The sequence below is a fragment of the Xenopus tropicalis genome, chromosome 2 (genome assembly GCF_000004195.4).
Source record: "Xenopus tropicalis strain Nigerian chromosome 2, UCB_Xtro_10.0, whole genome shotgun sequence".
Classification (NCBI taxonomy): Eukaryota; Metazoa; Chordata; class Amphibia; order Anura; family Pipidae; genus Xenopus; species Xenopus tropicalis.
Genome location: NC_030678.2, coordinates 165,241,597 through 165,384,120, shown reverse-complemented (window position 1 = coordinate 165,384,120; position 142,524 = coordinate 165,241,597). Strand labels below are relative to the sequence as shown.

The window sequence follows — 142,524 nt, the reverse complement described above, 5'->3', positions numbered from 1 at the left end:
CTTCCAGGTCTTTTGATGGGGTGCAGGCACTTGCCTTCTGAGCTAGCACTCTACTGATTTTTTTCCAGTTCCAACATTTAGAGAGATGGTAAGCTCATTTGCTGTGAGCTCCCAACCTCAGCCTGATCGCTTTATTTGTTTGGTGGGGAAGTATATAAAGCAGATTATTATTACCCAATATTGCATGTATCAATATCCAACCTATGGCATTTAATCTCCTGGGCTACAACACAGCTATAACCAAAGTATCTCAGGATCTGCACTGGGACCTGTAGTTCATCCTCAGCCCCTAGAACTGTTTTGTCCTGCTTTGTTTATGATCAGGGTTGGATTGTGTTGGCGGGACCCCGGCCCAGACCCGATCCCCACCTGCCACTCCCCTGCTGCCGTCACTCCCCCGCTGCCCTCCCTCCATCAATTATGACGGAGTATAAGGTACAGCTGGGAGGAGGCTGGTGGTTAGTGAGCAGGAGAGGGAATGAGCAGGCAGTTGGGGGACCCTGGTGTAGTAGACCCAGTGGGCCTTGCACGACCCAGTCCAACCCTGTTTATAGTAGTTTCTATTAATCAATTATAGTTGCTAACCTTAGACCCCAGTGCTTAAAAATACAACAACCCAGGGTACTATTTTTATGAGTACTGAGCTGCCATCTTGTTTCCTGTCCCTGGCATCCTTTCTGCTGCCCTGGGCCAATGCGTTTTTCAGCAAAGAGAAGCACCAGCATGGGGAGTACAAATCGGCACCCTCCTGTAATTGTCCTTCTTTGTCCTTTTATTGCCTATCTGCCATAGGTTGTAAAATACACCTTGCTGACTGCCACATACCTGACACTGGGTTCTATGTTTCCTATACCAGTTGTTTGGCAACATATAGCATGGCATGGTAAGGGGCTTAGCAGGGAAAGGGTTAGAAGGCCCCATAAAGTGAATGGTTAGGGTTGCCACCCAGCCAGTATTTGACTGGCCAAGCCAGCAAATTGCCAGCTAGGGCTGGTGCTAGTATTACAAATTTACAGACAATATACTGTATATAAAGGCCAGCCTCTGCACTGTCCATTAACCCTGCCCACCACCCATTCCCCTGCATAGCCCGCCCATTTACACGCCCCCAAGTGGCGTTACTGCCTGCCCTCAAATTTTGCTGAAATTGTTTTCAAATACAACCAAAACTTCTGAAAAGCCAAGTTTTCACTGGCAGGATGGGCATTCACAGAGGTCATTTATAGTGATGAGCAAATTTTTTTGCCAGGCATAGATTTGCAGCGAAACTCCGCATTTCGCCATTGGCAAATTGTTTTACGATACTTCAGAGAAAATTCGCTGCTGAAAAATTTGCTGTGCCTCAAAAAAAGTCGCAGTCGCGTAAAAATAGTCAAGGTCACCTCACAAAGGGCGCAGTCACGTCAAAAAAAGGGAGTGGAAGCGTCAAAAGGGGCGCGGGCGACAAAAACATTGCGCGACAAACACGTTTTGTGGATTTTTCGCTGTTTGGCAAATTTTTCTGTGGAAAAGGTGTGAACAACACAGGGGATTACATGTTTAAACAATACAGAGGGATTACAGCCTGAATCTGAGGTGAGAACCATGCAGGGGGGGGGGGCAGTTAATCTCAGTACTGATACCATTTAAAGCTTACACAAAGGTAAACCATCAAAGCAGCCAGACAGGTGGGGGGCCACACAGAGGGCCGCCAGTTGGACAGCACTGATCTGAATGATGCCCAAGTTAGGGAGCAGCAGAGGACATCGGCCCTGTCCTTACCACCTGCCCTTACTAGGGTCTGCACCCCCTGACACTGCCCTCTGCACCATGCATGACTTTGTATGAATTTGTTGCCATACTCCATATATGAGCTCTGTGTATGCACAGGAAAATAGAAAATACCCCCCATTAGGCTAATGGCACACCAGGCTGTTTTTACACAGGCAGAGAAGAGCACTAACAGCCTGTGTACAGGTGGAGACAAAGCCCGGCGTGCCATTGGCCAGCAGTCTTACTAAACTTAAATTACATTCATTAATTGAATATTAAATAAACAAACAATATTAAGCCTTTCATGTATAATATAGTTAAGGGGAAGTTGTGCTCAACACTAGGGGGCAGATTTATTAAAACACGAGTTCCAAATGGGAAAAATTCGGATTGGATACGATAAGATAAGATCGCAAATATCACGAAAATGCTTACAAAAAAATCGTATTAGTCCCAATAATATCGTATTGGCGATCCAAACGTCACAAAATTTTCGTACCATACGATTGTAAACAGCGGGAAAACCTTTCCGATTTTTTCGCGGAAGCGTACAAAAAAGTTGCACAAGCGTATGAAAAAGTTGTGCGTGCGTCGAAAAAAATGGCGAAAGTTTGTGTCTTAATAAATCTGCCCCTAAATGTTAAACCATTAGGCCGGGGTCTTCATTGTTTATTTGTAAGAGTTTTTGAAATATTTGCTTTGAAATGGGGGTCACTGACCCCAGCAGCCAAAAACCTATTGCTCTGTGAGGCTACAACAACATATATATACATTGATAATGGGTGAATACTGAGGGGCCCTTGTTTCTGTCTCATGTATGATATAAACCTACAGGGAATATAAAACTAAAAATAACATTTAATATAAATAACATTTTCCAGTATACATTCTTTAAATCTTTTCATTGATATTAAAATGATATTAAATAGTATTTCCCTCGACAGCAGCATCTGTCCGTCCCTCATTATTCACCACTATTGCTGTGTAGGGATGAGGCCCCTCAGCATGTTCTTTACACCCGAGCCGCTAGAACTCCCAGCATAGAAACCATCAGGCTGATTGCAAGCCATCTCCATCTGCCCAGGCTAAAGACATAACTACCCAAACAAATAGGTTTTTGATGCTAATAATTATATAATGAAGGCCGGAAGATTTTTATCCAAAACATCTATGGATTCAGAAAATTCCCAATGCAAAATGTTTTAAACAGAGAAAAATGAACAAACATGAATGTAATGGAGCAGGTTGGGCGCCTGCGGGTTACCCCCAAGGAAAGCAGGGACCCTGTAGGTTGCGGGTAGGGGTTCCAGATGTGAGTCTGAGGGTTGTGGGGCAGGTTGTGGATCTTATCTGTATTTTTTATTTAATATTATATTACCTTTATTATATATAGTTTACTTTAAACATTTTTTCTACCCCACCCACTTCTGATGTCACTTCCAGTTTGCAGCAACAGCACTTCCGGTTTAATGGGGGTCAGCAGACCATGGAACAGATTGTGGATAAGGCAGTTGCAGGTTGGGTAGTGGGTTCAAGCAGGTAGAAATATGGTAAAATTGGTTCCACGCAGGACTCTAACCTAAACTGAAGGTACCTAGCCAATAATAGCCACATTAAAAGCCCAGCATACCTCCAAACATTCCATTTGGCTATTTTAGGGGTTAGACCACCCCCCCTCCCCCCCCATTTGCACAGTCTCACCCATTGAGACTGATGGTTTCCTCTGCATTAGAACGTCAAAAAAAATTCTCATTGTATTTACAGTATGTGCGGTACAAATAAGCATCAGTAATAATTACGTCAGGTTAGCTTGCAAGCGGTTCATTAACAGCAATCTAATTAGCAATGAGCTTACTCTCTGCTACCCACCCATTGGCATTCACTCCTAGATAATTCTACAGGGAAATGCTTCCGTAAGAAAGACTTACAAAAATACACAAAGGCATGTCTACACACAGACACACATAGGCTCATACACAGACACACATAGGCTCATACACAGACACACATAGGCACATACACAGACACACAAAGGCTCATACACAGACACCCATAGGCACATACACAGACACACATAGGCACATACACAGACACACATAGGCACATACACAGACACACATAGGCTCATACACAGACACACATAGGCTCATACACAGATACACATAGGCTCATACACAGACACACATAGGCTCATACACAGACACACATAGGCTCATACACAGACACACATAGGCTCATACACAGACACACATAGGCACATACACAGACACACATAGGCTCATACACAGACACACACAGACACACATAGGCACATACACAGACACACATAGGCTCATACACAGACACACAAAGGCTCATACACAGACACACATAGGCTCATACACAGACACACATAGGCTCATACACAGACACACATAGGCACATACACAGACACACATAGGCTCATACACAGACACACATAGGCACATACACAGACACACATAGGCACAGACCTCAGTTGCAATAAGATGTATCTGCTGTGTGTCCAGCCAATCAGTAAGCTAGTGACATATACAGTGTGCATATACAGTTCTTCTTTGACCCCATCTAATACTCTTTACATATGGACACAGTTCCAACAGCCGTATAGGTGCTAGTGCATTCTGGGTACAATAAACAATGATTGGACTCTTATCCCTGCTCTGTTTTTGGGCATCACTGTATGCAAGTTTGGCTACAGATAGATCCAGCTGGAATGTTGTATATTCACATGACTCTGACCTTGGCTGAATTCTTGCCTTCCAAATCATGGCTCCTGGCCCTGCCAATCCCGTATTCCCTGACCGTTGCCTCTTCCAGCCTTAATAGTGATGTCTTCTCCGACCTTTGGAAAATAACGTTTAAACTGACTCTGTATCTTATTTGTATCTTATCTTATTTTTCCCACCAAATGTTTAGAGAAAACAAGCTGAATGCATGAATTATATATCATATAGATTTGTATCTTACCTATTCTTGTAGATCTCTTGCATCTTTTTGTTGTAAACATTCTAAAGCTCTCATTAACAACTGGGATTATTATGTACTATTCCTATTAGGGAAGCACCGAATCCACTATTTTTGGATTTGGCCAAACCCTGAATCCTTCGTAAAGGGTTCGGCCAAATACGGAATCCTAATTTACATATGTAAAGTAGGATACATAAGGGTTAATGAGCGCTGAGCTTCAGGGTGTATGTGACAAAAAGTCACGTGATTTTAAGAATTCGGATTTGGTTCAGTCAGGAGTGCGAATTTGCCCGAATCCTGCTGAAAAAGGCAAAATCTTGGCCAAATCCCAGACCAAATCCTGGATTCAGTGCATCCCTAATTCCTATACTAGTGATTATTCTTGCTTTATTTAATGCTTTTATTGGATACAAGTTGGTTTAGATGTGAATATTCTAACTGACAGTTTGGTCCAGCCTTTTGAGCATTTGAATGCAAATAAAAAACATGGCGACTTCATCTAAAATTGCACTTTGCTCACTGCAATTGAGCTCAAAAATGAGCCTTTAAACCTGGGTACAAGGGAGAGAAAATGCAGCTAAGAAGAATCAGCATTTAATGTTTGACAACTGCCATGTAAAGATTGTTCCTTATTACAAACTATTATGGCAGTTAGCAAATACCCAGCTTGTTTACATTAGGTCATATTATCCTAAACCCAATCGTTATACAGGTAACAGAACCCTTATACATGGCTTACTGATTACCCAAGGTGTTACTGTAGGTGGATATTGTGAGTCTAGTATTCCCTTTATATTCCCAGCAGATAGTTTTTATATCTGTGTCCTTGGGAATGAAAAAGGATGTCATGTTCTATTGATTATATGTCACTATTTATGCCTGGAATGGCCAATCGGTGCAGCTCAGATACAGCCCCGGGCCATGGGATGGACACGATTTATTCCACCTTCAGCTTTGGTGTTGGTCCCCTATATGCGCTGATGGAGGCAAATTCAGTAGGAACGTCTGGATTAGTGCACAGTAAAATGCAACTGTACAACTTTTTGTTGACATACGCAACTTTTTTGACATGACGTGACTTTTTTGACGCCACCAAGACTTATTTGACGTGACTGCAACTTTCTGCGCAACTAATTTGACGCGACCGTGACTTGATTTTATACAATGATGACTTTTTTGCGGCAACTTTTTTTTTATGCAGCCACGACTTTTCCTCAATTTTTGTCACGGTGGATTTTTGCTGCAGTTTTGCAAAAAAATCTGCCAGTGGCAAAATGCAGAATATTGCAGCAAATCCATGCCTGGTGGAAAAAAATTGCTCATCACTAATATCCTGCTTTCTGCATTGAATTATTATCTTTATTATTTACATTTATTTATAAAGCGCCAACATTTTTCGCAGCGCTGTACAATAAGTGGGTTTCATACATTGGACATACAGAGTAACATATAAAGCAATCAATAACCGATACAGGAGGGGAAGGGAGCCCTGCCCAAAAGAGCTTACACTCTACAAGGAATTACTGCATTTCATACATTGGGCATACAGAGTAACATATAAAGCAATCAATAACCGATACAGGAGGGGAAGGGAGCCCTGCCCAAAAGAGCTTACACTCTACAAGGAATTACTGCATTTCATACATTGGGCATACAGAGTAACATATAAAGCAATCAGTAACCGATACAGGAGGGGAAGAGAGCCCTGCCCAAAAGAGCTTACACTCTACAGGGAATTACTGCATTTCATACATTGGGCATACAGAGTAACATATAAAGCAATCAGTAACCGATACAGGAGGGGAAGGGAGCCCTGCCCAAAAGAGCTTACACTCTACAAGGAATTACTGCATTTCATACATTGGGCATACAGAGTAACATATAAAGCAACCAGTAACCGATACAGGAGGGGAAGGGAGCCCTGCCCAAAAGAGCTTACACTCTACAAGGAATTACTGCATTTCATACATTGGACATACAGAGTAACATATAAAGCAACCAGTAACCGATACAGGAGGGGAAGGGAGCCCTGCCCAAAAGAGCTTACACTCTACAAGGAATTACTGCATTTCATACATTGGACATACAGAGTAACATATAAAGCAACCAGTAACCGATACAGGAGGGGAAGGGAGCCCTGCCCAAAAGAGCTTACACTCTACAAGGAATTACTGCATTTCATACATTGGACATACAGAGTAACATATAAAGCAATCAGTAACCGATACAGGAGGGGAAGGGACCCTGCCCAAAAGAGCTTACACTCTACAAGGAATTACTGCATTTCATACATTGGACATACAGAGTAACATATAAAGCAATCAGTAACCGATACAGGAGGGGAAGGGAGCCCTGCCCAAAAGAGCTTACACTCTACAAGGAATTACTGCATTTCATACATTGGGCATACAGAGTAACATATAAAGCAATCAGTAACCGATACAGGAGGGGAAGGGAGCCCTGCCCAAAAGAGCTTACACTCTACAAGGAATTACTGCATTTCATACATTGGACATACAGAGTAACATATAAAGCAATCAGTAACCGATACAGGAGGGGAAGGGAGCCCTGCCCAAAAGAGCTTACACTCTACAAGGAATTACTGCATTTCATACATTGGGCATACAGAGTAACATATAAAGCAATCAGTAACCGATACAGGAGGTGAAGAGAACCCTGCCCAAAAGAGCTTACAATCTACAAAAAGAGCTTACCCCAGCAACAATCAGTTGGGACCTTTTCATGGTCCCGTTTGTCATTTAAACCACTACCTAGTTACTATGGTAAGTGGGATCCTAGCAACCAGATAACAGTTTAAATGTGGCAGGAACAAAAGTTAAATAATTCAGAGACCATGAAGAATTATTAGCAAGGTCCAATTGCACATTGTCTTAATTACATTTGAAGGTGAAATTCACATTTAAATGTATTACGTAAAATATATATATTTTTTTCAATTTGATAAAATATATACAACCTGGATTATTTATTAGTATCTCTTTGCAAAGCCTTGGTCTTTGTGCATGTGTAGCACCGCCAGCCAATAACCTGGGACTTCACAGAAAAGACCTCAGTGTATATAGTTAGGGGCACATTTACTTATCCATGAATTCGAATCCCTAACGGCAAAAATTCGGATTGGAAACGAAAATTTCGGAACTTTTTCGTCGCCGTCGCAACTTTTTCGTATTTTCCACGACTTTTCAGCGCAAATTTTTCGGATTGAACGGTCGTAAACGCCGGGAAAACCTTTCTGACTTCAGTGCATGTCTGATCCTTCAGTGCATGTCTGCACGGGCTCGATCAGCGCACTTGCGCACGAAAGAACGCTCGTTGCACAACGAACGTTCTTTTGTTCAATCCGAAAATTTCGGTAAGCTGACGAAAAGTCGGGGAAAATACGAAAAAGTCATGACAGTGACAAAAAAGTTGCAAAAATACCGATCATTACGAAACGGACGCATTCGGAGCGTTCGTGGATTAGTAAATGTGCCCCTTAGACTATAATTAGTTTGTCATCTAATTGTTGGCCTGTAGGGGGCAAATCCCATTTAGAAGCCTATAAAAGGGAACAGAGTGCATCAAGCACTTCCTTTTTGGCCTAATAGCATAAGACAGACATAACTGAGACAGACCAGATGGGAAGCGAGAATAACCCCTAGGCAACTTTGAATAACCCCTAGGCTACTGTGAATAACCCCTAGGCTACTGTGAATAACCCCTAGGCAACTGTGAATAACCCCTAGGCTACTGTGAATAACCCCTAGGCAACTGTGAATAACCCCTAGGCTACTGTGAATAACCCCTAGGCTACTGTGAATAACCCCTAGGCTACTGTGAATAACCCCTAGGCTACTGTGAATAACCCCTAGGCAACTGTGAATAACCCCTAGGCTACTGTGAATAACCCCTAGGCAACTGTGAATAACCCCTAGGCTACTGTGAATAACCCCTAGGCAACTGTGAATAACCCCTAGGCTACTGTGAATAACCCCTAGGCAACTGTGAATAACCCCTAGGCTACTGTGAATAACCCCTAGGCTACTGTGAATAACCCCTAGGCAACTGTGAATAACTCCTAGGCAACTGTGAATAACCCCTAGGCTACTGTGAATAACCCCTAGGCAACTGTGAATAACCCCTAGGCAACTTTGAATAACCCCTAGGCAACTGTGAATAACCCCTAGGCTACTGTGAATAACCCCTAGGCAACTGTGAATAACCCCTAGGCAACTGTGAATAACCCCTAGGCAACTGTGAATAACCCCTAGGCAACTGTGAATAACCCCTAGGCTACTGTGAATAACCCCTAGGCAACTGTGAATAACCCCTAGGCTACTGTGAATAACCCCTAGGCTACTGTGAATAACCCCTAGGCTACTGTGAATAACCCCTAGGCAACTGTGAATAACCCATAGGTAACTGTGAATAACCCCTAGGCTACTGTGAATAACCCCTAGGCAACTGTGAATAACCCCTAGGCTACTGTGAATAACCCCTAGGCTACTGTGAATAACCCCTAGGCTACTGTGCGCCAATTAGGGAATTGGAGAATTCTGGTGTAGGTTAGAGGAGAACCTATGGGAGCTGTAGTGAGACAGCTTGTGTGAAGCTTTGGCAGTGTAAAATAGACAGGGATCCTGGAGGTTTCGGTCATACCTACTTCCCATGGCAAAGGCCCACATGATTCTCATGATTGGAACAATAGGCAAAACATACAGTTGGCACAAAACCTATTCATTGCACTCATTTTGAACAAGGGGTATACTGCACCTTTAACTACACATAGGGGCACATTTACTAATCCACGAACGGATCGAAAGTGTCCGAATGCGTTTTTTTTCGTAATGATCGGTATTTTGCGATTTTTTTTGTCGCCGTCGCGCCTTTTTCGTAAATTGTCGCGACTTTTTCGTAGCCGTTACGACTTGCGCGAATTGTTGCAACTTTTTCGTAGCCGTCGTGAAAAAATTGGAAAGGTTTGCCCGCCGTTTACTAGCGATCAATACAAAAAAGTCACGACAATTCGCGCAAGTCGTAACGGCTACGAAAAAGTCGCGACAATTCGCGCAAGTCGTAACGGCTACGAAAAAGTCGCGACGGCGACGAAAAAAATCGCAAAAATGCTACTAAGTCGCAAAATGTTCGTTTCCAATACGATTTATTCCCATTCGAGATTTGGATTCGTGGATTAGTAAATCAGCCCCATAATGTAGTAATTCTCCAGCTTGTGTAGAATTTCTGGCGCCTTCCATTCATTTTACCCACATATTTCTGCCGAGTTATCCCAGGAGCAAAGCACTCATCCCTGTTTCATGGATAATAGAGATTTACATCAATTCCAAATGCAGGCGACATTATCAGGAAAGTATGTTCTTACCATGATTGCATCAAAGAGGCTGAAATTGATATTGGATTTAAAGGCAAAGGGCACAGGTCATGTCAGGGGCAGACAAGAATAGAATTCTATTTGTACTTGGGAAAGTAGCGGAAGGGGGGCCATGCTTGTGAGCATATTCTACTGTACAGCGCTGTGTACATAGGTAGCGCTTTATAAATATATACATACATACATACATACATATGGGCTAATGAGTTGAGCTGCAAGTGTAGGAGGGAGGGCTGACATCACTATAACACCCATTATTATTATTATTATTTGTAAGGCTGGTCATGCAGCAAACAATGACAAAAAATGGAGTGAAAATATATAACACAATTTTTGGCAGATACATTGAATTAATGAAACACATCTATAATAGAATAATATATAATAGCTTCCAGTATATAGTGGTACCTGTGGATGAGCTGTGTAAGAAATCATTATAAATGAGAAAGATGCAACAGTCTCTATTATAATAAACCTATGGCGAGACTTTTATAACAAAATCTATAGTTTGAGAAGCCGATACAGGTATGGGACCTGCTATCCACAATGCTCAGGGTATAGGGTGTTCCTGTAATTTGGATCTTCATACCTTCAAGGGGAACTAAAGCCTAACTAAAGAAGTAGGGCAGAAATGTTGTACATTATGTTTTGGGCTTCTGTACCGGCCCAAGCCCACCACAGCCCTTTAGCAGGGAAGATCTGTGCCCCCAAAGGTGCCCCAGTAGCTTATTGTATTTGCCATCTCTGAAACCAGTGCAATTGCCATCAGAACTAATAATCAGCCCTGTAGCAAAAGCTTATAAAACAGGGAAACCTCATTTTTGCTTGATAATTTTGTTTCTCAACAGCCACTCAGAGCTCACTGAGCATGTGCAGTGTCACTGACACTCCTAACAACTTTAAAGACCTGGATCATTATTACTATAGAGATGCTGAATCTTTAGGCTAGTGCAATAAGTTAAAATATAGCATTTCTAAACATATTGATTTTTGGAGTTTAGTTCTCATTTAAGCCTACTAAAAAGCATTTCAACATTAAATCAACCCAACAGGATCATTTTGCCAACAATAAGGATTAATTATATCTGGGATCAAGTACAAGACTTTTGCTTTTATTAGTGTAATTAAATAGGCTTATCAAGGTGACTGGCTGCTATGGGTTTCCACATGGTTCAAAAGGCAATTATAGCACAGTTGATAAATATATACACACATTCCAATCCCCACAAAAATCTGTTTAATGTTTAATTTAAAAAATAGTAAATCTGCATAATTTCTAGCCTCCATAATATCACTGCTCACGTAGGCTCGTTAGGTCCATTTATAATATGCACAACTAATTTCCATGTTTTTTAGCCACCCACCATGCAGATTGTTTCCTCTGAATTCCAGTGCACTAACTGCTGCCCGCTAAGTGCCACGTGCTTTTCATTATATGAGCGATCCGGTAAATTTCATGCAATGATTTCTAGCTCAGTGGTACACATGGTGCCAGGATCAGCACTGGGTGCCAGTACGTTGGGTGTGTCAATGCAGGGTGCAAGGGGCGCTACAGCAGTTATTAAGGGCAGGGATCCCTGGTACTTTTGTAAGAAATCATTCATCTTGGATGCCCTTATTTGTGATATATATATATGTTTCTATATACACATTTGTGTGTTATACACTGAGTATGGGGGGAGCTCTACTGATTACTATAAACCAGTTATTCAAGTTACACCAGAAGCCAAATCTCCATATCAAAGGGTTTTTCTGTGGATGGTGGGTAGGGATGTAGCGAACATCGCCAAAAATGTTCGCGAACCCGTTCGCGGACTTTCGCCAAAACTCGCGAATATTCACGAACTTTGCGAACCCTATAGACTTCAATGGGAAGGCGAACTTTAAAACCTAGAAAAGCCATTTCTGGCCAGAAAACTGATTTTAAAGTTGTTTAAAGGGTGCCACGACCTGGGCAGTGCCATGCAGGAGGGGGATCAAGGGCAAAAATTTCTCTGAAAAATACTTTGTAAAAAAAACGCAAAAAAATAACGCAAAAAAAAAAACCGCAAGCTATTTCGTATGTATACGCAAAGGCGAAAAACCGAAGCGAAAAAACGCGGCGGAAAAAACGCAGCGCAAAAAACCGAGGCGAAAAAACGCGGCGCAAAAAAAAACGCGGCAAACCCAAAATGGCGAACATCGCCAAAAGTTCGCGAATTTGCGGACTTGCGAACACCCGATGTTCGCGCGATTTAGTTCGCCGGCGAACAGTTCGCTACATCTCTAATGGTGGGACAGTACGTCTGCGAGAAGCCATAAAACTCAACAGTTACTGAACAATGGGCAAGGTGTGGTTTTTATCAACCCCATCTGATCAGTTGGTATGTGGGGGCAGTGGCTGAAAGGTGTATAAATGTGGGCTGGACAGTGGTCAAGGGAGCAACCTGGAGGGGGAACCTGGGTGGAAACTGGGAGGAGGAACCTGGGGAGAACTGCATCAGAAGTGACCGGGCAGGATGTGAGACCAGAGAGGAGGCCATGGCTAGAGAAAAGGAACCAGACCACAATGTCCTTTGTTTTTTGGTAGCTATGATGATGTAGACTTCGTTTATTAATTTGTAACTGTAAATAATGTAAATATATTGTTTTGTTAACTAATCTTTTCATTGTAACCATCCATTGATTTGCTACTCAATATATTCATTTTAATATACACTTATTGGTGTGGGTTATTTGTCTGCTTCTCAAAAGAACCGGAACCCTAGTAAGAGGGGTGATTAATATTATTATTAATATTATATTTAGTCAAAAATCTTACACTTTGCACTTACTTGTGTGTAACTGTTACATTACCAGTAGGTGCAAGTTACAAGGAGCGTGCATAGAAGCAAGTAATGAATAATGAGCCCTTTATTTTCCCTTTTGAGTTCACTTGGGCGCAGATCATGTAATAGAAGCCGTCCCTAGGCCTCCGGTAATGGCTTAGTGACTGAGGAGTTGTGTGTGGAACAGTGCAAACCTGTCAGCGATCAGAAAGCAGAGAAGCATTGGAATGTTTACTGTTCCCACAGTCTGTCAATTGGAAAATAATGCAAAATTCAGTATATTAAACAGTATTTCCCTCTTTTTAACTAAGTTTATTCATTGCACTTGTATTTTCAGCATTTAAACAAGAGGTGTTTCTCATTTATATTCAGGCAAAGTCTGCTCCATACTGCACATATTTTATTCATTTTTATCCGTTTCTTATTCTTCTCTATATAAAAGTTTTATGCCATCCGTTCCCTATAAGAAGGATGGTAGAGCCCAGGTTATTACTATTCCTGCTATCAAAACTGCCTAACTAATAAAATGCCTACCTGGCACCATTTGTTCTGGGCAATAAGAATTGTTCCGGAGCAAGCAGTGATGGGCTACCAGCCTTCAGGAGAGTCCCGGCTAGAGATGACAAACTACAGGCTCAGTTACTTTAAGTGAGAGAAAGAATATGAAGCCTGAGAGTTAAACACCCTGTAATTCTATTTCATGATGACCCCAAATACTGCCAAAAGTGCTTTCTGGTTTTCTACTTGTAGATCAACACTCCAGAGTCTCATGAGACGAAATAATAAGGTCCCAAAACGGGGCAAAAACCAAAGGCAAGCACAGCAGTTCCTACCCAAATAGAATAAGAAGAATCATTGGTGTCCAAACAGTTATTTCAAGTCCTATATAAAGTCATAATGCAAGCTTTGGAGGGCAAGAAAGGATAAACACAATTTTACAAATGACAGAAATAAACAGTACTAGAACAGCCCCTCTAAATGTATATCTGTAATGCGTTACCAATATGGAGGGCAAAAAATGGAATCAATTAAATATTTTTTAGCCAAGTGCCAGGCTGCTGTCCCCCAGTCACTAGTATATACTGGAGGAAGCACCAGTCCCATGGTCTTCTACTCCCTGGGGGAAACAGTTTTGCACTGTTAGTTATGACTCCTGATTAGATACCAGTGAATGAACTTTTTTTGAGTTAGAGCAGAAGTGAGCAAGCGGGATGAAGGGTAGAAGCTTCAAAGTATTGGGAACCTCATCTGAGCTACAAGCTATTCATTTCTTGGTAGCTTAATGCCCAGAATGACTTAATGCCCTATATATTGATAATGGGTGAGAGCAGAGGGGCTCTTGTTTCTGTCTATATGTATTTTGTGGTCACAACCTCATTGCACCCCCACCTAATGGTTTCAATTTCGTGGCTGAGCACAACTTTTCTCCACAACTTTTTGGAGCAGTGGAAAGCTCCATATTGTAGCTCCCACCCTTCCCAGCTACAGTCAGGTGATGTCAATGGGTCAATAAAATGGCAAGCCTTTGGGGGTTTTAACCTTGAAAGCAAGTAAGATGCAGGTAAAACTCAGTCCTTTTGTTAAACGTATAATAAAGTAGTAGAATTCTCAATGAATCAGCAAGTGTAGGACAGGCCAGACCGGGGGTGAGTGAGTGTAGGGCTGGCCAGACCGGGGGTGACTGTGACAGAGTTGGCCAGCTTGAGATATATTGCAATATGTTCTGTAAATTGTTCTGATTGACCCAGGCGCCACACACTATCCCTCTATAGGCCACCTTGCTTTAGATTAGTCTGATGATCAATACAGAAACCCATTGCTATGTGTGGAATTAGATTAACAATATCATGTTGTTCCCTAGTGCAGTAACCATTCATCTCGGAGGGTCTGAAGAAGCTGCCGACAGCCGTTCTTTCCCTGAGTCAGAAATAAGCACATTTGATTTGCACTGATTTGTGAGAAATCAGACACTTATAAGGAAAGACAAGAGCGGTCTCTGGATGGCTAGGCATACCCAGTAATACAGATACTGTTGGGTGATCCAGTCCCAGCAAATGGGACACAAATGGTACTGCTGAATGCATTATGACGTAGAGGAGAAATCGTATATATGCTAATCAGTATCCCCCCGCGGCTGCTTCTGTTGTTTAACAGATCCGGAAACACTGATATGAAACGAGAGGAACAGTAATGAGATATCATTTATTTATAGGCTCTCATTTATTCACTGTAGAAACAGAAAAGGCAGTTAGGTTTAAGAAGAATGATAAGTGGTCCATTTGCAGATCCTTGGGTTGTCTACTTTGCCTTGTTCTGGGAGATGCATCTGGCCAAGTATGGTGCCCAGCTCTTACTGTAAAGAACTAAAGGCTGCCATTGTCTATAAATGCAGTCTTTATTGCTATCCTATCTTCTGGCATCATCATTGTGGTTCTTTTAGGTTTAACACTAATCTGACTACTTGCAAGTGGTTCCTGCACAGGTGGATGACCCAGAGCTGGTGAGCTGCCCAAGAGTACCCATGAGTTTTTGGTGGTGGCCAAAAGAGGATGGTGGAAACCAAAAGGAACAATATATTAGGAGAAGGAGGAAGAACATTATAAGAGGATAAAGGGAGTATAGAGCTGTCTACTTAAAGAAACCTACCTGCAAGTGGTTCCTGCACATGTGGATGACCCAGAGCTGGTAAACTGTCCAAGAGTGCTCAGCCTCAGAAGCTTTGGTGGTGGCCAAAAGAGGATGGTGGAAACCAAAAAGCACAATAAATTAGGGAAAGGAGGAAGAACATTATAAGAGGATAAAGGGAGTATAGATCTGTCTACTTGAAGAAACCTACCTGCAAGTGGTTCCTGCACATGTGGATGACCCAGAGCTGGTAAACTGTCCAAGAGTGCTCAGCCTCAGAAGCTTTGGTGGTGGCCAAAAGAGGATGGTGGAAACCAAAAAGAACAATACATTAGGGAAAGGAGGGAGAACATTATAAGAGGATAAATGGGGTATATATCTGTCTACTTGAAGAAACCTACCTGCAAGTGGTTCCTGCACATGTGGATGGCCCAGAGCTGGTAAACTGTCCGAGAGAGCTCAGCCTCAGAAGCTTTGGTGGTAGCCAAAAGAGGATGGTGGAAACCAAAAAGAACAATAAATTAGAGAAAGGTGGAAGAATATTATAAAAAGATATAGGGGGTATAAATCAAGGCATGGAAAAAGAGAGGTCACATGTAAAGATACCAATAGGGATCTACACATTTGTGATGGAGGCTATTTCACATTGAAGTACCACCTCACAGTCCCCTAAAGGGTAAAGCCGCACTAAGAGAAAAGCAATGGCTACTAAACCTGATATAGCTGCTGTGTGACATTAGCTTGAAATGGAAACAAACATGAAAATCCAATAAGCTTGTTGACTGCTCCAAATGCCATCTTGGAACCATTAAGACATTTTCTTCCTATTTGAGGCTAATCGAAGAGACTTCTGATGGGGTTTTTCATTATCCTTATCCTTTTAGTCCAACAAACATGGCAGGAACACTAGATTAGATCAATATGATTTCACATGCAGGTGATGAACTGTGGGTCGACGTTATACTTGCCCAAAGGATGTATCTTTACTAGTACAGATCCGCTGAACGTAAGAACGGATACAGCAGCTCCATACTATGATATTAAACCTGTGTGTGCGGCTTTATATGCCCTTTTATTTATAAACGCAGCAATGCAAAGATGAACTGCTCACAGCCCTATGTTTAAAGATAAAAGCCAGTAGAGTACATTTTGTCTCCTTTTTCCGAAACCACAATTAGGCAGAGATTTTCGGCATCTTTATTCCGCAGGAAAAGCAAATCTGAAATCCACTTTGGAATGTGACAGCCCGCGCCTGGCCGTGTCTGTTAGCGGGGAGCCCGGAGTGATGGGCGTTACACAGGAGAACCTGCTATTACTCCTTCAAAGGGAAACTTTTCTAAAGTGCAGTAGCAGCGAGTGAATAGACAAGAACCGCTCTTACAGCTTCAGCCTTAAATATATTTGAATTCAACTTATGAAAGGAAAAAGTCAGTCAAAAATAATGTCACTACATTACAATAAAAGGCTTTTGTTTCCTGGCACAGCTCTAGATCCCAGCATTATAAAGCCCCACACGAACATTGACCCACAGGGGGTCATTTTTCAACATTAATTTTTTTTTTTGCAATTCAGGATTATTTGTGCTAATACCTATACATTTTAATTATGATTTTCAGGAAAAAAATGATTTTTCAATATATATTAAGTGAAAAAAATGGAAAAAAAACCTCAATGTAAAACGTGAAAGCCTTTGAGGTCCTGTAGAACTCAGTGGGAGCTGTTCTATGCACAATTTCAACTACAGGAAGTGGACCTGTTATCCGGAATGCTCGGGACCTGGGGTTTTCCAGATAATGGGGTTTTCTGTAGTTTGGATCCCCATACCTTAAAGGAGAAGGAAAGGCTAATAAAGAGTTAATCTCAAGCTGCAGGCATACCTTCAGTTCTTAAGTCTCCCCATTTTTCTCCCGTTCAGATGATCAGAAGCCTCATAGGAAAAAAAAAACCGCTGAGCTGGGTAAAGAAAGTTCCCATAATGCCTCGCTCCTGCACCAAGACCCCTGTACATGCTCAGTTTGAAAGACTATGGGGAGAATTCACAAAAGTGCTGATATTGAGACAAAATAAAGTGGAGATAGATTTGTCGGATTTTCCACCTAATTAAAAAACCTCTATCTCCACTTTCGTGAATTTGTCTTTTAAACAGACAGTTTTCAGATTTTGTCATTTTCCCGACATTTTTTTTTATGAATTTGCCTTTAGCTGTTAGTAAATCTGTCGGTGCCACCAAACCCAGTCCCACAGCGACAGGAGCCTCGGGGGAAGGATTTTACCAGCAGGATTTTGCATTTCATACTGTATGCCATTTGTCATTTCACTTTGGGGCATTTCCTGAGGGGTAATTTTGTTTGCCCAGGGAAACTATACATCATTTTTTTCAGGACAATCTGGGCTTTATAATGTTTTCTATTTCTGTTTAATTCCACTTCTGTAACAAGATTTAAGGATCTAAATCCTTTCTTCTCTAGCCCCTACTCATTACTGGGCAGCAGCAATCCGGCCCCCACACCAACATGCCTGGTGAATAGAGGTCCAACAGGACTAGGGCCCACTGGGGTTTTTATGCAGTGCCCTGTTGGGTCAGTCCAACCCTGTACCCCAATATCCCAGTTTGGGTGCCAGTGTGTAGGTGCTGCTTGCTGATCACCAAGATGGCTGCTGGGAACAGGTGGGCCAATGCTATCAAGCAGCTCTGTAGTTCTGGACATGCTATGGGGGCACAGATAAGTTGGGGCAAATGTCAGTGAAGTGATTAAAGAGGGGGCACTGCTGCTAAAACTAAACATTTGCCTGGGAGGCTTTACTTTTCCTTTTAATAAAAATGTTTACAATATATTCACACAAAATGTTATTATTGCCTCATTCATTAAGCTAAAAAATCATGCATATGTGAGGTAAAAACTTTTATATATAAGATATCAATTACACTTTTTTTAATCAGTGTTTTACTTGTTTATAAAATGTTAATGAGGCTTTTTGCACCTATTGTTCTAGGGTGAGACAGAAACTTGCCCCCTTACAATAGGCTGCTAATCCCCATTAATATGTTAACGATCCTCCAATGGGGCCCCTACCTTAGGTGTGAAGTGGAGACTGGGTGAAAACAAACAGAAGAGCTTAGAATTGATCTAACAGAATTATACTGATCTTTACTCCATTTTGAAAATGTCGGGAAAAAATGTCGTTAAAACGTCGTATAAATGTTGTTTAAACGACAAATTCACAAAAGTGTCTGTAAACTGTCTTTCTTTCACCAAAAATGGAAAAGTGGCGGTTGAGTCAGAATTTAGGTGGATTTCTGTTTGTGAATCTGGAGAAAGTGTTTTCCACCAATTTTTCCACCACTTTTACTCCAAAAAAGGGCTACCTCCACTTTTGTGAATTCCCTCCTATGGGAGCCAATCAGCTTCCTGCTGATTGGCTCAGATCCACATTCCTAAGGGGGGGGGGGTGAGTTCTTAGCATTCTTGAGGGAGGGGGAGCAGGAGAGAGGAGAGAAATGCGTGTCTCTGGTGCAGGAAAACAAAGAGACAACAAATCCTGATAAAGCTTACTTCGATTTTACCTTTCCTTCTCCTTTAAATCTACTAAATAATTCATTAAAACATTAAATAAACCTAATTGGACAGTTTTCTGTATATTTATTCATATATTCTTTTATTCTATTTAAGAGGGGGCACTGGGTGTTGAGAAAATCCAAGGAGCATCCTCAAAGCCCACGACCCATCTACAGAAGTTCTGAAGGAAACAGTTGCCTTGATACCTTGAAGAATGCAAGGAAATATAATAGTTATAGTTACAGATCTTTATAGCAAGATTCCTATGAGATTGCCATTTGCACATAGATAGGATATTTCCCTTTACCTTGACGGTGGCAGATTCCTGAAACATCACACAGATGGCCTTCTCTTCAGTACTTTATCTACAAGGATTACTTTATGGTATCTGAGCAGATATATATACGACGGGCAGATATTTTCCATAGATTCTATATAGGAAGCCAGCCTGTCACTCATTCTTTCCAATAAAAAGGTGAATCATGACATTTTGCGCAGACTTTCAGTAGGAGATCTTATTTTTAGTACGCCAGGTTTTCATTTCCATATAAAATTTGATTTTCATCTTAGGAAATTGAGAAAAAATCTTATTAGAAAGATGAAATGAAAGATAAATTTAGCAGGAACAGCTGTAGGGAGATGTAAGGAATAAAGGGAATAGTAACACAATCAGGCGCACACTGAGGGGCCCATTTATCATGTTGTGTATAAAAATGGCGACAAAATGCACCAGTTTTTGTTGGGTTCAGTTTGAGATGGTTCATCCAGCTGGCGATTGCTAGGAGGCAGTTAGAGATCTGGTTCCGATGTTAATGAAGGGGTCAGTAAGTATATTTGGCCATGCTTAACAAGCCGTGTAATGGTTTCAGGGATGGCGTTCCTCTGTGTAAAATTCCGCTGTAAATGGAAGTAGCTCTTACTATGGAAAATACTCCTGATGGCCTTTATCCCTTCAGTGTGATCTGATCAATCGTTCCTCAGCCCGCCCACCTCAACGTAGTCATATTGGGGAAAGATCTGCTCGTTTAGTCACCTCACCAAATGAGTGGGAGCTCACGTGTATGGCCAGCTTTAGAGTGATAGGGGGTATGCATCATTTATCTGGAATGCTTAGGACCTGGGGGTTTTCCAGAATTTGGATCACCATGCCATAAATACAGTACAGGTATGGGATCCATTATTCCAAAACCTGTTGTCCAGAAAGCTCCAAATTACAGGAAGGCCATCTCCCATAGACTCCAACAAATTCTAATGTTTAAAAATCTTTTCCTTTTTCTCTGTAATAATAAAACAGCACCCTGTATTTGATCCCAAATAAGATATAATTACCCCTTATTGGGGGCAGAACAGTCCTATTGGGTTTATTTAATGGTTAAATGATTCCATTTTCTCTGTAATAATAAAACAGTACCTGTACTTGATCACAACTAAGATATAATTACCCCTTATTGGGGGCAGAACAGCCCTATTGGGTTTATTTAATGGTTAAATGATTCCCTTTTCTCTGTAATAATAAAACAGTACCTGTACTTGATCCCAACTAAGATATAATTACCCCTTATTGGGGGCAGAACAGCCCTATTGGGTTTATTTAATGGTTAAATGATTCCCTTTTCTCTGTAATAATAAAACAGTACCTGTACTTGATCCCACCTGAGCAACTCAGTGGCAAAATCTTACTGGGTTTACTTCATGTTTCAGTGATTTATTGCAGACTTAAGCTACAGAGATCCAAATTACAGAAGCATCTCTTACCCGGAAAACCCCTGGTTCCAAGCATTCTGGATAACAGATCCTATACCTGTTCTTTAAAGTAATTAAATAAGAAAACACAATAGGATTGCTTTGATGTGGATTTATGCTATCTGAGGAAAATCAAGTACAAAGTATTGTTTATTACCAGAGAGAAAAAGGAATTAAGAAATAAGAATTATTTGCTTAAAAAGCAAGGGAAATGGTATTTCTATATTCCTTAGCTGCCTGAGTATTGGATTAGATCCCATACCTGTGATTATTACCTTAATGTAACCACGAATTATAATCTATGCAGCGATGAAGAATAACTCTTCCAAAAGGACATGTCTAATTGCTCAGCTCGTCTGTACAGAAAACAATTTCCTAATAATCTCTCTACACTCCATGCCGGCAGTTTGCCTGTCGGGGGGGGCTTCTCTCACACCGTAGGCGCAGACCTGTGCTGTTCCAGTCACCCCGCTGTCTTCTGAGAAATAGAAAGGGAAGATTTCAGGTTTAACAGAAGAAAATGGGTCTGTCTTTGCGAGAATGCATGTGGGAATATTCTGCGACACAGCAGGCAAATCTGTACAGAATGTGTGAGAAATTACATGAAAATAAAATGATGGCTTAGATAGAACCACTGGGAAATTATTGTCTGTATTCATATAGAATGGAATCAGAATATATAAAAAAAATGCCCCATATAGATTAGTAGGGAAAACAAAGAGCTGCAATAACGTGACTATATATACGGCAGCCCTGAAGGGAAGCAGGAAAATGTCTGATTCCAACAGACTGGGAGGCCCATTCAGCAACATCCTGGTTTTAGTGGTTTTAGAGGTTTTTAAGACCACAGAAAAACTAATTTTCACTAAATCCAGTAATTTATTAAAACAATATAAAAAGCATGAACAAAAAACCCGAAAAAAGATTGCAAATAATCACAGGAAAACCTAAAAATCCTCGTTTTCATAAGAATATTCTCATACAAGCAAAAAAAAATGAAATAAATATTGTTACTAGCAGGGCCGGATTTCCCAATTGGCCGCCCCCGGTTGCACGCCCCCCCCCACCAGTGCGCATGCGTGCAGAGGGAGGCGGGGTTTTGCGTGCTCATGCGCGAACAGCAGGTGAGGGGTGCGCGCATGCGCTGTAGGCCAAATCATGCATACGGAGCAGTGGGGAGAAGTCCCCACTGCTCCGTATGGGGACAAAACTTTTAAAATTTTGGTGCGGCGGGGTGGCATGCCGCCCCAAGGTTTCTGCCGCCCTAGGCCCGGGCCTTTGTGGCCTCTCCACAAATCCGGGCCTGGTTACTAGTGATGGGCAAACTAATTTGCCAGGCATGGATTTATGGTGAATGCTGGTGCTTTGGCATTGGTGGAAAAAATTTGCCGTGCAACAAAGTTTTTATGATGTGCAACATTTTGTCGTTTTCCAGATTTCTTTTCCCATTTCGCCAATTTTTCGCTGAAGCAAAACGGGACTGATTTTCTCATCACTAATTGTTACAATTTGCCCAGGGCAGCTCCTATTATGTCTACATTACGTCTCAAACAGCTTTAAGATGGTAACGTTTTGTATAAGGATTTTTCATGGTTAAGAGTAAAAAAAAATAAAAAAATAATGTTTTCAAATAATTAGTTAATACACGATTTTTTGCAATAAAAAGTACAATTTGGGAAAACAAAAACAATTCAAACATTAACAAATCTGGCCCTTAGTATTATATAATATAGCAAGTGTCTATATGGAATCAAGGCAGAGGGGCTGCTCTTGCTATAATGCTATTAATCTCAATTAAGAAGACTGTAGTTTCAGAACAGCAATTAGACAAGCCATAACGATACAGAATACGAGTACGAGGCAGGCAACTTTACTATAACATTTACTGCTGTTACTTATTAATACAAACATCCCATCGATGAAAAAACGGCATCGGTTAAAGAAGGAAAGTTTTAAACCTGCCCGATTGATTTTCTGACCGACGTCGGATGAGAGATCACTAGATGTACGATCGTTCCGTACGCGGCAACGTTGCAATAATTTGTCAGTTTTATTGGATCGCACTGAAATTGGTTGTTAAATAAAGAAAAATCGTTACTGTATTGGCAGCTTTAAAGGAGAAGGAAATAAGTAAGCTTTATCAGAAAGGTGTAATGTAAATACAGCCATAAGCACTCACAGAAACGCTGCACTGAGTCCTCTGTCAAAAGATTTATTGTGTCTGTTTTCCTGTCCCAGAGACACGCAGCTCTCTGTTCTCCCTGCTCCCCCCCCCCCTTAGGAATGTGGATCTGAGCCAATCAGCAGGAAGCTGACTCATAGTCTAACTAACTGAGCATGTACACCGGTCTTGCTTTTGGTGCAGGAGTGAGGCATTATGGGAACTTTCTTTACACAGCTCAGTGTTTTTTCTTCCTGTTTGGCTTCTGATCATCTGAACAGGAGAAATATGGGGAGACTCAAATGCACTATTGAGAGAACTGAAGGTATGCCTGCAGCTTGAGATTAACTCTTTATGAGCCTTTATTAGCTCTTGATATTTCTTACCTTAATAACATTAGCATCAAGCATCATTTTTAATGGCCAGATGGCCTTCGGACTGCCTGCCCTGACCTCTGGCCCATTTACTGGCCTCTGTCTGCATTTATTCATTTCTACCCTTCAGCTTTTCAGCAGACAGCACATTATTGATGGGTGGGCTGGGCCGATACTCTCGGGTTTTCCCGTGGGTTGGGCAGGCTCGGGCCAACCTTGGCACAACATTTATGGGTCCTGGGCAGGTTTGGGTTGAGCTCTTCCGCCTGCTCTCCCCACCCGCATCTTACACTAACGGCTTCTTGCTCTCTGATTTATACGCATACGCTTGCCCCGCCCCTTCTGTGACATCACTGATGTTTGGCACAGGTCTATAAATAGAGGGGGCTAGCCAGGTTGGGTAGGGTTCGGGCGGGTTAGGGTTGGGTGCAGGTGGAGTTTCAGTAATCCCGCACATCACTACAGCATATGGTTCTATTTAGCGCCCAGTATATTGGCTTCAGCCCATACCTACACATCCTTTATTTAATAGCATATGCCACAGTATCTTGCAGCTGTTCTTTATTTATAAGTCTTTGCATTTTGTTTTTAAAATCGACATTTAGGTTTGAAATTTAAAGCCTTATCCGGTTGCTAGGTTTCCATGTTCCAACCGCTATAAGCAGGCAGGGGTGTGAAAGACTAAAAGCTGAATAGAAGAGCCAGTATAGAAATGTTAGAACCTATTATTAACACTCTGCTCAAAGTATTAATGTGCTCTCCAGCTGCCAGCAGTCCCTGACCCTGAGGGCCACACAGTATTCCGAGAAAAGTGAAGTTAAAAGACAAATAGTTCAAAACCACACAGAATAAAAAAAAAAGAAAACCAACTACAAACTGCTTCGGATTTAGTCTGCCTACAAAATATAGTGAACTGGCCCTTTAAGTGACGCAAGGTGCAGCAAGTTATGAACTACTGATTGTGGGTACGATTGTGCAGAAATTCTAGGGCAGAATAATGCATTGTGGGTTAAAGAAGCGTTGATTTATAAAATGTATTAAATTATTCATCTGCATTAAAACTTACCTTAAGGTGATGTTGATGGTTTTTAATTTAATGCTGCTTTTGTGATTGTTACTTAAAATTCCTAAACCCAACTGTTACTTCTTAACCTGTCTCTTAAGACCCCCAATGGGCTACTGCAGCACAAATACAGCAGCCCCCCCCCCAGAGGAGAACTGGATGGCAAAATTATGAGGCTCATGTAAAGACAACATTGATTATGAAAGTTGTAAAAAGAAAAAAAAAATAGTTTCAATTCTAGCATCAGAGATAGGATCCATTATCCGGAAGCATAAAGCTCTGAATTATGGGAAGTCAATCTCCCATAGACGTAATATTAATCAGATAATTCACATTTTTAAAAAATCATTTGTTTTTTCTCTGTAATAATAAAACCGTACCTGTACTTGATCCCAACTAAGATATAATTACCCCTTATTGGGGGCAGAACAGCCCTATTGGGTTTATTTCATGGTTAAATGATTCCCTTTTCTCTGTAATAATAAAACAGTATCTGTACTTGATCCCAACTAAGATATAATTACCCCTTATTGGGGCAGAACAGCCCTATTGGGTTTATTTCATGGTTAAATGATTCCCTTTTCTCTGTAATAATAAAACAGTACCTGTACTTGATCCCAACTAAGATATAATTACCCCTTATTGGGGCAGAACAGCCCTATTGGGTTTATTTAATGGTTAAATGATTCCCTTTTCTCTGTAATAATAAAACAGTACCTGTACTTGATCCCAACTAAGATATAATTACCCCTTATTGGGGGCAGAACAGCCCTATTGGGTTTATTTAATGGTTAAATGATTCCCTTTTCTCTGTAATAATAAAACAGTACCTGTACTTGATCCCAACTAAGATATAATTACCCCTTATTGGGGCAGAACAGCCCTATTGGGTTTATTTAATGGTTAAATGATTCCCTTTTCTCTGTAATAATAAAACAGTACCTGTACTTGATCCCAACTAAGATATAATTACCCCTTATTGGGGCAGAACAGCCCTATTGGGTTTATTTAATGGTTAAATGATTCCCTTTTCTCTGTAATAATAAAACAGTACCAATTGATTTTTAGTACACAAAGTATGGTAATCCAAATTTATTCCAAAGCCTACCTGGCTTTTCCAAATTAGTGAAACTGGGCAGGACTCTATTAGACTCAAATGGCAATCAGCCAGTTGCATCATAACCCCACCCGTGACACCTGCTGATGACATCACTGGCCCTGCCCCCGCCCCCCTGTCTGGACTTGCACCAGTCAGAATATGGCAACCATAATCTCTTTATTGTTAGTATTTTAAATAAAAGAAGAGAAAACTGCGGGTAAGTAGAAACTTGCAGAGAACATTCAACTATGGTCAAAACAGACTTCCTTCTAGTAGAGACATTAATGTATATAAGATGCCAAAAAGATCAATGCTGTAAATAGCTGGGGTATGAGTACAGAAGCGCAGCGGGGAGACCTTTACTGAAGCGCCAGCCTCCCCCTGGGACTGCAGTTAATTGCACAGAGCCCAGACGCGCGGTTCCACCGACACAATTCTCAAATGAATGTTCTAAACAGAGTGAAGTTCAAACTGGGGTAAGAAAACATCATAAAAGCAACTTTACACGTCCGTACAGCAAAATATAAGCAAATCAAAGAAGCTGCTGCTAGAAGCTATTCTGCTTTTAATGGGTAAATCCCTCTTTCCTTTTGCTTTAAAGGAGAACTGATTCCTGATAATGAATATGGCGTATTACAGCAGGGGAGAGGTTCAGCAGCAATAATCCAGGCCTTCAATGTGGTCCCCTTGGGCTCCCATTGTGTAAGGCCGTCTTCTGAGTGTCAGCGACACTTCCCTTGGAACAGATGGAAATTGTAAAGCAGAAATGTCTGTCTGTCGATGAAACCAGTGCTACAGGGTCGATGATTGGATTCTGAGGCAGAATGATTCTGAGCTGCCCATGACTTGTAAATCTGATTTAGTAACTTCATCTTAACTTGCATCATATTGTGACTTTTAAAACAGCAGCCTAGGGCATGTTCTTTTAGGGGGAATCACCAGGCTCTATAGAGAAACCTTGTGGCAAAATGTTATGTTCACTTTACAGCTGCCCCATACAGCAAGGGTTAAACCCCCAGTACTCATTGTGGGTAACATATCAATAGGAAGCTCCATGGGTTGCCCTGTACCTGAGAATATGCCGATATCAGTGATGGATTTCCATCCGGTGCTGCCCTAGGCCCCCCCCTCTTCCATCTGACTGGAGCTGTGTCCATAGGATTAGAAACCTGTTTAACCATGAAATAAACCCAATAGGGCTGTTCTGCCCCCAATAAGGGGTAATTATATCTTAGTTGGGATCAAGTACAGGTACTGTTTTATTATTACAGAGAAAAGGGAATCATTTAACCATTAAATAAACCCAATAGGGCTGTTCTGCCCCCAATAAGGGGTAATTATATCTTAGTTGGGATCAAGTACAGGTACTGTTTTATTATTACAGAGAAAAGAGAATCATTTAACCATTAAATAAACCCAATAGGGCTGTTCTGCCCCCAATAAGGGGTAATTATATCTTAGTTGGGATCAAGTACAGGTACTGTTTTATTATTACAGAGAAAAGGGAATCATTTAATAAACCCAATAGGGCTGTTCTGCCCCCAATAAGGGGTAATTATATCTTAGTTGGGATAACGTTTTTTATTAAAGTGTTTTATTATAGAGAAAAGGGGATCATTTTTTAAAATTTGCTTATAATGGAGTCTATGGGAGATGGATTTCTATATAATTACCAGTATAAAAAAAATATATACCCACATACATCAGTGGCAAGCAGGAATCTGGGAAGCGCTGCACGGGCAGTAGAGGAATTTCAGGCCAAACCCCCCATGCACCACAGCCCAAAAATGACTAGTTCCAAAAATGTGGGACCACCCCCCCGATAGAAGTCATAGAGGTTTATTTTCCTGCCCTTGATTTTAACCCAAACTGTTGTTGGCTGACAGCTACATCAGTGTTTTCTATATTCTGTAACATTATTCTGAATGGAGGGGACTGTACCCCTTCTGTATCAAAGATTGGGTGAAGGAGAAACGCTGGAGGCAAACATCCAAACAATATAAATGTCACGTTTCAGTTAATCACTCTAAAAGAGTAAATACAACCGGCATTAAAAAAAGAAACAAATAACTTTTAATGAAATCATTTTTTTTTGCAAGTAATTCACAGTACATATCTATGTGTCTTCTTTTAATCAGACAGAGTGGAAGGTACTTACTGTCATCTGCTTCAATGGACGGCAGTGTACTCACACTGTGCAATTATTATTATATATATTATATTATAGCCGCCAAGCAACTGTACTGGGCCCATGTATCTGGAACAGGTTGGCTTACCCTCTCCGCTTCTACTGATTTATGTTTCATGTATGTAGTCATGTGGTACATGTATGTAGTCATGTGGTACATGTATGTAGTCATGTGGTACATGTATGTAGTCATGCAGTCAGCTTCCAGATTTACTGTATACCTTAAGGGGGTGGTTCACCTTTTATTATACCATAGAATGGGCAATTCGAAATAACTTTCAATTGGTCTTCATTATTTCTTTCTTTTTGTATTTGCCTTCCTCTTCTGACTCTTTCCAGCTCTCAAATGGGGGTCACTGACCCCAGCAGCCAAAAAACTTTTTCTCTACAGTTTTATTGCTATTGTTACTTTTAATTCTTTATCTTTCTATTCAGTCCCTATCCTATTCATATTCCAGTCTCCCATTCAAACCAATGCCTGGTTGCTAAGGTAATGTTGACCCTAGCAACCAGATAGGTGCTGAAACTCAAAACTGGAGAGCTGCAGAACAAAAAGTGAAATAACTAAAAACTACAAATAATAAAAATGAAGAGCAATTGGACATTGTCTCAGAATATTACTCTTTACATCGTACTTCACAAGTTGAACAACCCCTTTAATAAACTCACTAAGGACTTCTTACCCTAAAGTAAAAAGTGCAACCTTGGCTAACAGGGCCAGTTTTAGGGTTGGCTAGAGAGGAAAGAGGATATTTCCCTAACAGGAATGACAGACATATATCTGCTAATAATTGTTAGACGTTTGGTATATACTTAGCAAGATAATTAATATTATTACAGCCATGAACCGTCCCATCCTGGGCTGGGTCAGTATATAAGTCAGAGAAGTGCAGGCTGCGGGGGTCAGTATATAAGTCAGAGAAGTGCAGGCTGTGGCCCTGCTGATAGCCAGTCTGTAGTCTCACACAGAACAGCGCCACCTACAGGGCTGAAGGTTGAACATTCCGTGTATGTCACCAATCCTATCTATCTGCGGCCCCTTCTGGAAGGCGCACTTTTCTTGAAAGGGTCAAATTCATCCTGGAAAGAACAGAAAGAGAAGATGTAATGAAGAAATAGCAAAGACAAATACAGGTAAAGACAACAGAAGTTTATGCTAAAATAAGGGTACATAAACCTGCAGATGAACCCATTATGGATGCCTTTGGGCCTTCTGAGTGTGGTTAAAGTTAAAAAAAAAAAGCCGCAGGTAAAAGAGCCCAAATGTGCTTAAGCCAAAGAACCCCTAGGAAAGATAACAACCCACTCCCACAACTGCTCATTAAAACCTGATAACAAACACAGAATGGATGTAATCCTTATAAAGAGCCCTGGGATTTATTGTATATATGCCGTAGGAATCATAAATCTTCCCTGTACAGTTCATAAAATTCTCTGTAAAGCTGAATGAATTCACTGGGCCTGACAAACGTAAGCCTGAAATCTCTCCAGCCGGCAGCTAATCCCCCGCCGCAGCTACGGGCTTCGTTAGTTAAACAGCAGGCAGGGAGAATTGGGATATACAAATGTGCTTAGTCTCTTTATGGCCAGAAACGATGGAACTGCTAAGTATAAGCCCCCCCCCCCCCCCAAATCAGGCTGGGTCTAGGCAATAGTATAAAGTAACCAAACACACTTAAAGGGGAAGTATACAGCATGTTGGAGGGCTACATTAAATTAAAATGATGATGTCATACAGGTATGGGATCCATTATCCGGAAACCTGTTATCCAGAAAGCTCTGAATTAAGGGAAGTTCATCCCCCATAGACTCCATATTAATCTAATAATTTAATTTTTTTTAAATTTCTTTTTACCCTGTAATAATAAAACAGTAACTGTACTTGATCCCAACTAAGATATAATTACCCCTTATTGGGGGCAGAACAGCCCTATTGGGTTTATTTAATGGTTAAATGATTCCCTTTTCTCTGTAATAATAAAACAGTACCTTGTACTTGATCCCAGCTAAGATATAATTACCCCTTATTGGGGGCAGAACAGCCCTATTGGGTTTATTTAATGGTTAAATGATTCCCTTTTCTCTGTAATAATAAAACAGTACCTGTACTTGATCCCAACTAAGATATAATTACCCCTTATTGGGGGCAGAACAGCCCTATTGGGTTTATTTCATGGTTAAATGATTCCCTTTTCTCTGTAATAATAAAACAGTACCTGTACTTGATCCCAACTAAGATATAATTACCCCTTATTGGGGGCAGAACAGCCCTATTGGGTTTATTTAATGGTTAAATGATTCCCTTTTCTCTGTAATAATAAAACAGTACCTGATCCCAACTAAGATATAATTACCCCTTATTGGGGGCAGAACAGTCCTATTGGGTTTATTTAATGGTTAAATGATTCCCTTTTCTCTGTAATAATAAAACAGTACCTGTACTTGATCCCAACTAAGATATAATTACCCCTTATTGGGGGCAGAACAGTCCTATTGGGTTTATTTAATGGTTAAATGATTCCCTTTTCTCTGTAATAATAAAACAGTACCTGTACTTGATCCCAACTAAGATATAATTACCCCTTATTGGGGCAGAACAGCCCTATTGGGTTTATTTAATGGTTAAATGATTCCCTTTTCTCTGTAATAATAAAACAGTACCTGTACTTGATCCCAACTAAGATATAATTACCCCTTATTGGGGCAGAACAGCCCTATTGGGTTTATTTCATGGTTAAATGATTCCCTTTTCTCTGTAATAATAAAACAGTACCTGTACTTGATCCCAACTAAGATATTAATACCCCTTATTGGAGACTAAACAATCCTAATGAGAAGATCCAAATTACAGAAAAACCCCTTTTCCTGAAAAGCCCAGGTCCCTAGCATTCTGAATAACAGGTCCCATACCTGTAGAGTACAGCTTAGGAAGCCTCTGAGCAGACTGGCGCCCAAAAGATCACTTGGGGGGCCATGTGGCCCACAAGCCTACAGTTGGCCAGTACTGGCCTAGATACTGTAATAATAGTGCTGTCTTTCATACATATTGACCCCGACACTCCCCAACAAAGGCTGCATGTAAAGATTGCTGAGATGGAGCCTTGGGGTACAGCTGGCCATACAGTACAATGCAAGATCCATTTGTTTGGCAGGGGGGCATACAGATCCGATTGTTAGACCCCTATGCTAACACTCAGATCATAACAAGTTCCCTTTGCAGAAATATTGGACAAGGACTAATTAGTGATGCACAAACCAGATATTTCCTGACCTGAGCCCACCTGAACTTGCTTTTACTTCACCTGAACCCTACCCAGCCCTGAGTCTATCTGCCCTGGGCCCACCCCCTCCAATGGCATCAGCGGAGGCATCCCTGGGGGGGGCAGGATATGCCTGGTAACTTCACCAGGTGGCAAAAAACAATCTGTGGGTTCAATCCATTTTTTTGGATTCAGCCGAACCCCGAGAGATTTGGCCGAATACCGGACCAAACTCTTTGTGTTTACAAGAAAAAAGTCATGTGATTTCAAGAATTTGGATTCGGTTCGGCCAGGAGCAAGGATCTGGCCGAATCTGAATCCTACTGGAAAAGGCTGAATCTTGGCCGAATCCCGAACTGAATCCTGGATTTGGTGCATCCCTACAAATCATAAACCTGCACTAAGGGGCCATCTTCTCTCAATGGGATTTTTAAACCTCCCAGATATCAGTCAGACAGGCCGTTGGTTTGGCCCTATGCTTTGCCAACTTAATTTGATAAAAAAATCTGTGCAAGATTTATAACCAATTACTGCTATTTTAGCATTTAAGTTTGGCATTAGCAGGGAACATATAGGTAGGTTGTTTAGTTGAGCTGCTCATAGACTTATCCCATAAATCACTAAACATCGCCGGTCATTTTGAATCACAAAATTTTAAAACAAAGCCAACTCTTTTTGTATCTTTATTCTACATGGCGACATATCTGATAAAAGACATTTCCAGGGGAAACTAAGTTTCTTGACTTGATGGAAAGGAAAGGAAGATGCACTTTCTAGTCCTTGGTGGATACTGCACTCCCGGGTACATGGAACGAGGTCAGTCAGTGCTAATACATATGAACCGGGCTACGCAGGCAGCTAAAGAGAGCAGCCAAACTAGAATAGACTGATAAAGGATTTAAAGGACAGATAGAGATTGCATTAATAATTAAAAGAAAAAAAAAAAAAACATTGCAGCTCCAAAGCACAGGGAGAGGCAAAATAAAAAGAATCTATAGGCAACTTTGGCTTTATATTTGAATGTGATGATCCCCAGTGCTATTTGCCTTAAGTTTAGCTTTAAGTAGGTTATAGAATGACCAATTCTTAGCAACTTTTCTATTGGTCTTTTTTTTGTTTAGATATCAGAAATGGGCGTGTCGGTTGTGGGTATATAAAAAGCCACAGAGCAGCAGGCCTGATCGGGGGCGGGTTGGGAGAAGGCGGGTTAGGGTTGACCCACACATCACTAGGGTGGGTTAGGGTTGACCCACACATCACTAGGGCGGGTTAGGGTTGACCCGCACATCACTAGGGTGGGTTAGGGTTGACCCGCACATCACTAGGGTGGGTTAGGGTTGACCCACACATCACTAGGGTGGGTTAGGGTTGACCCACACATCACTAGGGCGGGTTAGGGTTGACCCGCACATCACTAGGGTGGGTTAGGGTTGACCCGCACATCACTAGGGTGGGTTAGGGTTGACCCGCACATCACTAGGGTGGGTTAGGGTTGACCCACACATCACTAGGGCGGGTTAGGGTTGACCCGCACATCACTAGGGTGGGTTAGGGTTGACCCGCACATCACTAGGCCCTAAGGGACAGCTCTAGTTGTGGAGTACTGGTACATGAAGTCCTTTAAAGCAATACTGAGAGACACCTATAAAAAAAAAATGCTTTAGTGCCATTGTTAGGATCAGATGTCCAGGGAATGGCACTTTCTCGTTGGCGGTACTCAAGCCCAAGTTTTCACAGAGCAACTGAAATCCCATAGAGAATAAAAAACTCAGGTTCCATAGGGTATATTGGGGTACCGGAATAAGTCACCCTGAGAGAGTTCTCTACTTTGGCCTCACTGGTTGGTATTGGAAGACATGATGAGAACTATCATAACCTTGGCAACCCACCTCATCATCATCGTCGTCCAGGAAGTGCCCTTTTGCAGCCTGGCTCTGTGAACTCTTCCGGCTGTATGATGTTGAAGTGCTAGAGGTTCTGCGACTGGGGGAAAGAAAAGAAAATGAACTTGGCCTCTGGAATAAGGTAAATAAAAAAAGGACATATTTTTCTACAAAATCATCATTGTTAACGTGTGGGACTGGGGTACTTTTTCCCATATTTATAAGGACAAAGTATTATAATTTTTGCCAATAAACAATCATCTTTAGGCCGCTACAATAATAGAAACGCAGACTGGCAGCACCGACGGGAAGGTTTATTTCTGGCACCTGAAAAGCACAGTACAACCCAGATCAGCAGGAGCTTAGAAGTGAAATGTCTCTTTCTATTCAGTTCCCCTGACAACACCTACTTAACCACCTTCCCTCAGTCACTGTTACGCCCATTAACCCTTAAGTGTAATCACTGCCCTCAGTAAGGCTGACTCACATAATCCAACTAAGCTTATTCCAACGCCCATGCCCCACTGTGGGGGTTGTTCCCAAAAGTTTCCAGCCAATGACAAGTGATCTCTATTTAATTTTCAGAGGAAAGTTACACAGACAAAACATCATCTAAGGGATTGCAGGGAGAAGGAAAGGTAAAAACTAAGTAAGCTTTATCAGAAAGGTTTATGTAATACAGCCATAAGCACTTACAGAAACAGAGTCCTCTATCAAAAGAAACAGGATTTCTTGTCTCCTTCCTTGTCTCTGTAATTCCTGTGCCAGAATCTGCACAGCTCTCTCCTGCTCCCCCCTCCCTCAAGAATGCTAAGAACTCCCTCCCCGCCCCAGGAATGTCTGATCTGAGCCAATCAGCAGGAAGCTTCTTCATAGTCTTACAAACTGCACATGTACACCGGTCTTGGTGCAGGAGAGAGGCATTATGGGAATATTTTTTACACAACTCAGCGTTTTTTTTCTTTCTATAATCATGGAACCATGGCTGAACGATACAGAAACTTTTTGTGGCTCTCAAACATTATTATACGGTATGGGGGGCTCTAACAACATGCTAGAGCTTAAAGGAGAAGGAAAGGCTAAGTCACTTGGGGGTGCCAAAATGTTAGGCACCCCCAAGTGACTTTAACCGCTTACCTTGTACCCCGGGCACCTGTAGCGGGCGCTTCCTTCTTCTGGGTTTCTTCTGCGGCAAAATCCCTGGCCATGCCGGCACATGCGCATTAGAGTGAAAAGACGACTTTCTTGTTAAAGTTCGGCTATCCACTCTACTGCGCATGCACAAGCGTGCCAACGTGGACGAAGGAAGCAATCGCAGCTACCCCCGGCTGGTACGGTTCTCTCTTAACAGGGGCACCAGCCCAGGGTACAAGGTAAGCGATTAAAGTCACTTGGGGGTGCCTAACATTTTGGCACCCATAAAGTGACTTAGCCTTTCCTTCTCCTTCAAGGGGGAATTTGGGACAAAAACAATCCAACCACCAAGGCTTTATAACATAGCTTCCTAAACTGTGAGGCTGGCCACCTCAGGAGACCAAAAGGTTGTCAAAATACAGATAAGTTATGGTAGATTTGGCTTAGAAAGGCTTATTTTCCATCCCATATATCAACAGATGCCTGCTCTGAAAGCATTCATGGCTAACTTAATGAACCCCGTAGGGCCGGGCTGCTAGAAGCCACACGGAGACTTTCAAACAAGCAACATATTCCATTAAATGGCCAGCTCAGCCAATCAACTGTCATACAGACAGAGTTAGATTTTTTGTTGCAGTGGATACTTCTGAATCCAATGACTTACTACAACACCACTTGCACCACAAATGCTGGGGGGTTTGTGAGCATACTCAGTAGAATATAAGGTCAAGTTTTTGCCTTTAGGTCCTGATTTTAATCTACTGTGCACTGAAAAAGACAAGAAAAAAAGGTGTTTATTCCCGAAGAGGAGCACCAGCCTGGGGACTGAGGCAAGCGATTATAATCACTATGGGGGATATAAGGGGGTACCTATCTAATTGCCAATGCAATTACTTACCCCTTTTCTTCTTTTTTAACTTTTAAAATTAACTTAGTAATTTTATAAAAAAAGGTAAATATTCAGGAGCAGGAAGTTTAACAAATGTAGAGTTAACAAGGAGATATTATGGCATACACAATAAAACAAAGCTAAATCCCTGTGATTTATGAGACTGAGGAACAAATGCAGATAATTAACAGAAAAACAGCAACATTGCTATTCAATACAGAATTCCTACCCCCCTGTGTAACCCTCTGCATCATCAAACAACCCCAAACAGCCGGTGTGAGGCACAGAAGCGCTATCCCTGTGTGTTGGCGCCGTACCAGGACAGGCACCGAAAAACCTGTTCGCCACCGGGGAATCATTAAGGCATTTGGAATGGAAATAAATGAAGTCGCTCCTTTTGGTACAGAAGGAAGGTATAACATTTGCTGCCTGATAGGATGCCATGAAACTTTCATTTTTTTGACATTTCAGGCTCATTTCCAAACATCCCTGGATGATGCTCAGTCTGGAAACCAACGGTAACTGCACAGACACAATTTATCATGCAGACACTCAATTACGGGTTTTAGGAAATAAAACTCCAAGCCGTCTCCTTAGAAATGCACTGGGGCTTGGGTGACAGAGACATATTACGATGAGTCTAAGTCTGTTCCCTGCAATTATAAAGCACTTCATTTACTTGCTGGGCAATTATAACTTCTTCAGAGGACAAAGCACACAGACAGTAAAACATCAGCACAGAGGTGCGGGTATGCTTGTTTTTCTATGAATATAAAATATGATTCATTTAGAGTAGCAGGAACTTGGTAAAATATTTAACTATATTTAAAAGCCGAGAGCCTGAAGAAGAGCAACAATAAGCTCTACAGGGCACAATTAAATCAGCCTTTATTTGCACCTTGTACACAGAAGAACCCTCCTGGAATGAAGTGCAATGAGTTGCACCTCACTGTATATGGCTACATTCAGAGGTGGGCAAGTTGCTAAAGGATAGGGTTGCCCCCCGGCCAGTAAAATATCAACCAGGGTCAAGGCCAGTATTACAAATTTACTGTTATTATGTCCTTTCTAGTAAATTTGTAGTAACTTTCCTCTGCCCTGGCCAACCCCCGATCTGCCCCCAGCCCACCTCTGATCCCTTCTACCAGCTCCCGCTCTAGTCCGCCCTAGCTAGAAGTTGCCAACTACATCATGCCTCTGCCCTCCATATACTTCACAGCTCCACCCCCAACATGATGGACCCTCCCCTCCACCCTGGCCAAAAGCCAAAATGAAATAGTGTGTAGGGTTCTCAATAATTCATTAATTCCATAAATTTAAAAAATCAAGTGGCTGGCCAGCCTATTAAGCACAATTCATTCAAATAAATATATTATATAAATATAAGCAACAATTAATATCACTCTAAAAAATAACTAAGTTCATCACTCTTCAGAGGTTAAAATGCAATATTGCATAAAGGTGAAAAATGGATTATGGTGGAAATTGCTATGCGGGGATAGCACGAGACAGATTAAAACCATAAATTATCCTGTAAGGATTGGCAATTTGTGTTCGTTACAGTAAAGACCCTTTCTTATCCGGGGTATAAATTCATTGAGGAGACTTCATTAAACAATACACCATAAAATCACAATTCCCCATTCCACTTAATGTTTTGTGTACTGAAAATAACCAATAGGGATTTACTTATCACTCTGAGTATAGACACAATAGCACTGCTTGGGAATGGCAGCCCCCGGTAAGAAGAAAGCTGAAAGGTGCCAAGCCTACTCTAGGTGCCAATCCTACTAGAGCAGGGGTTGGGAACCTTTTGGCTGAGAGAGCCATATATTTTAAAATGTAATTCCGTGAGAGCCATCCCGGGGCCTCGATTTGCGGCTGCCTGTGGAGGACGATGCGGCTTCAGGCCCGTTCGGCCACAGATGCTGCGGGGCAAGGTAGGGTGGGTCCTAAGGATGCCGGATGCGATGCTGAGGAGGGCGTGGCCTGCGCTCGGTGGATAGAAGATGTTCTCATGCCCCCCATTATTTTTTTTATTAAAGATTTGGCAGCGAGCCAGATGCAGCCATCAAGAGAGCCAGAGGAAGAAATTTACAATAGTAAGTTCAGTAGTATACACTCTTGCTTTGGGGTGCCAAGCCTCTAACCTATTTTTGGACATTTTATTGGTACAACAAAGCAAAAGTGTTGGGGAGCTACACAAGCATGAAAAAAGTTCTTTTTGGGAGCCAAATAAGGGCTGTGATTGGCTATTTGGAAGCCCCATAGGGACTGCTGGCCTGCAGGAGGCTCTGCTTGGAGTAAAACTGCGTCTCTTGGCTTTCAAAACTTCTCCAAGCCAGAAATTCTAAAGTAAGCACCAACTTTGATGCCATTGGGAGCAACATCCAATGGGTTGGGGAGTAACATGTGACTTATGAGCCACTGGCTGGTACTTTATATACTTGGCCTACACCTTGGTAGTTATTGTGAGTGCCAGTCCAGTTTGTTTTTTCCAGTATTTTCTCTCCCAAACATCTCAGGGGGCTCAGCGGTGACAAGATCTAGTGAAATCAATAGGCATGCCACCATTTCAGGGGACTTACTCTAGTAGTCTCAGGCTGTAAGTAAATTAATTCAACAGAAGCCTATGGGCACCTTGAGAAGAATCAAGAACATTCACAAAAGAAGGTTCCTCTTGTGGAAAAAAGAAGGTTCGTTGCATTTGGATAAATTGGTCCCTGTTCTACATACAGATCTGAGTACAATTTGAAATATCCACAGAGAAATTTCTGACTGATCACCAAAAACAATTTCATCCTGCCGGCACCCAGACCGAGCTTCAGAATGTCGGCATTCCATGGGAGCTAATGTAGAGAAGGCAGACGCATAGTGTTGCTGCACGGACCCCGAGCTTTCATTGATTCGCTGCCGGCAAAACTCATCTCCTTGTTTGGCTATTCCTTATAATTATATCAATTCTTTAGAAGATGTTTATTCTGCCCTTGGAGTTACCTCTGGGTATAATTACAGAAATAATAATTGCTATTTCTATTTTAGAAAATAGCTATTACTGCTTGCTAATGAGCAGTTGCTCTATCACAGTGCTGTCCAACTTCTGTTGTACCGAGGGCCGGAATTTTTCCGACCTACGTGGTGGAGAGCCGATAATGGAAGCCAGTTTTGACCACTCCCCTTTTTGAAACCGCACCCACTTGAAACCACACCCATGTTATCACATGACCATACCCATATTAATGGTTGTAGTACAGCAAAAACCTGCCATACTCTGCCTGCCCTACCCTGCCTGTGTGCCATACTCTGCCTGCCCTACCCTGCCTTTGTGTGTGCCATACTCTGCCTTCCCTACCCTGCCTGTGTGTGCCATACTCTGCCTGCCCTACCCTGCCTGCGTGCCATACTTTCACTGTGTGTGCCATTCTTGGCTGGTTTGTGCCATACTTGGCCTGTGTGTGCCATACTCTGCCTGCCCTACCCTGCCTGTATGTGCCATACTCTGCCTGCCCTACTCTGCCTGTGTGCACCATACTCTGCCTTCCCTACCCTGCCTGCGTGTGCCATACTTTCACTGTGTGTGCCATTCTTGGCTAGTTTGTGCCAAACTTGGCCTGTGTGTGCCATACTCTGCCTGCCCTACTCTACCTGTGTGTGCCATACTCTGCCTTCCCTACCCTGCCTGTGTGTGCCATACTCTGCTTGCCGTATGCTGCCTGTGTGTATGGCACACACATGCATCATAAAGTGACACAATGCTGGCACTGCTCCTACAGTCTGCACAATAACTATAAATTTAAAAACTTTTTAATTGCAGTACCACCTCAGTATATGTTCTTTTTGTAGTATGCAGGGATTATTTGTGGGTTTCTACTGCTCCTGAGTTGTGAACAGGGGAACAATGGGGGTGATTACAGCCTGAGCCTGAGGTGTGAACACTGCAGGGGTTGAACAATGCAGAGATTAAAAGGTGTGAACAACACAGGGGATTACATATTTAAACAATACAGCCTGATTACAGCCTGAATCTGAGGTGTGAGCATGCAGGGGGGCAGTTAATCACAGTACTGATACCATTTAAAGCTTACACAAGAGTAAGCCATCAAAGCAGCCAGACAGGTGGGGGGCCACACAGAGGGGGGTCGCGGGCCGCCAGTTGGACAGCACTGCTCTATCATATATCAGGATATTCACGTGTCCTTTCATTCTACTTTAGTCTTCTCAATCTTCCTTGTGTAGGGGCACAAACATCTCCCTCTATAAAAAGTCTTTCTTCAACCAAGCGCCTTTCAACTACCTTGAAAAGATGCTGCATTTACTCTTAGGATACCAGACACCTAACCTTATATATAAAGTGCTTAAAGGGGAACTCCCGCTTCCAAATCAAAATTTGTTAAGGAGCCCCACACAACACAGAAACCCCTAATATCCCTATCCCTGTAATCTGTTCCTTCAAACAGTATGAATAAATACCATTTGTATATGCTGAAATCCAGCTGCAAAATAGTACCTCTCTTTCTGTATCATTTGAAATCCTGGCAGGGGAGGAGAGACTAAAACATTGATGTTACAAATTGTAACAACTTTTCCACAGCTTACAGACAGCATGCAGGAACAACATAACCCACAATGCATTGCACTGTGATGTTCTTTTCTTTATTGACATCACGTGTGCAGGGAATTGTGGGATTGGGAGGATGCACTGAAGGCAGGCGACTACTGTTACATTTTGAGTATTTGGCATATATTTTGTGTAACTTACATTTACAAAGTAAAGGGCATAAATGGACAATGGTTATTAACTGTATTCAATGTATTCTATTAGATTAGTGATAGAGACAGAGCTGTTTAGTAACGGCCGCCTGATGTTACTGACAGTCGCCAGGTGCAGAGCGCAGAGCAATTTCAGTATCATTCAGTGGTTTATGGATCCAGCAGCTGAGACACTATCTAAACCCAGCTACCCACAAGCGGAGCCAAAGGGAGCCACTACAAATAACAACTGTATTTCTTTTTATCATTCTGTATTCTGTTTGATATCGCTGCCTACGCAGAATGGAAACCAATCATGAAATACACTGATATTCTGTTTCAGAATCCATATCTGTGTGCAGTGTTTAACGCTTCAGTTTCAAATGGAAACTGAATAAGGAAAAGACATTGTACTTCAAAGGGCCTTTTCATGATTTTTAATGTAATAATCTGGTTTGGAACAGTTCCCTAAGCCCCGCTCCCTGCTAATCTGGCTGACTACTTTGTGACTCAAAATGTAACAGTAGTCGCCTTTCCTCAGCCTGCCTTCAGCCTGCCTCCTCCCAATCCCACAATTCCCTGCTCACGTGATGTCAATAAGAAAAAAAACAACCCAGTGCAATGCATTGTGGGTTATGTAGTTCCTTGTATTATTGGTTAAGTTGTTACAATTTGTAAAATCAATGTTCTAGTCCCTCCTCCCCTGCCAGGATTTCAAATGATGCAGAAAGAGAAGAACTGTTTTGCAGCTGGATTTCAGCATATAAAAACAGTATTAATTCATACTGTTTGAAGGAACAGATTACAGGGATAGGGATATTAGGGGTTTATGAGTTGCGTGGAGCTCTTTAACACATTTTGGTTTGAAAGCCAGAGTTCTCCTTTATTGCACACTAGAGAAAGTGCCTGCATTAAGACTAAGGCAGCTTTGTTTAACACAACTGGTGTGCCAGGGGTAATACATCATATGGTCGGCCTATGAAGACTCATCAGGAAAACACCACATCTACCACCTAAAGGGATCCGTGACCCAGAGGATTTTCTACCCTTCCTAATATCAAACAAAGCCAAAATCAGGAGGAAATCAAATTTTGCCACTTAGAGAAGACAACAGGATGTTGAATCATGAGTCATGAGCTTTAGCACTTTTACAAGTTGCATTAATAGCCCACATTCACTTCCTTCATCCAGATACAAGTAACTTGCCCTGTTCCTCCCTTTTATGCTCCAGTAAGCCCAGTGCCCATTTGCCTAGTATTCTGGCCCATTACTCCCTAACAGGTTCCAACTCTGCTTTCCTCACTAGGCCGGTTTCCATGCCCCCTGGCACTTCCCATTTGCTGGAACAAATTTCTGAATTACATGTAGTGACAGACGTAATCATCATATGCTTGGAGCTATTAATAAGCCACCCCATGAGGGAGCACACAAAGCAACCATTTAGCGGTGTTACAATGAACTGAACGCATTCTATAGTGCAATTAACATAATGTGACAGTGGTAGGATGGGGCCGACACAACCACATAATTACATTTGAACTGTTAAGCCATGAAGGTTTCATTTAATCCGACGTTGCCTTAAGGTGTAAATAAATGCATGTCTGTATTTCTAAACTGACATAGGAGCTACTGTAATGTCAAGATATGACTGTTCGGGGGAGATTTAATAAGAGGATTATTTTTACATTTTAGGGAGGTGTACGGTAAGTTAGAGCAGCTAAGCTTCAAATGAAGTTTATCTCAATTAATATCATTTAGTTATCATCAAAAGCAACACTGACAGCAAAGTTAATGGAGTAGTAAATGAGAGAAAGAAATACCAATGAGATGCCAAGCAGGTGTGGTTTAGGATTCGAAGTGGCCAATCGAGTCATGTAAGAGGGGGGTGTTGGAAATCACAAAAAAAACCAAAAAACCCTCAATATTTCAATTTATTCCATCTAAAACTAAACCCATTATAAGCACAGCAACAGTAACAGACACTTCATAGTCATTACAAACATTTTTAACCTTGCCAAACAAGGGAATCTGGCAGTGGGGAACACAGGGACCTGATGGACAAGGACAACATCAACGTGCCTTTGCATTTGTTGTCCTTTCAACGTGTCCAATTGAACTTTTGGTATAGATATTGGTTCGGTGAGCCCCTTACAGACTGCAAACCATAGGGCTTTTAGGGTATTCTCCAAAGGTAAAGAGAAATTCATTGAGTTCAGCCACACAGGCCAAAAAAAAAGTAATGTCTGACTTCTAGCTGCAATTGTATTTCTCTCTGGTCTTCGCATGGCCAAATTCTGCAGTATATTTTCTGCTAAAGGACAAACCTTTTCAACTGGAGATGATTGTAGGCACCATACGAACATTCTAAAAGATGCATACACCAAGAAACTGTAACAGCACATTAACGAAGATAAATAGTGACACCACCATATCACAAGATATGAAAACAGAATTCAAGGGCTACAGGTCCTTAAGAAATTATTAAGGTGGTTGACACTTGTTTGACTGCCCAAAACATGGTCTAGATAACGGCATTCTCAAGCTTCACTACGAAGACTTACCATGAACTTGCACAGCAAGATCAATAGTATAACAACATGAAACAGATGCATATTTGGGAGTCTCAGGGAGAGGTGTGGACAGGTACTTAAGTAGTCACAAAACAAGCAAGCATCAACTCCAGCAGAGGAAACCACATGCTAAATGTAAAACTCAAAAAAGTCACAAAATGGAACTAAGACCATAAATGGTGCATGGTAACTTTAAGAAGAACTGCTTGGCTTGTAGACTTCCGCCAATCTGCAGCCCTTTCAAAGTGATGACATTAAAGGTCATGACAACACACATGAACAGAAAGTCATTGGGCGTTACTTAGATGCCTGGCTGGTGATGGCAGTATCCTAGAACCCCATCGGGACAAATGAAGAAATGCTGCTGTAAAAGCATATCATTGTGCACAGAAGATGAAAGCTGATTGGTGATCCCTTGGGTCTAAGTAAGGTGACATTTTAGAAACACATTTAGAAGTGAGTTGTGCTGTGTAAAGGTGCCCAGAAGAAGATAACTAGTTTTTGTGTGTTCTGGTATATTGGAACTACATTTAGGGGCACATTTATCAATGTGCGATTATCTCCGAATAATAAAAATTTGTATTTTTTTTAAGTTTTAGAACTGTGCGTATTTTCTGTGATTTTCTCTCGTTTCCCTTTTTAGTACTTTGTGACAATTTGTACGACAACATTGTATTTGTTGCAACAAGTACTAAAGTTTCGGATCCATTCAAGCTTCGGTATGGTGACTTTCCTTGGGCTGGGTTGGAGCTGCAGAGTGCCATTGAGCCCTATGGGAGACTTTCCTTGGGCCGGGTTGGAGCTGCAGAGTGCCATTGAGCCCTATGGGAGACTTTCCTTGGGCCGGGTTGGAGCTGCAGAGTGCCATTGAGCCCTATGGGAGACTTTCCTTGGGCCGGGTTGGAGCTGCAGAGTGCCATTGAGCCCTATGGGAGACTTTCCTTGGGCCGGGTTGGAGCTGCAGAGTGCCATTGAGCCCTATGGGAGACTTTCCTTGGGCCAGGTTGGAACTGCAGAGTGCCATTGATTCCTATGGGAGACTTTCCTTGGGCCAGGTTGGAGCTGCAGAGTGCCATTGAGCCCTATGGGAGACTTTCCTTGGGCCGGGTTGGAGCTGCAGAGTGCCATTGAGCCCTATGGGAGACTTTCCTTGGGCCGGGTTGGAGCTGCAGAGTGCCATTGAGCCCTATGGGAGACTTTCCTTGGGCCGGGTTGGAGCTGCAGAGTGCCATTGATCCCTATGGGAGACTTTCCTTGGGCCCGGTTGGAGGTGCAGAGTGCCATTGAGCCCTATGGGAGACTTTCCTTGGGCCGGGTTGGAGCTGCAGAGTGCCATTGAGCCCTATGGGAGACTTTCCTTGGGCCGGGTTGGAGCTGCAGAGTGCCATTGAGCCCTATGGGAGACTTTCCTTGGGCCAGGTTGGAACTGCAGAGTGCCATTGATTCCTATGGGAGACTTTCCTTGGGCCAGGTTGGAGCTGCAGAGTGCCATTGAGCCCTATGGGAGACTTTCCTTGGGCCGGGTTGGAGCTGCAGAGTGCCATTGAGCCCTATGGGAGACTTTCCTTGGGCCGGGTTGGAGCTGCAGAGTGCCATTGAGCCCTATGGGAGACTTTCCTTGGGCCGGGTTGGAGCTGCAGAGTGCCATTGATCCCTATGGGAGACTTTCCTTGGGCCCGGTTGGAGGTGCAGAGTGCCATTGAGCCCTATGGGAGACTTTCCTTGGGCCGGGTTGGAGCTGCAGAGTGCCATTGAGCCCTATGGGAGACTTTCCTTGGGCCGGGTTGGAGCTGCAGAGTTCCATTGAGCCCTATGGGAGACTTTCCTTGGGCCGGGTTGGAGCTGCAGAGTGCCATTGAGCCCTATGGGAGACTTTCCTTGGGCCGGGTTGGAGCTGAAGAGTGCCATTGAGCCCTATGGGAGACTTTCCTTGGGCCGGGTTGGAGCTGAAGAGTGCCATTGAGCCCTATGGGAGGCTTTCCTTGGGCCAGGTTGGAGCTGCAGAGTGCCATTGAGCCCTATGGGAGGCTTCCAAAATCATGCACTGAAAGTTCAAAGTCAGAAAGGTTTCCCCGCCGTTTACGATCGTTCGGATATGAAAATTTCATAACTTTCGAATCATACCATGATATATTCGTACAAGCACAACGCGACTTTTGGCAAACTTAACGCACATCAGAAATCGTACTCGTAATTCACACTTTAATGAATCGGCCCCATAGTGTGTGGAAACCTCTCGTGTCACCCAGTACCTGACTAAACGACTGTAGGTCTTCTCAACAGTCATTTTACGCTTTACTTGAACATGATTTCCACCATATTGTTTCTGACGGCTACATGTTGGGACAAATAAGTTTGGGATTCAAAATAGGCCCTGGCATTCCAAGTACCCAGTGGCCCAATAGTGAGTGTCTATGGCAGCCCCTCTGGCATTTGCCTGAATCCACAGATTGGCCCGCCTGGGCCCACCGGGATTTTTCCGACCCTGATTTCCAGTACGGGTCTGGGGGCAAACCATTCTTAATCCCCTAATAAACATCCAGAAAAAACTGCAGCACGCCATATCCAAGATGTCCTGTAACATTTCCCCTGGGTGATTACATTACATTATTCCAGTTTGCTGCAAATCTGTACATGTACATGTAACAAACCAGAGGGAAATAACAGCTAAGATTTAGAAGAAAAAAAAAATCTATTTACCCATGAATACCATATATAAAAGAAATGAAAAAAAAAAATCATTTTTACCAGGAAACACATAAGAACAAACAGCAGGGTGAAGAGGGCCCTCGATTTGGAAAGAAAAACAGACTTTGACGCAGTGACTGAATCATTTTTCTCTTTATCCGAGGAAATAATTCCTCAAGGAAGAACATCAAAGTAGTTTATTTTCTTGAGGTTACGAGAGGGAATAAAGGCTCTTAATAAAGCAGCTATTAATCTGAGACGAGCAAAGCACAAGAAGCAGCGACGGCACATTTGGCTGTACATTGCAAGTGGCAATAAGAGGCAGAGCACATTGCTTCAAAGCAAACACGCTCATCCGCGAGTCAAAGGGAAGAGAGAAATCTTTATCGGAGGGTTAAGGCAGTCCTAAGAGGATGCAGCTGCCTTGATAAATCCTTTATTTTCGGATGAAAAGAAATGGCAGGAATACTATGAGAAGCAATGTGCGAGCGCAGCTGAGAAGACAATTATTTCACCAAAGAAAAACATGAGCCTCGGGACTATTGGACCCTAGCGCTGAGAGTATGATAGCCTCTTACAGCCCAACTTGTAGTTCAGCCATATTGCATGAAAACGGACTTTGCACTTGTGTTCATGTTTCTCCATGTAAGATTTTTTTTCTTTGCAGTCAAACGTTTTGGCCCCTGCAAAATTATATCACACATGTTAACTATTTTGCCTGATAATCCACACAAGTAGGAGCCCATTCTCTTCATGTTCATACAGGTATAGAACCCGTTATTCAGAATGCTTGGGACCAAGGGTATTCCGGAAAAGGGGTCTTTCTGTAACATTAATTAAGCACAATAGGATTGTTTTGCCCCCAATAAGGGGAAATTATATCTTAGTTGGGATCAAGTACAGGTACTGTTTTATTATTACAGAGAAAAGGGAATCATTTAACCATGAAATAAACCCAATAGGGCTGTTCTGCCCCCAATAAGGGGTAATTATATCTTAGTTGGGATCAAGTACAGGTACTGTTTTATTATTACAGAGAAAAGGAAATCATTTAACCATTAAATAAACCCAATAGAGCTGTTCTGCCCCCAATAAGGGGTAATTATATCTTAGTTGGGATCAAGTACAGGTACTGTTTTATTATTACAGAGAAATGGGAATCATTTAACCATTAAATAAACCCAATAGGGCTGTTCTGCCCCCAATAAGGGGTAATTATATCTTAGTTGGGATCAAGTACAGGTACTGTTTTATTATTACAGAGAAAAGGGAATCATTTAACCATTAAATAAACCCAATAGGGCTGTTCTGCCCCAATAAGGGGTAATTATATCTTAGTTGGGATCAAGTACAGGTACTGTTTTATTATTACAGAGAAAAAGGAAAAAAATCTGAATTATTTGATTAAAATGAAGTCTATGGGAGGCAGGTTTTCCATAATTCAGAGCTTTCAGGATAACGGATCCCATACCTGTAATTTACGATTTGGACTAGAAATCCGAATCTGACAATTCACCAGCCAAAACTTGCCGAGATCATGTAGAAGTCAATGGCAGATGTCCCTTCTTTTGCTTCGAACCTAGAGGTTTTGGATTTTTGGTGATTTTATTTTTTTCTGCTAAAAGCTTTGTGACTTCTGCGACTTTTTCCTGTGCAGACTTTTACAATTCAGACTTTTTAGTAAATGTAATTTACATTTGTGGAAACGGGTTTATTTGAATTTCAAAATAAAAAATACAAAATTACTGAAAACACAAGGGGCTTCCGCAGTTCTATCAAGTAACACCCCAATAACGTGTGTGAGCAAATATAAAAGGCTGCAATGAAAAGTTCACTCTCTGGCTTTAGAAAAAGAAAATTCCTGGTTTATTTGAGCATGTTCCGCTGAGAAATCTTAGTCTGGCATATAGGGCTGCCACCTGTCCAGTTTTGACCTGGATGGCCCGGTTTTCGGAAGGGATGTCCGGGTCAAAACCTCCTGCCCGGTTTCCCAAATTAGGAAAACAGGGTAGAACTCGGTAACATTGACTCCCAAAGCTCCGCCATCTTGATTTCACGGCCCAGCCTCTTCCTCACACTGCAATGCCACAGCCCCACCTCTTCCCCCGCTAAGAAAGCCGGCAGAGGTAGCAACCCTACTGGCATATAACATGCTAAGAGAATCCAGCATTTTCTTTTACACAGCCTGTAAGTGGCATTGAGTGCTTCCTCTACCTCTTGTTGCTTTACCTCGCTAAATAGCTTGTACTTATTTTTACACTTTATGGCTCTCTCTATGTATTTCCTTGTATAGTTTTGTTCACATAGATGAAAGGTCTCATTGTGCTGTGGGTGAAATGAAAGCACATCACCATGTTAGGGCTCTGGCACACGGGGAGATTAGTCGCCCGCGGCAAAACTCCCTGCTCGCGGGCGACTAATCTCCCCGAGTTGCCTTCCCCCTGCCATCCCACCGGCGAACATGTAAGTCGCCGGCGGGATGGCAGACGCGGCGGTGCGATTTCGCGCAAATCGCCGAAAAAGACTCGCGAGGCTTTTTCGGCGATTTCCCGAAATCGCCCCGCCGCGTCTGCCATCCCGCTGGCGACTTACATGTTTTGCCGCGGGCGACTAATCTCCCGTGTACCAGAGCCCTTACAGCCTCTCTTAACACTTTGTATTGTTCCACATGTAAATTACATTTTGACACGTATGTATTTACATTAACTGAAAACCCTACTTCAGAGAGCAAAATACAGAAAACCCTTGAAATGCCCTTGGTCTGCCTTCTCTTCAATCCGAGGTTATTTCTAACACTGTCACTCTCCTTCAAAGAGTCCATTAATTTTAATGATATTGGTGGACTTAGAAGAGCTAAATACCTGACTGTTCTATCCCCTTGATAACTCATCAGAAGTGTCTATGAATGCCTTTGGTTTGGTAGCTACCCAAACTCCTCTTTGTAGTTCTACTACTTGGTGAACCTAGCAGGTGGTCTACAGAGTAGACAACAAAAAGTCTGACTAACCAAGCCATCTAACGGACATTTACTGTTGGAAGAAATGTTCACCTTCAAACAAACTATACAAAGCTTAACATTCCGATACAAAATGCAATGGCTTTGTTCTTTTTATTCTTTGAGGTTTTTGATTTAACAATGGGGATTGAAGGACAAAGAGGAAAATGATTAGGAACATGAATCGTATGAGAAGCAATAATGGAATAATAATAATAAACATGGAAGGCTTAATGTGAATCTGACTATTGGTCATGGGGTGTCCCTGACCCTAAAAACCATAGAACACTTTGAATGCTAGTTTTGAGAAGAATTGTACAAAGCCTAAAGCTGCCCATACACATTCAGATTTTAGTTTTCCTCCAGCAAATGTTTGTATATCGATCCTTTGTTTAAATGCAACAATCTAAAACTAACATTCAAACTGAAATTGTAGGATGAAGCACTAAAAATAATAAAAAACATATCAATAATTGGCAGAGACCAATCATATGAAAGTGACCTCCTGGGAATGAACTGTAGGTCCCCCAAGGATATCGTGTACACAGACACAAAGCTTTTATCATTATCCAACCAACATTTTCTAACTTGTCTAATCGACTAAATGACTGATCACTTTGGTACGAAAATTATCGGGGTAATAATTGAGAGCCCACACATGGGCCGAAAATTGTACGATTATATCGGTTTATGTATGTCCAAGCTTAATAGATAATGAAATGAAGATGATCATGGAAACTGCATATGATATAAATAAATATGTGTTGGGAGCCTCCTTTACTGAGTAGGATCTGGGGATTTTTGTGGATGACAAGCTGTGTAACTCTAGTCAGTGTCACTGACTAAAGCAAATAAAGTGCTGTCTTGTATAAAAAAGGGCATTGACCCAAGGGATGAAAACATAATTTTGCCTCTTTATAGGTCCCTGGTAAGGCCTCACCGTGAGTATGGGGGCAGTTTTGGGCTCCAGTCCTTAAGAAGGATATTAATAAGCTGGAGAAAGTGCAGAGACTGCAACTAAACTGGTAACGAATAAGACTCTTATATATAGACGCCTCGAGGGTTAGACTTTATGGACTTTTGCCTTTTTCAGTTTAAACTGATTATGCAACTATGTACTGCGGTTACCAGAAGTATATTTACTGTATATATACAGTTTATAAAAAGGAGCCTCTACTCTTTGATCTGCTACATTGGTTTTTCTAGGAAGGGTAAGTGGTTTTCTCACACACACACACACACTGATTTTGGTTGTGTGATTATTATTTGTCATTAATTGATGTAGGGGAAACAAAAGCTGTTTATTAATGACCAGTTACAGCATTGTGTGTTTCTGTTTTCTTACAGTTTGAAAAACACAAAACCGAGAACTGTTATTGTCTATTTGTGGCCTTGGGTACGTGACATAATGCCTCTGTAACTACTGTATGAGCCATATATACTATTTCCATAAACAGACATGTTTCAGGGGATTCATTGTTTTCCCCAGAACCGCTGGAAAATGTCAAATGTGGCAGTGCATACACAGGGCCAATTTACAGGGACTCATGGGCACTCAGCTCTTGAATTTCAAAGAAGTGACACTGAAACTGAGAACCTTTTGAAACAGAGGATCCTGATTTTATTGAAAATGACACAATTTGTCAACACATCTTGTTTCTCTTTAATCTATGGAAGCCCTCATGAACAGGTTCTTCAGGATCTCTACAGGCCTACTGCCCCAGATATTAAGAACTGGTGCCATAATGTTTGCCACTTTGGTTTCAGGTTATACTACAGATTACTTGTTTATAAAGCTTTGTAAAATTTCTGTTGAAGTTAGAAGCAGATAGTTGTTGATGTAGTAATGGCCACACCTTCTAGGGTTTTATCTAAATTGTGACCAAACCCCTCTGCAGCAAATTAGAGAGGCTTCAGATGGGGTTTTTGCCTTCCTCTGGATCAACTAGTAGTTAGGCAGGTTATATATAGGCATTATGGTTGAACGTGATGGACGTACTTCTTTTTTCAACCTAACTTACTATGTTACTATGTCCCTGATCATCAACAGTGGGGATATGGGCAATGATAAGGAAGGACCAACCAGTTCAGCCCAACTAGGAGACCAGGGCCTCTAAGGAAAGGTTAAGGAGTTCAGATTTTGTATTTTCTATGCGGCCTTATGTTGTTATTAGAGGATATATTTATCTCTATGTATAACCAGGGAAGCCTACTTTACTGGAAATGGGTATGTATTAAGTTTGTACAGCTTAAGCCTTTTGCACTCAGCCAAAGTAATCATTATTTTCCTACTCACTCATCTCACATGAAATTGCCCCTTTCTATATGCTATTTACTTAACTACCATAATCCATACAGATTTAATAGCAAGCGAATGAGAGCTATCTGTTCTAAAAGAAAAACTGGCCAACAGTTTACATGCTAATACATACAGTACTTATGTACATACATGGAGATTGTGTTTCTCTTCATAGTATATTAAGTTCAATCCTTTGTCTCAGTGAAACCTACCTAACCTCAGCCTGTGTGCATTTATATAAATACATGTTACAAAATAAATAAACTGTAAGTTGCACATTCCTGGAACCCCAAGCCTATGGTTCCTATGGTTATGGGTATAGGAAACCATCATAGAGTCACCCTGTTATAGTTCTTGCAGAATTACGTTTACCTGATCATTTGAAAAATCATAGACACTACTAATGAATGGAAATGACTGCACTTTGCTGATTGGAAACCTATTGAAATTAGTGTATACAGAAGTAACCCCAGTTTTTCCCCCCATTTAATGATCTTATGTTTCTGAACACAACATTCCACAGTAAATGGTAATAATATTAACAATAATGTGCGCTGATTATTTCCTAGCATGTCCTTGACATTATAATTATGTGTAAATAGCAATATCTTGAAATTCCTAGTTACAGTGTAACTTCACTATTATTGCTAATAATCAGAGAATTGTAATTAAATGCTCAATTGCAAGTGTGCCTTGATGGCTGGATAGCAGAATAATGTTAGTATTAATATTAGTCAGTTCATCACAAATACATTGACATTTAACTTTTTTTTTTCCTTGTACTATCATATATGCAGTGATTTAGTAAAATATCCTATTCTAAGCAGCATTTCAGCTGTTTTTTTTTTTTATTGTTTGCCTTCCTCTCTCAAGATTTTAAATGGGGTTTGCCAAGACCCTGGCAGCCAAAAAAAAACTATGGTTCTATGAGGCTGAAATAATATTCTTCTTGTTACTTTTTATAACTTACTGTATATTTCTGTTCAGGCCTCATTCGAACCACTGCCTGGTTGCTAGAGAAACTTGGATCCTAGCAACTAGGTAGCTTCTGAAATTCCAAACTAGAAAGCTGTTGAATAAAAAGCTAAACACATCAAAAATACGACAAGAAGACCAACTGCAGACTGTCTCAGTCTTTCACTGTCTACATCATACTAAAACTTAATAAAAAAAAAAAAGTAAAGATATAATAATTGGATACCAAAACGTTAGGCACCCCCAGTGATTTTGATTGGTTATCCGATTCTCTCGGATTGTGCTCCTGTTGGCTGAAATGTTACCAGCCGGGGGTGTTTCTGAGCATATTTGTCACAATCTTCTAGCGCTTCTTTCTTCAGGTGAATGAGCAGTAGAGTGAAAAAGTTGGTTTTTTTTGCATCTAAGTTTGGATTTTTTTTGGACCAGAACGAAGAGAAGATGGAAGAACCCGAAGAAGATGGAGACAATGACCTTCTGAGGAAGAACCCTGGGGCGATGTCGTTTTTAGCAAACAGGAGCACTGGTTTAGGATATCAGGTAAGCCTGATATAAAACATGTCAAAATATCCTTCGTAGTCTGAACTGCAATGAGGAGTAAAATACATACCTTTCTACGAAGGAAGAAGGAGTAAAAGATACCTCTTCGATATCCGAGTCATCGTCCTCAATGTCCTAATGCAACACAAACGCACAAGGAAACTCACCGTTATATCCACAACTGACGACTCAAAAAGCAGGTTATGCTTCACACATATTATTAAAGTGAGCTGGGATTGTAATTTATCAGGGGGGAGGAGTAGGCCGTCATTATAAAAAAAGTAAAAAAAACTGGATTTCAGAAAACAGCACCAATGACACAGAGGTGACCATATGGATTTGGGGTTTTATATGCAATCATGGGCATACAAATATTAAACACCCTCACTATAGTGTAAGCTTTATTCTAACAGGAGTAGCCCTAAAGCAACTTGACACTTTTGATGACTTTCTCCTTTTTCAATCCCTTTGTCTTGGTTTTCCAATAGCTCATTCAGCGTCTTGTATGGATTACCCACCTTAGCTCTCTCAGTCGGGGTTCCTCAAGCTGGCTCTGCCCTAGGTCCCTTATTATTGTCTATCTGTACTTCCTACCTTCTCTCTATGTTGATTTCTTCTCCCTCAATCTCAACCCAGATATCTTGTTAGTTGTGCACGTGTCACTGCCGCCTTCTAAGTGAAAAGCTCAATGCCATCTCACTCCCTTTCCAACAGGAACTAACCTGAATATTTTTCAGGACTTCATCTAGTTCATTAACTTGTTCATTGTCCAGAGCACATATAAACCACAAGGAGCTTGCAGTTACAGTCAAGCAGTTGTCATCCAATGAGAACTAAAGTGATGACCATAAGCAGCAGACAAATGGGAATTTCTATTAGTCTCAGAAATCTTAGATTCAATGAATTATTAATGAAAAGTGGCTAAGGAAAAATTTAAAAAAGAGCATTGCATCTATAATCTGCCCATAAGTGAAACCAGAGACTAAAAACTGTTGATGCTGCCTCCCATCTCTGCGGTTGGTTTCTATTCATGCCGTTACGTTAGTCATGATAATTATCTGTGATAATTACTGTGAAAATCTTACAGTTTGATTAGGTTCTTGGCCCAACATCAGTCCTGTTTTACCGCTAATGGCTAATTATTTAGTTGTACAGCCAGTGTGGTTTATGAATAAACAACGACTGCCGGACGAACAACACACTCATAAACATACATAGGTAGAACCTACTCAATGAAATCTGCTGGCCGGCTGCTGAGTCATAGCAATGGGGGAATTAGCAAACGAGAACAAAGTAAATGCATTACTATGATTTAATATTTATCTCTGCTGTCTATCCAGTGCTCTTTGTACACTACTTCAATAGTTCTCATTACTAACTGGGGAAAGTCAGAGAAATGCAGAGGAGCAGTTATAAAGAACAGCAACTGTGCCACTAAACAGTCCTCCTCTTATCCTCTTCAACCAGATCAATGGCCATCTCTGTCCCCCTTCTCCCATATAAGAGAATATACTGTGGAAGGTGCTACACCTCTACCTTGTGCTCACCTACATATTAGAACAATTATAGAGGTAACTGTACATGTAGAAGAATCAACAACCTTCGGGGGTTGATCCACCAAAGACTGAGATCTTAAAGAAAAAAAATGCTATTCTCAAGCAGATTCACTTTTTAAATAAAAAACAAAACATTTAGCAACTATTTTCAAAAAGACCCCCCCAAAACAGTCAAGAGCGTTTTACATTTTAAACCAATGGGAAAAGCTTTACCTCAGAATAAGTCTTCTTGGGCATATTTCTCGCTGTGGGTTGTCTTGATGAGGGTTTAAAGGCTACAAGAAAAGAGATTCATAAGATGAAGATATGATCTATCTTTAAAACTGGTATCATCCATGGTTTTAAAAACAATTATACACATATATATGTTAATTGTCATATTGTAATTGCAATGAATTTCCATAATTGGCTAAACTAAAGAGGACTAGGATGTTCCCACTCATTCCCTGCATTTAGGTTATTTACTGATTATACCATGTACTAAGACTTCGTTGTGTCGGGATACAGTTATAGAATGCATAAGTGAAAGAAAGCCTGCGAAAGTTCCTTCATTTAATTGCTTTATTACCTCCCAGAATACATATGTGTTCGTAGAAAACTCAACCAAGTGATACTCTCATCACATTACTTTGTTATACAAACATTTACTTTAAAACAAGCTTTAGAAGGTCAGATTTATATACAGTATATTTATTTACTGTTCAATGCAACGTTGGCTTAGCTAATCCATAGCAACCAATAAGGTGTCTGCTTTATACAGGTTCCCAGTAAATTCTACCTGCTCATTGGTTACCTTTTATTGCATAACCCCCATAGCATTTCTCAGTGCTGTATATCAGCTGGCGGAGATATTCTCCATACCCCTCTGTGCCATAGGTCTATGGCTAAAAATGCCATATTTTAAAAACTAAACTGACTGCACTACCCAAACGTTCCAGCAGATATAGGTCTTTACAGTTGTCAAGCAGAAAATGAGGCTGGTCTGTCATATAAACTGATTCTCCAGGTCTGATTTTTAAATTCTGATGCTAATTGCACTGGTTTCACAGATGCCATGTTATGTGAATCGAAATGCATCACTAATCAGCCTTTTACTGTGACATTTATATTCTATATATATACAGTATATTGTGGCCTTTATATTCTATATATACACAGGACAGGTATGGGATCCCTTATCCGGAAACACGTTATCCAGAAAGCTCCGAATTACGGAAAGCCGGTCTCCCATAGACTCCATTTTAATCAAATAATTCCGAATTTTAAGACTGATTTCCTTTTTCTCTGTAGTAATAAAAAAGTACCTGTACTTGATCCCAACTAAGATATAATTACCCCTTATTGGGGGCAGAACAGCCCTATTGGGTTTATTTAATGGTTAAATGATTCCCTTTTCTCTGTAATAATAAAACAGTACCTGTACTTGATCCCAACTAAGATATAATTAGCCCTTATTGGGGCAGAACAGCCCTATTGGGTTTATTTAATGGTTAAATGATTCCCTTTTCTCTGTAATAATAAAACAGTACCTGTACTTGATCCCAACTAAGATATAATTACCCCTTATTGGGGCAGAACAGCCCTATTGGGTTTATTTCATGGTTAAATGATTCCCTTTTCTCTGTAATAATAAAACAGTACCTGTACTTGATCCCAACTAAGATATAATTACCCCTTATTGGGGGCAGAACAGCCCTATTGGGTTTATTTCATGGTTAAATGATTCCCTTTTCTCTGTAATAATAAAACTACCTGAACTTGATCCCAACTAAGATATAATTAAACCTTATTGGGGGCAGAACAATCCTATTGGGTTTATTTAATGGTTAAATGATTCCCTTATCTCTGTAATAATAAAACAGTACCTGAACTTGATCCCAACTAAGATATAATTACCCCTTATTGGGGGCAGAACAGTCCTATTGGGTTTATTTCATGGTTAAATGATTCCCTTTTCTCTGTAATAATAAAACAGTACCTGTACTTGATCCCAACTAAGATATAATTACCCCTTATTGGGGGCAGAACAGCCCTATTGGGTTTATTTAATGGTTAAATGATTCCCTTTTCTCTGTAATAATAAAACAGTACCTGAACTTGATCCCAACTAAGATATAATTACCACTTATTGGGGGCAGAACAGCCCTATTGGGTTTATTTAATGGTTAAATGATTCCCTTTTCTCTGTAATAATAAAACAGTACCTGTACTTGATCCCAACTAAGATATAATTACCTCTTATTAGGGGCAGAACAATCCTATTGGGTTTAATTAATGTTTTATTGATTTTTTAGTAGACTTTAGGTATAGAGATCCAAATAGAAATACCCCTTATCCGGAATACCCTTGGTCCCGAGCATTCTGGATAACGGGTCCTATATCTGTATATTGTGAGTGGATCCCTAAGCTCAGTAAGTGACAGCAGCACAGAGTATGGGCAGGGAATCAACAGAAAAGAAGATGGGGGCTACTGGGGCATCTTTGGGGGCGCAGGTCTTCCCTGCTTAAGGTCTAAAGTCACCTTGGGCTGGTACAGAAGCCCAAAACAAAATGTACCACAATTCTAGCTTATTTCTTTAGTTAAGCTTTAGTTCTCCTTTAATTGAAATATGTAACCTCTCCAGCATGGGGGGATATAGACTGTTATGAAATCTGGTCTCCTCGCCAGCCTAGTAAGTACCATCAGGTATCCAACTTGGGCATAAAGAATAATTGAGAAGGCAGAAAACTGACGTTAAGAAGCACTTAGAGTCACATAAATATAAATAAGTTCTGACGTACTGTCGGCCATACACAAGCAATAAGCGTATCCTTTTATTACGTGCTTTATAACAGCAGCACCATTTTATTCGCAGCCCTTAATGCACTTCCCGTAGGCGCAGATCAATGTGGGGTTACTTGGACTGTAATGATGAGTAGATTTAATGGGCTCTGTGTTTTATGAGGTTATCTCACCTCTGTGCTAAACCTTATTTATGGAACAAAGGCACCATTTATTCACACTGCACAACCACAGTGCCAACTGTAATGCTTTTAGCCTACTTAGCCGTGCCACAGAGGGCAAATCCAATAGTTCAGGGTGAAGGGGGGGGTGCCCTTTGTCATGGTACCTAAATTACCTGCCTTTGCTGTGCTTTGGCATTACAGTTACAGACGGAATGCAGAACCCCATTAGGCATCCTTGGCAGACAGACACGCTAAAGATCTGTTAATAAAATATAAAATAAAAAGAATCTGTAGAACAGACAGGAACCAACCTATTCTAAAGGTGGCCATACACAGGCAGATTTAAACTGTAGATTTAGGTCTTTGAAGGAAAATTATACCCCCAGACTGAATACTTAACCAGCAGATAGTTTATATTGTGTTTAGTGGCCTATTAAAGAATCTCCCCAAACTGGAATATATATATATCAGTAAATATTGCCCTTTTACATCCTTTGTCTTGAGCTGCCATTTAGTGATAGGCTGTGTGCTCCCTCAGAGATCAGCTGACAGGAAGTGATGCAGCTCTAACTGTAACAGGAAGTAGTGTGGGAGCAAAAGGCAGATCTACTCATTGGCTGATGGGGGCCTAGCATGTATGTGTGCCTTGGCTTGTTTGTGCACTGTGACTCCTATGATCCCAGGATGTGGCGCTTAATTCTTAAAATGGTAATTTTCTATTTAGGATTACCCAATGGCACATACAGGTATAGGACCCATTATCCAGAATGCTCGGGAACAAAGGCTATTCCAGATAAGGGGTCTTTCCATAATTTAGATCTCCATACCTTAAGTCTACTAAAAAAATAAATAAAACATTAATTAAAACCATCAGGATTGTTTTGAATCCAATAAGGATTAATTATATCTTAGTTGGGATCAAGTACAGGTACTGTTTTATTATTACAGAGAAAAGGGAATCATTTAACCATTAAATAAACCCAATAGGGCTGTTCTGCCCCCAATAAGGGGTAATTATATCTTAGTTGGGATCAAGTACAGGTACTGTTTTATTATTACAGAGAAAAGGGAATCATTTAACCATGAAATAAACCCAATAGGGCTGTTCTGCCCCAATAAGGGGTAATTATATCTTAGTTGGGATCAAGTACAGGTACTGTTTTATTATTACAGAGAAAAGGGAATCATTTAACCATTAAATAAACCCAATAGGGCTGTTCTGCCCCAATAAGGATTATTTATATCTTAGTTGGGATCAAGTACAAGGTACTGTTTTAATTAACACAAAGAGAAAGGGAATCAATTTAAAAAATCTGAGAAGTATATGATTAAAATGGAGTCTATGGGAGACAGGCTTTCCGTAATTCGGAGATTTCTGGATAACGGGTTTCCAGATAAGGGGTCCCATACCTGTACTACTAAAAAAAAAGTATATTTTTATGAAAATGGTTAATTTAGATGAAGCAGGGTTTTACATATGAGCTGTTTATGCAATATATTTTTATAGAGACCTACATTGTTTGGGGGTATAGTTTTCTTTAACAGCAATAACTGTGTATGGGGACCCCCGACTGATATCTAGCCTAAAATTGGTAGGTTTGATTTTCCCGTCGGATCGGGGGCTCATCGATGTGGTCCTTGCCAAAAGCGGATCTTAAAGTGTATGGCCGCCCTAAGGGTCCTTACTTGATATCCAGACACCTTTAGTGCAATGTATGCAGTCTCACTAAACAGACACATTTTATCACCGCAGGTGAATCTCCAACGAAAGTTACATCTTTATAATTATTCTTATTTCTGCGATTTTAAACTCAATTAGCGTCGCCTCAGAGAGACTATTAGTCATGTTATCATCTGAGCTGCTCTCGTATGTATCCGAGGAAGGATCTCTGGGAGGATATTGCTGCAGAACGGAAATGCATCACTCTGTTGGGGACTGATCTTTTAATATCCGTCTCCTGATAACCTTTAGCCGAGCTGTCATTCCCACGGAGCGACTGCCGTGCAAGGCACATTTTACGCCTGTGCTTTGCTCACCAATTTATGTATCATTTTGTCCATCGACAGAGAGTGAATGGAAATACAATCATACGTTCTTCATTATAAGGTAAAATCCATTGTTCTGTATTGATGGGAGCAACGACTGGGTCGTTACCTTCATTGGTCTCTTTCGCATTTCCAAGACGTCATAAGGTTTATTATTATTATTAACATTTATTTATAAAGCGCCAACATATTCCGTAGCGCTGTACAATAAGTGGGTTTCATACATTGGACATACAGAGTAACATATAAAGCAATCAGTAACCGATACAGGAGGGGAAGGGAGCCCTGCCCAAAAGAGCTTACACTCTACAAGGAGAAAGGGTTGAGACACAAGGTGTGGGAATGGGCGTGACAGAGTTGAGAGGTGGGGCACAGGGTATTGCTTTTAGCGGCACACTGAGGTTATGTTAAAATAGATTAGGGTAAGCTTCTCTAAATAAATGTGTTTTTAGAGATCTCTTGAAGGCAGAGAGATTGGGAGAAAGTCTGACAGTTTGTGGGAGCGAATTCCAGTGAAGGGGGGCAGCCCTTGCAAAGTCTTGAATGCGAGTGTGTAAGGGGGGAATGAGAGGTTTCATATATTCGTTGTTTGGCTAAGAATCTGAAATGACAGTTTGAAATTGTAGCTGTGAAACCAAAAGCCTAAATTATACACAGTAAATGAATGGAAGGAAAGTGCTTCTCCGGTTTTGTGTTTATGGATCGTTGTGGTACGGAAGAGTTTGCTCGCTGCAGAAGTTCCCATCAAAATGTAATGCCCCTTGGCAATTCTGTCATTCATTAAATGCTATTAATGAATGGGTTTTTGGTAACTGGGTGACTTTTGTATTACTATAATGAGAATGACTTTGGCATCCCTGCAGCTTTGCATTTCAAACATTTGCCGGAAACCAATAAAGCACGTTAAAGAAGTGAACATTAGCACTAATCAGTTTTTATAAATAGGAAATGAAATATCTTGTAGTCAGTTTAATTGCACATAATCATGTTTCACCTCCGCTGGGACAAGCACAATTCCAATGTAGAACGTCTGACAATCTAGATCTCCAATTGGTTAATCCCAATCGAGCTTGATCACAAAAATTAGTCAGACAGGTTTAGTTGCACAGCGGTGGGATTGTTATCGAGAAATGCCCGAATTAAGGGAAGGCCATCTTACATCTTACAGGGGCCCATTAAGCAACATTCTCATTTTCCTGGTTTGAGAAGTTTTTGAAACTACAACTAAACTCATTTTCTCTTAGGCTAATGCCACACTGGTGTATTCTCAGCAAGCCGAAAAACGCTTGCCGAGAATACACCCTGCTACTGTAAATTTGGAGATTTGGAAATTCTGGGGGTTTTTTTTCGCTTGGAAGTCCACAGCGATTGCTGGTAAAGTGTAAAACAGTGACAGATTTGTGGTTTTCATGTTCTTTTCGTTCTGCTGCAATCAAGTTCTATCGTTTTTTTAAATCTTGATCTTTTAATAAATGACTAGACATTCGTGGTTTAAGTCTAATGCCACACTAAGGGGACCATTCATGAAACCACAAATTTTGTGTGATTTGCGAAAATTATTTTCTCGTCTACGAAAACATTGGTTGCGATCTGAAAGTCACAACATTTTCAGATCTGAACGATCATAAATGGCGCAAAAACCTTTCTGGCTTTGGAACCTTCAATGCATGATTTTGGAAGCCTCCCATAGGACTCATTGGCACTCTGCAGCTCCAACCTGGCCAAAAGATAGTCACGTTACCGAAGCTTGAATGAATTCCAATATTTCCAACAGTACCTGTACTTGATCCCAACTAAGATATAATTACCCCTTATTGGGGGCAGAACAGCCCTATTGGGTTTATTTAATGGTTAAATGATTCCCTTTTCTCTGTAATAATAAAACAGTACCTGTACTTGATCCCAACTAAGATATAATTACCCCTTATTGGGGCAGAACAGCCCTATTGGGTTTATTTAATGGTTAAATGATTCCCTTTTCTCTGTAATAATAAAACAGTACCTGTACTTGATCCCAACTAAGATATAATTACCCCTTATTGGGGGCAGAACAGCCCTATTGGGTTTATTTAATGGTTAAATGATTCCCTTTTCTCTGTAATAATAAAACAGTACCTGTACTTGATCCCAACTAAGATATAATTACCCCTTATTGGGGGCAGAACAATCCTATTGGGTTTATTTCATGTTTACATTATTTTTAAGTAGACTGAAATCATGGAGATCCAAATTAAGGATTACAGGTCTCATACCTGTATTGCTATTTACATTCAGCATATGTATGGGGCACACAGACTGATACACTGATTTATACAAAAAAAATTATTCTTAATATTTTGTGGGGGAAATATTTATGTGGCCCTAGGAACCAATTGTTTTTTTAGGCAGGGATGCACCAGTTTGATGATTCAGCCAAATCCACGTGCCTGGCCGAACCGAATCTTTAAAATGTCTTTTTGTTACATAAATACGGAAGTTGAAAATGTTGGCTGAATCTTACACAAAGTATTTATGGTTCTGCTGAATCCTAAAACAGTGGATTAAGTGAATCTCTATTTTTAGGATCAAGTTAATATTTCATCCAGGTCACAAATATCCAAAATGTTCCAGTTCAGTACGCAAAAAAAAATAATTGTACATTTTTCTTTAGTATTTTTCTTTCTGGAATATTTAAAGCCAAATATCTAATCCTTTTCCCTTCATGATAACAAAGAGCCACACCAATATCACAATGTAAAGCACCAGACATAACAGTGCATTTCAGTTGCCAATTGGACCTCGGGAAACTCAAATATATACAGAAGAATCCAAGAATAGCAGATTCCATAGATTTTTATTAGACAAATCTGATCTTCTAATCATCTTCTAATGCCCTTGTAACAGGGACTCAACCATTTTTTTTTAGATGTGGCCTTTTTGTTGTAATTAACAATAATTAGATTTAATAAGGATTGCAATACTTGAGCGAGCGCGCAGACACTATTAATATATACGATGATTCATATCAAACAAAGGAATAATTGCGCGACTCTATCAGTACAGTACTGCCAGAGAACAGCTGAGAGAAGATATTAAATAATACCCTGATACAGACGTACAGGTTAACCCCAAGGTGACTGCTAATATTCTTATATTTTTGCCTACCCCTCAATGTCCCTGATTTTGGTCGGGACAATAACAACTCTCTTACCCAAAATAGTGGGCAGGGTTTCAGGCAGTTCAGCGGTGTCTCTGGGTGTAATTAGAAAATCAGGGTGGATGAAGGGTATAAAATACTGGGGGGTATGTATATTATAGTAGGTGGGTATAGAACAAAATAAAGGAAAGAAAAACATATTCAGCTGTATTTCTCTTCCTTTGCGGATTGGAGACTTTCCATACAGTAGCCAAGCTGTCTGCAACTACATATGGAGGCACAACGGCGCCTGGCTACTCTTAGCCTCAACTGCCCGCCCACTCCTCGTTCCCTGCCTACAGGCAAAAGAGCAGCTGTGGGGGATATTGGTTTATTATTTCCTTTAACTTCTTAACTACTGAGGAAGCATACACCATGGTCTGAAGCCCCCTGCGAGGTCTTCTGGCCCTATAGTTACGCCAGTGGGTTACACAAAGGTTTCAGGTATTTTCCATTCAAGTGAATTGATGGTGCATGGTACTTTTCAGCTGGTCCTAAGTCTCTCTTACAGTATTTGCATTCTACTGCAGCATGGTCCTTCAGGTCATAGGGCAAAGACAGAGCTACTTAGTAGCAGCTACTTGTCACGGCTACTAAACTCCAGAAAATCCCCTGGCATAGATAATACTGAGAATTGCCTCTGCTAAACACACGTAGAGACAATTATCAGTAAATGATCAGCATTGTCTATTTTAGTAGCTGTGACAAGTAGCTGCTATTAGTAGCTCTGTGTGTCTTCACCCTTATTCTGACCCTACAAAGTCCATGGTTCCAAGGTATTGCAGAATGTATTTTTAGGAAATGGTAAGAATGCCGACTGGGCATGTTTCAGTGATGCCATTTTCCAATGTCAGTGATCTCTGCACTTTGTTTTCACCCAATCGCAGAATGTATAATCAATTAATAAAAGTTTAACATTCATTTTATGGATTCGGTTATATAAAATCAAATATAAACAGTTCAAGATGAAAGATTAAAAAAAGGCATTACAAAAAGACCAAACAGAACCTACAATGGCTAATAATCCTCACAGTAACCCAAAGAACGACCTACCATCTAAGATGGACATGTTCTTTCCGGCAGCTTTGGATGCTCTCCCGCTCGAGGGCTGATCAGCGCCAGCACTTCCTGCAAACAAACAAGGAACACAGATCACTTACGTGACGTCACATTTAGAGGGGGATTTATTAATTCTCGAATGCTATTTTTTCCCTACAATTAGAAGCAATGGCTCGCAAGGTCAAGTAGAAGTCAGTGAGAGCTGTCCTAGGCAAAAAGCCGTTTTTCAACTGTGCCTGCATTTGGATGGAGAAAAAATTAATTAATGCCAAAGGGCTGCTATTTGTTCCTTCAACTAGGAAAAAGTAAAGAGCAAAAGTAAAAGGTACAATCAATCTGTTATAGCTACCAGGCAGTATGGAATTTCATACCTTCTATATGGCAGTTTTCACCCACCAATCAATTCTGCTGATAATAAAGTGCCAATTCAGTGCCATTTATTAGTAAGATAAAGAGCAGAGGAAGAACTCCTATATCTACTAAACAGAACTGTGCGGTAGGAATTATATACTGCAGATGCACACGGAAGTACAATCATGAATTATAAAGAAACCTGCTTTTTATACTTAGTGCTCCTTTCATACATAGTGGATAATACATAAGGGTTACAGTTTTTAAAAGTTTTTATGTGCGCCAGTTCATGTAAAATGTAATGGCCAAGCTGCATCTTAAGGTAGCAATACATGGGCCAGTAAAAACTGCTCAATGTCTGCGGTGGTAGCTTATGTCATTGTGTATAGGCCCCCCCCCCCCCCCCGACAGGCCTACCGACTGATATCTGGCCAGGTTTAAAAATAGGCTGCATATCGTCAACGTGATCTGATCGCTTGTCATCAATCTGATATTGGCTATCTCAAGGTGGGAATATCAGGTAAAGATCCACTTATTTGGTAACCTTGCCAAATGAGCAGATCTTTTGTTGTATGGCCAAAAGGAGAAGGAAAGGTAAAAACTAAGTAAGCTTTATCAGAAAGGTCTATGTAAATACAGCCGTAAGCACGCTAGTCCTCTATCAAAAGAAACACAGGATTTCTTGTCTCCTTTTTAATAAACATGTTCTTCGTTATCTGACTTCCTCTCTCAGAAAAATCCTTCAGGGCATGCCACAAGTCTAGAGCTGCAGCACGGAAGCTACTGAGACCAAGCTAAAATGGCAGCTGCTATCTTAAACAAACAGAGGGAGCTTCTAGGGCTGTTTACTCATGTATGGTAAAACTTTCTGCAGAATAAATATAGCATTCTAGCTTGCACTATTGAGACTAATCTATTGGCAATAAAATGTCCAAATGCCTTTCCTTCTCCTTTAAGAGGGAGAACTATAAACCTGAAAGAAACTAAGTTTTGCTTAGATTGCCCTCAGTCAGAAAGGAAACAAGTTATTAATGTCCGATTATCTAGGTATGACAAGGATAGAGGCCAGCTGTGTATCTGTAACACCAGGTCCTGACCTCATGAGCATATTACCACCACACCTACTATTTACAAGCTCAGTTACTAATATCTTTATGGGGTTCCCTTCTTGTAAAATGTATAGGAAATACACAAACCTCTTCCCCGTCTAGAAGTTCCTCTCGTGGTTGTAGTCTGTCCTCTGCCTCCCCGGCCACGGCCTCTTCCCCTGCCGCGTGCTGGCATTGATGCGCCAATATCCTCATCATCAGACAATGGGCCTGACACCTTTCTCATTAGTTCATCATCATCACTCATGTCAATGTCTGCCGTCTGGGATCTGTGAGCTCTGGCCCGAATCATAGCCTGGGAGGACACACAAATTATATTTTGGCTTCATGCGACACACCATGCTGTCATGTTACAATTCGCTGCAATCTGAAACAGCTTCTGACATCATTGTGATAATACCCACTACAGAGGACATACACAATAATACAAATAACAAATGCTAAAGGATTTGTGACTCAGACTTTAAAAAAATATGTCCCCCCCAACAAAAACAGCCATTTCATGCAATTCTGTCAATTTCCAGCTGAGCTGTATGATATGTGTGTAGTGTCTGACACAACTGGGCTGATCAATCAATGTGAGTGCAAGTGAACTAACAATTACTGCCTAATTTATTGTATGGGACCCCCCGGAACTGTAGGAGCCAAAATATCCCCATTGTGCTGGATAAAACTATTTTGACTATTTTCATGTCTTCAAACCGATTTAATACTATTACCTGGATTGGCTTGATTAGATATCAAATATCCTTGCCTATGTTGTGCTAAAATGACATAAGGACAAACCAACCCATCTCCTACAGCTCTAAAGGTGGCCATACACAGGCCAATAAAAACTGCCAAAGGACCATGTGGGCAGCTTATTGGCCCATGATTTGGCCCTCCAAAGACCCCTCAGACCGATATTTGGCTGAAAATTAGGACAGGCTGGTTCCAAAATCTTGTTGAGGCGAGGAACATATATGCTCGTTGATGTGGTCCTTGCCCCAATGGCTTGCTTGTAACGTGATCCGATCATATGGCGACCTCGCCAAACGAGCAGATCTTTACACTTTAGGCCAGCTCTAGTCTACCCGCCCAGCTTCTATTCTGACTCATGAAGCCCCACCCATTTTAAACAGATAAAAACTGACCTTGTGTATGTGCTGCAACTTTCTCCTATACAAAAATATAATATGACTGTGTGCTGCTTTTATAGAATACTACACAACCCACCAAAATGACAGGCAACAGACATTATTATGGCTACCTTTCTACTTATCAGGGGTGCACACTACCGAACGTATTATTCCTATCAAATCTAAAGCCTTTCTACTTAATGCTAGTCTCCAACTAAATCTTTATGAAAGAAAAACAAAACAGGAAGCAAAATATCAAAGGATTTATCTAGGTGGGAGGGAGTGGGGCCCATATAATGTACTGTACCTGCGGATTTAGCATTAAGCTAAGCACTAATACATTTGCTGCCTTGTCATTTTTTTCCCCAATGCCAAAACTTGAAAGTTTTTCAAGAGCAGTTTAAAGGCCACTAATGTCTGTTCTGCCTACCTCCCTCCGTACAGGCACTTATGTGCACAGAGGCGCAATTACATCTCTCCTGTTTATGCCTTGCTTCAGCAACGGAGAGTAATTCTAAATTGCCTAACAAAGTCTTTTCATAAATGGACATCTTGGAGAATTATGTTCTTGAGATGGCCCTTAAGATATTATTATGTGGACTTCTGAGCTTTTTTTTTTCTAGAAAGTTTTATTACAGAAAAACAGAAAAGTTTTTGTATTGAAATATTTATTATATATAAAATAGAAAATCATTAAAAAATATATAATTTTATATTAAAAAAGATAGAGGGATAGATACATAGATAGATAAATACATAGATAGAAACAGAGAGCTATATAAATGATAGATAAATAGATACATATATAAATGATAGATAGCTAGATAGATAGATAAAACATAGATCGCATCTACATTTACTACATTATCCGGTGGGTACATGGTCAAAATGATGTATATTACAAGAGGAAGGGCCAGCAGTCCAATCATGAGCCACACTGCACTTTAGTTTACATGCTGTATAAGACATTTTGCTCTTATTGTAATAAGGTCACATACATTTTACATTGATAAGGTCCCAAGAGGGACCAAAACGTCAGTTGCAGTATGTAAAATAAATCATAGCGTGGATCAAGATATATATATATATAAGAGATAAAACACAGTTGGTATTCAAAACGTAACATTTTTTCTATAAATGTTTTAATATTTTCAGTATTTTTTATGTATTCCCATTGATGTGGTAGGTATGTCATTCTACTCTCTATATTTACCAGCACCCAGACAAGTTGCCGTGTATGTTTAGGGAGTGCTCTCTATATTCTCTATATTCCATTGTGTATGGAAGTGACACATCTACTGGTTTAGAAATTCTCAAACCACAAATAATGAGCTCTTCTGTCATTTCAGGTTTCTTGGAACCACCAAAAATGAATGCACTTACCTCTCGAACTTCTTCCTCTTCTTCGTTTGTGTTAGTCTTTCTTGTCTCCCTGAATTTCCGCACCTAAAAAGTCAAGAGAGTTTTGTCTAAATGCTGTTATTAAAAAGAAAGTGTCTTTAGTTAGGCCTAGTGAACAAAAAAATAGATCTATACCTGATTTGATCACAATATACTGAATAAGTCTGAGTCATGAATTAGGCCCTTGGGCCACTAATTACTCAGTAGACAGGAACACCCGGGCCTCTAAATATGATGAAGTCTGGTGCACAGACTTCTGGCACTTAAGTCAAATGGGCACTCAAGGCACATACAACAAGGAACTAGTATCTAATTTGTGTCTGGAAGTATCAAACAACAAAGTGATTTTTCAGCTGGCTCAATACTGGTTCCATACATGGGACATTGGGTATTCCCTATGGTCAGTGACCTGATGCCTAACATCTGCGTATAGACAATCTGAGTGATTTGCTTAGGTAGAATCACTGTGTAAATGGGAGCACCATGCAAGCTCTGAAGATACTTATGGGCAGCTTTGATTTTCAGTTTCTGGTAACTGCACGGGCAATTTGATCTCTTTACTCCCAGTACAAATCTCTTGCATTGAACAATTTCTGCAGGGTTTACAGTTGCTTATGGCCTTTATAACAGAAGAAAAACCAATTAAGGGTTAGGCAAATATACCTATTTTCAATATGGCAAGCAGATTTCTCAGCAGATGAATAAGACAACTTGCTGCTTCATTTCTGGTAGCTACCTCTACTAAATACAACTAATAACTCCTTAAATCCCCACAATCCATCTCCTCAGGCAAGAAATCCACTAACTTCTATTCCCATGTTATAAAACAACCTTCCTTGGCTAAGTACCAGCAGTTAAACCAAGGATTAAAGGTGAAACTATCATGAAAAATAAACTGTAATATAAGCTTTATCTCATGGAAACGTGAAACTTTCTAAATATAATCAGTTTCTGAAATAATCAAGTTACTCTTTACCATCTCCCTCTCAGCCACGTTTCACTCTCCATTCTGTCTCCATGCAGACGTCAGGGGCAGATATTGACTGACAATGAGATCTATTATATCTTTTGGGGGCGGCTCTATTTCCCAGTAAAGGATGTATTAGATCTGTCAGCCATTACTCCTGCATGAAGCGAGAGTGTAGAAAGAAAGAGACTGCTGAGAGGATGATAGTGAAGAGTAACTTCATTATGTCCTAAATGATACAGATGAAGGATTTATTAAATTTTCATTTTCATCATAGATTCCCTTTAAGGGCTGACGCCACAAGAAATCGCATCAGTGTTGTCACATCAAATGACTGTAATAGCAGCTGAGGACACAACACTAAATATACTTTATCCTTGAGTCACTGTTTCAGATAAATTAACTCAACAGACGACCTTGTTAAGATGAACTCTCACCTCTTCATCTATCTTGTCCTCCTCAGCGTCAATCTGCCGCTCCTTGAGAAATCTCTGCGTCTTCTCTAACTGGAATTTCACCAGTTCCTCAAGGGCATCCTTTTCCTCCTTATCCACAAATTCCTGAACTGCTTCTCCCATCCCTCTCTCTGTTAAAAGAGACAGCTGAACATTCTGGAAGGATATAAAACCATGACTGAGTTAATGGGATTCATTCTGACTTGAGGAATGGAGTTATTTCTTCTATAAGCATTTAACTCAATGAGAGAAATGTACAACAGAACATGCCTTAAGGTGGCCATACATGGTTTGGCAAGCAAGCAGATCTTCTCCCAATATCCCCCACCTACGACCCATGTATAGCCACCTTTACTTCACTGTATCTGAAACACAAACTCTTTGACATTCCCAAATGGCCTGCACACAACATGGACTCATGCTTGCCCATTTGGCATGTCAGCAGAGCACACAAGTATCATAGCTGGGGAATTTGTGCTTTCACACACCCAGTGGATGTGATGAATAGAAATCAGATCTGAAGGCCAAAGCTGCCTTAGATACCAGTCCTTTAAACATTAGTAAACAGAGCAAGCTTCCCAATTGTTGTTCTTGCTGAGCATACACCAACTAACAGTCCAACTAAAAAGTAATTTCAACAGTAAATAAACCCAATAGGGCTGTTCTGCCCCCAATAAGGGGTAATTATATCTTAGTTGGGATCAAGTACAGGTACTGTTTTATTATTACAGAGAAAAGGGAATCATTTAACCATGAAATAAACCCAATAGGGCTGTTCTGCCCCCAATAAGGGGTAATTATATCTTAGTTGGGATCAAGTACAGGTACTGTTTTATTATTACAGAGAAAAGGGAATCATTTAACCATTAAATAAACCCAATAGGGCTGTTCTGCCCCCAATAAGGGGTAATTATATCTTAGTTGGGATCAAGTACAGGTACTGTTTTATTATTACAGAGAAAAGGGAATCATTTAACCATTAAATAAACCCAATAGGACTGTTCTGCCCCAATAAGGGGTAATTATATCTTAGTTGGGATCAAGTACAGGTACTGTTTTATTATTACAGAGAAAAGGGAATCATTTATCCATTAAATAAACCCAATAGGGCTGTTCTGCCCCCAATAAGGGGTAATTATATCTTAGTTGGGATCAAGTACAGGTACTGTTTTATTATTACAGAAAAAATGTAATAATTTTTACAATTTTAAATTATTTAATTAAAATTGACATGTGATATGTGACTATGTGATGTGGCCTTCCAGCAATTTGGAGCTTTCTGGAAACCAGGTTTGCAGATAACAGATCCCATACCTGTAACATCTATACAGGAAATAAGTGCCAACTATGATCAAAACCTTTACCTTCTCTGCAGTTTTGAAGTACTCTTTCACCAGGTCTTCCACTCTTAGCGTAGAGCCCTCAAACAAAGGCTTGCTGTCAAGTTTCCCAAAATTAATTGTGATATTGTCTGTAATTAAGAACAGGCAGCAGCAATGCTGTATCATATAGGATGTACAAATTGCATTTTATTCATGTACATTTTACAGATTAAATACTACAAAAATATACAGTGAAACTTCAATTTTACTTCCCCAGACATTATGTTTTGCTGAAAATTATGCCTTTTTTTTGCAGTCCCATACAGGTCCCAAACTGACTTTTTCCCCCAGGATTTTACAATTTTTCTATAATTTACTGCATTTTTCCCACAGCCCATAGGAAATTAAAGCATTAATGATCAACTATTACAATTTTTCGTTGTAATTAAATACCCAAGAATCCTGCCAATAAGGAAAGGAACATCACAGTGCAATGCATTGTGGGTTATGTAGTTCCAGCATGCTGTCTGTAAGCTGTGGAGAAGTTGTTACAATTTCTAACATCAATGGTTTAGTCCCTCCTCCCCTGCCAGGATTTTAAATGATGCAGACAGAGAAGAACTGTTTTGCAGCTGGATTTCAGCATATAAAATGGCATTTATTCCTACTTGTGATAGATATATTAGGGGGTTCTGTGTTGTGTGGAGCTCTTTAACACATTTTTGGCTCTTTAACATGAGTACAAAAACACTGAACAGTCCACAGCTTTAGGGGAAACATTTTCAGTGGTTTTAGTTATATGTAAATGTAATTGCTATTGAAAGCTGTTGCTGTCTTGTTGATTATATTCTCTGCAGTCCTTTAATATAATTAACAGAGGAGGATGAACTGATGTCGGATACAATGATGAAAGAGTGGAGAATAAACAGATTCCCCTTTCGACTGCATTAACATTTACATGCAACCTGGAAACCATTTACCTTCTTAAATGAATGCATGTATAAATATACGAGTAGAAAGCTGTATAGGGTGCAGATCCCCTTTAGTTACTTTAGAGGCAATAGGGGAATAAATCTGTGGCTTTGGATATCTGTATTGCAGGACCAATGGGCTGCCAGCAGTATGTACCTTTCTTATCCTTTTGCTCTTTATGTCTGAAGAAGTGGATAATGTCCTTGGGGTTGGCAGTCCGATCAACAAACTTCTGACTGAACCTTAGAGTGTTGAAAGGCTCAAAACCACCCGTGTAATCTACCTGAAAGAGGAAAGTAAAAATAACAGATAAAAACAACAAATGTAACAGGAACGGCAGAACAGAAGGTCAGGTAAAGAAATTCTACCCCGAGGATAGAAAACTAATCACACATCCTCTGCCGCTCTGTGCCGCTGATCTGAATAACAAAAAACCTGCAAGAAACTGTTGACAAACTGACTTGCTCTGCCTAGGTCTGATATTAGTAAAGAATGGCACATCTTCTATTATATTTTATAATACAGGTATGGGATCCCTTATCCGGAAAACCCATTATCCAGAAAGCTCTGAATTACGGAAAGTCTCCCACAGACTCCATTTTAATTGAATAATTAAAAATTTTAAAACTGATTTCTTTTTTCTCTGTAGTAATAAAACCGTACCTTGTAACTGATCCCAACTAAGATATAATTACCCCTTATTGGGGGCAGAACAGCCCTATTGGGTTTATTTAATGGTTAAATGATTCCCTTTTCTCTGTAATAATAAAACTGTACCTGTACTTGATCCCAACTAAGATATAATTACCCCTTATTGGGGGCAGAAAAGCCCTATTGGGTTTATTTAACGGTTAAATGATTCCCTTTTCTCTGTAATAATAAAACAGTACCTGTACTTGATCCCAACTAAGATATAATTACCCCTTATTGGGGGCAGAACAGCCCTATTGGGTTTATTTCATGGTTAAATGATTCCCTTTTCTCTGTAATAATAAAACAGTACCTGTACTTCATCCCAACTAAGATATAATTACCCCTTATTGTGGGCAGAACAGTCCTATTGGGTTTATTTAATGGTTAAATGATTCCCTTTTCTCTGTAATAATAAAACAGTACCTGTACTTGATCCCAACTAAGATATAAATAATCCTTATTGAATGTAAAACCATCCTATTGGGTTTAATTAATGTTTTATTGATTTTTTAGTAGACTTAAAGTATGGAGATCCAAATTACGAAAAGACCCCTTATCTTGAATACCCTTTGTCCCGTGCATTCTGGATAACGGGTCCTATACCTGTACTGACCTTACTTGAAAAGAACTATATTAATTCTGTATGTATTCCTCTATTATATTATATGTGATTTCAAAGCACAGAAGAGAAATTTTACCATGGCAGCAATGTAATTTATTGCATAAAAACAAGATAATTGGTGTAATGTTTTGATTCTGAAAGAAAGAGGGAAAGGGAACTGGCTATGCACAGTGTGCAGCACATACTCGCTGGGAAGGCTACAGGTATGTCAGCATCTGGGTCAGCATGGAGCATATAAAACCTGAGCCTGGTCCCTAAAGGCATCCTTACATTGATGAGCTGTCACTTTGTGTTTGGAAGCTCGGTATATATAACTTAAGCCAAGGTAAAATACATTTGCTTTCCTTAAAGCCAGCAGGCAACCAATTCAGATGCAGCTGTATAATTTAGTGAAACATGTGAGCCCAAAGTCATTGTCAGGGTCTCATTCTCAGCTGCACAATGGAACCCTTATTTACCATATTGTGAGATGGTAATGGATGGAGATGGATTTAATATTGTGCAGAGACAGCTGTGTCTTAGAGATGTTTAAATACCAATTATGGGAGATTCAAAGGCAAATATGAACATTATTACTCCAGAGACTGGGACAGCGAGACAAGTGTGAGTTATTGAAAGAAAAAAATTGTTTTGTGTTTTTATCTTTGCTTCCAGGTTTCCCATCAGTTCAGACTGTTCAAGGAAGGCACAAGGAGTGCTAAGGGAAATAAACTGTCCCAAACTTTTTTTTTCTTTCCGATTTAGAGCTAAAAGTTGATCGGGTCTAGCTAACCAGCAACTGCTGATTGGTTGATAGGGATGACTAAACCAGTAGCAAATTTGGCACCTTTTATTACATGTGGATTCCTTTTCAAAGTAATTAAATCCAAACCCTCCGGTGTACTAAGCAGAGTGGTAGCCAATAGGAATGGAGCAGGAGTTTTACAGAAATGTTGGTGTAACAGTTTTCTTTTTTCACGATATTGGGTGAATTCAAGCTAATTGGAACGCCGGTAATAGGTGCAAATGCTTCAGGGACCGCATCAACAAGCCGATGCAGTCCCCAATCCGACTAAATTTTTTAACCTGCCCGGTCGATATCTGGCCAATTTCAGGCCAGATGTCGGTCGGACAGGCCTATTGTTTTTGCCCCTACCGATATCGGCAACTACAATCTAGCAGCTCCAGTCCGACCCTTATTATTATTCTCAGGTCCTGATAGCCTCTGTGCTCAGTAGACAGCAGGTCTGCCGATGCTTACTAACGAAAGTATCACAGCAAATTCTTATTGAACCTGTGGGTAAAGATACAGTGATTCTACAGATAAAATAAATCTGTATTACAAGTAGGCTTACTTTGTTCTCAATCCCTATAACTTTTGAAATCCATGTACTTAGTAACAGCTGTCAGGCTGGCTCCTTATCATTAGAACCATATGACAGAGAATTATCTGTTCCCACTGCATATCACACACTGTACTTTGGCTTGGGCTTCATCAATGGGACTAATTATGTACCTGACTATTTTAGACTTCATAAATAGCACTAATTATGAGGCATATGCATAATAAAAAAAAAAATGGAAAATGTTCTCTTTGTGTAATATGAATCATTCTTCCCTGGTTTCAACCAAAGATAATATGAATATTGAAATCATTAAAAAAAAAAAAAAAAAAAGGACATGAAGCCCAGCCTTACCCGGAGTCGTATCAAAGGTTTATCCGGCTGCCGCGCATTTCCCAGACGTTCCCTCTCAGCAGTATCGAGCATCGCTTCTACCTGGCAGAGGTGAATTCATTATTAATTTAAAACTGGTGCTTTAGTCAGAAATATAAAGAATATGCTTATCTTGTTCCTCTCATTATTCCTCAACTGAATCAGAGTTGCAAGTGCCCTCAGTGAATTCCATGCCTGAAGCGTCAGTTCTTTGACACAGTCAGGCTCACAGACACAACCAATAACGCATTTGGTTTTAGGTATAATTGATTTTGCTATGTTTGAAGTCAACCTGATGAATAAATCCTCATACGGAAATACTGCTACGTGTTAAAGGAAGGTGTTAGGGGAAAATATATATTATAACACACAACAGCTTCATTGAGTTTTACAAGGGTGGAAAGAAGATGTACCTTCTCGATGCAAAAGGACTCGATCTCTTGCGTTACTTTAGGATTGTCTGGGTTGAATATATCAGGGTAGTCGCTTAAGACAAGGTCTTCAATGAAGAACTGGCGGACTGTCTGCAGGGGAATCTTCTGCATGTTCATTTTTTTGCCTTTAATTCGCAATAAACCCACATGCCTAGGAAAGAGAACAGAAGAATTGAGCAAACTAGGAGCCACAAAAGTAATCAAGAAAATTATGCAGAATATTATATACTAAACTTATTACCACTGCAGGTTTAGCAGCCATATAACAGTAATGAGCCAGGCCTCCAAAGCTGCCTACATTAGTGTCAGTGGCACTGCACATGCTCAGTATGTTTTGGGCAGCTGTTGAAAAGCTTAGGGGCCATCAGAAAACATCCACTTGAAAATGTTAGGCATTTCAAAATGTTTAAGGTTGAAAAAAGATGTACGTCCATCAAGTTCAACGTGTCTAAGATGGCAATCAGACCAGTCCCTGAAACAACTTGTAGTAAGAGCTATCTCCCATAACCCTGTATTCCCTCACTTGCTAAAAAGCCATCCAACCCCTTCTTCAAGCTATATAATGTTCTCATAGGCTTGGGCACCGTTTACATTTGTCCCCCAGCCTATCAAAACATTGCCCAGCCACCAAGCGCGCTGTCACTCAAGAAGTTGTTCAACAAGCTGTGCCGGAGACCAACATGTTAGTATGGGGGTAAGCTAGCGGGAGGCAGATCAGTTACAAATCAATAGCAGCGCTACGGTTTATGTAGGCATAGTGACACATTCCTGTTAAAACCATGCGTCGCTATCCCTTTAAATTTTAAAGCAGAATGCACCATTTTCTGAGCTGCCGTGTAATGTTAATCTGCACTAATTACTAATTAGCCTTTTATATTTTTAATATAGTGTAAATTGTTAGTTGGTTCCTAAGGTCAAGTAACTGACAGCAGCCCAGATTAAACAGAGAGGTCATCTTTGAAGGCACAGATCTTCCCTGCTGGGGCCTGTGGTGGTGGGCTATGAAAGGCTTTAGTTCTCCTTTAATATGAAGAAAACACAAAATGATCAAGCTTACTTTCACCAACCATGCTGTATTGGTTGGACAGTACTTGACGTTTATATTGAATTTATTATGCTTGTACCGCATATATCAATGTTTATATTGAATCTATTTCAGTATATTTATTGCAAGTCTTTATAAGTGAATATGTTTGCTACCACAACAGGCACGTTACAATATAGACAGGCTTTGTACACAGCATTATAAAAGAGCCCAGAGGCATTTAAACAGTTCCAAAGCAATGCAGGTGTATGAGTCAGCTCCAGCAAAGCCTGCAGAAGAGGGAGATAAAGGGATTACAGCTGACCTTCACCATTTACACGGTTAGGTCAAGTATTAAATCAGTAAAAGCTGACTTTTACAGCTTAGTAGCCTCTAGTTTGATATTAAAGAGAGCATTAGGCCCAATCGTACTTTTTTTCTGCTTCCCCTGGAGAGAGAGACGTCGCCACCGAACTTCCTGGCTGAGACACGTAGAAGAGTTGCTGTTCGTTCCTTGTTGGATTGATTTTGCACTCATGCTCGTGACCCCAAATAATCAGGTCCAAGAAATCATCCAAAAACTGTTCCGGGATGTAATTTGTTGGCCCGTGCTTGCTCCTGCAACAAAACAAAGATAGTGTTTATGGAACAAAAAATATTATCTCCTTGACATTTACTAATAGGAAAAACAAAAATTGAACCCAAAAGAAGGTATGGTATCTATTATACAGAATGCCTTGGTCCTGGGGTTTTCCAGATTAGGGATCTTATATAATTTAGATCTCCATATTAAAAATCATATAAACATTAAATACACTCAATAGGGTTGTTTGGTCTTCAATAAAGATGAATTATTCCTTAGTTAAAACCCAAGGGGTCCTCATCTGAGATCTGCAAACAACGCCTATTTGCTCCTCTAGATACCATTGAAAATTCAACTAGAAAGTCAAGTAGGGTGAGATAACGAGCTGACTTATTCTTGGAATCACGAATACATGGCTGATATGGCAATGTTTTGCAATAGCTGGTATGAGCTAAGAAGGATTTGATATAAAGATTGATCCTACAACTGAGCTTGATCCCACCACTGCCCTAAAGCTAACAATAACCCCTGCCATCTGAATTTAATATTCCCGTTCCAGTACTGGGGGTTACTGTAAGACTACACTCATCTGAAACCAAAAGTGCTCACCAACACCATTTTTGGCATCCCCCCCCACCCAGTCAATTAGCCACCCCCAGGATGGTAAAAAAATATATATATGCACTGGCCTGGGGAACTTTCTAAAGCCACCATCTTCATTACTTTCCCAGGCTTCCATCACAAAGAACTAGACTTGCACAAGAACTGTAATGTAAAACTGAAGGTATGGTTTGCACAAGCCCTTTTTGAGTTAATGGAATTGGTCTGCTCTTTGAACTAATTCTCTAGGCTGGATAATTTTGCTTTGCTCCATATCGGTAACTTTATAGGCAACTTCTGCTACTCATGGCCGGCTCCCCTGTTTGACATGACTCATTGTCACTGCTGTGCAATGGCTCCAAGTTTCCCCTACCAATATGGATATACAACAGTATGGGTCTTCTACCACTGTCCCCTGATATAGGGGTATGTTTGCTTTGCCCTTATTCAACTAATGTGAATTTATATGTATGAAGGGTTTGCAAAGGAGTCCTTAATGCACCAACATATTCTACTGTGTGACTTAGTAAAAACAAAGTTGAATAAATGGCAATGATGACGAAGACTCATAAACCAACCTACACCAGTGGAACTACGCATTGAAATAATTTTTATTGCAGGCATTAGCTGCACTCTAAAAGAGACACTGGGGCTAAATGGGACGCTGTAGCATTTCCATTTATATACTGCAGTGCTTCCGTGTCTCGTTAAAGGTTAAGACGAGTGATTTTCACTGCCTATGGGGAATAATCTAACCTATTCTCATTATTTCCTGCTGAGTCTTCTCGCAGGCTCCTGCATAGAAATAAATGGAAACCGCCTTCCATCAACAGTTTTACATAGAAATATCTAAGACTACATACTGTAGCGCAGGATCTATCAATATATAGACCTTTTTAAGAATTATATGAATTGTGCTGGTCTTTAGAACCCATGAAGTAAAGGTTAAAGAAAAAAGAGTTGTTATTCCCATCACAAAAAGTATTTTGATATACAGGTATTGGATCTCTTATCCAGAATGCTCGGGACTTGGGGTTTTCCAGAAAAGGGTTCTTTTTGAAATTTGGATCGCGTTACCTGAAGTCTACTAAAAATCATTTAAAAATTAAATAAACCCAATAGGATTATTTTCCCTCCAATAAGGATTCATTATATCCTATTTGGGATTACGTACAGGTACTGTTTTATTATTACAGAGAAAAGGGAATCATTTAACCATTAAATAAACCCAATAGGGCTGTTCTGCCCCCAATAAGGGGTAATTATATCTTAGTTGGGATGAAGTACAGGTACTGTTTTATTATTACAGAGAAAAGGGAATCATTTAACCATTAAATAAACCCAAGAGGGCTGTTCTGCCCCCAATAAGGGGTAATTATATCTTAGTTGGGATCAAGTACAGGTACTGTTTTATTATTACAGAGAAAAGGGAATCATTTAACCATTAAATAAACCCAATAGGGCTGTTCTGCCCCCAATAAGGGGTAATTATATCTTAGTTGGGATCAAGTACAGGTACTGTTTTATTATTACAGAGAAAAGGGAATCATTTAACCATTAAATAAACCCAAGAGGGCTGTTCTGCCCCCAATAAGGGGTAATTATATCTTAGTTGGGATCAAGTACAGGTACTGTTTTATTATTACAGAGAAAAGGGAATCATTTAACCATTAAATAAACCCAATAGGACTGTTCTGCCCCCAATAAGGGGTAATTATATCTTAGTTGGGATCAAGTACAGGTACTGTTTTATTATTACAGAGAAAAGGGAATCATTTAACCATTAAATAAACCCAATAGGGCTGTTCTGCCCCCAATTCAAGTCACTTGGGGGTGCCTAACATTTTGGCACCCCCAAGTGACTTTGCCTTTCCTTCTCCTTTAAAGGGAAACTATACCCCCAAACAAAGTAGATCTCTATAAAAATATATTACATAAACGAGCCCATATGTAAAACCCTGCTTCATCTAAATAAACCATTTTCATAAAAATATACTTTTTTAGTAGTATGTACCATTGGGTAATCATAAATAGAAAATTGCCATTTTAAGTATTAAGGGCCGCCCCCTGGGATCATAGGAGTCACAGTGCACACAAACAAGCCAAGGCACACATACATGCTAGGCCCCATCAGCCAATGAATGCACAGAGTTCTGTCTTTTACTTCCACACTACTTCCTGTTACAGTTAGAGCTGCATCACTTCCTGTCAGCTGTTCTCTGAGGGAGCACACAGCCTATCACAAAATGGCGGCTCAAGGGAAAAGATGTAAAAGAGCAATATTTACTGATATATATATTCCAGTTTGGTGAGATTCTTTAATAGGTCACGTAACATATTATAAACTATCTGTTGGTTAAGTATCCATTTTTGGGGTATAGTTTTCCTTTAAAGGAGAAGGAAAGGCAAAGTCACTTGGGGGTGCCAAAATGTTAGGCACCCCCAAGTGACTTGAATCGCATACCTTTTACCCCGGGCTGGTGCCCCTGTTGGGAGAGAACAGCACCAGCGCGGGGTACCTGCAGCGCTCCCTTCTTCCTGTATCGCCCGCGCATGCGCAGTAGAGTGAATAGTGGAACTTTAACAGAGAAGTCGGCTTTTCACTCTACTGCGCATGTGCCTATTGTGTAGTCTCAGCGAAACGAAGCCGGAAGGAGGAAGCGTATCACCCCAGGTAACCCGGACTGGTGCTATTTTCTCCTAACAGGGGCACCAGCCCGGGGTAAAAGGTAAGCGATTAAAGTCACTTGGGGGAGCTTAACATTTTAGCACCCCCAAGTATCTTAGCCTTTCGTTCTTCTTTAAATGCCCTAAACAAAAATTTCATGCCATAAATGTAAAATGACAATATAACCCTTTTACCATTTTCCTATAAATGTGCAATAACACAGTCATGTGTGGCATTATGTGAGGCATTATGTATCTGTATCTGTGTTTTATTCATGGAAGGACCCCCAAGACGTATGCATTACTTTCTAAATCTGTAATGGCCCTATCAATGCGCAGTGTGAGACTATCCTGCCATCTCCCACTTCCAGAATATTCCCATACCTGTTCTGATGGATAACAAACAAGTTAAACCAGCTGGACTCATCCTCTCGAGGACGCAGCATCATGACTTGTTTATTAACGAACATTCGATAGAGGCGCTCATCAGGTATGGACCCTGCATCGATAGAGAAAGACGTCATTTGTAAGGATATTAAAGAAAGCAGACATAGCAATGTGACACGAGAACACAGATACAGACATGGGGCCTCACCCTGGTGTGATAAACTGCCACTTTGCATTACACTAGAAGCAGAGAAAGCAATAATAGATAATGAAATACGCCGAGTTCCCTGGGGGGTCCAGGAGGGCAGCTACTCCAGCACAGCGTGTGATCCTGAATATACCTGTGGCTCAATAGAACCTCACGAGCATTCAGCACAAATAACTCATCTGCTTACCCTGACATACCGCAGTGCCTCTGCATCCTGAGAACGTATAGTAATGGATTTCTTACATATCACATTATTGTCATTTTAAAAAGAAATGTTACGTTAAAACAGAAGCAGATACAATCACTTAACAAAAGGAATGGCTTGGCTGTATTCGTTATTTACTTAACAATAAGGGAAATTATTTCCAGAAAGGAAAGTGAAGCAGCCATAGACTTTTTGGCTAGTCCTGTGCCGCGTAACGCTGAAGCCATTAATCTAGTGAAAATATTAAGAGGTGAATGTATAACTGTGTCTCTTTTGCTTTGTTTGCCCTGTAGCTTCCACAAATGTGTCACTGGCTTGGCATTCAGTACACCATGCCTTTGTATTTGTCTAATTAAAAAACATTTTGCAGTAAATAATATTGTTAAAATTCCACAACTTTTTCATGGTTTTCGTTAACTTCCGCGAAAAAGTCGTACTTTTCGCAATGACTACTAAAATTTTGTTATTCAATCAAGCTTTGGTATCGTGACTATCTTTTCGCCAGGCTGGGTCTGTAGAGCGCCATTGAATCCTATGGGAGGGTCCAAAATCATACATTTTGTTTCAAAGCCAGAAAGGTTTTCCCACCGTTTACGAACATTTGGATCCGAACATTTTGTGACTTTCCGAATGCAACCACAATCTTTTCGTACGACCGGTATAAGAATTTTTGGGACATTTCTGAACATCAGAAATTATCGTGGTTACTCTGAATTTTTTCCATATCGTGATTTTGTTTAGTAAATGGGCCCCTTAGTGTACAATAACATTTCAAAGCCTGACAGTTCTTAGGGCAACTTTTCAGAAAGGATGAAATTAACTGAGTTTTCAAAGCATTGAAAATGAGGAATAACAGCACTTTCCCATTAATAAACATAATTACTGAAGAAATAATTTAGCTGGGACTTGGCACTTCTCTTTAGGACATGGTGTAGTGCTCTGCTCTATCTATCAAAAGATACTTGACATTTTGCAGTAAATTGGGATCCTTCTTTTCATTTAATTGAATGGAAATCTTTTATTAAAAGTTTCTTTAAAAAGTGAAACACAATCAGGGAGTCTGATGGCAGAAGAAAGAAAAAAAATGCCAATCAGCAGATGTTTTTCCATTGTACCAAACGCGCCTATCATATTTTAAACTAAAAGAAAAATCTGCCTGCCGCTTGTGAACATTTCAGGATGATAAAAGCTATCCCTCGGTGACCCCATTATGGGCTAATGGACACACAGTCTGCTCCATGAGAAAAGCAGTATAATTGAGTTTCACCCCTACACCCAACCTACACCTTTCATGCTCTTTGCCAGACTTCTGTAAAATGCTCCTTATTTAGTTATTAACTGGTTTAATGCATTCAAAGAGTTCATTCCAATCTCCCAGCTGCACATATTAATCTAATATCCAGAAAGTGATACTAACAAGAATAAGAATTATCAGTTTTTCTATGCTGAAACATGAAGCTGTCCTTAAATGTCTCCTCCTTGTTTCATGTTTTACTCTTAGACCAACACAGCTGTCACTTTGAGCAGTGGGTGCCGTTTCACTATAACAGGGAAGGGGCACCGCAGGCCAAACTGTGCAATCTGCCTGTCAGGGCCACACTTCCCGCACAGCATGTCCTGCAGGTTGGAGAGGCTACCCGCTGCTCAACCCAGCTTAAGCGACAAGTGCACTTAGAAAGGAAATATTTTTTCATTGTTTTAACAAGGGGCCCATTTACAAAACCTTGATTAAGTATTTATGAGATAAAATCGTATTGTTTCTAACTTATTAAAGATTTCGTAAAGTCCACGTTAATTTCGTTAAAATTCCACAACTTCTGTGTGGTTTCCGTTAACTTCCACGGAAAAGTCGTACTTTTTACAATGACTACGAGCATTTCGGAATTCATTCAAGCTTCGGTATGGTGACTATCTTTTGGCCAGGTTGCATCTGTAGAGTGCCATTGAGCCCTATGGGAGACTTTCCTTGGGCCGGGTTGGAGCTGCAGAGTGCCATTGAGCCCTATGGGAGACTTTCCTTGGGCCAGGTTGGAGCTGCAAAGTGCCATTGAGCCCTATGGGAGGCTTTCCTTGGGCCGGGTTGGAGCTGCAGAGTGCCATTGAGCCCTATGGGAGACTTTCCTTGGGCCGGGTTGGAGCTGCAGAGTGCCATTGAGCCCTATGGGAGGCTTTCCTTGGGCCGGGTTGGAGCTGCAGAGTGTCATTGAGTCCTATGGGAGACTTTCCTTGGGAAAGGTTGGATATGCAGAGTGCCATTGAGCCCTATGGGAGACTTTCCTTGGGCCGGGTTGGAGCTGCAGAGTGCCATTGAGCCCTATGGGAGACTTTCTTTGGGCCGGTTGGAGCTGCAGAGTGCCATTGAGCCCTATGGGAGACTTTCCTTGGGCTGGGATGGAGCTGCAGAGTGCCATTGAGCTCTATGGGAGACTTTCCTTGGGCCAGCTTGGAGCTGCAGAGTGCCATTGAGCCCTATGGGAGACTTTCCTTGGGCCAGGTTGGAGCTGCAGAGTGCCATTGAGCCCTATGGGAGGCTTTCCTTGGGCCAGGTTGGAGCTGCAGAGTGCCATTGAGCCCTATGGGAGGCTTTCCTTGGGGCGGGTTGGAGCTGCAGAGTGCCATTGAGCCCTATGGGAGGCTTTCCTTGGGCCGGGTTGGAGCTGCAGAGTGCTATTGAGCCCTATGGGAGGCTTTCCTTGGGCCGGGTTGGAGCTGCAGAGTGCCATTGAGCCCTATGGGAGGCTTTCCTTGGGCCAGGTTGGAGCTGCAGAGTGCCATTGAGCCCTTTGGGAGGCTTTCCTTGGGCCGGGTTGGAGCTGCAGAGTGCCATTGAGCCCTATGGGAGACTTTCCTTGGGCCGGGTTGGAGATGCAGAGTGCCATTGAGCCCTATGGGAGACTTTCCTTGGGCCGGGTTGGAGCTGCAGAGTGCCATTGAGCCCTATGGGAGACTTTCCTTGGGCTGGGTTGGAGCTGCAGAGTGCCATTGAGCCCTATGGGAGACTTTCCTTGGGCCAGTTTGGAGCTGCAGAGTGCCATTGAGCCCTATGGGAGACTTTCCTTGGGCCGGGTTGGAGCTGCAGAGTGCCATTGAGCCCTATGGGAGACTTTCCTTGGGCCAGGTTGGAGCTGCAGAGTGCCATTGAGCCCTATGGGAGACTTTCCTTGGGCCGGGTTGGAGCTGCAGAGTGCCATTGAGCCCTATGGGAGACTTTCCTTGGGCCGGGTTGGAGCTGCAGAGTGCCATTGAGCCCTATGGGAGACTTTCCTTGGGCCGGGTTGGAGCTGCAGAGTGCCATTGAGCCCTATGGGAGACTTTCCTTGGGCCGGGTTGGGTTGTGTGCCCTTGGCTTGTTTGTGTGCACCATAAGTCATATGATCTCAGGAGGCGGTCCTTACATTTTTAAAATGGTAATATTAATTTTCTATTTAGGATTACCCAATGGCACATACTACTAAAAATGTGTATTTCTATTCTATTCTTTATTTAGATGATGCAGGGTTTTACATATGGGCTTCTATTTGCAATATATTTTATAGAGACCAACATAGTTAAGGGTATAGTTTAACTGTACACAAGTTGTGACATGTGGTCTTCTTCATGCATCTATGTTTGAATAATGTATCTTCCAGTGCACAGAATCAATAATAGTTAAGTGTCCATTGGTTTGGTGAAAACCAGTTGTAGCTATGAATTCAACATGCTAAAGAAACCCTGGAATCACAGGCAGGTCCAGGCTGTTGGTAAATTCAAGGTTCCTTTGTGCACTTAATGCACTTGTCATAATTTATTAAAGCCGACTGAAGAGGTGCTCTAGCGCTTGCCCCAAGTTGCAAGAACCTTTGTAAATAGTGTCAATGCACCCTTCATTTTCCATTCATTCAAGCACTTGAGTTAGTAAACGAGCCTTTGGTCTTTCCTTGTTAGTATCCCTTTTGGGTGATCTATTTCTTCTTTAAAGCTTTTCCCTGAGAAGTGGTTGGGTCATAATAAGAATAACATTTTCACACAATTTGTTGTCTGAGGCATAGCAAGATGCCCATTTCTTTTTACATGCTTAAGTTTATTTCTGGTACTTCAACAATTTCATATGAAAATTAAGATTCGGATCCGGGCGAATCCATTGTGGAAGAATCTGTATTCGACTGAATCCAAAAACAGTGGATTTGGTGCATCCCACTCTGAGTGTCACTTCCACTTGATTAAAGGCCAAAGACACCCTATTTCACTGGGGGGGGGGGGGGCGTGGCAATGTGATATTTTCAGTCAAGTGGAAAAGGTACAGGGCGGAACAGGGCTTTGTTAGTTTTTTCTCTGGGCTGGTGTAGTTTTTTTCCAAAATGGAGAACAGGCGTGTAAAAAGTGGAGTGCAGCATTACCGGTGATGTTGCCCAGGGCAACCAATCAGCAAATAAATTTCAACAATTAGAAAACCAAAGCAAAGCATCTGATTGGCTGCTATGAGCAGCATCACCAGTAATGACTGACTCCACTTTTTACACAGCATGATAAATATACCCCTTAACGTTCCTATCAATACTACTGTGTAAGTAAGAAATAAAAGTTTTATTCTCTAATATTTAGATTCACTTTACTACATAGCCAGCCATTTCTATGAAATATACATAAAGGCTTAACAAATACCAAGCCTGACTACATGCTCAGCAGCAAGCTGTACCCCCCCCCCCTACATAAGCTTTCCTCTGTGTGTGTGGGGGGGGGGGGGGGCACAATGTAGTGTGGATCAAGCTAAGCCAGCTTGCACCTCTGCAGGAGTGAGTGGATTTGCAATCCGGAATTAATCAGATAAACAAATAACCCGCTAGTATGCTTTATCCTCTTTAACTATTATTTGGATATTATACAGATATGCAATGAATTATTCAGAATTGTTGGGGCCTGAGGTTCTCTGGATACAAGCCTTCTACTGCTTCATCACTGTGCCTGGAACTTGAAAATATTTAAACAACAGAAAACCCACAAGTGTTTTGCCGTCAGTATGGCTTTATGCTAGATAAGCTACTGGATCATTAAATACAAATATTAATTGCAGAAACAAAGCAAATTCTAAAACATTGAAGAATTTGATATTTAAACAGGATTCTGTGCTAATTGTCTAAGCCAGGCCAGCATAACCTGAAGTTATTACTGTTATCCCAAGACCCGTTATCTAGAAAGCTCTGAAATACAGCAGTCCCATCACAATAAAACAGACTACAGGTACACAAATAAATGAAGCTAACAAAGGATATGGGGTCCAAAAAGTTCAAACTTCCAGCTGATTAAGGGGAAGGCATAAATCCTGAAGTCATCTGCAATTTGCCACCGAGGGGGATTAAGCCATCAGAGAAAAAGAGATTATATATATATATATATATATAAACAAACAGAGTACCGCACTCATAGGGACTTTATGAAAAAACAAAAAAGTTTAATGAAAAAAATCCGACATCCCTGAGGAAGAGCACAGTTTGGTGCTCGAAACGTCAGATTTTTTTCATTAAACTTTTTTGTTTTTTCATAAAGTCCCTATGTGTGCGGTACTCTGTTTGTTTATTGTATTGTTTGACCAGCACCGAGGGCATTTGCTTTTGTTTGAAGGGTGTGCTCCTTTCTGTTCTTGTATATATATATATATATATATATATATATATATATATATATATATATATATATATATAAAAAAGGGAAAGTTGTGCTCAACCACTAAATTTTAAACCATTAGGCGGGGGTGCAATGAGGTTGTGACCACAAAATACATGTTTCTATGTACTTTGTGGTCACAACCTCATTGCACCCCCGCCTAATGGTTTAAAATTTAGTGGTTGAGCACAACTTTCCCTTTTTTTGCTATAGCTTATACAGGAGCAGTGGCCAGCTCCATGTTGTAGCTCCCACCCTTCCCAGCTGCAGTCAGGTGATCCCAGTGGAGCCAATAAAAGGGCAACCATATGGGGGTTTTAACCTTGAAAGCAAGAAAGTCGCAGGTAAAACTTAGTCCCTTGGCTAAATGTATATTGAAGCAGTAGAATTTTTAATGAATCGCATAAGTCAGTGTAGGAACTGGTCAGAAGGGATGACTTTGACGCAGTTGGCCAGCTTGAAGTATATTGCAATATATGGACAAACAATCCCTGTTTTGCTTAAAGGGAAGGGCATTTCTTAGTAGCTTAATGCACCGCATGTCTTAATGTTCTATATATATTGATAATGGGTGAGTGCAGAGGATCTCTTGTTGTTGTTTCTATATATATATATATAGACATGGATCTCTTTCAAGTGTAAGCAATCCCAACAGGTCTCGTACGTGAGACTTTCCATACCCTGTATTAGCTTTGTTGCTCTTCCCTGGACATTCTCTATTTTAATACTGTTCCTTTATTGTACTGGAGACCTAAGCTGACCTGCATGTTCCATATAGGGTCTTACCAAAAGGCATATAACTTTTCTCACATGAATATATAGCCCTTCTAATACAGTAAAATCCCTTGTGGTACTTACTGCTGTGGCTGTATATTTTTATAGAACATTTTCTAACAGCAAAATCAACACCTCTTTAGAAAAGATTATTTTTACAAAAATAAATTTCTTTCATAACAGTCATAACTGGAAAAAATATCTCCCCTTTTTGACATGAGCTTGAAGTCCCCTTGCTTTCCAGAGAATGTATGCATGCCTGCTATGGAAACAAAGGGACAAGTCCATCGCTTTAACACGGATGAAGGTGGGCGAGGGGTAGAATAACTCTGCCAGCATAAAGAAGGTGGGGAAAGGAGGTGAACAGTGACAGAGGCAGACTGTAATTGCCTCTTCTCTTATGAATCATGTATGTCTGCATAAAAAATAATTGCTTAATTAATGTATTATGTAAAAAAGTTCTAATCGTGAGAGACAGGCTAATATTTCTAATGAGTGTAATTAGCTATGAGATACAGCCTATTATTCTTCTACATGGGCAGAACCTTCAGTGGGGAGATGCCAGACTCTATCTGGGGGAAACTTTAGGAAAAGCGTTTCTCATCAAATATAGCAGTCGCTTACCATAGCCACTTACCGAGTCCGTACAGGGCAATCTTTGAGCGGCCCTTCTGCAATAACACAGGGCTAATGTCTATCTTTTCTACAGATGTAGCACGGCCAAAGTGATTCACCAGCCCGGCACAGCTTAAAATATCCAAAGCACAAAGAGCATCAGCCTGTTAATGGAATCAGAAAATACATTCGATAGATGGTGATCCGTGACGTTTCAAGCTGCATGTTTCATAGCTCTTAACAGTTTATTAGATCCTTTTAGCTGCCATATACAGGTATGGGACCTGTTATCCAGAATGCTTGGGACCTGGGGTCCCGGATAAGGGATCTTTCCATAATTTGGATTTTCATACTTTGTCTACAAAAATGATCTAAACATGAAATAAACCCATTAGGACTGTTCTGCCCCCAATAAGGGGTAATTATATCTTAGTTGGGATTACGTACAGGTACTGTTTTATTATTACAGAGAAAAGGGAATAATTTAACCATTAAATAAACCCAATAGGGCTGTTCTGCCCCCAATAAGGGGTAATTATATCTTAGTTGGGATCAAGTACAGGTACTGTTTTATTATTACAGAGAAAAAGGAATCATTTAACCATTAAATAAACCCAATAGGGCTGTTCTGCCCCCAATAAGGGGTAATTATATCTCAGTTGGGATCAAGTACAGGTACTGTTTTATTATTACAGAGAAAAGGGAATCATTTAACCATTAAATAAACCCAATAGGGCTGTTCTGCCCCCAATAAGGGGTAATTATATCTTAGTTGGGATCAAGTACAGGTACTGTTTTATTATTACAGAGAAATAGGAATCATTTAAACATGAAATAAGCCCAATAGGATTGTTCTGCCCCCAATAAGGGGTAATTATATCTTAGTTGGGATCAACAACTACTGGACGTAAAAGTACCTGTACTTACAATACCCCCAGACCCAAAGGTAGCACTATTAGGAGTTACAAACAGCCTGGTAACCTCAGTGGAAAGTAGAACTCTACTACAACTATTAATGTACTATGCCAAATAACAAATTATCATAAAATGGAACAGACCCATCATTCCCACAATGGAGGAATGGAAGTAACTAAAGCTTTGCCATACTACAAAGCCACCTACCTCGCTAGAGGGTTCATGGACAAATGTATCAACATCTGGATGCTATGGGTGCTCAACTCAGAAACCAATAGCCCTCATGTCTTTTAAACTGTATTGACCATGTAATATGGACCACAACTCCCCCCTCACCCCCACCTTCCTCTCTACCCTACTTTTCTTGACTTTACCTTGCACTGTCTTTACCCTCTCTCCTCTTTCTTTCTATCTCCTATACTAAATTATCTTTATTTGTTTTTATTAAGTTTAAAAATCATATCTGATTAAAGAAGAAGAAAAAGGTAAATCGTAAGCAACCCCCAGTAATTATAATCATAATCATATATAGTCTGGATAATGGGCTTCCGGATAATGCATCCTATACCTGTATTTGAATAGGCTTATATCAGTGCTGTAGTCTAATAGAATCAATGGGGATTTCAAATTCCTTCTGCTGATGATACGATGACGTAAGGCTCTTGGGGTCTTGTTTATTCTAAGGTGAAATCGGACCATAGAATGCCCAAATTCAGCAAATTTGACAGCTCCCCATTCACTTTTGCAGGATTGTTAGGGGGCATATTTATCAAAGGGAGAAAGATCAGCAATTTCAATTTTTAATTTTTTGATAAATATGCTGGGGAATTATGGTGAACTGTATTTTTTTGCTTTGATAAACAAGTTAAAGGGGAACCACATTTTCTAACCAAAATTTGTTAAAGAGCCCCACACAACACAGAACCCCCTAATATACCTGTCACTGTAATCTGTTCCTTCAAAACATATGATGAAATATCATTGTTATATGCTGAAATCCAGCTGCATAAGTCGGTCTTAAGGCCCCGAATCAGCAGCTGGTATCTGCCGATTTACCTTAACCAGTATCTCAATCTTTATCGCAGAATAACTGCGGGATTCCACAGAACTTATTAAACAGTTTTCCTGCTCGGAAAGAAATTCTCCACATAAGCATGTTGGAGTCTAGCTAATGAGACAATAATTCGTTCACCTCCCGGCATCACAATTTTATGAAGATAATTTACCCCTGTTGGGTCATCATGGTTTCCATGCACACTGAAGACTGGCAGAGAAATGTTCAGATTGTTATCCTGGTAATTCACCCAAGGAAATCTATAAAAAGAGTAATAACGAGGGAAAAGGGGAATGAAACAGCTCACAATGAACGCCAAGTACCCATAAGCATAGTCGCTTCTTGGCAAGTTATTAAAACTGCTTTTCAGATCTAAATGAACTGATCCTCAGGGGGAGGAATATTTGCAGTAAAATGTTCTTATATTACCTGCTACACTTCATTCAGACTTTATTTATTAATATGGACATTTAAACGTAATTAAGTGTAAAGCTAATGCCCGGGCTCAGGGCGGGTTCTCTGCCTACGGATAAGAGCAGGCCAAGGACACATCTCACACACAGGAGGCACTCAGCACACCCCTCTCAGTACATCCAGAGAAACACTGTATCTGCTGTTGGTGCAAATCTTAGGATGAAGACACACACAGCTACTTGTAGCAGCTACTTGTCGTGGCTACTGAAACAGACAATGCTGATCATTTACTGATAACTCTATGTGTGTTATAGCAGAGGCAATCCTCAGTATTGTCTATGGCAGGGTATTTTCTGGAGTTTAGTAGCCATGAAAAAGTAGCTGCTACTAGTGGCTCAGTGTGTCTTCACCCTTATTGTAACAGTTAAGAGGGTGATCAGTTGACTGAATGACTTCGTAAGGCTCCCTATAATGTCAGCTTATTGTACTCAACATACCCTATCACATATGATACATTTTAAAAAAAGAAATCAAGACAAAAAAGAGTTCATCAGATATACCCAAAACAGTCATTATTTATCAAATCTTACTTGCTGTATCCAAAATTAACAGACTGGTCACTAAGAACCTCAAACTCTATGGGTCGATCGCCCATGCAGTACTTTCTCAGTTGCTCTAGGCATATGTGGAGGGTCCTTCTGGAGGGTTTGTTGTCATGAAAGAGATCTCCACCTAAAAGTAAGAAGTCAACCTGCACAAATAAAACATATTATGAATGAGCAGAAACTGATTGAGAGCAATGCAGTAAGCATGAGAGGGCAAACAGCCAGGACTGAAAGTAGGAGGAAAGTCAACAAGGCAGCGTTCAAGAGTATGAGAAGTGAGCAGGCAGTGCACAAGTGAGGATGAAAACTAAGGGCAAGGCAGGGATATTTATATAAGAAGCGACTTCTCAAAATATGAGAAGTAGGGCCTCTTTAGAAAGTGAGTATAAGAAGGACATAGAGGGTAAGTGGGTAGGAGAGTAATTAGTAGTAGTAAGACAGGGAGTATGAGACTTGAGGCCATAGCAGGACAGAAGTAAGAGAAGCAAGTAGAGGACAGTGAGTGTAAGAAGCGAAGATATAGTAGGACAGTGAGTATGAGAAGTGAAGATATGGCTGGACAGCAAGAATGGGAATTGAGTATGAGAAATGAGGACATAGCAGGAAAATAGGGATGCACTGAATCCAGGAGTAGGTTTGGGATTCGACCAAGATTCAGTCTTTTTAATCAGTATTTGGATTCGGCTGATTCCATGGTCCTGGCCGAACCGAATCAGAATCCTTAAGATCATGTGACTTCTCATCACATAAACACGGATAACGGATTCGTTATTCGTCCAAATCTTTCATAAAGGATTCGGGATTCGCCCAAATCCCAAAATAGTGGATTCTGTGCATCCCTACAGGAAAGCAAGCATGAGAAGTGAGAAGATAGTGGGTTAAATGGATATCAGAAGAATAACAGTGGTAGACATGGAGGGACAGTGAGTATAAAAATGGGAATTTAGGAAATTAAGACATGGCAGGACAAAGCAATTATGCAGTACATTTTAGAAGACTTAAGGCTTTTAGAATTCAGCCAGACCCACCCTTACTGGGGGCTTGGATGGATGGTGGCCAGACTGCATAACTGGGGAGTGGCCAGTTGGGTCAGGGGCATGGCCATGACACATTTATTTTTTCATTGGGGCCCAATTTACTTGTTGACAGCGGACTAATAACTGGGGCCCTGCTAACTTTGTACATATATGGGACCTGTTATCTAGAATGCTTGGGACCTGGGGTTTATCGGATACGGGGTCCTTCTGCGATTTGGATCTCTGCTAAAAATTATTTAACCATTAAATAAACCCAATAGGGCTGTTCTGCCCCCAATAAGGGGTAATTATATCTTAGTTGGGATCAAGTACAGGTACTGTTTTATTATTACAGAGAAAAGGGAATCATTTAACCATTAAATAAACCCAATAGGGCTGTTCTGCCCCCAATAAGGGGTAATTATCCTTATATGCCTCCTCGGAGACTTTAATGCAGTCCTCGCTCCTCATTTAGATAGACTGGGGCAGACTGGAACCCAACTTACCAGCCTAGCTAAATGGGCTGACGCCCTTGGCCTTATGGAACTGTGGAGATGGAAACATCCCGGGGAGGCAATACTCCTGCCATTCCCCAAGTTATGGCTCACTATCCCGAATTGACTTGGCCCTTGCATCAACCGACTTTGCACAATTGACGGTCTCCGCGGAATACCTTCCCAGAGCCTTTTCCGATCACTCCCCACTGCACTTAACATTAAATTTATCAACCAAAACCAGGCGAGCTGATTGGCGGTTATGCCCTCTGTGGTTGTCTAATGTAGATGTACGGGAATCCTCGCAAACTGAATATGTAGCATACTGGGAACGCAACCAGGACACAGCCCCTAGGGAAGTACTATGGGAGGCATCCAAGGTAGTGGCTAGGGGTACACTAATAAGCGAAATCACTAAAGCTAGAAATAAATTCAAAGCAGAGGTCAAGATAACTGAGATAGCCCTGGGGGAAGCAGAAAAAGAGTATACTAACACACAATCGGAGGAATCATATCAACTCCTTAACCAAGCACAAAGAGATGTAGAGCTAGCCTATACCAAAATTACAAGGAAAAGGCTACTTTACACTAATCAAAGAATTTTTGAGCAAGGAGAGAAGGCCGGCAAATTGCTAGCCTATCTCTCCAAATCCAGGGACTCACAAACCCTTATCCCCAGAATTAGAGACTCCACTGGTGCCTTTGTTACCACTCCCCCTGAAATTCTTGATACTTTCACGAAATACTACCAGAATGCCTACCAGTCAAAATACCATGCTACTCTAGAGGAACTCACACACTTCCTTGATAGGATAGAGTTTCCAAGCCTACCCCTGACAGAGGCAGCCCACCTGAACGCCCCTATTACAGAATCGGAAGTGGCAGAAGCACTAGCGGCTCTCCCCCCGGGTAAGACCCCGGGACCTGATGGATTTCCAGTAGCCTGGTACAACCTACAGGGTCCTCTCCTAGTACAACATCTTCACCAAACATATCTCAATGCTATAGAAAAGGGTCAACTACCTCCCTCCTTTTACGATGCCACCGTGGTTCTTATAGCCAAAGAGGGCAAGGACCCAGAAACATGCGATTCCTATAGACCCATTTCGCTTATCAATACCGATGCTAAAATATTTGCTAAAATTTTGGCACGTAGACTAGCCAGGATAGCCCCTCTGCTCATACACCCAGACCAGACCGGCTTCATGCCTGGGAAATCCACCTCTCACAACCTCAGAAGGGTCTATACCCACCTCCAACTCAAACATGACAATAGTGGCTCACGTGCCCTGGTCTTATTGGATGCGGCCAAGGCATTCGATTCAGTAGAATGGCCTTACTTATGGGAGGTACTGAGGAGATTTGGATTCGGATCACAATTCATCAGTTGGATCCAACTGCTATACAAAAAACCAATGGCCCGCATTAAAATTCACGGTACCCCATCTGAGCCATTCCCACTCCATAGAGGCACCAGACAGGGCTGTCCCCCCTATTATTCGCATTTGCCATTGAACCGCTTGCCCTGCTAATACGACAATCCCCCAATATAACCGGTTTCAAACAACACACTATGGAAGATAAACTAGCCCTATACTCTGACGACCTACTACTTTTTCTAGCTGACACTTCCACCTCCATGCGGGCGGCCCTCCAGGTACTTTCCCTATTTGGTAACTACTCGGGTCTCCACATAAATAAAGAAAAATCAGTAATACTTCCGGTAGACCCCAGACTGAACCCCCCCGATAACACCCATGGCCTACGCTGGGTTACTAAATTTAGATATCTAGGAATACAGATCTCACCCTCAACCACACCTTACATAGCCGACAATATTGAACCTCTCATTACTCAGCTCAAAACCACTATAACCTATTGGGCCAAACTCCCCCTTACGCTATGGGGCAGAGTAAACTTGTACAAAATGATTTATCTCCCCAAACTCCTGTACAAGCTACACAATTCACCGGTCTGGGTTCCCAAAAAGACCTTTCAAAAATTAAACTCAATACTAATTCCCTTCCTATGGGCCAACAAGACCCCTAGAATATCCTGGAAATCTCTCACGGCCCCAGTGTCAGAAGGGGGACTGGCTCTCCCACACCTACACTTATATTTCCTGGCCAGGCAGTTATACTACATACATACCTGGCTTCATGCAGATGAGAAAGACCCGGGATTCCTTATCCTGGCCCACCAGATTGGCTCATCAGAGGCAGTCCAAAACACTACATACAAAAGGCCCTCAGACTATCCTAGATGCCCCACAACAGTTACTGTCCCAGTCAGGGCATGGAAAGCAGCATCTAAATTACTCAATCATCTTACTCCCCCGATTTCTCCTTTCTTCCCCCTATGGAGCAATTCTAATCTACCGCACCTGCAGGGCCTCCAAGACGTACATTACTGGGCCCAAATGGGTATCAAGTACCTAGGCGATATAGTGGTTGAGGATAAACTTCCCACCCTGGAACAGCTTCAAGGGAAACTAGATAGACAGGACATTCAAATATTTCGCTACTTCCAACTCAGGCACGCCTTCAAAGCTCAATTTATGACACTGGAGCTAGCAACTACCCCCTCGAATATCGAACTAGTATTAAGGAACCCCTGTACAGGCAAATTAATCTCCAGATTTTATAAAACTCTGCTGAACAGTATTTCACCCCCTTTCAACACGGCCCGCTGCAAATGGCAACAAATAATTCCCAACATGACAAACGAACAATGGGATGAATCTACTGATGTGCTATATACTGACCTGATCTCAATTCGCGACAGACTAATACAATATAAGTTTATTCACCAATTGTATGTTACCCCCCTCAAACTGCAAAAAATGGGACGCAGCCCTGAGGCCACATGCCCTAAATGTCATAACACAGGGTCCTCTTTCCTACATCTAGCCTGGGAATGTCCACCAATCCAAAGCTACTGGTCTAAGGTAACTAAATACATGGCAGATAACTTGGGCCTTCCTAATCTATGCACCCCAGAGGTATGCCTACTGGCCCAGATCAAAGATCTTGTGCCACTCAACAAAACTAGATCCCTATACCGAACTATTCTGTACTATGCTAGGAAAGTCATAATACAAAACTGGATGGGCAATAACGTACCCTCACCGGAATTATGGCAAACCCTCATTAATGCAGCGCTGCCCTCTATCAGACTCACTTATGAAGCTCGTGGGTGCCCCTGGAAGTTTGAAAGAATCTGGTCCCCTTGGTTGGAACTAAATCCTGGTATACCCGATGGGACATGAAGATCCCAGCTAATTAACCCTTATACCCTGAAATGGACCGCTATGCTAACTTCGCCCAATCCACCCAGTGTAATAATTACTGCAATAATGTTGCAAAACACAAATACTGTACTGTTCGCCCTCTGTATGGTAAACCTCTGTACAATGTTATCCTCACAATGTATGTAAACTATACCGTGACAAAGCTATGTACTTCCGTTGATCCCTCTTCTCCTTCCCCTCCCTTCCCATCTTTTTGTGTTAAAAAACAATAAAAATGAAAGTTTCAAAAAAATAAGGGGTAATTATATCTTAGTTGGGATCAAGTACAGGTACTGTTTTATTATTACAGAGAAAAGGGAATCATTTAACCATTAAATAAACCCAATAGGGCTGTTCTGCCCCCAATAAGGGGTAATTATATCTTAGTTGGGATCAAGTACAGGTACTGTTTTATTATTACAGAGAAAAGGGAATCATTTAACCATGAAATAAACCCAATAGGGCTGTTCTGCCCCCAATAAGGGGTAATTATATCTTAGTTGGGATCAAGTACAGGTACTGTTTTATTATTACAGAGAAAAGGGAATCATTTAACCATTAAATAACCCCAATAGGGCTGTTCTGCCCCCAATAAGGGGTAATTATATCTTAGTTGGGATCAAGTACAGGTACTGTTTTATTATTACAGAGAAAAGGGAATCATTTAACCATTAAATAACCCCAATAGGGCTGTTCTGCCCCCAATAAGGGGTAATTATATCTTAGTTGGGATCAAGTACAGGTACTGTTTTATTATTACAGAGAAAAGGGAATCATTTAACCATTAAATAAACCCAATAGGGCTGTTCTGCCCCCAATAAGGGGTAATTATATCTTAGTTGGGATCAAGTACAGGTACTGTTTTATTATTACAGAGAAAAAGAAAATCCTTTTTAAAAATTTAAATTACTTCCTTATAATTAAGTCTATGGGAGAGGGTCTTTCCATAATTCAGAACTTTCTGGATTACAGGCTTCCACATAAGGGATCCAATACCTGTAGTATGTAGCCCCATGATTACTAATGGTGGGCCTGTGTGTGTGTGTTTATGTATTTATTATGCAGTTTATTCCTATTAAATTCAAGTTTTACAAATTTAATATACATGATTTTTTTTTCCAATAAACGTTAGATATTTATTAAACGCAAGGCTGCACGCTGTTGCTATAAACACCACAGATATGCCAACAGGAATGTGCATCAGTTCCATACACTATGGTGACAGCTGCCCTATCACTACTGTCTCGTCCGTGCCTGGGCTGTTAATATGCCCGAGGCGCTGATACAAGGAGGTGAGAGCTAACTGATTTGATTTTCATTGAAGGAACCATAAATAGAAAGGACAGGATAAAAAAAAATATAACAAAATATTTAATAATGTTTAGTGACAGATATGGTCGCTCATATACGACGAGCAATGGGTTGAAAATCAGCAGGTACAAAACCCCTGTCCCCACAACAGCTGTTTTCTTGTATTTCATCCTTCCCAATAATGATACTGGTTGATGCTGACTAGAGACACAAATGCAGTTCTGTGTATAGGAAATGTTTCCTATGTTGCTGGGCAAACTCTGGCAAACAAAAGCTCCATTTATTATCGATATCTGCATACAAATGTGATATGGGATTCTGAATTAGTTTAGAATTTGACCAACTGATCTGTAAAAGATAAACTAGTTTTGTGTGATTAACTGTACATGGATGGTTTTTGAGTAATCATAGGAGACATATTGGATAAATGGGAAAAAAACCCTAATTTTGTAGGCAATTATGACAAATATATAGTGTTGGTTTCCCTTTGGGCTAAAAATGAATACTGCCTGTATTTATAAAGCGCCACCGTATTCCACAGCACTGTACAATAAGTTGGTTTCATACATTGGGCATACAAAGTAACATATAAAGCAATCAATAACCGATACAGGAGGGGAAGGGAGCCCTGCCCAAAAGAGCTTACACTCTACAAGGAATTACTGCATTTCATACATTGGGCATACAGAGTAACATATAAAGCAATCAGTAACCGATACAGGAGGGGAAGGGAGCCCTGCCCAAAAGAGCTTACACTCTACAAGGAATTACTGCATTTCATACATTGGGCATACAGAGTAACATATAAAGCAATCAGTAACCGATACAGGAGGTGAAGAGGACCCTGCCCAAAAGAGCTTACAATCTACAAGGAGAAAGGGTTGAGACAAAAGGGGGGAGATTTATTAAGACACAAACGCTCGGAGTGTCCATTCGAATGCTCCGAGCGTATTTTCGCCGATTTTTTCATGCTTGCGCGAAAATTTCGGAAAGGTTCTGCCGCTGTTTACAGTCGTTCGGTACGAAAATTTCCTGACTTTCGGATCGTCAATAGGATATTATCGTGACTAATCCGATTTTTTTTGTAAGCATTTTCGTGATATTTGGGATTTACAGATATGATCGTATACAATCCGAATTTTTCCCATTCGGGATTCAAACTTGTGTTTTAATGAATCGGCCCCAAGGTGTGGGCGGGACTAGTGGGGTTTTGGTGGAATTTCTCAATAAATCAAAACAACCAATAAACCAAAATGCAAGGAACTCTGCACCCTGCCCTATGTTTTGTACACAAGGCCTCAGGTTTTTCACATGATTCTTTGAATAAGCATAGTTGGATGTCCCTCAATACCCCCCTTTTTCAATTTCCATATCAACTTGATCTCTAAGTAATACAGTAATCTATCTAAACCATTACCCCAGAGCTTCCAGTGCCCCCCCATCCAGCTTGCTCGCTCTTATATGAAATATAACATCAGCCTGTAAAGTCCTTACTTTATTAATGTATTTAAATATATTGAATATATTTCAAGGCCTGTCATATTACCCTGCCCTTTCCCTCTTCCAACCCTGTATAATAAGCCCCTTTAGCTCTTCCTAATCAGTGTAAATAGCTTATGCACCGTATTAGTCATTTCCTTAGCACAAAGTAATCCTTTGAGGAGATGCTTAGGCTCCCTGAATATATCTGCAGGTTCAAACCGCTTGAATAAAGCTGAATAGAAAATAGCATAAGCCATAATTGCATCTTTGCTTAAAGGAAAGAACAAATCAAATGCTTTCAGGAACAATAAATAGTAATAGAAACAGTTCTTAGCTAGAACTAATTTAAAACTATAAAAATGCATAAGGATAACTTTATCTAGATAAAAACAAAGTACAGTATATGATTTTTTGTATACAGGTATGGGACGTGTTATCCAGAATGCTTGGGACCTGGGATAAGGGATCGCTCCGTAATTTGGATCTCCCATACTGTAAGACTACTAAAAATTATTTGAACATGAAATAAACCCAATAGGATTGTTCTGCCCCAAATAAGGGGTAATTATATCTTAGTTGGGATCAAGTACAGGTACTGTTTTATTATTACAGAGAAAAGGGAATCATTTAACCATTAAATAAACCCAAAAGGGCTATTCTGCCCCAATAAGGGGTAATTATATCTAAGTTGGGATCAAGTACAGGTACTGTTTTATTATTACAGAGAAAAGGGAATCATTTAACCATTAAATAAACCCAATAGGGCTGTTCTGCCCCAATAAGGGGTAATTATATCTTAGTTGGGATCAAGTACAGGTACTGTTTTATTATTACAGAGAAAAGGGAATCATTTAACCATTAAATAAACCCAATAGGGCTGTTCTGCCCCAATAAGGGGTAATTATATATTAGTTGGGATCAAGTACAGGTACTGTTTTATTATTACAGAGAAAAGGGAATCATTTAACCATTAAATAAACCCAATAGGGCTGTTCTGCCCCCAATAAGGGGTAATTATATCTTAGTTGGGATCAAGTACAGGTACTGTTTTATTATTACAGAGAAAAGGGAATCATTTAACCATTAAATAAACCCAATAGGGCTGTTCTGCCCCAATAAGGGGTAATTATATCTTAGTTGGGATCAAGTACAGGTACTTTTTTATTATTACTGAGAAAAGGGGAATAATTTAAAAAATAACTAAATTGTTTGATTACAATTGAGGTTTTCTTGATAACGGGTAACTCTTGTGAACCCCCATTACCCTCCTGCACAATAAACAGACATTCCTTCCTCAGGTTCATTTGCAATTTAATTTCCATTATCTATTTTCCCATTACACAGGGGCCTATTTATTTTCCTTTCAGCCGTGAAATTCTACCAAAATATCAGCTAATCTGGTGGTCTAAAATGTTTTTGTGCATTCGGAAACAGCCCTGCTGCCTGGTATATATATCTATATAGATTTATGGCATCTCTGTAGATATGGTATATTCCGGTAATAACAATATATCATCAATATATGAACTGTCAGCCTAAATTTTATTTAAAAACTATACTCATAATGCAAATTACGGATATTAAATCATTCTCATGATGGAGGAAGGGGAAGGACACCGAACGCACTCTGCCTTATCTCCCATAAAGCTTCATTAATATTTAGATCTGGTGACTGAGCAGGCCATTGAAGTGTCTGATTTCACCTTGGTGTAATGTCTTGGAATATGCAAACATCTGGGTACATTTAGTTTACACTGCAGGGAGCAAAAAAAAAAAAGACAAATAAAGGGCAACATCTGAAAATTAGGTTTTCCCAAAAGAGAGTAATTACTATTTTAAGAGCTACAATGGGTTGGCTTGCCTATTTAAATATAAACATATATATCAGAAAGAAGCAAAGGACAAATCAGACAAACCCCTTTATTAATTTATACAAGGTTTCCAGTAAGGAAGCCCTTACCAAGACACCATCTTAGAAAATATACAGCTTTTCACAATAAGAGGCCCAATTACGAAACAATCTTGAGATAATGTCGTATTTTTTCTAACCTTTAGAACATTTCGGATTGTATGCGAAAAATTCGTTAAAATTCCACAAGTTTTTTGTGGTTTTCGTTAAATTTCCCACGGAACAATCGTACTTTGCACAAAGAATACGAACATTTCAGGATTCGTTAACGCTTTGGTTACACTTTCCTCGGGACTATCTTTTCGCCGGGTTTGATCTGTCGAGCGCCATTGAGTCCCATGGAAGGCTTCCAAAGCCAGACATGGAAGGCATCAAAGCCAGAAAGGTTTTCGTGGCATAACAATATTTTCGGCATGAAAATATTGTGACTTTCAGAACACAATTGCAATATTTTCGTACATACGACAAAAGCATTTTTGAGACATTTTAGAACTTCAAAAATTATCGTGCTTACTCCGAATTTATACCATATCGTGGTTTAAGCCCAGAAAAAAATTGGATCGTAGTAAATGTGCCCCTATGACACAGAAAAGACAACTTGACAGTACATTTCTGAGCAAGAGCATTTTAGGATTTGCTTTAGTAAATAACTTAGTAAGTACCATTCGCTCCAGTCACACTGTGGGGCACATTTTCTAAGATCCGATTTTTTTCTGGGCTTAAAACACGAAAATGCTTTTATTGTTTGTACAAAAATCTTGCAATTGTGTTCCGAAAATCACAATATTTTCGTGCCGAAAAGTTTGTTAAGCCACGAAAACCTTTCTGGCTTTGATGCCTTCCACAGGACTCAATGGTACTTGCCAGATCAAACCTGGCGAAAATACAGTCCGGAGGAAAGTGTAACCAAAGCGTTAACAAATTCCTAAATGGTCGTATTCTTTGTGCACGATTTTTTTCATGGAAATGTAACAAAAACCACGAAAAACTCATGGAATTTTTTCTACGAAATGTTCTATAAATTAAAAAAAAGTTAGAAAAAATACGAAATTATCTCAAAATTGTTTAGTAGTGCCCTTGTGTGTGACTCTCCTTCTCTTTTACCAATCTAGTTGTATGTTTCTGCGCAATTTCCTCTTTCTATGGACTAGCGACCAAAACCCAACTGCATACTCAGAGTGAGGGCGTTGCTGCTGAAAAGTGACGCGTAATGGTAACTAGCACTGATATTCAAATGAAACCACTATAACCATGTTAGGTGTGAGTTTTGCCAATTAACAAACAGCCTACTGCAATCACTATTTCAAAATGCCTGTCCTGTTTTAAACAGACAACCCTGACCACTTATATATCACTGTATAATGCTGGATCATATATAATGACTGAATCTGTATAAATGTATACCTTGATTAAATTACTCTTATTACTTAAGTTTGTAAAATGTAGTTTCCACTGTTTCTTTTTCAAGAGGCTATAGTGGGTTATACAGGTATCGGACCCCTTATCCGGAAACCCGTTATCCAGAAAGCTCCGAATTATGGAATGCCCGTCTCCCATAGACTCCATTTTAATCAAATAATTCAGAATTTTAAAATTGATTTCCTTTTTCTATGTAGAAATAAAACAGAACCTTGTAATTGATTCCAAGTAAGATATAAATAATCCTTATTGGGTGCAAAACAATCCTATTGGGTTTAATTAATGTTTTATTGATTTTTTAGTAGACTTAAGGTATGGAGATCCAAATTACGGAAAGACCTCTTATCCGGAATACCCTTGGTCCCGAGCATTCTGGATAATGGGTCCTATACCTGTAGTAATAGTCACCATTTTGGTACGACAAAATAGTAGGGTAAAGGAGGCCGATTTGGCAGCTTATCTGCCCGTGTATGGGCACAAACGACGGTCCTGCCGACCCACATCTGGCCAGAAATCGGGCAGATCTCGATCGGGCAGGTTTGATTTTTCCATTGGATCAGGGAACGCATCGGCTCATTGATGCAGTCCCTGAACCGACGGCACCCATAGCCGCTCTTCTAATTCGATCATTTGGCCCCAGGGCCAAACGACCGAATTAACCCAACATTGCCCACCGTAGGTGGGGATATCATGAGAAGATCTGCTCATTTTGCGACCTCGCCAAACGAGCGGATCTTACCGTGTATGGCCAGCTGCACTATGTAAGACTACTACTCATTAGGCGTCCTCTTTCATTTCTTTAAAATGTGGCATAAATTTTGAAGCTGATAACATTTTTATTTTCCCCAGTTATTTCATATTTCCTTATAAAAAAAAAAAAAACCAGAAGGGAAATATACATTGCTGTCACCTATTACACAGAGATCTTAAATGCTGCATACAAATGAAGCCAAAAGTCACATATGGCAACCAGGCATGACACTAATTGCATTTAGAACCTATCCAAATTACCATTAGAAATGCTGAAAAATAAAATAACATCATGGCAATTTTATCTTTCATATCAAGCTGAATGCACGCATGGAGAGAGTTTAGCAACCGTGCAACTAAATTTAAAGAAATAAATATAAAAACCATAAAAAATGTGGTTGAACTGAAAATGCATTTCTGAATGTATTTATTTATCTATATAACACAAGTGAATACTGTGCTTTACTAGGTGATTTGTCTGATGTTTGTAACATAATAATAAAGTGGTATAGTGGCTAAAACTGCAGCTTGGAGCGCTGAGGTGCAGGGTTCTATTCCAGTCTGGGCACTATGCTCTCCACATCCTTGGCTCAGTTTCCTTCCATACTCCAGGATAAATACAGGCAGGTAAATTGGCTATAGTGTGTCAATGTGATAGGGACATTAGACTGCAAGTTCCACTGGGGCAGGGATTGATGTATAATCCCTGTAAAGCGCTGCAGATTACATCGCAGCTATATGTTTGTATATATAAAGTGCTACTTATGTATACATAATAACTGATAATAATTTGAGGTTGAAAAGGGAAAATATCTGTCAAATTCAACCCTTTTGTCTAAATTAAACCTGCCTAGTTGTCAGCTGATACAGAGAAGTTAAAAAAAATATAAAAAAAACCATATGAAGCCTCTTCAATTGGCTCAGAGGGGTAAAAAATTACCTTTTTGGCTTCAACAGAAAGTTTGACCAATCCCTGGATTAACTAATAGTTTCAGTTAGATGGACCCTCCTTTTCCTAATCTGAATGGATGCCTTTGTGCCTCCTGAAATGATCTACTGGTGAATAAAACATTATTGTATAATTTTCTTATATATCTATACATAGTTATCCCTCCCACAGAGTGGCCCATCACCAGTGTAAACCAACCCCACTTAGCCAGTTTTTTCCCCATAATGAGCCTTTCCATACCCTTTAAACATTAAATAAACCCAATAGGACTGTTCTGGCCCCAATAAAGAGTAATTATATCTTAGTTGGGATCAAGTACAGGTACTGTTTTATTATTACAGAGAAAAGGGAATCATTTAACCATCAAATAAACCCAATAGGACTGTTCTGCCCCAATAAGGGGTAATTATATCTTAGTTGGGATCAAGTACAGGTACTGTTTTATTATTACAGAGAAAAGGGAATCATTTAACCATTAAATAAACCCAATAGGGCTGTTCTGCCCCCAATAAGGGGTAATTATATCTTAGTTGGGATTAAGTACAGGTACTGTTTTATTATTACAGAGAAAAGGGAATCATTTAACCATTAAATAAACCCAATAGGGCTGTTCTGCCCCCAATAAGGGGTAATTATATCTTAGTTGGGATCAAGTACAGGTACTGTTTTATTATTACAGAGAAAAGGGAATCATTTAACCATGAAATAAACCCAATAGGGCTGTTCTGCCCCCAATAAGGGGTAATTATATCTTAGTTGGGATCAAGTACAGGCACTGTTTTATTATTACAGAGAAAAGGGAATCATTTAACCATTAAATAAACCCAATAGGGCTGTTCTGCCCCAATAAGGGTAATTATATCTTAGTTGGGATCATGTACAGGTACTGTTTTATTATTACAGAGAAAAGGGAATTATTTAACCATTAAATAAACCCAATAGGGCTGTTCTGCCCCCAATAAAGAGTAATTATATCTTAGTTGGGATCAAGTACAAGGTACCAACTAAGATATAATTATATCTGTCTTATTATTACAGAGAAAAATGGAATAATTAAAAAAAAACTGAATTATTTTATTAAAATGGATTCTATGGGAGATCCTCCCATAATTTAGAGATTTCTGAATATATGTACTGCAAAATATTGAAGAACAAGTTAGTTCCCCAAAATCTTAAGGCAAATAATGCAATTTGCTCATTAAGATGCAAGATTTGTTCTGTCTGCCAATGTCCTTCAGCATTTGTTGTTCTTTTTCAGCTTTATATAATTCCAAACAATGCTGAGCTCCCGAAGGTTTCACATTTGCAGTTAATGCAAGAGGAATAACAAGCAGACAAACGGCGGTTGGAGGGCACATGAAATGGTACAAAGGTCCCCAGAACAATCTGAGGTGAGTGACCCCTCAAATCTGCAAATCTGAAGGTATTGGTATAGAATTACAATAAGTTCAAATGGCAATAGATTTAATAAACAAAAACATTATATATATATATATATATATATATATATATATATATATATACGTATCCTCTTTGCTGACTCGGCGGCTGCACAGTATGGTAGTAAGTTACCGAAAGATGTATTTAATCGCCTAAATACTCTCAAGAAAAGGGAAATTGATTTTTACCTTCATGGGTTATATCTATCTGATTATTACAGACAGTGTAAAATCCCAAGGGGCTTTAGGATACATAATGTACCTACTGTAGGACGGTCTAGTGCCGATTTTTGCAGTAGGTGGTGTGGCATCCTGAATAAATGTTCTTTTGATCTTATGTTGCTGGTTATTGAGGAATCAGCGAAGGAACTTGTTAAGGTACAAACTGAAGTAACTGAATTAGAAGGGAATTCATTGGTAATTTTGAAAACTGATCAATCTATTAACTGGCTACATAAGCTTGAATTAAGTGTACAACAATATCGGCAGGATCTGATAGCCTTTAAACAGGCTAAGGTTATTAAAGTTGAACAAGATTACAAAGATCGGAGGGTGTATGGATGGCTTACTGGTCGGTCTGATGGTGGGAGGAGAATTAGACGTAATTTTAGAAAAGAGCGTCATTTAACTACGGTGGATAGTTCGGGTGACTCCCCTGTTTCTGATGTTGAGTCACCTCGTCCCCCCACATCTTGTGCTATTCCAGATGGCCTAGGGCTAAGTGTATCAAGTCAGGGTCGTTTTTTAGGAACAGGTCTAGGAAAAGAAACCACATCCGGAGGGGTGGCGGTAAACCGCAGAGGCAGACCTCCCAAAAAACCGATACAGTAATTTTTAATTTGAGTAAACATGTGTTGACACCGGGGGAAGTTTCTCTGCTCTCACGTGGTTTATCCTTTATACCTGTAAATGGCATTGATGCGTTTAATCTTGAGGTTGATATCTTCAAGTTTCAACGCAAATTGAAATTGAAGGATCATTTTAAAGACCAAGTTGAGACTCATTGTGAGAAATTCCGCCCGGTGAGCACGTTCGACCCGCCCAATACGGCCACCTCTATCAAAACATATACAAAAATTGTTCAACGTGAATGTGATGGACTTTTGGCCAATCAGAAGAAATACTATTCTAACTTGACACAAGCAGAAAAGGCTGCTATTAAAACCCTTGGCAATGACAAACAACTCATTGTTCGCCCTGCCGATAAAGGTGGGGCGATTGTATTGCTTGACTTGGCATATTATAGACAGGAAATTTTAGACCAACTTTCTGATATTAATGTTTATGAGAAACTCCCTTGTGATCCGACTTCTAAATTTAAACAGAAGCTTGATATTGAATTACGAAATGCTCTAGATGCAGGATGGATTAGTGAGACTTGTTTTGAATTCTTAACTACACACTATCCTAGAAGTCCTATTATTTATACCCTCCCAAAAATACATAAGCATATAACGGCTCCTCCTGGTCGGCCCATTATCTCGGCAAAGGGATCCCTTTTTTCTAATGTTGCTATGTTTCTGGATAGTTTTCTCCAGCCATTATGTGCCCAGATGGATTCGTATATAGCTGATACTTCAGCTTTACTTAAGACTCTAAGGGGATTGGGCCCACTCCCTGTTGACACAATATTTGCTACATTGGATGTATGTAGTTTATACACTATCATCCCGCTAAACGAGGGTGTTTCGGCTTGTAAGACAGCATTAATCAAGGGACATACGGGCTCTCCTCCTGTTGAATTTTTGTACTTGCTATTGCAGATGGTGTTAACATGTAACTACTTCAGATTCGAACAAACATTCTATTTACAAAAGACTGGCACGGCGATGGGCTCTAATGTGGCCCCCTCATACGCAAATTTATATATGGACTCTTTTGAGTCTAAGTATATTTACTCTAGCTATGCAAAGAATTTATTACTTTATTGTAGATATATTGACGATATTTTAATCATTTGGCGTGGGGACCACGTTGGAGTCACATCGTTCGTTGCCAGTCTTAATGCCTTGCCTACCCCAGTGAAATTTTCTTTGAATTATGCTGTTGATAAAATTGATTTCCTCGATGTTAGGATTTTTCGAACTACCACTGGGGTGGGGACGACTATATTCCGTAAAAATACCGATCGTAATACTGTACTCCATGCCCATAGTTTTCACCCTCCATCTGTGATCAATTCAGTCCCTTACACACAATTCTTGAGAGTATTTAGGATAAATACTGATTCCGTGACTGCGAGACAACAGGCGGCTGAGATGTCACATCGTTTCCTGGATAGGGGATATTCTCAAGAATTTCTGAAAAATGAGCTGGAGAGAGCCATGAGAAATTCACAGTCTGATATTGGGTACGTTACACAGAGACAATCTCACTCTGAACAGTTAACATTTGTTGCTGATTATACACCGGTGAGTCAGGATGTAAATATGATAATCAAAAAACATTGGCCGATCTTACAACTTGATTCCGGTCTGCCATTTACACACATGCCGGCTCCGAGATGTGCTTATCGTCGTGGACGCTCTCTGCGTGATATGCTAATGGTGACCGATATTAAACAAGAGAGTTCTGGTACGTGGCTTAGAACTGGCAAACCAGGATGCTTTAAGTGTGGAGGATGTAAGACCTGCGGATGTCTTATTACTGGTAACACCTTTGCCCATCCACATTCTGGGAAAAAGTTTTGTATAAGATACAGATTAACATGTATTTCTGATTTTGTAATCTACTGTATCATGTGTCCATGTGGACTTTATTATATTGGGAAATGTGTTACTACATTTCGTACCCGTATAAACAATCATAGATCTGTGATACGGACGGCTTTGGCCACAGGCAAATCTGATGTTCCGCTTGCGAGACACTTTGCTAATTACAAACATTCTCTACCGATGCTGAGAGCTATCCTAATCGATCATGTTCCCCCTTTACCTCGGGGTGGTGATAGAGCTAGAGCGCTCTTACAGAGGGAATCTCAGTGGATACGCCGACTCAACACGATAGCCCCACGGGGTTTAAACGAAATGTTTTCCCTATCATGTTTTTTGTGATTCAGTGACCAATGGATTTTTTGATATTCTTAACTGCTCAAAGACTATGGAGCAATATGCTTATGATTTTGGCCTTGGAATTTTTATGATTCAGCGACCAATGGATTTTTGGCTAGCGTTAACTGCCTAAATACTATGGAGTAATATGCTTATGATTATGGCCTTGGAACTCTGTGTACGATCTTCTATATATGACCTTCGGTTTCTTTAATGAATTGATTTCCTCAATAGATATCTTCATTTGTTTTTACTTAGGATTTTAAATTTTTATATTTTACATCACATTGAGGTAATACACATGGTTATTAGGGTACTTTATATTATGACACTACCTTTTACGGATTTATGATTATATCACTATTTATTATACTCTAGTCAAATAGCATTACTATGAGTATGGTTATATGTGTGATAGCGATATTTTAATATTATGCACAGTAATTTTTTATCATAGTGCTATTATTAGGGCACTTGATATTATGATACTACTTTATATAGGTTTTATGACTATATCACTATTTATTACATTCTAGTCACATTGTTATGAGTATGGTCGTATTTGTGTTTTCTGATAATTTAAGGATATGCACAGTAATTTTTTTCATCATAGTGCTATTTTTGCAGCTTTAGAGATTATCAATGGTTAATAATATATTGGGTTTTGTGTTCCTTATTTTTGTAATGGGTTAATTACCACTGATTGTAGATTGGTGGGTTTTGTGTATTTAATGGGTCACCTCACTTCCGATTTTATCCTGATGACGATCCCTAGCGGGTCGAAACGCGTCGATATGGAATATCAATAAAAGTTTTTTATTTGATTTACAAGCCGTATTTATGGAGTGTATATATATATATATATATATATATTCTTGCAAAGAATCGGCACTCACCAGTATCGGGCACAGGCTGGGTGCTGACAAAAATAATACATCAAACTCAACAGTAGAAAGCACTCACAGCTACAGCATCAATCAGGTCAGTGATTTATTTCAGCATACCATCATACCATGGTATGCTGAAATAAATCACTGACCTGATTGATGCTGTAGCTGTGAGTGCTTTCTACTGTTGAGTTTGATATATATATATATATATATATAAAATTCTCTTAAATTAATTTTTAATGATCAGAAAAAGACTTTGTTATAGGGTCTGACATAAAGTAATACTTATTATAGCTTGATTAAAAGATACAGTTGCAATTGGTCCCCATTTTGATTTTTTCCCCATTTACATTTTTTATCGGGCAAACAGTTTGCCCATAGATTTCAGTTTTACTGTATGTACCTGGATGCTAGATACCTGTGCAATATTTCCATTTGCCACTAATATGGAAGTTGATAAAACCCTTCAAGGAGGCCCTAAGACAAGCCTACCTGACCGATATTAGAAAATCAGCCAAATAAAAGTCGGGCAGGTTTAAAAATCCCGTCAGGACTAGGAGAGCATTGGCACATTGATGTGGCCATTATCCCTCAATGTGATCCGATCGCTCAACCGGAGGGCTAAATCATCAGATATCGCCGACTAAAAGGTAGGCATGTCGGGGGAAAACCTGTTCATTTGGTGACCTCGCCAAACAATTGGATCTGTGAATGTATTGCCAGCTTTACTTGAAACCTGACACAACACCGGAGACTTGACTTTCCAAGCCAAAGATATACCAGTAATGAGCCCCCTTTCAGGACCCCTTGTGCTAGGACTATCTAGGGTTGAGATGAACATGCCTTAAGGTGGCCATACACGGGCCGATTCTAGCTGCCGATATGGGTCCCTTAGACTGATTCGGCAGCTTATCGGCCCGTGTATGGGCACTAAGGACGGCCTGCCCGACCGACGTCTGCCCGACCGACGTCTGCCCAGATCTTGATTGGCAGGTTTGAAAATTAGTCCGATCGGGGACCGCATTGGCTCATTGATGTGGTCCCTGAACCGACGGACACCTATACCCAAATGACCGTATTAGCCCGATATCGCCCACCAGTAGGTGGGGATATCAGGAAAAGATCTGCTCGCTTGGCGACCTTGCCAAGCAAGCAGATCTTAGCATGTATGGCCACCTTTAATCTGATGGCTTAAGATGGCAGAATGTCATTAATTGCCAAAGCTTATATTTTCCCGTTTAACTGAAACCATCCCCAAGCCAATTGTAGCCCAGTTGCCTACAGCAAGCCCTGAGAGACTGTACCTTATGACAAACTGCTGTCGTTTTGAAATCTGACCATGTTTGTTAAGTTATGGCCCATATATAAAAACATGCAGAAAACCTCTTGTGAACTGTATTATTTTTTTCACTGGCTTTCCGGCAATTTGATCTAATTACAGTAACACAAAGAAGAGCACAGGCTGGAGAGATCCAATTAACCAAAGCAATTCCTTTCATGTGAGAGGCTATTAGGCTCAATGACAAGCTACTCACTTCATTGTCTTGAGCGAGCCGGAGGATTTCATCAAAAGTCGAAAAACTGTCATTTCCCCTCACAGCATCTTTCTCCATAAAGCCCAGGTGAATGTCAGTAGCAACCAGGATCTTAAAGGTATCCTCATCATCCCTGTGCCACAACAAAGAAGAGAGAAAAAAGGAGATGAATTAATATCGCCATCTACATCAAAGCAGGCAGAAAAAGTAATACTGCAATGCTCATTATTATCTCATTATTTTATATATATATATATATATATATATATATATATATATATATATATATATATGCGTATTTAGCAAAATCCACAATTTAAAGGGCAAGCAAACATCAAGGCAAAATGTTCTTACAACTTACAACAGGGGTCTCCCAAGGCTTCTTTATAACTAAGGAGGTTATACCTTTAGTTCAACATATTGCCAGCGGGACTCAGGAATAAAAAATATAACTGTTGTATAGATTCTTTGGGTAGCAATTAATTTAAGTCTCTCAAATACACCCCTTTTCAACCTCTACCCTGGGCCAATTGGGTATGAGTGACGGAGAATAAACTCAAGTCAACACCCCATTTCCAGTAATGTAGAAGGAGTAAAGTTTGATGGTGTATATGCAGTATTTACTGCCAATTTGTAAGTCTTGGTGTGGAGATCATAGTAAGAATATATTTGACTTAGGCTAAATTTAGACCCAAATAACACCTGCTTGGCTGTGGGACAGGCGGTCTAAACTTGGACAGTTTGTGTTTTTTATTCTATTTAGTTACTATTATTTCATAAATAACCCCCTTCCCTTTTCAATATAAGTTCAATGAACAGTGCTGAGCCTTCTTTTTGCCTCTTGTTTTGAATAAGAAATATGTTTTGTGTTATTTCTTGCACTTATTAGGGCAAATATTTGAAACAGAAACTAAGGCCACAGTCTACTTTTTGGTTCATATAGTATAATAAAAAACAGTCCACTGAAATGGCCACTGTATAAACAAAACCCTCCTTCCTGCTACCTGATGCTGTTGTTGCTTTTTAGAAAAGGAGCAATTATACATTGACTTTATTTAAATATCAGTATTTACGCTGATAAGTAAATTAAATATTAAAAACCATATACTGTACAGTACAGGTATATATTTCATAATTAAAACAAGAGGAAAAAAGTATTTTAAGCACAAGCCCTATTTATTTAACCAATGTGGAAATAGGTGGTATACTGCCATTTAAATGTATGTATGTATAACTTTATTTATAAAGCGCCACAAGGGTACGCAGCGCTGTACAGTCTTAAATATAAAATCTATTGACCAGACTGCTTGGGACCTGGGGTTTTCCAGATAAGGGATCTTTTTGTAATTTGGATCACCATGCCTTAAGTAATTGCCTGAGGCATAGAGGTGGTGCAGGCAATACAGATTGACAGACCAGATTTTTAAATACATTTTTAACAGGTATGGATGTTTTACTAGGAAGAAATTGGCGTTGGCAAAGGACTTTTACTATAAAACTCATTATTTGTGTTAATCTTTTTTAAAAAGATTGCAACCCTAATCAAGACTTATTTTGTTATTAAAGGTAAATAAACTTTATATAAACTTTATTACAGAGAGAACACACCAGCTGGGTACTTACAGAGAGCTACTAGATGAACTCATGTCTGCCGACTGAGGTACACTGGAAGAGCCTGGTTGATTGTTGAATCTACTAATTGAAATAAGAAAAAATAAATAAACAATGGATGTATGTCTAACTTTATTTATAGAGCTACAGGAATACACAGCGCTGTACAATTTACAGTACACACAGGGAGGAGAAGCATAATAAAAAAGTAACAAGCTTAGCAATAAATAAGTATAAAGATACAGAGAATAAGCACTGTGTGCCCCTCACAGTCTAAGCATGTGGCTTACAGACAAAACTTGAAGGGGAAAGGTTTGGGCATTGGACCAGACAAAAATATGTTCTAGAGCTCCAGAAGGTAGAATCCGACGTAGAGTGCTCCCTACAGAGGAATTTGGGGATCTCATTCCAGAGGTAGAAAGGTGTAAGAGAGATGGATGTGGCTGGTATGAAAAGACAGTGGCTGCAAGAGAAGAAGTGAAGAAATGTAGCGATGAGCAGAGGAGTGAAGAGTTAGAATGTTAGCAGATGGTTTGTGTATGCTATCAATGCTTAACAGGCAGGGAGTAAGAGTGGATGAGCAGGTTCCTTCTGAGGAGAGAGCAGGAGGATTCTAGCTACAGAGTTTAAGAGTCTGGGAGAACAGTTAGTTGGATGTTGCAGTAGTCTAAATGGGATAGGACAGGGGCATGTATTAGTGCTTTAGCTGTTACTTATGAAAAAAGGGGTGAACCTTGACAATATTACATAGGAAAAGGCAGCACATTTTGGCAGTGCCATTAATATGTTATAGGAAGAAAGGGACTGGTTCAAAATAACCCCCAGGTAATGTGCTGAATTAACAGGATTAATGGTAATGCCTTCAACAGTAATGGTAAAAGAAGGTGGGCATTGGGTGGGCTAGGAAGCAGTTAGAGATCTAAGTCTGAGTGTCAGAGGTTAATGATGGGCTGTCTAGATATATTAGGGTGTTATCAGCATATACAAGTATGGGACCTGTTAAATTGTCTTTCTATAATATAGTTCGCCATATTTTAAGTTTACAAAAAAATCATGTAAACATTAAATAAGCCCAAATAGGATTGTTTTGCTTCCCATAAGAAGTCATGGAATCTAAGTAAGAATCAAGTAGAAGGTACCATTAAGGAAATCATTATAAAAAACTGATTTATTTGATTAAAATGGAGTCCATGGGAAATGGCCTACCCGAAATTGGGAGCTTTGTAGATTATGGGTTTCCAGATAACGGATCCTATACCTGTATGTGATATTTAAGGTTAAATAAAGAAATAGAGTATATAGGCAGAACAACAAAGGGCCAAGTACAGAGCCCTGAGGCACCCATATTAATATGGACCTGGGAAGAAGCTTTGTTAGCAACAGAGATGGTAGAAGGAAAACCAGAAAGCAGCTTGATCCCGGCCACCAACAGAATGGAGACTTGCAGAAATTGTCAACTGTATCAAAAGCAGAGAATAAGTTCAGGAGAAGTAGAATAGAGTAGTGCCCTTTGGCTTTAGCTGCCCGGAGATTATAAAGAATTAAAAAACATTTCCCAAGATTTTATCTCTGCAATCTAAAATGATGCACAGAACAAGATGAATGAGAGCAAGAGGAGTGAACAATACATTTTCAGTGCCTAAATGTGAAAGAAGAAAAAAATGAATGTTCCAGAAATCTCTTATCTTCGCCATGCAGGGATGAAACTGAGGAAAGATGATCTGAGTCTGACACCCATTTAAAAAAAGCATAGGATACAATAAAAATAAAGTAGATTTAATTATTGATTGGTTGGCCTCTGGCAAGAACCACAATGTGGGAACAACTCCCCTTGTATTCAGGACACACACACTCTACATTTCATCATTTATTAGGACAACAGGACCCATGCTATGGAATGATAACCTGAATCTCATATGCGTTCCAAGCCCTTAGAGCTCTATGTTGTATATATTAATGTATTATATTAATTACTTTATTACCCTAGCTCCCGTGGCAGTGTTAAAGGTTGGTTTGCAGTTTAAGTCATGTTTAAGCTGCCTTGAGCTTCCTTAGCTCTTCCCCATAGCCCTCCGGCTGTGTTATAATCCTCATATAAGATTACAGACAGGAAAGTAACACAGAGTGACACATACTGCATGGTCTGAAAAGGAAACATACCATAGCAGGAAAAACTCCTAATATGTAATGCATCTGTTTGAGGTCATCATAGTCATGGAGAGAAGGAGGGCTCAGGAAGCAAAAGGGGGCGGAACGTCACACTAGACAAGGAAATAACTAAAAGAACTGCTATTCAGCCCATTGTAATAGTGAAACAAACTAAATCTACATGCAGGGAGAAATTTATGTTATTCTGAGAAATTTTAGCGATTTAAAAACGTATTCTTTAAATAGGGATTAATTATATCTTAGTTGGGATCAAGTACAAGGTACAATTTGTGAATTATCGGATTAAAATGGAGACTATGGAAGATGGCCTTTCCATAATTCGGAACTTTCTGGATAACGGGTCCTGTACCTGTAGTGCATTAAGCTCATCTAAGTATCAGCCCAGTACGTTTTGGTGTGAATCCAACTTCATCATGGGCATTTTTACAATGAAATGCATTGGGCTGCCCTACTGGGTTGTTACACTGATGAGCTGAATAACTGTAAGTGCATTACTTTTAATAAATGTTGTCATTGATTTTTATGCCTTGGGGCGCACAGCCCTCTATGTTTATTCATAGATCTCTTCAGTCTGACCAACTACTTTGAAGAGGCTGCTCCCAGTATTAATATCACTACCTTAGAAACTATATTTTGACATTTGGTTTACTGTATATTCAGACATCTGTCTTAAACTGACTGTGGAAATTTCTTCTGTCCATTGTGGATGGGTAATGTAATTTGGACTGCAATCCCAGTTAAAGCGGACCTGTCACCTTAAGAAATAATTTCAAATTGTTTTCTATTGTGTTTGGCAAGCAAAATAAACTTAACTTACACTTTATAAATTATTGTAATCTTATTTTCTTCAGCCTTGGAATTCACAACTGCAGCAAGCAGGCAGGTGCCATTTTGTGGACACTGCTATTAAAGCAGGCATTGCATCCTGCCAAAATCTTGTTTCTGTGCCAGTATGGGGGGGACCAGATACCCATATCCATGCACTGGTTACACAATTACATGGTGCGAAGGGAGGGGGAATGTGAGGAATGTGAGCAACATCTAAGAAGTTCTGAATTGAAAGTGAAAGTAACTGTCTGCCCCACCTCTATGCCTAAGGCATAGAGACGGGGCAGGCATTATATGATCGACAGCTGGGATTTTAAAATGCTTTTATAAAGAGGATGGTTGTGGTAATAAAAAAATGATTTTGGGTTTCATGTTTAATTTGAAAGGGGCTTTTATTATACAGCTTTTTATGTCTGGGTGACAGGTCCACTTTAAGGTCCCCATACACGGGCCAATTCTAGCTGCTGATATGGGTCCCTTAGACCGATTCGGCAGCTAATCGGCCCATGTATGGGCACTACCGACGGGCCTGCCCGACCGACATCTGGCCTGAAATCGGGCAGATCTCGATCGGGCAGGTTTAAAAATCTAGTCGGATCGGGGACCGCATCGGCTCGTTGATGCGATCCCCGAAGCGACTTTGCCTATACCTGTCGGCCAAACGATCGAATCAGCCTGGATTCTCCCGATATCACCCACCCGTAGGTGGGGGATATCGGGAGAAAATCCCCTCGCTTGGTAATCTTAAGGTGTATGGGGACCTATAAGCATATAATCCCAGAGCACACCTTTAATTAATTTTGTGTTTCTAACATCACCATTTGTATTGCCAGGCATCGGCTGGAGCGGTGTTAAAATCACTGCCATAGTGTTTTTGTGTCCTCTGGAGTATTTCACTAGCTTCCAGGAGAACATTACCAGTCTGAATGCATAATGCCATGGTTTGGGCTAAGGCTGCTGGTACGTTCTTAACAGTTCCATCTTTCCTACTTTATGGAAACACTTTGGGGATTCTAGCTGCCGATATGGGTCCCTTAGACCGATTTGGCAGCTTATCGGGCTGTGTATGGGCACAAACAACGGACCTGCCCGACCGACAACTGGCCTGAAATCGGCCAGATATTGTTTGGGCAGGTTAAAAAATCTATTCGGATCGCCGAACCGACTGCGCCTATTACTGGCATTCTAATTCGATGACTGAATTAGCCTGAATTCGCCCGATATTGCCCACCTGTAGGTGGGGATATCGGGAGAAGATCTCGCCAAGCGAACAGATCTTAACGTGTATGGCCACCTTTAGTTTAGGAATGAGCTGCTGGACAGACAAATGTGGATATTTTTGGCCAAATAACGTACCTGTAGGAGGGCTAGATTATAATATGAGGGCATGACATTACCTGGATAAAGGAAACCCTGATAGACAATTAAACCAATCTAGTAACCTACAGCAACCAATCGGACACCTGAATCCTAACTGCACTTGGGAGATTAATGCTAATTGGTTGAACTATGCTATAAATATATATATATACATCTAAGGGCTACGACACAGAGCTACTTGTCATGGCTACAAAAGCCAGAAAATACCCTGCCATAGACAATACTAACATTTGTCTCTGCTAAAACACACGTAGCAACAATTAAATAGATCAGTATTGTCTATTTTGTACCAATGACAAGCAGCAGCAAGCCAACCCATACATTAAATGTTTATTTTCAATTAAATTCCAATGCACAGTGATTGAAAATAAATATGTAATTTATGAGACAGTGTGCTGATCCTTCACCAGGTATTCATTCATTGATCCGGCGCCCTATGTGAACAGGTAACTGAGTGGACATATATTTATTTCCTGATGTTTTCAACTTCTCATCAATACACATTAAAAAAATCCTGTTATCTGTGCAAGTCTAAGGGGCTCCTGTATATATATAAGGACCTACATACCACGGCCAGTCAACTCCTTTATTCCTATTAGTTACAATAGGTACTAGTTCTGGCACGGTTAGTGCAAACTTACCCACTTCTCTCCTCACTTCACAAGCAGCCTGCAAAGTCCCGGGTAAAAGGGAAACATGCTAACATGCTGGTAGCCTGACAAGACTACAACCCCCAGAATGCATTGCGCTCGCAAGCCACTAATCTTTGGCCTCAGTCAGTACAAATACACTTATTTTGTATAACAATTGCAGTCGTATGTATTCGCATGCCAAAAGTAAGTGGAAAGACAAGGTTTTGTAAAAGTAAAATACGGTCTGGTATAACGCGAAGTCTTTTACGTAGCGGAAGCCGGAAGCGTTCGAACAGAGCAACGCATTGTGGGAGAGGTAGTCGCCTGAGTCTTCCAGCAGGCGCTTTGGTACCTGCCCATAGGCTGCCTTGTGAAAGGTGAGGAGGGTATTGGGGGCATAACTGTGTGCCAGTGTGGGAGGCTAGTGGGTGTGCCCAAGTGCATGCCAGGGAGTGGGGGAAGACTGCTGTGTTATACCATTGCACCAGGACCTACTTACACCATTGCACCAGGACCTACTTACACCATTGCACCAGGACCTACTTACACCATTGCACCAGGACCTACTTACACCATTGCACCAGGACCTACTTACACCATTGCACCAGGACCTACTTACTGGGTACCCATGATCATCCTTTTGCTGCCATCATATCATTTGCTGCTAATTATAAGCAGGGCTGCTGTTAGAATCTTTTTAGAAAGATATAAAGGGCTCCTACACTTATTCATCTTTTCTTACTGTTTAACTACAAATCTCAAACTACAAGGTGCCCCCTCAGTTCAGTTACATAGTATAGTTACATAGGGTTGAAAAAAGACTTGAGTCCATCAAGTTCAACCATTCCAAGTAAACCCAGCACCCACAAACCTATACTGACCTATCTATACCAACACATAAATTAACTATATATACAAACATTAATACTAATTGTATCTATTCATTTACTTTTTGGGATTTGGGTAGATCCATCTGGATTCCTGTGTGTTGCATTGACCCTACCACAAGAGGACAAGGAAAGCCAGATTTGCTGGGGAGGTGTTGATATTTTAGGCACTCCGGCCCCTTTTCCAGGTACCCTTAACGTAGATTTGAGGTGGCCATACACGGCAGATTTCAGCTGCTGGTTCGAGTCCTTAAAGAACAGCAACAAATAAAAGTGTATAAAATGAATTCCAATATAATGTATTGTTGCCCTGCACTGGTACAACTGGTGTGTTTGCCTCAGAAATACTGCTAAGGGCTCTGGCACACGGGGAGATTAGTTGCCCGTGACTAATCTCCCTGGATTGCCATCCCACTGGCGAGAATGTAAGTCGCCAGTGGGATGGCACACACTGCGCAGGCGATTTCGGCAAATCGGCGAAAATGCCTCGCGAGGCAAATGTATCTAAACAAAGCTGCTGTGTAGCCACGTGGGCAGCCATTCCAGACAGAAAAAAGGAGAAAAGACACAGGTTACATAGCAGATAACAGATAAAACACCATTGTGTTCTACAGCACATATCTGTTATCTGCTATGTAACCTGCACCCTTTCTTCTTTTTCCAGCTTGAATGGCTGCCCCCGTGGCTACACAGCAGCTTTATATCAACTATAGTAGGATCTCTGAAGAACTTAAAAAAAAAAGAAACAGAGCAACAGTACATTATATTATAATTATTAACTTTAGGACCGATTTGGCACTTATCTGCCCCTGTATGGGGACCTCCAATGACCCTACCTTATCTGGCCAAAAAATCAGCCAGATGTTGATCAGGCAGGTTTGATTTTCAGTTGCATCAGGGGCCAATACTTTGTATACCCTAAATTGCCCTAGGGTAGGCATATTGGGAAGATAAGTTTGTTTGGTGACCACGCCAAACAAGCTAATCTTACCATGTATGGTTAGACTCACTTATGTGTATTAGAGGAAAGTCTAAGCTGTACCTAATGTATGTGTATGTGTGTAATTCACTAACCAGCCCAAGACTGTTTGCCTCCTGTAGCCGGCACAGTGTTGCGATAATGCTGAGAATTTGTATAGTGGTTAAAAAGACATGCCTGTGTGTAGTGATTGTGTATTTGGTCTTTTGCTTTTTCCATAAATTAACTATCCAATATTTTATTGCCTTATAGCCAGTGTGATAGGTCGAGGCCAGTGTCTAAGCAAGAGGGGATCAGTATTGGTTTGGCTAAATGGTGTTGATTTTAAAGTTACAGTAGAACCCCCATTTTATGTTTTCAGGGTTCTACGAAAAACAGTGTAAAATCTGCGACGTGTAACTTATTATTCAAATATTAAAAGGATATAAGCACAGGAATAAGTTTTACTTTGAAAGACAATATTTACTGTGTTAAAGGAGAAGGAAAGGTAAAAACTAAGTAAGCTTTATCAGAAAGGTCTGTGTAAATACAGCCATAAGCACTCACAGAAATGCTGCACTGAGTCCTCTTTCAAAAGAAACACAGGATTTCTTGTCTCCTTTTTTATGAACATGTTCTTCTGTGTCAGACTTTCTCTCTTTCTCATGTTTGAGGCATGAGTCTGCTCAGTTCTCTCCCCTCTCCTGCTCCCCCCTCCCATAAGAATGCATAAGAACTCACTACCCCCTCCCTTAGGAATGTGTGATCTGAGCTTCCAGCAGCTATAACTGCAGCAGGAATCTACAAAGACCAAGCTAAAATGGCAGCTGCTATCAGAGGGAGCTTCTAGGGCTCTTTACTCAGGAATAGTAAAGCTCCTGCAAAATAAATAAAGCGTTCTAGGTGGCACTAATGTGGTGAACCTATTGGCAATAAAATGCCAAAATGACTTTTTCTTCTACTTTAATGACACAGTTTAAAGGAGAAGTAAACCCTAGCCCATTTTCAGCTACCCTCCTCTGCTCTCCCTCCCTGCAGCATATATTCTCCTCAAACGTTCCTCTGTGTGCCGACCTGCCATAAATCTGCAGCTCAGCGTAAAGGAGTTCAAAGGCTCCATCTTCCCCTGACTTCCAACCTTTTCTGTCAGTTCTCCGACATGCAGTATGCGCAGTCAAAGTTGATTCAGCAGGTAAATTTGGCTACACATGCTGATGCGAGATCCATTTTGGCGGTCTAACAGAAGGGGATCAGAAGAGGAGGAAGATGGCACCTCTGCAGATTTATGTCAGGTCAGCACACCTTTTGACAGAATAGCTATTGCATTAGGACAGGGGTCCCCAACCTTTCTTAAGGTGCCCATACATGTGAAGATTTGCTCATTTGTTCCCCGATATCCCCACCCACGGGTGGGCGATATTGGGGAGCATGTAGGCTAATTCGATCGTCTGACCTCAGCAGTCCAAAAACTATTGCTCTGCAAGGCTACAGTCCCTATTCAAATATCAGTTACTCTTTTTAACCACTCTCTGATTGCTAAGGTCATTTGGACCCTAACAACCAGAATATTACTCTATACGTCGTACTAAAAGTTAATTCAAAGGTGAACAACCCCTTTAAAGGAGACATATCGGATAAATGGGAAAACCCTAACTCTGTAGGCAATTATGAATAATATCCGGTGCTGGTTTCCCTTTGGGCTAAACATTAACCCTATCTGTAACAATGGCCCCTTTATTGGAGCTCCCTATAGATCCTCTCACTTCTCTGTCAGAGTTTGAAATGGAGAGTGGGCGTGTCCTAACGGTCCCTGCCAGAAGTACAGTAGGAGGGGAGAGCCAATCACAGCCCTGCACTCACACAAGCAAAGACAGGCTTCAGTTCCCTATCAGGTCAGCCTAGCTGCTGATTGGTTCCTATCCTACAGTGCAGGGTACGGAGGACCGCCGGCTCCCCAGCTCATCCAGAGAATTCAGCCAGCAGGAAGTGGAACAGATGGGAGGGGCTAGTGGGGTTTTGGGGGAATTTCTCAGTAAATCAGTCAGAAACACAACTTCTTTAAGCACAATCCTTTTATATCTAGAGGAGTATAATTCACTGGTACATTCTTAATTTTTATAGAATGTCTCCTTTAAGCATTAATGTTACACTATGGGACCTCATTTGCAAGACCTCTCTGAGGTCAAAATCAGGGTATGTTAAATTGAGGTTTCACTGTACGTAATTACTATTAAAGGTAGTAACTATCTTTCCTTCACGGTTTCCTGGGCTGCATTACTGTCTACAGACCCCCAGTAGTATAAATCAACTCCCCCAACCACAACTTCTATTCCCACAATGCCCTTCTGTAATTCTTTTCAGGTTCTTCAATTACAGAAGATGTTAAATTGGTTATCAATATAGCGTTCCATTGGGATGGGTAGTCAGAAAGCAGTGGAGGAGGAAATATTAAGTGAAGAAGAACAGATGCTGCTTGCAATTGCAATGTTTTTAAATCAATTAAAATTTCTAAAGTATATTTGAAAGTTCATTAGTTTTACCTTAACTTTCATTATGCATATGTGATTGACACCCCAATAATAAGAGTTAGATGAAATATCCAGTGCAAATGCATCTTGTGCTGTCAATGTACTTGTGCTGTACTTTACTGATCGACAAGAACACTGGCAGGTTCCAGGCAATTACCATTAAAGGAGAATGCAAGTCAAAATGTAAAAAGCATACTGCCCAATAGCCCTCCTATTGTTAAGTACAAACGCCACACTTTTGGCTCACCTAATCAAATATTTACTCAGTCACACTTACTTCACATATTCTAGAACAGGCAGCCATCTCTAAAAAGGTATTCTCCCTTCCTTTCCCTCCTTGCTTCATACTGCACATGTGTTTCATTCCCTCCCCCCCTCCCCTCTGCCAGATCCGCTTCTGGTGGGCATGTGTAGCTCAGAACAGGAGACAGGATCAAGTTACACACATGCTCAGAGAATAGGAAGGCTGCCGCTGGCACCTACAGGAAGGGGAGAGAGATATCAGTGATGTCACTGTAGGCTTCACACTGCTGTAGGCTGCCAGCACCATATCTCAGAGAAGCAAGCAGGGATCTGGGAATTAAGATATGCAGTAAGTACTTAAAAAGAATGCCTTTAGACTTACTTTTAATTTATATTAACCTTTCATTGTCCTTTAAAATCAATGGAGGGGCAGTTCCCAACCTTCTGTCGCCCACCCAGTGAGCTGGGAATTTGCCCCATATGGTGTTTCCCTGAATGGGAAATATCACTATTTGTATTCACTAATCTATATTGGATGTTTAATAATCCTGTTTCACAGGAAGTTTTTACTATTTTATTTGTCAGTTGTAATGATTTATTTTTGAGTCACCAATGCACCAATAATACACATTACAATAATACGCATTTACTGTGAGATTTTTTTGTCTACAAATGTGATCATATATAGCAATTTATAGCAGTGGTTCCAAAACTGTAGGGCTAGGCATCTAAGGGGTGGTGACAATAAAGTATTATAGGTTAATTAGGGTTTTGGGGTGAATGATTATTAGTCCTCTTAGATCATCTTGGATCTGTTGAATGATTGATAGACCACTGTTTTTATATGTTCCTAACATTGGGCCCAAAACTACTGCAGGACCTCAGGAGGGCTTAAATGGAAAAAGTCAGAAAAGTGATTTGCATAGTAGGTTAGTGCTGCCTTGCCTTGAGTTTCATTCTTGCTTGGGCAGTATCTGTACTTCCAATGTCTGTGTGGCCTTAAACCATAAAGCAAACGGCAATGATGCTTAATGATAAAATACAATAGGGCGATGTATAACATCCAAGCTTTCCGTCACATATTGCTGTAACGTAAGAATCGCAGACCAGTTAATATTAGTTCCTATTGCTTTTGGGTTAGTAAATCAATTAAAAATGTTATCATTGTTGCTATACATGCACTCAGTTTTGCATATTCCAACTACAACACCCCGTACCCGCAGATTTCACCACACAAAGTCCTACACCAGCACTGTATTTACAACTGACACTGCCCTAGGCGCTGGTCCTTTCCCGATCATCTTTGTGCAGTCGCCAGTCATGGAAGCCCACCTCTGGATGCTTCTGTGATTGGCTGAAGTATCCAGTTGCAAGTATCCGTAGGTAGGCTGGGGGAAAAATGTTTTCTTCCATAAATAGTCACCTGAGGCCACCCCCTAAACTGCTTATCGCTGTTCTAAAAATAAAATCAGTCTCAATCAGCAAACCTGTTAGCTAATAGCTTGAAAAAGCTTAGATTGTTAACAGTTTTACGATTCTGTAACAATCCCTTTCATTTTTTTTTTTTTTTTAAATATAACAGATCACTGGAAAATGCCAAAATGTATAGTGACCAACTGTCCACACAGGACTGGACAGAAAGAAATTTATCCATCTGTCATCCTTCATCCATTTCCAGCAAATATCGAAAAAATAAAAAAGTGGTTATTACAAACTGGTCAGAACTATGGTGACTATGAAGTATTTGCAAAAAAGGTCCTAGAAGCTAAAAAAACAGATGCATATCGGATATGTTCCAGACACTTTGCTGAAGATAAATATGTGCAAAAAGGTCCACGTAAACTTCTTAGAAAAGATGCCATTCCCACTCTTTTCAGCAACCTTCACCCTTTAATTCAGCTTCACAGTATCACAGGACCCCCTCCACGAAAAAGAAAAAGGGGAGATGACAAAGAGTCGGGCCCATCAACTTCCAGTATAGTCCGTATCATCTCTCGAGCGAGAACCATTGGCACTCAGACAGATCCTGAATATTTGAAGAGAACTACTGGAATGACCACCCTTCCCCTGTCATTCATGTGCTCCACATATACGCAAAGTGAGGTACCATTTGAGGTGATGCACATGCAATGCCAGACCGGTGAAGATTCAGATCGTGCTGAGTTTTGGAGAATTGAAAAAGATCACCTGTATCCTGCCAGCTTCTCAACACCCTCAAAACCAAGCATCAACAGCCAGTGGAACACTGATGAATATTCAGAGCCGGCAAAGTTGTGGAGGGTTGAAAAAGATCACCTGTATTCTATCAGCTTGTCAACACCCACAAACCCATGCATAATAACTATTCAAACCCCCAAATCCACAAGACCCAACACACTTCCAGTTCAAGAAAATAAGATGACTGAAGTGGCACTAGCGACATCATTCTCCACTACTGAAGAGCCGAAAGACCCAAATTTAGACTCTCTTGAGTACACGCCGCAGGATTCTAGAGGATCTTCTAAATCTAACTACAATCAGGCTGACAAAATCAGTTATATAGCTGACAGAAAATTTGTCGTTTTTGAAAGCTCTTTGGATAAATTACTCAGGCTTATTCCTTGTCAGCACAATGAGGGTGAAAAGTGTGAAGCACCAATCAAAGAAATACAAAAACATATAGATGGTTCTATGGTCAATATACAACTATTGTGCCGTAACAATCACAAGTCCCTTTACTGGAATTCTCAGCCAATGACTTCAGACATGGCAGTGGGCAATATATTAATGTCTTCTTCTATTGTTCTAAGTGGATTATCATTTCAGAAAGTCAAAGAAATGTACGACCTTTTTGGGGTACAGGCAATTTCCCATACAACATTTTGCCAGCACCAGAATAAATATATTTTCCCAGCAATTGACTATAACTGGAAGAAAGAGCAGCAAGAAATTTTCAAGGAAATTGGAGAGGATAGTGTTGTCCTTGCAGGTGACAGACAGTTTGACAACCCTAGACAATCTGCAAATTACTGCATTTATTCCTTCATGAACATCCCTACACGCAAAATTGTAAATTTTAAAATTGTACAGTTGGAAGCTGGTCAGAAACCTACAGTAATGGAAAAACAGGCTTTCCAAGAGTGCCTCGATGAGCTGCTTTCCAAAAAAGTTAACGTGCAGATGGTGGCAACGGATAGACATGTTCCCATCCGTGAATTGATGGCCACAAAGTACAAACACATTGAACATCAGTTTGATGCATGGCAACTGTGTAAATGGGTTGCCAAAAAAATCACTGCAGCAAGCAAAAAGCCCAAGTGCCAAGGGCTTACATGGTGGATAACCCCTATTCAAAATCATCTTTGGTGGTGTGTGCAGACAAGTAGACAAAATCCTGATGTACTGATTGATAAGTGGCTATCCGTTTTGTTTCATATTGCTGATGTACACAATTTCCCAAGGTTAAAACATTACAAAAGGTGTATTCATACAACATTAACTCCACAAAAGAGAAAAGAAATTAAATGGATAAAGCCAAGCCATCCAGCACACAGAGCCCTGGAGAAAATTGTAAGCGACCCAGCACTTCTTAAAGATTTGCAACACATCACCCAGATCAGTCACACCCCACAATTCGAAGTGTATCGTAGCAAGTCCTTGAAATATAGATCTAAAAACTACTCCTACAAAATAGAATCGGCATATGCAAGAACTATATTGGCAATCCTTTCAAACAACCACAGTGTGGGCAAAGAACGGACAGCATTAAGGAGTCCATCAAAATCTGACCTGCCAGTAGTGGAAAAATGCTGCAAGACAGTTTTTTCCAAGCAGGAAAAAGACTGGGTGGCAACACCCATTTACAAACAGGGTGTAGATAGCCATCTGTTCAAACTAATGAATGACTGCTTGAGCATAATGAGCGGAGACGTTCTTTGTGAATGAACGTTAAACATGCGTAAAAAAGATTGCTGGCGCAAAGAAGTCATGCCACTGAACATCATTTCTCCCAATGTACATAGTATGATTCTAAGATTCAGCAGTTGCTTAGGCATGTGAGAGAAAATGTCTGCACTAAAGAAAGTCATTTAAAGAAGAACTACACCCCCTCCAGGGTCGAAAAGCCCCCTTAACTGTCCTGCATAGACCTCCCCCCTCAACTCTTCCTTCTCGCATAATGTTTAACTTTAAAAACTGGCCTTATCGAAAAACCCAACTTAAAAAAGTAAAGCAGAGCAGCAGCGTACCTGGTTGCCATCTTCAGTTCATTCGGATATGCTTTGGGTCTCACCGCCGACACAGACCCTGCCTGGTCATGCGCAGTTGAAACTGATCTCCGCTCAAGCACGATCCGTGTTAGCGATAAGTCCCGAAGCATATCCGAATGAACGGAAGATGGCGCCCAGGTACGCTGCTGCTCTGCTTTACTTTTTTAAGTTGGGTTTTTCGATAAGGCCAGTTTTTAAAGTTAAACATTATGCGAGAAGTAAGAGTTGAGGGGGGAGGTCTATGCAGGACAGTTAAGGGGGCTTTTCGACCCTGGAGGGGGTGTAGTTCTTCTTTAAATGACTTTCTTTAGTGCAGACATTTTCTCTCACATGTCTTATTTTTTAACTTTGTCTGCAGTACATGTAAATATGGCTATAAATGTAAATATTCCAGTAAATGTTTAAAAATTTACCTTTGTGATTTGTTGACTCAAAAATCTTCCAAACAGTGTTGTTTATTTCCTTGGTACTTAGGTCTATTTTCATAAGATAGGTGTCAATTGGCCCTAATGCAATTGCTCATGACAACCAATCAGATCTTGCTTTAGTTTTCTAACAATTAGTTAGCTGATCAAAATTAGCTGCTGATTGGTTGCAATAGGGCGGCTGCACTTGTGCAATGGTTGTAAATTGTAAAATGTAATACATCGAGAATTACCAAAAAGCAAAATATTCTTTGAACCAAGCAAATAATTGTTCCATGATAGTTTTGTCACTTTATAATGCTACCTCATTTACCAACCAGTGTTACCAAATCATGTGACCCACATGACTCACACTCCTATATTTGTACATTGTTTTTCTCTAAATGTTCTAACCTTTAGGTTTTAGTATAGTGAGCACACAGCCATTTCAGGCTAGGAACCCGCATTGCCATAATTGCCGGCATATAACAAATCAAGCCAGCCCCAGGTGTGACCTATTACACTCCACAAAACTCCTGGGGGATTAATAACCATAATGTGCTTAATTTGGTGAATAATTACAGACTCATTCTACAGTACATTCAAAATTGATTATAATATATAAGATCTATCATTGAACTCAGTACTAAAGCCATAAGTGCTAGTGGATTTTAGTGAATCGGTAGGTTTGTACGTAGAGGCAAGTTCAAAATTCCAATTTGAGTTTTTGTTTTTTTTAATTTTAGAAAATTGAATTGCATTTATTTACTGAATCCAAAACATGAAAAACCAACTTGAACTCAGCGAAAGTACAATCTACTCTTCATTTTCAATGAGATTGCCAAATTTCAAATTGATCTTAAAAATCTAAGATGAAAAATAGCTTGAATTTCTAAACTACAACGTCCATGGACTTCAGCTTGAATTTACAAGCTTATAGATGTCAATTTGTTTTTATTCAAGTCCTTAGTGCTTAATATATTTGAATCTGGAAATTCTAATTCATGAATTTTGCACCAAAACACAATCACCGCAAAACCTCAAATTTGATTCATAACTATTTCCAAGGGGAGCTACATTTTAGTGTGTCTGTAGGTAGTTAGTTTGATGATACTGCAACAGGAATGTTTTGGTCCCGCTGAGGTCCTGCAATAGTTTTTGGGTCCCGTTGGGTTTGAAATATATAAAAACAGTGAGCTATCATCATAGATCCAAGTTTATCTGCAATAGGAAAGCAAAGAATTGTTTCCCCAAATCTTAAACAAACTAACTGGGCTTCAGACTATTGGATATACATTCTTCTAATATACATGAAAGTACTGGGCTCATCAGGTCAAGCTAAAAGTTAATTTATTGTAAAAAAAAAAAAAATCTAAACATGAGTAAAGAGCCCTAGAAGCTTTGTTTAAGATTGCAGCTCCCGTTTTAGCTTCCTGCTTGCACCTCAGTTGTTGGTAGCTCAGATTACACATTCCTAAGGGATGGGGGAGTGAGTTTTATTAATTCTTATGGGAGGGGAGAGAGGAGAGAACTGTGCAGATCCTGGCCCCGGGAATGAAGGATTTTTCTGAGAGAGGAAGTCAGATACTGAAGAACATGTTTACAAAAAAGGAGACAAGAAATCCTGTGTTTCTTTTGATAGAGGCTGTATTTACATAATGATAAAGCTTACTTAGTTTTAACCTTTCCGTTTCATTTAATCTTGTTTTGTTGTTTTTTTTCACAAACTCTCTGGCTGCACACACACCTATTTCTACTTAGTTCATCAATGTTTTTCTTGCAGGATTGTTTAATGCAGCATCCGGTGTGGGAAATATATTATGGGGGAGATCAATGGACAAATTAGAATTCCAAACTTATTCTTTGCCTTTTCCCTGTAGTTTGAATATTACACATTTATTTACCTTTTCATGAGATTCTGGAAAATGTTCACAACGTTTTTGCCAGATTCGAGAAAACTGTAACTCATTTATCAAGATTTGTACCCACTTATTCTTTTCATTTTTTTTTTTAGCAAAAATTAGTTGTTCAGCCACTGAAAAATAATAAAGTCAACATTTTTGGTTGACTCTATAAAATTGTTTGTTACTTTGATTCCCAAACTACACTGGGAAAAATTTGAAAATAATGTTTTACCACCAGAAAAAAAAAATCTTATGTAAATTATTTGCCCCTATTTTTTTTTCAATGTGCAGTGCTTTGTGATTCCTTTTTGTCTGAAATTACAGAAGGTAACTAGGGACAATGACGAGCACTGTATAAACATATCAGAGCTATGAACATATCGAATAATTTGTACAATAAATCAATTTTCGAAAATGCCTTTGGTTAAAGGAGCACACTCAAACCTTTAATATCTCACACACTAGAAAACACGTGTGTGTATTTTATAATAATGATGGTTCCCCTTTAAAGATATTTATAGAATATCCGATATACTGAAGCTTCCCCTCTGTGTGCTGAAGTACAGCCAGTGTAGGTGATGTTCAGCATATAAATGAGCCGGGGGCTTAGGTGCCTCTGTACAAATGCTTCGGAATTGAGAGATGTAACCCTTTTACCTACCCGCTAAATAATAATATGCTTATACACGCACATATCAATGTATGGCATAATGCTTTCCATGCCGCAAAATAAATCAAATGGCATTAGACTGAAATATGTTAAACTGTAGAAATTTATCAGACTGGCAACAAAATATTCCTGGTTATAAATCATTTATCAGGACGGAAAACAGCTCAGAAGATAGTTTGGCTAATGGGAGCAGATGCTCTGAAGCAAATCAGCAATACATAAAGCATATTGTTAATGATAAAAGCATATTCCTTAATTATGGGTATGTGTGTGGACTGCTGGGTTCAATGCCATTAATGTTTGAGTTCATCCAGGGAATAGCTCCAATATATGCGAAGCACCGCAAAATAGGCACGCAAGGTCGCAATAAAGCATCATTCTAATTAGGTTAAAAAATGTTAATTTGCTGGCAAGTAGTATAGTGGGCAAATATTTAAGGTGCCCATACACTATAAGATCCGCTCGCTTGGCGATGTCACCAAGCGAGCGGATCTTCACCCGATATCCCCACCTACGGGTGGGCGATATCGGGTAGCAAGTAACTTAAAAAAAAAATAATTTTATAACCTGGCCGATCGAGATCTGGCCAATTTCAGGCCAGATATCGGTCAGCCAGGCCACTCTGTTCTGCCCATACACTGGCCGATTAGCTGACAATTCGGTCCAAGGGACCCGTATCGTCAGCTATAGTTGACCTGTGTATGGGGACCTTTAGAGAATGTTCGTAGATTCTTGTATGCAGTTGATCAGACATTATTGATCCAATGATAAGCACTAGGGATGCACCAAACCCATTTTTTGGATTCGGCCGAACCTCCGAAACCACCCAGCAGGTTTCGGCCGAGTCCCGAACCGAATCTGAATTAGCATATGCTGATTAGGATCGGAAGGGGTTAAAAAAATTTTCACAGCCCATTTAACCCTTTCTGAATTCTAATTAGCATATGGTAATTAGGATTCGGTTCGGCCGGGACCGCAGATCCAGCCGAGACCGAATCCTTAAAAAAAATGCATCCCAAATAAGCACGATTATATAAAGGACCAGTAATGCTAGAACAAGTACAAGTGTGGGATCTTTTATTTGGAATATCATACACATTTTGTAAAACCCGCTGAGAGAGGAGTGGTTTGAAGGGCACATAAGCTGCACCGCTCACCCATGTCCCATGGAAGACTATGTAAACAACGGAATGCTTTGCACATAGAGTTTTCTTGGATGACCGCATTTTTTCGGCAGACATGAATCCACAGCGAAATTCCGCATTTCGGCATCTGCAAGTTTGTTTTTTTTTTTGCAAAACAGACGCCCCAAAAAATCAAGTGCATCAAAAAAAGTTGCGTTTCGCAAATTTTTCGCCAAAGTGAAACGGGACAGATTCACTCATCACTACTGGAGTGGAATGCTTAGGATCTACTTATGTTTTGTTTTTTTACTGATTGAGGTTTAGTTAGATCACAAGCTATATGGAAGTAACAGTGAATTAGGCAAGAATTGTAATACAGGTATGGGATCCCTTATCCGGAAACCCGTTATCCAGAAAGCTCCGAATTACGGAAAGCTCGTCTCCCATAGACTCCATTTTAATCAAATAATTCAGAATTTTAAAACTGATTTCCTTTTTCTCTGTAATAATAAAACAGTACCTGTACTTGATCCCAACTAAGATATAATTACCCCTTATTGGGGCAGAACAGCCCTATTGGGTTTATTTAATGGTTAAATGATTCCTTTTTCTCTGTAATAATAAAACTGTACCTGTACTTGATCCCAACTAAGATATAATTACCCCTTATTGGGGGCAGAACAGCCCTATTGGGGTTATTTCATGGTTAAATGATTCCCTTTTCTCTGTAATAATAAAACAGTACCTGTACTTGATCCCAACTAAGATATAATTACCCCTTATTGGGGCAGAACAGCCCTATTGGGTTTATTTAATGGTTAAATGATTCCCTTTTCTCTGTAATAATAAAACAGTACCTGTACTTGATCCCAACTAAGATATAATTACCCCTTATTGGGGGCAGAACAGCCCTATTGGGTTTATTTAATGGTTAAATGATTCCCTTTTTTATTAATATTAGTATTTTTTTTTTCTTTTCTGCAAATCAGAATGTTTAGCACAAAAAGTATTTAAATAATTATGCTAATACCCCACATTTTTTATATTAAGAGGGGTATTTAGTAACTTTTGAATTTTTTTCACAATTTGTATTTTGTTGTGTGCAAAATTACAATTTTTTGGGGGGGCATTTATTATGCAACAAAAACTGCTACAAATAAAAGTAAAACTATGTCGAGATCATGTAGAAGTCAGTGGAAGTGCCCTTTTTGCAACTGGAAGATCTTTCTTTGCTGCATGGTTTTAGAGGTTTTCAGGGGTTTTTTTTTTTACACTTTCATTGGTGTGACAATATGAAAAATTTACGGTTACATGTGTTTTCATTTGTACTTTTTTTTAAAAGGCTGTTTTAATCACTTTGCATTTAAAGTTTTAGAAAAGTTTCGAAAATGAGTTTCGTTGTGGTTTCAAACCACGAAAATGAGAATGTTGATAGATAGGGCTCCCCGTGTAAAACCACAAAAAACTCTAATATAAAACTACGCCGCATAAAAGCTGGCGAGCTCATGTATCATTTCTATGAACATTTTATTTAAAAATACCTTTTTTGACATTTTCTCTCTTTTTAGCATTTATGTAATAAATGATGAGGAATGTGTAAAAAGACAGTAGAGTAGAATGGAAGCAGGAAAAAAGAGCAAAAAAATTAAGACACCATCAGTCTGGAAGTGTGTTGAACATATAATATTAGTTGCCTATCCCTGCTGGGGCAGTGGTTCAAGTTAAGGAATTATAAGGCTATTGGTCAGGTCACAAGATATGAATATGCTATATTATACAGGTATAGGACCCGTTATCCAGAATGCTCAGGATCAAGGGTATTCCGGATAAGGGGTCTTTTCGTAATTTGGATCTCCATACCTTAAGTCTGCTAAAAAATCAATAAAACATTAATTAAACCCAATAGGATTGTTTTGCATCCAGTAAGGATTGATTATATCTTAGTTGGGATCAAGTACAGGTACTGTTTTATTATTACAGAGAAAAGGGAATCATTTAACCATTAAATAAACCCAATAGGGCTGTTCTGCCCCCAATAAGGGGTAATTATATCTTAGTTGGGATCAAGTACAGGTACTGTTTTATTATTACAGAGAAAAGGGAATCATTTAACCATTAAATAAACCCAATAGGGCTGTTCTGCCCCAATAAGGGGTAATTATATCTTAGTTGGGATCAAGTACAGGTGCTGTTTTATTATTACAGAGAAAAAGGAAATCGGTTTTAAAATTCTGAATTATTTGATTAAAATGGAGTCTATGGGAGACGGGCTTTCCGTAATTCGGAGCTTTTTGGATAATGGGTTTCCGGATAAGGGGTTCGATACCTGTACCAGATACTGCAAATTTCCCTTGGTGAGGTTCTAGTATCTGCATGCAGGACTGCAAATGTAAATCTTTAGCCTATTGGATGCCATGACTGTATGCATTTTTGACACTGTAGTACGTGGGTAAAATGGCTATGTCTTCTGTTCCCTATGTCGCATGATTCTACCACCAGATACTGAAGGTGTGGTTATTTGAGTTGTTAGAAATTGTAGATCTGTGTCACACGCGTTGTTTCCCAATTTAGCCAAAATTAGCCAATTTAGAAAAAAAATCCATCCCGGTAACCAAAATTTCTCTTTATTTAACCAGGAATTCCTTGCTTCTAGTGCACAAAGAGCAATTGCTTTCTCGCCACTAACATTTCCACCAGGGCTTTGGAGTCGGTAGATAAAATTTCCGACTCCTCAGTTTCTGATACTTCCGACTCCGACTCCTCTGTTTTTAATATGCTAATGTATTTTATACATTCATAGAGTCAATGAAAAGCTTCATGGTCACTCAGCGTGTTTGTTATGTACTGTGTGCATTGGGCTTTATTCTTATAGCAGATAAGTAATTAATTATGACTGTTTGTGAATTGGGACATTTAAACTTGCTTTATTTATTTTTTTTATTCCCATTTAAATTTAGTAGGAGTCGGAGTCGGTTCATTTTTTGCAGACTCCGACTCCAGGTACACAAAATTGCCTCCGACTCCTCGACTCCGACTCCACAGCCCTGATTTTCACCACCCCCTGCCCCTGGAAGAGCACCAAAATGCTAAGTGAGTGGATGATGAGCACCACTTGAGGACATGGAGCATAGAACCTTGGTCTTATCTGACCAATAAAACATGTTCCTATGTTGCAAATGAGTCATGCTTCTTTTATAAAACTCCTTCTGTTTGACGCTTTTTTAAATTAGAGCTTCTTGCCACAGTCTGTGTTATGTACAACTCTTCATATGACTGACTAGCAGTCATAGCTGCTAAACTTTGTATCACCATCAAAATGATTGGTGGCTTTTCTCTGGCTCCTCTGTTAAGTCTTCTTGTTTGCACAAAGTCTTTGGTGGGATGGCCTTTTCTAGGCAGCATCTCGACAGACTTGATGTCGCTTCTACTTAATAACTGAACCAACATTGCCCACTGGGACATCAAAGCACTTGGATTCTAAATTACAGTGGTTCTTGAAAGTTTGTGAACCTTTTCAATTTTTCTATATTTTTATATAAAAAAACATCATTTGATTTTTAAATAAGTCCTAAAAGTAGTAGAAGAAAACCTAGTTAAAGAAATGAAACAAACATTGTATTTGGTTATGTATTTATGGAAAAACAATGATCCAATAGCATATCGGTGTGTGGAAAAAGTGAGTAAATAGTTAGCATTATCCTATAATCTGAAGGTGAAATCAGAGTCTGGTGTGTTCAGTCAATGGGATGACAATTAGGGGTTAGTGAGAGACCCTGTTTTATTTAAAGAATGGGGATCCAGCAAAGCCTGGTCACACGTACAACACATTTGTGGATGTGTATCATGGCTCGAACAAAGGAGGTGTCTGAGGGCCTTAGAAAAATAGCTGTGAATGCCCATAAAGCTGGGAAAGGTTACAAGACTATATCTAAACAAGTGGTTGACCATCAAAGATAACTCCAAATGCAAGGCGTCTAATAGTCTGAGAGGTTACAAAAATACCCAGAGTAATTTCAAAGCAACTGAAAGCTTTTCTCACATTGGCGAATGTTGATGAGTCCCACCATCAGGAGAACACTGAGCAGCAATGGTGTGTATGGCAGGGTAGCAAGGAGAAAGCCACTGCTCTCCTGCAAAAATATTGCTGACCTTCTACAGTTTGCTAAAGATCATGTGGACATACCAGAGAATTAAATGAAAGAAAAACACTGCATTCCAGCATAATCCCATCTGTGGAACGTGGTTTTGGGCCCTGTTTTGCTGCATCTGGGCCTGGACGGCTTGCCATCTTTGATGGAACAATGACTTTCGAACTATATCAGGAAATTCATCAGTCTGTGCACTGAATCTCAAGAGACACTGGGGGTCATTTATCAACACTGGGCAAATTTGCCCATGGGCAGTAACTTATGGTAACCAATCAAATTGTTGCATTCATTGCAGCTGACTGAAAAAAGCCAATCATTGATTGGTTGCTATGGGCTACTGCCCATGGGCAAATTTGCCCATTGTTGATAAATGAGCCCCAGTGGGTCATGCAGCAAGGCTAGGATCCTAAACCAAAAACACACAAGTCATTCTACCAAAAAATGGTTAAAGAAGACTAAACTGAATGTTCTGGAATGGCCAAAGTCCTGACCTTAATCCATTTGAAATGTTGTGGAAAGACCTAAAGCGAGCGGTTCATGTGCGGAAACCCACCAGAGCTGAAGCTGTTCTGTATGTAGAAATGGGCTAAAATTCATTGATGAGTCAATGTGCAGGACTAGTCAACAGTTACCGCAAATGTTTAGTTGCAGTTATTGCTGCACAAGGGGGTCACACCAAATACTGAGAGCACAATTCACTTTTGCCGAACACAGAAATGTTATTGGATCATTTTTTTTCCAATAAATTCACTACCAAATATAATACTTTTTGTTTCATTTGTTTAATAGGGTTTTCTTCATCTACTTTTAGGACTTATTTGAAAATCAGATGATGTTTTAGGTCACATTCATATTAAAATATAGAAAATTTCAAAGGTTTCACAAACTTTCAAACACCATTGTATGTATACGTATATTAGTACTTTATATCTAACTTCATTGTAATATCCTTACAATAGTGATCGTATACCTGTGGGGTTCTGAAAACTGCACTTTTGTGCTACCATAGCACAGGAACAGTTGCGTTCTGAAACAATGTTGTCTTAAAATCTGGGCACACGGTTACTAAAAAATGTTCACAAAGTTCAGTTCTTTACGATTTACACGAAATGTCTTGTCAGCCAAAATCGACAGGTTCTCCTCATTTGCCCTAGGATAACTGTGAGGAGTTACTTGCCAAAATATGTTAAGGCCTAAGGCAGCCCAAATCTTGCCATCATCTTGGACTAAACTGGCACATTCCATAAGCTGATTATTTCTGTTTGTGAGACCCAAGGCAAGCAACGTTCTGTTCCGTTCTTATGTTTTTCAGATGAGTCTCGCTGAGAAGGAAGACGCAGACGTTTCCGCAGTTACTGCAGCACTGGATGAAATAAATACCGTCTGCCGAATGAGCCCAGAGGTGGAGAGAGATAAACTCACAGATTTTCCTGAAGACTTTAATCAGCTTGAGCTCCTGGAGACTCATCGGCATCTGATACCAACTGGCACACAGAGCCTCTGGGCGGCAGAGTCGGAGGAGGAGGAGGAGGAAGATGAAGATAAGGATGAGGAGTGGTTCCAGTCTCAGGAGGAGAAACTACAACAGAATCCTAAAGAGCTCATATTGTTTGCTGCCGAGAATAACAGGGTATGATTAGTTGTTCCATTGTTTTTGTTTTAGTGTGCAGCGCAGTGGACGTTCTATTCCGTGATCGTATTCTGTAGGCGGCACACAGTAAATAATAGGAATGCACCAAACCCACTTTTTTGGGTTCGGCCAAACCTCTGAATCCACCCAGCAGGATTCGGGCGAATCCCGAACCGAATCCTAATTAGCATATGCTGATTAGGATCGGAAGGGGTTAAAAATCAGCATGAATCCGGGATTCGGCACATCCCTAGTAAATAGGTTTCTTTCTAGAACAACATAGTATAAAGGAGTTAAGCATTTCATTAAGCACCACAGAGGTCTCCATTACCTTATGAGTTACTAAGCTGGTACTGCAACAGTCAATATTTTGCTAAATTCCTAGCATTCCCCTGATGAGGGTGGTGCTAGGGTGGTAGTCTGCAGGTTGGCCAACACTGGATTAAAGCTGGCCATACTTCTTGGTCTTAAGGTGGCCATAGACGCTAAGATCCCTTCTCCCAATAACCCCACCTACCCTGGGGCCAAACTATTGAATTAGAACGACGGGTCTAATTGTCTATCGGTTCGGGAACTGCATCAAGGAACCAATCGAGATCTGCCCAATTTCAGGCCCATCGTTAGTGCCCATACATGGGCTGATAAGCTGGCGAATTGGTCTAAGGGACCAATATTGGCAGCTAGAATCTGCCCGTGCATGGCCACCTTTTCAGGTTTGTTGTCACAGTTTCAGCCCATTTGTGTAGTTTCACAACATGCTGAAGTCTGCAGGTTGGCCAACACTGGATTAAAGCTGGCCATGCAAGGCCTAGTGTTGGCTGCTGGTTTAACCACTCCTGACAGACATCAGTCAGCTGCTTATGAGAATATGTATGGTTTCAAAATGATATCTGATTGGGTTTCCCAGTACTTACCAATATTTATTTGAAAGCCTGGAAACCCATTTGCTTGACAACATAAGGCCATTGAACATTTCCTCTCCATTAATACTGCTCATGGTCTCCCGTTGTATACATGGTAATCTTGTCATTTGGATTGCCATAATTTAAGTTTACTAATATTATCTTACCTGTTGTGAACTAACCCCCTTCCTCTGTGTTTGTTGCTCTGGTGTCTGGGGTTTCCTGTTTGAATTCATTGCCATAGACGCTAAGATCCCTTCTCCCAATAACCCCACCTACCCTGGGGCCAAACTATCGAATTACGATGACGGGTATAATCGTCTGTTGGTTCGGGAACCGCATCAAGGAGCTGATGCGGCCCCTGATGTAATCCTGTGTGATCGAGATCTGCCCGATTTGAGGCCAGATATCGATCAGGCAGGCCCATCATTAGTGCCCATACACGGGCCAATAAGCTGGCGAATTGGTCTAAGGGGCCGATATTGGCAGCAATAATCGGCCCATGTATGGCCACCTTTAGAGGTTTCTTGTCACAGTTTCAGCCCATTTGTGTAGTTCTGATAACCCCCTGGTTTATATTCTAGTGGGTTTGTGGGCACTTAGCAAATATTGGTCAGTATAAGTGGGTTTCCTATATACACATTGAAAAAAAGGCACAGATTATTGTCTTGTGATAAATAATGATTGGTGGGGGACAGAACCTGCAGCCATATATATTATCCGCCATATACACAGGGACTTAAAAAAGAAAAAAAAATCTTTATTAATCCAACGTTTCGAACACTAAGGGGCCGATTTACTAATGCACAAACAGATCGAAAGCGTCCGAATGCGTTCTTTTCGTAATGATCGGTATTTTGCGATTTTTTTCGTAAATTGTCGCAACTTTTTCGTAGCCGTTACGACTTGCACGAATTGTCGCAACTCTTTCGTAGCTGTCGCGAAAACATCGGAAAGGTTTACTAGCGATCAATACGAAAAAGTCGCGTCAATGCGCGCAAGTCGTAACGGCTACGAAAAAGTTGCGACAATTCGCGCAAGACGTAACGGCTACGAAAAAGTTGCAAAATGTTCGTTTCCAATCTGATTTTTTCCCATTCGGGATTCGGATTCGTGGATCAGTCAATCAGCCCCTAAATGTGTTCTTCTTCAGGGATACACCAAAAGACTGTGTACAGGGAGGGAGTCTCCTTTTGCTTCATATAAATATATAATGAATCAGCTGAACCACAGAAGCCACTCTGATAAGTGCTAAAATATTTTCAGGTTTACTCCTCTTGCTTTAGACTCATTACTACTAGATACTGTATATCGTGATTTGGGTGAATGAAGACCTTCCTATGTATTTAATGGACGTTAATGGGGTGCAAGTAGGATTTTTGTAAATTGGGCTATGTGACAGAAATTAAATTCAAGGTCTTGAGAGAAGGAAAGGTGAAATCACTCGAGGGTCAAAAAATAGGCCAGTGCTCCTGTTAGCCGAAAACTGCATCAGCCTGGGGTTTTCCCAGCGAGCATCATGGAGTGATCCTCTTCTTCCTCTTCATCATTCTTCGCTACTCCCAGGCCGACGCATGAGCAGTAAAGTAAAAAAGCTGGCTCTTTATTAAAGTTTAGCTTTTCACTCCTGTGGGAAGAAAGAGAAGCAGGAATAGGATCGCTACGTGGTGCTCGCTGAGAAAAACTCGGGGCCGATGCAGTTTTAAGTCCAGGGTATCAGGGAAGTGAATACAGTCACTGGGGGTACTTTACTTTTGCCCCCCTTGTGATTTCACCTTTCCTTCTCTTTTAAAAAAAAAAAACCAAATTAATTCTGCCTCATTTTCATGAATTTAGTTAATGATTTCAACCAAGTCTGACTCATAAAAACTGACAGCTATTTAATTCAAAATAATCTAATTTGTGCATGAGAGATGTAGTAATTAATGCAATGTAAACACAGTAATTGACAGCAGAAATGAATCAGTTGGGTCATCTGCTCGGCCCAGTAATTTAATGCTTTTTTCTTTGCTATAAATGTTGTTTATCCCTTTGTTTAATCCCTTTATACCCTTCCTGTGCGTTTCTGAAACTCCTTTGTGAATAATTACCTGCTACAAGCCGCTGGAAAGCTTATCCATGTGTCTCCCATCCCTACTGATGGTTGATCCATACGAGCGGCAATGACAGAGTTATCGAAACAGTTCTGTAATTCTGTCGTATAACACAAACTTCAGAGGAATCTTTGCCCAATTATTTTGAAGCCTGGGGAAACCACAGCCCTGCTGATCCTGATAATGGTCAAGCTAATTTGCTCAATCAATACCATTCGCCTCTGTGCGCTGAATTTATCCACTCATTTATATAAAGGATTCTACAAGCTAAAAGGCACTGAGAAACTGCATCAGGGCAACAAATTAATAGCCAAGAATCCCACAATCATTTCCCTGGTCTCCTGCTACAGGGCGGTGGAACTACAGGCCCCCTCAACTACTGCCCTGCACCGTGATACAAATATGTGGCTTCTTATAATGGCCTTGGAGGCTTGCTTTTGCCAGTAGTTCTTCAGTTTTTTCTTCTGCTACATTTTATGTACCCTAAATAGAAAATAAAGTATGAGTTGGCAGACAGGTTGCCTTGCTCTGTGAATAGGAATTTTCCATAAAATATACCCGCAACCCAAGTGGTCACTATAGGTGGGGCTTACATGATGTAAGAAGGAGCCCACACTTGGACAAAAGAGAGGAACATAGAGACACAATGGGGCACATTCATTAAAGTACAACAGGTCCGAATACAAAAAAATTGTATTTTTTCTAAAGTTTACAACTTTTGTGTGACTTTTTCGTACTTTGCGATAATTGTGCAACAATTTGCGCACCAAAATCGTATTTGTCGCAACGAGTACGAAAGTTTCGGATTCATTCAAGCTTCGGTATGGTGACTTTCCTTGGGCCAGGTTGGAGCTGCCAAAATCATGCACCGAAGGACCAAAGTCAGAAAGGTTTTCGCACCGTTTGCACATCAGAAGTTTTCGTATTTAATGCGAATTGTCGCAAATCATATACGTAATTGGTACTTTAATGAATCGGCCCCAATGTGTGCATTTAGGAAGTCTGTAGTCAGGCATCTTTAGAACACCGTCTTATGTTTTTATTTTACACTTTGTTGATGCTAAGTAAGGATGGGAAACTGAAGGCCAATCTCTTCCTGTGACATATTATTATGGAAGTCATACACAGACTCAATGTAATGTGGCTTCTGATCTAACCAGTCGGATACAGTGCAACGTGGGCAAATAGCACTAATCCTTTTCTCTCCGTTCAGTATTTCTAAGAGGGATCTGTTGAACTGCAATCCACTCAGTTAAGGTGGCAATGCATTTGATCAGCTTTTCTAGCAACTTTGAGGTCAGTGATGTTGAATCGATAATTTGGGCCAAGAGCAAAACGATCAAGTCATGTTGACTGAATACAAGTTTTCGGGACGAGAACTGCTTCAATGCACCAATGTGCTCCTTGATCTGAAACAATTTTTAAACCTGTCCAGTAAACATCTTGACACATTTTGGCCAGATTTCGGACAGTTACGCCCGTCTGTGGGCTTCATACAGGGGTGATAAACTGCTGACTCTGACCCTCGGCAGCTTTTATTGGCCCATTTATTGGCACCTTTAGAAGGGGACACTGGCAGATTAGATATTCAGTTTCGATAGACTGACTACAAGGGTATAGGACTGCTGGTGAGTCTGCTGAAAGGTCTTATCCATATCTGGGCTGAAATATTTTTCTTGTCTTTACATCACATTTCCCATTTGTAGTTTATTTATTACAGTTTGATATGAATTTGTGACGTGGATAAGATCTAGATCCATTTGTTATCCCATCCAGGGGACCCTTATATCTTGTCTCTTTACTTTTTGCTTGTCTAATTCCCAAGTGTGCAGTCTCTTGTTAACCCCACCCTATCCTGTCTTGGTGTGTATAAATGTCTTCTGTTAGAGTTTCATTTAATGTAACATCTGTAAGCCTGAAGAAGAGAGATAATGCTATCATCTTGAAAGCTTTCCATTTTTACTCAGTTAGCCAATAAAAGGTATCGCTGAACTTTTCATTTCCTTGGATTTAGACATGATTGAACCTTTCAGCAGACTCACCCTCAGTCCTATAGCATTGTAGTCAGTCTATCCAAACTGAATATCTAATCTGCCAGTGTCCCCTTCTAAATGTGGCAATATAAGTGCCTGTAAAAGCTGCCGACAGACAGAGTCTGCAGTTTATTGGCCCCTGTTTATCGCCCCCTTTACACATCCCCGGAATTTATGCCGTTTTGACTCCGACCCCTGGGAAACATAAAATAGGGGTGCTACAGTATTACCCATGTGTCAGAACCACTGTAATGTGGTAGTGTGGGAAAGGGTATAAACATTTGCTCAGGTTCATCACTTAAAGTGACTTGTGCACTTGTACGATCTCTTGTTTACCACACACTAAGTGAGTCAGCCTACTGACCAGATATAGATCAGTATTAAGCCAAATGGAAAGAAATGACGGTGCATATGGTCCTGCAGCAGATCTTCAAATGTCCCCGGCGATGTCAGAATATTCCAATGTTCCCCAGGTAGGACAGAGAATATACAAGGCAATGTATAATGTAGCAGATTTTAATAAGTGAGTAAAACACTAAAAATGGGTAGTTACAAAGCATTGAATATAGGTATAGCGTATATACAAATACATGGGTTCAACGCGTTTCACTTGGTTATATGCCATGGTTCCTCAGGGACAGGATTACTTCTCTTCAATAGATGCTGTGGAGAGTTAATTTTAGCCTCCCGTTAAGCATCTGCTCTTGCTCTCACCCACTGGGGATGCATCTTTGTCTGTACTCTCAGTACTCTACGTAGTCTCGGTGGTATAGTAGCTTTGGGAGACCGCTGCCCTGCCTGCACTACAAATACAGCCAACGGCTGTCACAACTTGGATTTTCTTACATTAAGTGAAAACCTATAGTGCTGTTTTTATTGCTGCAGAGAGCCTCGCATTTTCCATTTACGACTAAAGCTCAAAATGGTTTATTTATATATGAACTATACCAGCAGTGAGATTCAATGTTACCCAGAGTAGCTGCCCATCTTGAATCTTGTTCAGCCATCTTTTGAGCCCCGCCTCTATGCCCAAGATGTAGAGGTGGGGCTAGCAATATATGATTGACAGCTGGGATACTTATAATGGGTATGGGGGTGTTAATTTGGGTTTCCTACTTAATTTTAAAAGGACTTTCATTATACATCCTTTTATGTCTGGATGACAGGTCCCCTTCATTTATTTATTTTTTTAAACACCCGTTGGTTTATAGGTTAATCATGGCCAATTTGTATATTGTGCCTTCTTGTATATTATAAAGTACATAACGTACTATTTCCACTCTCTCTGCAGCTTAGCACTCTTCAGACCGTCTTGTCCAACCATCCAAACCTCGTTAATGCCGTTGACGATGACCACTACACCCCACTGCACAGAGCAGCTTACAATGGGCATCTGGGCATAGCCCGGGAGCTTATTGGCCACGGCGCAGATGTACATGCCATCACTGTGGATGGGTGGACTCCGCTACATAGTGCCTGCAAGTGGAACAATACTTCTGTGGCTTCTTTCCTGCTTCAGCACGGCGCAGATATCAATGCACAGACCAAGGGGTTGCTGACACCATTGCATCTGGCTTCGGGGAATCGGGGCAGCAGGGAAATTCTGGAGCTGCTGCTCATGAACCGCTACATTAATCCGCATCTAAAAAATAAAGCAGGAGAAACAGCTTTTGAAATCGCACAGCGGACTGACGTGTACCACTACCTGTTTGAAATCTGTGATTATTGGATCAAACCCTCATATGACGTATAGCCCCAACAAAGGTTATAAATATGGCGTGTTCTTGGGTGGGGGGGACATGTAATTAAACATTGGTTCTTTGTGAAATGCTTGGGTCACCTGATTTTGCCATGTTTATTCAGTTGTCCTCTCACTGCTACTGGGCAACTTGCAATGCTTTCAAATGTATGTATGTATGTCTTTATTTATAAAGCGCTACTTATGTACAGTAGAATACATTAATACAAACATGGGGTAGAGCTTACAATCTATATATCTTTCGAATGGAAAGATATACATTTGAAAATGAGAAAGAGGGCAAAAATATTTGGGCCACGCCTCACTATGTGGCCACACCCCCAGATGTCCTGTTTTTGCACACCATCCCGCTGTCCCAGATACTTACTGAAATGTCCCGCTGTGCCTTTAAGTATCCTGCTCGTATTCGGGTCTTCTCAGCTTCCTTCTGGTTTTCTTGCCTCCTTCTGTCACCGCTGTCTTCACAGCTTCTTCCTGCATCTTCGGCTCTTTCCAACACCTTCAGGCGCTTCGTTTCATCTCGGTTTTTTTTTGTTGTGGGTGCTGGTGCTGACTGTAAAGTCCCTGACTGTAACAAACGTGTTTATTAATAATTAAGAAATATTAATTATTAATAAACACCTTTGTTACAGTCAGAGACTCGCCAACCTTGGTTTATTAAAAAATGTAGCAGTAAGTAGAGCTTGTAGAGTAGTAGATAAAGGCACAGCAGCACCAGAGTAACTTTTGTGACCCACAGCCTGAGCAGCCCCAGCACCCACCCTGTTCGTTCTGAATTTGAATTGAAATGGCTTGCTATGGCATACGCTCATCTCACGAGACTTGCAGACATTCAGAAAATGACCAAAAGGACCAAGATGACCCGAAGCGCCTGAAGGAGCCGGAAAGAGCCGAAGACAAATGCGCAGGAAGAAGCCACGAAGATCCGAAGACAGTGGTGACGGAAGGAGCCGAGAAGACCCGAAGACGAGTATCTGGGACAACGGGACAGTGTGCAAAAACCAGGACTGCCCTGTGTAAAGCAGGACAGTTGGGGCGTGTAGTGGTATCTTCAAATACTGCTCAATCAGCTACTAATAAGCAAGGTTCTAATGGTGTATCTGTTCACTCATCTCGTAGCTTTAACCATTAACCCATCTGGATTCAAAAGCACTCACTGTGATCTACCCATACTAGATTCTGAGATGCCCAGATGTCTCATTGTAAGAACAGTGTTGCTTTGCATGGTGACACCAATACTCTATTCATACAGTTTCTGGTTTGATTTAGGGAAAGTGGATTCAAAATATCTTTTACATTTACAGCATTATCTTGGCTTTAATTCTAAAGGAATTATGGACCGAAACCATTGGCATGCTTGCCTCTCAGGACACAATTAAACTTTATTTCTAGGCAGCTGCACATAAGCAAAGTCAGTAATGATATAATGCATACAACTGTATACCTACACAATGCACCTGCAGCGAGGCACATTAGTAATTGGCCCATTGCATTTATGTGTA

General features: G+C 40.4%; 2 protein-coding genes across 6 annotated transcripts; one reads left to right on the top strand and one right to left on the bottom strand.

The window, feature by feature from the left end:
- Window positions 1-27,608: 27,608 nt before the first annotated feature.
- mre11 (MRE11 homolog, double strand break repair nuclease) lies at window positions 27,609-115,650 on the bottom strand. 3 transcript variants are annotated; one of them, XM_012956401.3, is made up of 20 exons: window positions 115,502-115,650; window positions 110,496-110,567; window positions 108,873-109,005; window positions 89,325-89,485; window positions 88,493-88,580; window positions 86,374-86,515; window positions 78,907-79,021; window positions 75,105-75,290; window positions 73,628-73,799; window positions 73,197-73,277; window positions 70,362-70,488; window positions 69,276-69,382; window positions 67,894-68,067; window positions 66,472-66,534; window positions 64,058-64,265; window positions 62,505-62,579; window positions 53,498-53,559; window positions 51,799-51,863; window positions 32,896-32,989; window positions 27,609-28,826 (listed from the first exon to the last, which is right to left on the bottom strand). In XM_012956401.3, exons 2-20 carry the CDS (start codon window positions 110,516-110,518, stop codon window positions 28,773-28,775), a joined length of 2,130 nt encoding a protein of 709 aa, XP_012811855.2. In that variant the 5' UTR covers window positions 110,519-110,567; window positions 115,502-115,650; the 3' UTR covers window positions 27,609-28,772.
- A 115-nt stretch (window positions 115,651-115,765) lies between these two features.
- On the top strand, window positions 115,766-141,091 carry ankrd49 (ankyrin repeat domain 49). 3 transcript variants are annotated; one of them, XM_012957983.3, is made up of 4 exons: window positions 115,780-115,869; window positions 116,460-116,567; window positions 133,918-134,235; window positions 140,555-141,091. In XM_012957983.3, the coding sequence occupies exons 3-4, from the start codon at window positions 133,918-133,920 to the stop codon at window positions 141,014-141,016; spliced, it is 780 nt and encodes a 259-aa protein (XP_012813437.2). In that variant the 5' UTR covers window positions 115,780-115,869; window positions 116,460-116,567; the 3' UTR covers window positions 141,017-141,091. The 3 variants fall into 3 exon arrangements, with proteins under 3 accessions (XP_004912165.2, XP_012813436.2, XP_012813437.2); XM_012957982.3 differs by lacking the exon at window positions 116,460-116,567 and having other exon boundaries at window positions 115,775-115,869; XM_004912108.4 differs by lacking the exons at window positions 116,460-116,567; window positions 133,918-134,235; window positions 140,555-141,091 and adding an exon at window positions 121,691-124,493 and having other exon boundaries at window positions 115,766-115,869.
- The last annotated feature ends 1,433 nt before the right edge of the window (window positions 141,092-142,524 follow it).

Bases quoted from the DNA above. Each gene is read 5' to 3' on its own strand.
- mre11 (XM_012956401.3), bottom strand. From the start codon at position 110,518: ATGAGTTCATCTAGTAGCTCTCT. The intron at 109,006-110,495 runs GTAAGTACCCAG...GTTGTGGCACAG, and splicing joins AGTTCATCTAGTAGCTCTCT to GGATGATGAGGATACCTTTA. The intron at 88,581-89,324 runs GTAAGATTTGAT...CTCTTTTTATAG, and splicing joins GTTAATTTTGGATACAGCAA to ATTTCCTTGGGTGAATTACC.
- ankrd49 (XM_004912108.4), top strand. From the start codon at position 121,702: ATGCCAAAATGTATAGTGACCAACTGTCCACACAGGACTGGACAGAAA.